Raw genomic sequence first — 127,459 nt, 5'->3', positions numbered from 1 at the left:
TATGATTCTCTCGCTAGAAAGCTCATGCCATATATCAGCTCCTCCACGGAAACATCGTGTTTGTTAGATGCCGGAGTCAGCCCACAACTCTCTTTGGCACTAAGTTTGCAGAGTCAGCCTTCTACTATAGACGTGTTTACGTACTGTCTTTCAAATCTGAGATTCCTCAAGGCAGGGACTTTATCTTCCTCATCCTGTTCAGGACCAAGTTCAATGCCCTGTGCTTAGAAGCAATTCTCTAAATATTTGTGGAACTGAAAACTTTGGAGATCAAAGGAAAAAAACCAGAATAGTGTAATTGTTAAGAGCAGGGATCAGCAAACTACAGCCTGCAAGCCAAATCTTTCCCACTATCTATTTTCATAAATTTTATTGGAAACTGTCACACTCATTCGTTTACATATTGCCTCTCCGATGCTACAGTGGCAGAGTTGAGTAGCCGTGACAGACTGTAGGCCTACAAAGTCTAAACTATTAACTATTTGGCTTTTCACAGGAAAGGTTTGCCAACCTCTGATAAAGAGCATGAGCTCTGCAATCAGACAAACTTGGATGATGTGAATTCTGCTTTTATCTCGTAGCACCTGACTTTGGACAAGTAATCACCTTTTTAAGCCTATTTTTTTTCATTTGTAAAATGGAATAGTAATAATACATACTTAATTGAGCGGTCGGGAAGATTCAGTGAGATAGTCTATGTCACTATGATAGCCCAGTGTCTGTCATATATTTAGCTTAGCTAAAGAATATTAAGCTAAGTGAAGTAAGCCACTCGCAAGAGAGACAAATACTGCATGATTAGTCAGAATCATAGAGCAGAAAGCAGAATGGTGGTGGCCAGGGTCTGGGGGAGGAAAGAATGAGGATTTTTTTTTTTTAATGCACGTAGAGTTTTCAGTTTCACAAGGTGAAAAGAATTATGGAGATAGATGGTGGTGATGGTTACACGTGATGAATGCATTTCATATCACTGACAAGTACCTTTTAAAATGGTTAAGATAGCAAATTTTACGTTATGTGTGTTTTACCACAATTTTAAAAATTATTTATTTATTTATTTGGCTGTGCCAGGTCTTAGTTGCGGCAGACGGGATCTTTAGTTTCGGCATGCGAACTCTTAGTTGCAGCATTCAAACCCTTAGTTGCGGCCTGTGGGATCTAGTTCCCTGACCAGGGATTGAACCACGGGCTACCTGAATTGGGAGCCCGGAGTCTTAGCCACTGGACCACCAGGGAATCCCACACAATTTTTTTAGTGAAAAGGAAAAGGCCACCTCTGTGGGCACAGGCCAGGTATAACTCTTGCCTGAGGACTTCCTCTGCTTTACACTTTTCAGCATCTAAGATCACAGGAGGTTGAAGGTCAAAAAGAAGAGAAATTCATTGAGAACAATCTGCAAAGGCCAGAACTACTTGAAATCAAATGAGCTTTGTTGAGTCAATCAGTACCAAACAATAGTCCGATGTTATTAACACTCCTCCTGCCTTCTCTGCCTGAACTTGGAATTCTTCCACTGGCATTGACATTGTCTGTTATTAAGCCCTTAATTAGAAACATCAGGCAGAAAACTATGGAAGGGAAACTTACAAACTCCATTCTGAATGGAGCCATCATTGAGACAGCGGTTTAGACCAGCGCTATTCAAAGTGTTCTTTGCGGACCAATTCATGACAGGATTCTACTTCTGGGTGAGTGGATGAAGACCCTACCAGACCTCACACACACACACACACACACACAAACCACAAAAACAATCACAAAACCTGGATATGACACACACACACACAAACCACTGAAGGTATTTGAGAGTGAACCGAAGCTGACAGGCTCTTATGAGGAGTGCATGCTCCCTGGAGGAGGGGAGATGGAGAGGCATACAACTAAGCTGTTGTACCTGTGGCTTTTCTCCTGGGGCTACATATTGTACACATTGTGCGTCCAGCATGGGGATCACATGTGGAACACCTTGCATCTTTTCTGGGCTGTAGAAACATACAAGTAAATGTATGAAAATATGAACATTGAGGAGAGTGGGAGAACCCACAAAAGGGAGAGAGCCAGGGAATGGATCCTCAAATTCATTCTGTCCATACCTCTGACTGCCCTCTGAAGCACACACACGTGATGTAGACCCAAAGCAACTCAACTAAAGACAAACAATCTGAAGCAAGACTAGCGCTATCTATCCCTGAAAAAACAGAGTTTTCAGTTCACGTTCACACAGGAAAATCGCCTGATGAAACAAACACTTAGTAGAGGAAAATAACAGAACCCAGAATCTCTCCAACTTAATATTCACATCAGGATACAATCCAAAAGCTACCTGAAAGGAACAAGGAAAAAGAAAATGGACAAGAAAACCAATTAAATCCATCCATGCAATGAGCCAGATGTTAGAACTGACAGAAACAGATTTTAAAGTAAATATTACAACTAAATTCAATGAATTAAAATAAAACAGACCTCAATGAATAAAAACCTCAAGAGAAAAGTGGTAAATCTCAGTAGAGAAATACAAATGTTAAAAAAAGACCAGATGGAAATTGTAGACTTGAAGAAGACATGACAGACAAAAGAGTAAGTGAAATCAAATCAAGAGATAGATTAATAGGTAAATAAATGAAAGAAGAAAAGAAAGAAAGAAAAAAAGGAAGGAAGGAAGGGGAGGGAGGGAGAGAAGAATAAAGGAGAGAAGGAAGAAAGAAAAAGAAAAAGAAAGAAAGAAAGGAAGGTAAAGAAAGGAGGTAGGGAAGGAAGGAAGAGAGAGCAAAAAAGGAAGGGAGGGAGGGAGAGAAGGAGGAAGGGGAGAAAACAATTTTTCCAAGAATAAGAACAGAGAAAACATGGGGGAAAAAAGGAACAGAATTTCAGGGACCTGTTAGAGGATATCAGATGTTCAAATGTTAGTGTAATTGCAATACCAAGAGGATAGGAGAGAGAGAACAAGACACACACACACACACACACACACACACACACACACACACACACACACACAAAGTATTTGAAGAAATAATGGCCAAAATTTTCCAAACCTGATGAAAGATGGAAATTTGCAGATATAAATGTTAAACCAGCACCAAGCAAAATAAACACAAAGAGCCTATGCCAAGACACATCACACTATTGAAGGCTGAAACGAGAGAGCAAACACTGATAGCACCAAGAGGAAAAGTACGTATTGTACACAGAAAAACAATGATCTGGAGGATGGCTGACCTATTAGAAACCATGGAGGTTAGAAGACAGCAGAACGACCTCTTTAAACTACTGAATGAAAAAACTATCAATTCCGTATCTGGAAAAAACATCATTCAAGAATGAAAACAAAGACATTTTAAGATAAAACATAACTAAGAGAATTCCTCTCCAACAGAACCACACCATGGGAAATGCTGAGGGAGTTTCTTTGGGCTGAGGGAAATGCTATCAGATAGAAATGCAAATCCTAAAACGATGGAAGAGTTTTAGAAATGGTAATATCTGGGTAAATGCAAATGACCATTTTCTTCTATTTGCCCTTTTCTCCTAATTGTTTTATGAACCATATAACAGTTTATATCAAAAATTATAACATAATTAAACTTATTACTTATAATTTAATTTATAATTATAAGAAAATTAAAACATTTTCTTGTGAGGTTTATAACATATGGAAATGTATGAAGTGTAACAACAATAATAGAAGAGACAGAGGAGATATTGACCTGAGTTCATTGTATAATAGATTCCTTAGGGCAACCACTAAAAAAAATGCAAAGAATTATAGATAAGATGCCAACAGGAAAATTGAAATGGAATTCTAAAAAGCATTCTAAACAAAAGGAGCAATGTGGGGTGCGAATGCAGAAGAGACAAATAAACAAACAAACAAAATGACAAATCCAGCCCAATCATATCAATAATTACGGTAAAGGATAATGGACTAAACACTCTAATTAAAGGTTAGAGATAATCAGAATGGATTTTTTTAAGACAACTATATAAAGACAGATAAGTTGAAAGTTAATGGATGGAAAATAGATATACCATGCAAACTATAAGCATAAAAGGTCAGAGTGGCTATATTAATATTGGATAAAATAGATTTTATCAGAATGTTTTACCGGGAATAAAGACAGACACTTCATAATGATGAAAGAGCAAATTCATCAGGAAGGTGTAATAATCATAAATGTGTATTTGCCCAATGAGAAAGTTTCAGATACATGAAGCAAAAAATGACAGAATTAAAGGGAGACAGGCAATTCCACAATCATAATTGGATATTTTACCACTCTTATCCTATCATTGGCTAGAAAAACCAAACAAAAATTGGCAATGATATAGAATATCTGAACAACAGTTTAAACCTTTTTTAGTTAGGTAATAGTTCCACAGTGCAACAATTTTCAACAATGATACAGCATGCATTCTTTTCAAGTGCACTTGGGTAGACCATACTCTGGGCATAAAATAAGTCTTAATACATTTACAAAGATTGAAATCATACAGAGTATGTTCTCTGACTGCAGTGGGACTATATCAGAAAACAGTAATAATAAAATAACCTGGAAGTCCCCCCAAATATCTGAAAAACTTAAAAATAATAATTGGATCAAAAAAGAAATACAAAAGAAATTAGAAAGCGTTTTGGACTGAGTGATGATGAAAATGTCATATCAAAGTTGGTGGGATAAGGTTAAAGCAGTGTTTAGAAGGAAATGTAGTTTTAAATGCATAGATTGGAAAAGAAGAAAGAGCTCAAACACATTATCTAAGCTTTCATCTTAAGATACTAGAAAAAGGAGAGCAAATTAAACCCAAAGCAAGCATAAGGAAGGAACTAATAAAAATAATGGGAGGGCTTCCCTGGTGGCACAGTGGTTAAGAATCCACCTGCCAATGCAGGGGACACGGGTTCGATCCCTGGTCCGGGAAGATCCCACCTGCCACGGAGCAACTAAACCCGTGCACCACAACTACTGAGCCTACGCTATAGAGCCTGCGAGCCACAACTACTGAAGCCCACGCTACTAGAGCCTGTGCTCTGCAACAAGAGAAGCCACTGCAGTGAGAAGCCCGTGCAGCACAACAAAGAGTAGCCCCCGCTCGCTGCAATTAAAGAAAGCCCGCGGGCAGCAACGAAGACCCAATGCAGCCAAATAAATAAAAAATAAAAAGAGCAATTTTAAAAAAAGATAAGGGGAAAAAAATCAATGAAATAATAGAAAAATAATATGGAGTATCAGTGAAAGCAAAAGCTTTTTTTTTGAAAAGGGTAATAAAACTGAGAAGCTTCTAGCTGGACGATTATCGGGAATAAAAGAGAAGACATTACTACAGATTCTATAGACATTGAAAGAATAATAAGGGCATGTTATGAACAACTTTATGGCAATAAACATGACAATCTATGTGAAATGGACAAATTCCTTGAAAGACACGAATTACCAAAACTCATCCAGAGAAAAGTATAAAACTTGACCAGCCTGATATCAATTAAATAAATTGAATTTATAAATAAAAACCTTCCCATAAAGCAAACTCCAGAGTGACATGGCTTCAGTGGTAAATGCTCTCATGCATTTAAGAAAGAAATAGTGTCAATTCTACACAAACTCTTTCAGAAAAAAAGAGATAACATTTCTCGACTTACTTTATGAGGCTAGCTAGTATTAACCTGATTCCAAAACCAAGCAAAGACCTCATAAGAAAAAAAAGAGCTACAGACTAATATCCCTCACAGACGCAAAAATCCTTAACAAAATATTCACAAATCAAACCATATATTAAAATGACAATACATCAGGACCAAGGGGGGTCATATTCTGGGAATGTAAGATTAGGTTAATATCCCAAACTCAATCAATATGGTTCATCATATTAATAGAATAAAAGAGAAAAGCCATATTATCATTTCAATAGGTGCAAGTAAAAACATTTGATAAAATTCAAGAGGATTTCTGGACAAAAACTCCCAGAAAGGTAAAAACAGAAGGGACTTTTCAAAACCTGATTAAGAGCATTTACAAAAAACTTACACCCAACATCATATTCAATGGTGAAAGACACAATGCTTTCTATATAAGATCAGGAACAAGGCAAGGATGTCTCCTCTTACTATGTCTATTCATCATTTTACTGGATGTCCTAGCCAAGACTAGGAAAAGAAATGGAAGATATACAAATTAGAAAAGAAGTGAAAATGTCCTTTTTGCAGACCACTTAATCATGTATGTAGAAAGCCCTAATGAGTCTGTGAAAACTCTACTGGAACTAGTAAGTGAATGTAACAGGGTTATATATGAAAATCAATTGTATTTCTATACACTAGCGATGAACAATTGCAAGTTCAGTTTAATGAACGACTTCACTTATGATAACATCAAAAATACTTATGGGCTTCCCTGGTGGCGCAGTGGTTGAGAGTCCGCCTGAAGATACAGGGGACGCGGGTTCGTGCCCCGGTCCGGGAAGATCCCACGTGCCGCGGAGCGGTGGGGCCCGTGAGCCATGGCCGCTGAGCCTGCGCGTCCAGAGCCTGTGCTCCGCGGCGGGAGAGGCCACAGGAGTGAGAGGACCACATACCGCAGAAAAATAAAAATAAAACTTAAGAATAAATTTAAATGAAAGATGTACAAGTCCTGTACAAAGAAAACCACAAAACATTACAAAAGGAAATTGAAAAAGACCTAAATAAATGAAAATATATACCATGTTCATAGATTGAAAGACTTGATATTTTTTAAATGTCAGTCTTCCTCAAATTGATCTATAGATTCAATGCAAAAAAAAATTTTAACGGTCTTTGTAAAAAGACATTGACATTTAAAAATTTGTATGAAAAGACAAAGGACCTAAAATACCCAATACCATTTTGCAAAATAAGAACAAAGTTGAAGGATTTAAACTATTTGATTTCAGGACTTACTATAAAGCTACAGTCATCAAGAAAGTGTGGAACTGGCACATAGATCAATGGAATAGAATAGAGAATCCAGAAATATGCCCACACTTATATGGTCAATTCACTTTTAATAAAAGCACCAAGGGAATTCAAAGGAGACATCAATGAGATACCATTATGCATCCATTAGAAAGGCTAAAGTTAGGAAGACAGATAATAACAGTGTTATTGATGATGCAGAGGAACTGGTGGGACTGAAAGTTGTATAGCTACTTTGCAAAACAGTAGGGCAATATCTTTGTTTAAAAATTAATTAATTATTTTTGGCTGCATTGGGTCTTGGTCACTGTGTGCGGGCTTTCTCTAGTTGCAGCGAGCGGGGCTACTCCTCGTTGCAGTGTGTGGGTTTCTCATCGCGGTGGCTTCTCTTGTTGCGGAGCACGGGCTCTAGGTGCGTGGGCTTCAGTAGTTGTGGCACAAGGGCTTAGTTGCTCCACGGCACGTGGGATCTTCCTGGAGCAGGGCTCAAACCTGTGTCCTCTTCATTGGCAGGTGGATTCTTAACCACTGTGCCACCAGGGAAGCCCAGTATGGCAATATCTTTAAAAGGTAAGCATACACTTAAAATATGTCCCGGCATTTCCATATACACGAAGTATATGTACATGCCTTCCCGCACAAAGACATATACGAAAATGCTCTTAGTAACATTATCCATAATGGCCCCAAACTGGAAGTAACCCAAATGTCCATCAGCTGGTAGGGGGATAAACAAATTGTGGTATATCCACACAATGGAATACTACTCAGCAATAAAAAGGAACAAAGTATTAACACATCCAATAATGTGGGTAATCTCAAACACATTATACTAAATTAAAGATATCAGGGCTTCCCTGGTGGCGCAGTGGTTGAGAGTCTGCCTGTCGATGCAGGGGACGCGGGTTCGAGCCCCGGTCCGGGAGGATCCCACGTGCCGCGGAGCGGCTGGGCCCGTGAGCCGTGGCCGCTGAGCCTGTGCGTCTGGAGCCTGTGCTCTGCAACGGGAGAGGCCACAACAGTGAGAGGCCCACGTACCACAAAAAAAAAAAAAAAAAAAAAAGATATCAAACACAAAAGACTATGTACTGTATAACTTCAAAATTATAGAAAAGGCAGACCTTTCATGTGGGGGTGAGGTTGTGAAAGGGGCATGAGGAAACCCTTTAGGGTAAGGGACCTGTTCTCTATCATGATTGTAGTGCTGACTACCAATTGTATACAATCACCAAAATTGTACAGACTGTGTACTTCAAGAAGGTGAATTTGATTGTATATAACAGTAGCTGGTGAAAAAAAAATCAAAAGAAAATCATGGCAGGCCATCATAGATAACTAGTAGCAGACTTGCCCTCATAGAAAACTGGACAAAATATACGGGGAAAAACCTTTTTAGACATTGAATAATAGGTAACATAGCACTGGGATCCCCGAGAGAACCAAAATACATGAGGTGGTCCCTGTGATCCCCCCGCCTTTCGGCAAGGACCCACTTTCCACATCACAGCACAGAGAGCAGGTGCTCAGGACAGCAAGGTCGCCTCACTGAATTAAGACAGGGATCACAGGTTACAAACCAAAGTGGCTGGAATTATTCGTGGACGTGGGTGCTCTGCAGGGAACGAACTCCAGAAACCAGATAGGGATCTGATTGGGTTTCGGACTAAATATTAAACTGTGTGTGCACAGGGCAAGAATTCATGAAGCAAGACGAAAAGTAGGTATGAGGAGCTGTAAGTCACCGCCCCCGGCACTCAAGGTGAGGAGCGTGTGAGTGCTGGCCAGCTGGATGGGAGAGATCCATGCAACACGGATGAACCTCAAACACGTTACGATCAATGAAAGAAATCAGACAAAAGAGACGACGTATGGTATGATTACATTTACATGAAATTTCTAGAAAAGGCAAACACTATAGAGATAGAAAGTATATCTGGGGCTTCCCTGGTGGCGCAGTGGTTGGGAGTCCGCCTGCCGATGCAGGGGAGCCGGGTTCGTGCCCCGGTCCGGGAAGATCCCACGTGCCGCGGAGCGGCTGGGCCCGTGAGCCGCGGCCGCTGAGCCTGCGCGTCCGGAGCCTGTGCTCCGCAACGGGAGAGGCCACGGCGGTGAGAGGCCCGCGTACCTGGAGGGGATAATGGAAGCGTTCTAAGACCGGAATACTGTGCTAATGACGCAACCGAATAACTTTACCGAGACTCATTGAACCATTCAATTAAAAAAGCTCCCGGCGTGCTGCTAGGCCCTGCCGGACGCGGGGCACCTGATCGTGACGTCAAGTGACCACATGGCCAGAAGTGCCCATCGGGAGCTGGATTCTCTCAGACCCCCCAACGTGCAACAGTCACGGGGAAAGTTGCACACCTCGGGCACGTGTCCCTGAGCTCTCACCATCTCCGGACGCCCCACGCTGAGAGAAGGGAGAAGAGCCAGCTTGGTTCACAGATGGGATTGCTTGGTGTGATATTCGTTTCTGATGGCCGCTGTAGCAAATCATCACAAATGTAGTGGCTTGAAACAACACAGATTTAGTATCTTACTGTTCTGGAGTTGAGAAGACTGAAATAGATCTCACTGGGCTAAGACTGAGGTGTTGACAGGGACAGGCCTGCATTCCTTCTGGAGACCGTTTCCTGGCCGTCTCCTTTTCAGAGGCGCCCGCGTTCCGTTGCTCATGGCCCCTTCCTTCATCGACAAAGCCAGCAACGGGGCTGCAGGGCTGAGCCCTTCACCTGCTGCCACACCTCTGGCTCTGCTCCCGTCATCACATCTGCTTTTCTGACTCTCCCAGCAGCTCTCCCGCCTCCTTCTTTCGCTTGCAAGAAACTCTGTGGTCACACTGGGCTCCCTCAGATAATTCAGGATAATCTCCCATCTCAAGATCAACTGATTAGCAACCTTCCATCTGAAACCTTAATTCCCTCTTGCCATGTAATTCAGCTTATTTCCAGGTTCCAGGGATTAGGATGGGGCCATCTTTGGGGACCATTATTCTGTTTACCACCCTTGGTGGGTGGGTACCAGCCAAAAGTGGAATATGGCTGTAGTGCAGCCCCATTCGGGGATGGATTTGAAAGACAGTGGTGAGTTGAAATCGTCTAGAACAGAGTTTAGAGTGTGGGCCTGGACAGCCATTTTGCGTGGAATTAGACCCACGAGCAGCGGTAAATTGCTTGGCTGCTCGGTCAGAGCTCTGGAAGAAGAACTATTAGAAAATTGGGAACCAGAAGATCTGGGGAAGAAGATGTGTATGAACCTAAGAGAACAGACACCAAGAACAAAGATCTGAGTACCCCACGTTAACGCCGACCAGAGGGTATCCAACACAAAAGAGGCATTAGACCTCTAAGGAGACAGAATGACTTCAGCCACAGCCTTTGTCACCAGCCACCCTGGAACTGACACAATATGCTCATGAGTTGATTAGCCATAGTGTCAGGGATTACGGCTCTGTGTGGGCCCAGCAGCATGGGCAGACACCCACTAAAGCTGATGTACCCACCGCCTCCATCAAACATCCAATCGTCTCCCTCCCCCGGTCCTGCTTCCTCCACTTCACACAGGTGTTGGTCCTGATGGTACTTCCCAATTAGCTTCCCGCACCCAGATCTCTATCCCCCGCTCCCCAGAGAACCCAACCTGGGACAAGTTGCTCCACATCTCTCTCTTTTTAAAAAAAAAATCTATCTATTTATTTATTTTTGGCTGTGCTGGGTCTCCGTTGCTGCGTGTGGGCTTTCTCTAGTTGCAGCGAGCGGGGGCTTCCCTTGTTGTGGAGCTTGGACTCTAGGCGCATGGGCTTCGGTAGTTGTGGCGTGTGGGCTCAGTAGTCGTGGCACGCGGGCTTAGTTGCTCCGTGGCATGTGGGATCCTCCCAGACCAGGGCTCGAACCCGTGTTCGATCCCTGCAGTGGCAGGCGGATTCTTAACCGCTGCGCCACCAGGGAAGCCCCACTCCACACCTCTTTGTTGGATGGAATTGAACTACACGCCTCCATCGTGGTCAGTGCCATCTTTCTCCCTACCGTGGAGGAAGGTAACTGAGGCCCCCATCCAAGGCTAGTGAGCCAAGCCTCTAAGGACCCATTTCTTTCCTAGATGATTGATCGACCCCAGAAATCCCCCACTACCTTCTCACCTGCAGGCCTCGGTCATTCCGCCCCCCTGAGCTCATCACCTCCACAGAGCATGGCTGCTCCCGCTGCAGGTGACTGTTTTGCTAACAACGGTGTCCGGAGTGCGCCCCCCTCGAACGGGTGCAGGTGTCTCTGTTGGGACGAGTGGGTAAAGAGCAAGGACAGGAGCTGTCAGCGCACCTTGCTTCCCGAGACCTCCACTCTTCCCCTTAGCTTAGCCGGTCTGCTCTGTGTTCTCGCTCGCTGAACCGTGCATCTTCCTTTGCTGGCACTGACACAGTCTACAACTCTTTAATGGAGTCATTCGTTTACTTATGTGTTGTCTGTCTGTCCTTCTAAAACGTGAGCTTCAGGAGGGTAAGAAACTTGCCTATCTTGTTTACCGTGACTCCCTTAGCATTTGGCACAGCGCCTGGCACATCTGAGGGAATTCCCTGGCTGTCCAGTGGTCAGGACTCAGCGCTTTCACTGCCAGGGGCCTGGGTTCCATCTGTGGTCGGGGAACTAAGATCCCGCAAGCTGGGCAGCGTGGCCAAAAAAAAAAAAAAAGCACACGTTTGAAGACACAGCCTCCTTTCACCACTTAACTGAACTGCTGGTTCCTTATCTGTGAAATGAGAGCAAAGGCTGGTCGCTGTGAGCATAAACGAGCTAGCGCAGTAAGGAAGCACTTAGCGCAGCGCATCCAGGGAGAAAAAGGCGCGCGAGGGCAGGCGAGCCCCCCGAGCGGACCGCGTCCGTGCCCAGCTCCTCTCTCTCCTCTGTGAACCGGAAGGCGGAGCCATCTGCTGGGGGACGATGCTGCCGGTTTGGAATAGATGCCGAGAAGAGGAGGAGGTGGAGCCGTGCGGACTGGGCAGCTGACTCTGGGTACCACGGCTTCGTGGGCACCAAACATCCTCGGTGTGGGATTTCCTCCATCGGGGCGGAGGAGACAGGTGCCGGTGCAAATCCCTGGCTCAAGCCTGGCCGGATGAGCAGGGCGGAAGGACACGGGGGCACAGCGGTTGAGGGTACTGGCAAGAGAAGGGCTGTGATGATGCCCTGTGCGGTCGGGAGGTCTGGAGCCGGGGAGCCGGGAGGCGCTGGTCCACGTGGGAAAGTCCGGGGACTGGAGATCAGGATGAGGTCAGCGGGGGGGTGGGGGGGGGGTGGAGGCGTGAGAGGACAGGCAGCGTCGGAAGCTGTGGTCAGGGAGTGGGCTCCCGGAGTGATGACAGGGCCCAGGGTGTGGGCGGCCAGAGGGGAGCGGAGGTGAAGGTCACGGGGCGGGAGGGGGTGAGGCGGGCGGGCAGGCGCAGAGCCGGCGGCCCCTCCCGTCTGCCTCCTTCTCTCGCTGACCCCCCTCCTGTCTGGGGGCCTCGGTGCCGGTTCCTGGGGTTCCGCCATCCTCCCGATGACTCAGGAGATGCTTCTCTGCCCCACCGCTTACCCTCGGTCCTGTCTCTTATGCCCTTTGCCCTTTACCTACCACGTGTACGTGGTGTCGCTGGGACTAAACATTTCTCAAGCAGGACTTATTTTCTTTGCACCAAACCCTTCCCTTTCTCACCCACCCTATCATTGGCTTCCCAATCCCCCAATTTTTATGTCATTCACTTCCTCTCCTTCTTCGCTGGTTTTGCCCCCACCATCGAGTCTGTTACAGATCCTCGTGAATTATTTTGTCCGTAACAATTTTAAGCTAAGCCCCTTCTTCCAGTTTTCAGAGGTCAAATCCTACCCATGAGCTGGCAGCGCGGCTCCACAAAGTGAGGGGTGAGAAACGGGCTGATCCGTGGTGGGTGGCGGTGCAGAGGAGGAAACCGGTGGAAAGAAGTCCTCAGGCGGCGTCAAAATAGCAAAGCTTTGTAGTCAGACAGATGCGGGTTCTGGCCTGGTTCTGCCAGCCTCGTGGGGGACCTCAGGCAAGTCACTTCTCTCAGCCCCAGTAAATCGAGGAAAAGGGTACCTAACGGGGTGTATGGTGAATATTAGCTGAAATTAGCTCTTAACATACCAGACACATAGTAGGCACCTGCTGTATGCTACTTCCCTTCCAGTAAAACAACTGCAGCTGCAGCCTTATCCACAGCGCACTGGATGGTGGAATAGACTCTGGGCCAGAGTCAAGCCCGGCTCCACCTCTGAGGAGCCACCCAACTAGCCTCCGAGTCTCAGTTTCCTCATCTGTAAGGTGGGGTCACTAACATTTGCTTCATACTCTGCACAAGGCCGTCGGGAGAACACATACGGTTATGGATGTGAAGATACTTTGCAAGTGACGGTGTTTTACTTATTTTTATTTTTATTATTTTTTTGCACAAATAAAGCAATTGGTCTTTAATTGTTATAATGGTATATCTTTTTGTTTGTTTGTTTGTTTGTTTTTTGTGCTACGCGGGCCTCTCACCGTTGTGGCCCCTCCCGCTGCGGAGCACAGGCTCCGGACGCGCAGGCTCAGCGGCCACGGCTCACGGGCCCAGCCGCTCCGCGGCACGTGGGATCTTCCCGGACCGGGGCACGAACCCGCGTCCCCTGCATCGGCAGGCGGACTCCCAACCACTGCGCCACCAGGGAAGGCCTGGTATATCTTTTAAAACAATTATTTTGTTTAGTTTTTTAAAATTAATTTTTATTGGCGTATCGTGGACTTACAGTGTTGTGTTAGTTTCAGGTGTTCCAGCAAAGTAAATCAGTTATACATATACATATAGCCACTCTTTTTAAAAATTCTTTTCCCATATAGAGTAACAATGTTTTAGCCTCAAGCAAGTCAGCAAACTATTGTCCCCAGCTTCCTAATATGTACCTGCCTATTGCCAACGCGGACGCCTTCAGTCTGGGTCCAATGAGAAGACTCTCCCTGAAACACTCTTGTATTCATAACATTCGGAACCTTCAGAGTGGTGGCTGGTCGGTGTAGCCCGGCTGAGAGGAGAGTTCAGGAGTCAAGCAGCCTGTGCCCAAACCCCTGCCTGTAGCACCCTCAGCTGTGTGCCCTGGGCACATAACGTAACCTCCGTGCGACTCAGTTTCCACAGCTGAAAGGTGGGGATGGCCAGTGGTGACAGGCCTGCCTCACTGGGCAACCGTGAGCGTTCAATTCGAGGGCGTGGGGGAGCGCTTTGGACGGTGTCTGCACATAGTAAGTGCTATACGTATGAGCTCTTATTATCAGACCTTTTACGAGTTCACCCCACTATCTAAAAATGTCCACATGTTCTCCCAACGCACGGAGCCCCGTCATCTGCCCCTCTAGGGTGGTCACACTGTTTAATGTCCTGGGCTGAACACCCCCCAGGCCCGACAGCCACAGAATGACCGCCCCGCCCCCTTCCCCAGTGGTTCGCAACTTTGTTTTCTGCTGCTTTTACGCCACATACAAACCCCACCAGTACATGCAGTACCGCCCAGAAGAAAATGTCAAGTCTTGACGGTTTGGCCATTTTTTAACCCAAGCTTCTGGCAGAGAAGACGTTTGTGCACGATCTGGCACGGGAAGGGAGACCCAGGCTGGGAAGGGGTTTGGAGCAACTCTCTGAACTTACAGGAATCGCTGACTATCCCTCGGTGGCCAGAAGACGCTGTGCCCTCCGTACAGGCACCCCTCGTTTCTGTCTCTGAGCATAGCACACGCCTTTCCCGCACCTGGGACGCTCCCCAAGCCCTCCGCGCCCTGCCATCCCCACCAGAGCTTTCCAAGCCAACCCGAATTTACCCTCTATGTGAACACACATCTCCTTGTGTTCTTCACCTTTATGATTAGAACCGTTTTGGTTTTTAATGTGTGTTCTTGTCTCGGTTTTCTATGTTTCAAATGTTTCTTTTTTGGGGCTTCCCTGGTGGCACAGTGGTTGAGAGTCCGCCTGCCGATGCAGGGGACACGGGTTCGTGCCCCGGTCCGGGAGGATCCCACGTGCCGCGGAGCGGCTGGGCCCGTGAGCCGTGGCCGCTGAGCCTGCGCGTCCGGAGCCTGTGCTCCACCACGGGAGAGGCCACAGCAGTGAGAGGCCCGCATACCGCAAAAAAAAAAAAAAAAAGTTTCTTTTTTGACGTTTTGTCAATGAGGTCCGCCCCAAATACCCCACATTCTACCATAAGCTTTGCTACGTAATGTGGATGTAGAAAGGTGGAAGAGGGAATTCCTTGGCGGTCCCATGGTTACGACTCTGTGCTCTCATTGCCAACGGCCCGGGTTCCATTCCTGGCTGGGAAACTGGGAACTAAAATCCTACAAACTGCACAGTGCAGCCAAAAAAAAAAAAGAAAGGTGGGAGATGTTCAGGGCTCACAGTCTAGAAGGTGAAACAGACCAAAGAGGCAGGCGTTTACAGAAGTCGCAGAAGGACATGCAACGTGCATGGGAGGACGTGAGGCTGGACGCACTCATTCCCGGAGAGGTAGCTGGTGGTTGGGGGGATGACCAGGAGGCTCTCGAGGCCGGGGTGGCCTCTCCTGCTCTTGCGGGCACTCACAGAGTCGTTTCCACGGGGACCTCCTATGCTGCTTTCACCCCAGGAGCCACACCACCGCATGGTGAACACCCAGCCACCAAAAGGGTCTGCAGTGGGGGAGGAAGATCGTCAAGGAGGCAGGGGCAGAGAGAAAAGAGGGAAGACCATTTAGCAGAAAAGGAGAATATCTGCCATGGAGAATTTTGGAATGTTTATGCTAGAGGCAGAGAGGAGAAAAATGTAAAAGTCTGAAAAAAGCTGCTCTCTGACTGGGGCCCCAGTAAGCCGTCATTTGAGACCATAGGGTGCCACCTAGTGGACACGCGGGGAAGTGCTCCCTGCGGAGGAGGCCGGTTCCAGAGAACTCAGGACGCTAAGGGGAGGGGGCGGGGGCGGGGGGAGAACCGGGGCCAGGTACTTACCTCCGGAGCTCGCCCGGCTCTGCTCTGGGAGGACGCCTGGCAAAAGCAGTGCATGCAGACTCTGGATTCCGGCCCTGGCTCAGACACCAGCCGGGAGACCTCAGACCAGAAACTCCAAGTGTTGGGAAGGCTATTCGTTCTCCGCCCGCGTTCTGGGGTTCCCATCCTCCGCCAGCCCCCAGCCCCGCCGCGCACAGCCCCTGCCTCCGCCGCCCTGCCCACCCTCCCTGTGGAACTGCAGTGAGCTCGGTGGAAGGGCAGGCTCCTCAGGCCACGAGGCCCCCCTCGTGGGGGGGGGGGGCTGCTTCAGCTGCTGTCCCAAACAGGGGACTGGCTCCGATCATGGGTGCCCAGCTACGGGCACAGCGCTCTGCTGGCCGTAAGTGCTCCAAGAAAGATCTGTCGGAGGAAAGAGCCCTGGATCTTGAGTCAGGATTCTAGCCCCAGCTAAACATAAGCACTGCGGGAATGGGAGCCGAGCAGTTCTTCTAGAAGGTTCTCCGTGTTCCTTAGTCAACATTGGCCTCTGTAATTGTACCCCGTTTACTCTTACACAGCCTTCTGAAGCCATTCCAAGTCGTTTGGTTTTTATGCGATGCCTGTAAACAGCTTTCATGTTCACTGTAAACATTGTCATCTGGGGCTAAATAAGTCCAACTTCCTTCATTCTTTAGAGCAGTGATTCTCAACCACAGACGACTTTGCCCCTCAGGCAGCATTTGGCAGGGTCTGGAGACCTCTAGGCGGGAACACCTGGAGGAGGGCGGCTGCTACTGACATCTAGTGGTCAGAGGCCAAGATGCTGTAACCTCCGGCAGGGTACAGGACGGCGCCCCCCTGACCCGCCACGCACACAAAGAATTATCCAGCCCGAGATGCTTTCGTGCTGCGGTTGTGGGACCCTGCTTCCGAGTGCCAAGACATCTCAACATGCCAGTCCCTTCAAGGGACACTCTTCATACCGCGATGTGCTACAGAACTCCAGACCAGCTCCGACCAGCGTGGGTGTCTTGGGATCCGGTCTGCACACCGGACGTCTCTCCGTGGAACCGAAAGGTTACATCACCTCTTTAGCAACCCTTTGCTCATATGGTCAGTATGTCCTTAGTCAGTGTTTCCAACAGAGAACTTACAAACCCAAACATGCGTACAATTAAATAAAAGATTACCTAGAAAAAGTAGTATTCTCTTCACACGCAAAAATATTGGGTAAAACGCACCTTCCTATCAGATGCATTCAACTTTAAACAACTACTATTATATAAATGTGTCTTTTTAAACCACTCCTCTTAACAAAGAAATGGCAAAGCCCTACTGAAGGTCTCCAGAGCAGGCGGAACAAAGGCAGGAGGCGCTTGTCAAGCAAAATATGAAAGGCGCTCCGAGCTCCCCTAATTACCTCTTGGAAGGGAAGCTTTGTCCTATTGACATTCGGGATCATTTTTCACAAGCTCAGGTTACCCCCTTGAAGTTTTTTAGGAAGTTTCATGATATGGAGACTGTTGAAAAATTGGCTGGGTGACTTCTGCTAAGCAATCAGATACAGAGATCAAATCCATCTCTGCCCACTTAGACAACTTAGGGCAGTGCTGGTTATCTTGGGCAAAATGAGCTTGCAACTTTAACTCCGACTTTTAAGAAGTCAGATGGTTTACCCTGCTTTTGTGTGTGTGGTTTTTACAAAGAATCTCTGAGGTAGCTGGGCTGAAGGTGGGGACTGATCTCTGGTATCTGACACATCTGTACTCATAAATATCAGAGTATTTAGGCAACAACAAGTACTGTTTTTATCTTTATAACCTGGAAGCGGAGGAAATAAAATTTCTTTCACCAGACCCGTAGATCTTTTCTTCAGTATGTAAAATTTGAAAGCAAATCGTGGGTTACTTCTGCTGGGTCCTGAATTTCAAGTGACTGCTTAAACTATCATGAAAACTTAATGAAATTAAGCTTACTCGGCGCTGCGGGATCTTGACTTATGCATATCTGTTTACATGCTCCCGGAGACACTGGTGGAGGATATTTGTATGTGGAGTCAAGACAGTAAGTAGACCTCCTGTTTTTGCGCTAGGCCTTCATTCCTGGGAACGTGAGCGTCTAGCAAATAGGAATATCTTATAAATCACATTTTTAGTGAGAATGACAAAGCTCCGTAACCCTTGCCTTAGGGAACTGTCCAATTTGTCAGTTAAAATTCAGCCTTCTGATATAAAACGAGCCCGTTCATGTCGTGTGAGGGCTGATTCCCCACGGAAAGAATCTGTTGGGAGCGGTAGGGACCCAGGGTGGAATGCAGGGACCCCCGAGGAAAGCTTTGTGGTGTTGCTCGGTGCAGCACCCTGGCCCTCAATTGCTCACCCTTCGGGGCCTTTCTCAGGCCCCAAAGCGGCATTTGGATGAGCCTCTGAAAACTCCAGGCTCCCATACAGGGGAGTTTTTGCTCTGAAAACTTGGAACACAGACTGGAATCTGTAACTGATAGGAACAGGACAATGGAAATATCAAATCTAAACACAACAGCCGAAGTAAAAGTGCTTCACTGAAAGGAGAGGGTGAAGACAGACCCACTTCCACCCACAGTTGGGTCTAGACTAGACAGGTCTTTCTGGGACGGGAGGAAGTAGTAGGGTTTGATTTTGAACCCTATTGTTTGATGATCTGAAGCGTCTATAGCTCCGGGAATGCGCCGTGGACAGATTCAACAAAGGGCCTAGTAGGGAGTCAATGAAAGGGGACTTTATTCTTGATAATTGACTACCAAATGCCCTGTTCCCTCATGTGGTCTCCACACCCAAACCCAGGGCAAGTCCAGTTCCATCAGCCCTGTGCTCCCAGGGCCTCGCAGCTCTCAGCCAACCCAGCCACCACTGGGCCCAGTACCATTCCCGGACCAAGGCCTGGAGTGCCACCTGCAGACCAGCTGCTTCAGGAGCCATCCATCGCTGACAGGGGTTGGCTAAAATCACACCTATATTATAGGGCCCCATCCCGGTCCTTCTGAGTCTGGATCTCCATCATCTCTGAGATTTGGCCACTCACTAAATCAAAACCCACAGAGCAAGCGCTGGTGGAAGGTCCAGTCTTTCCTTCCATGCCTTGGCTTCGCCCAGGGGTGGACGTCCAACACGGCCGCGCCTCACACCGTGAGGCTCCACCCCCTGCTCTGCAAAATTAGAAAACAGATTGGAATCTGTAACCGATATGAACAGGATGATGGAAATATTGAATCTAAAATGCCACCTGTGCCAAGGTCCTACCCCCGCCCCTGCCATGTTTGCAAGGAGCTTTGCACACCCACCCTGTGTGTCTGGTTAACGCCCACAGCCTGGCAGCAGCATGTTACAGACGGGCCGGAGGCTCCAGCTCGAGTTCAAGCGCATACTTATTGGAGCCAGGATTCCAGGGCCCCATCCCTTGGCCTCACCCAGTGCCCAGCACAGAGGCGCTTCAGACTTTTCTGCCTCTCGGGGAGGAGGTCGGCAGGACCGTACATGAGCTAAGCTGGGAGCAAAAGGGAGAGAAGCACAGGGCACTGGAGGAGCTTGGTCCTGGGCCCACCGGGCTGCTCCCTGGCCGTGCAGCTTCTGGAATGGCAGCTAGCCTCTCTGAGACTCAGCCGCTCTGTCTACACAGCAGGGAAATGGAGCACCTCTGCCCCATCTCAGGGGAGAAAGTGCTCTGAACGTGCAGGGCCATGGGCGGGGCTGGGGGGCGGGGCTGGGGGCTGCCCCTCTCTTCTCTTCCGCCCCCATCCTTGAAGCAGGCGGAGAGGGTGGACGCCCTTCTAGTATCTGGTCCCCAGCCCTTGGTTGCCCTCAAAGCTGAGTGTGGCTGCCATGAAGAAAAAGTGCCCAGCAGACCCCCGGGCCCCCTTCCTCTGGGACGCAGGGAATCTTCCCAAAGTCCCCCCTGCCCCGCTGCAGCCCCCAGGACCCACCGCCCCACCGAGATGAACCGCTGGCGTGGGACAGACCCCGCCGTGGCCCAAACGCGGCCTCCTGACCAGGGGCTGCCGGGTCTGCGAGTCTGCATCACCCACTGACCCTGATGGGCGGGCACTGCTGCCCCCAGCCCCTGGGGTTTAAGGAGAGTTAGGGTGGCTTTGCCTTCAGAGACCTTAGGATCTGACAGGAAGCTTCCTTCTCGCCTGCCAAGCCCCCCGCCCAACCCCGACTAATGACAGCACACCGCGCCTCCGGGAGGTTGCTCCCCGGCTCCCTGAGCCTCTGCAAGGTTTTCTTCATTCTTCCTGACCCAGCTCAAAAGCCACCTCCTCCAGGAAGCTTTCCCTGGTCCCACCCCCGCCCCCTCTTGTGCCCCATCAGCATGAACAGCCTGCCCCTCTGCTCCCCCGGGGGCTCCAGCTACCTCTGGCTCACACGTGCGGGGGGCTGTGGCTTTCCCGTCTGCCTTCACAACAGCACCTTCCTGCGAGGAGCGTGTTTTATTCGATTGGTAAACACTCGTGCGGCTCTCCTGGCTGGTGTTTTACTGTCCTCAGCTTGGCTGTGCAGGCTCGGCCCCCAGCGCCCAGGAACTGCACTGTAAGGCTTCCCTCCCACCTGCTGGGTGACATGAGACAGTTTCTCCTCCTTGGCCTAAAGTGAAGGGGTGGACGGGAGGCCCGAGGGGCCTCCTCATTTAACATTCCGCGGAGGCTCTGCAGGCGCCCAGGACCTAGAGCGGGGCCAGGAGGTGGACGATTGTCAACCGAGCTGAAATTCTGTGGGCTCCTGCTCCCCTCGCTGTTGTAACACTGGCAATGCACGCAACCCCCCCCAGGTGACGCTGTCAACCGCCCTTCGAGGTGAGTGCTGTGACCGAGCCTGGTTGACAGAGGAGGAAACCAAGGCACAGAGAGGTTAAGCAACTTTCTCAGGTCACACAGCTCCGAAGGCGCAGAAGCCCCCCCCCACACACACATGTGCTCTTGGCCGGCACCCCAGGCTTGGCCCTGCCGTAAAAGGCCCGGGCCCAACCTCACACTCCCCGGTGGCAATGATCCTGACATTTCAGGCTGGGCTTCTGTACTCCTGAGAGAACAAGGATGCAGTAGTGAAGGGAGGGTTTCTATGAAGGTGGTCTGGATGGATGAGGGGTGCGGAGGGCCGGAGGCCAAGCCCAGCTGGAACGGTTCACCTCTCGCTCACCTCCGCCGTGACCCCCAGGCCTGGTGGGCGCCAGGGGAGAAAATGCTGACTCACTCCGCGTTAATAGGAAGCCAGGACACTCCTTCGTGTTGTAACCTCAGCCTCACAGGGGTTCCGGCCTTGCCCGGCCGCCAGGCCCCGCATCCTTCCCGGGTTTGCATCAACGCGCAGAGACCGTTCCGTCCCTGCAGCTGGGGCCCCTCACGGCCTCCTGCCAGCACCCCGCCCCGTGCCACGAAATCTGGCCACGAAAAAGTCACCATGAAAACGGACCTAATCGTGGGTGAAATAGTGTGACTTCGCCGCTCCTCACATCTGTTTGTCAAACCAAAAGGTGCTTTGTGTTTAAGTCAAACTATCCTTAATGCATTTTTCCATCCTCTACAAAACCCAGAGCAGCCAATTAAAAAAAGAAAAAAACTACGAAGCACACACTTTTCCGGACTGGTTTACCATTCTCTTTGATCCGTTAAAATCCGAGACTGGGTCCTCCTTCGACTCAAGAGTGAGGCCAAGAGGGAATAATGATCCATAAAGTGGCCATCTGAGTGTTTGTCTTGTGATGAAAGAAAACTTTCGAGAACTTGGAATAAAGAAGGAATATGTCAGTCTCTCCAGATCCCATCAATAATAATATTAATGAATTAATGATTTACTCAAGTGTTACATGTCTATTTGCTTTGCTGTTCATAAGCCTACATCGTTTCCTTAGTAACCTTGACATCAGCCCAAACTTCATCTCTCTGAGAACTAAAGGGCACCTCTCAAGGAAAGGCACACAGCTTCTCTTGCTTTTTTCAATGTTTACAAGGGGAAAATGATGAATTGGTATATTCTAAAGGAGCCATTTTTCTTCTTTCCTTTCCTTCCCATTACCATTGAAATCTGACATTTGAAACACCTACTGTATCAACATCTAATTCCACCACTTTCCTTCCCAACAAAGCCTTCAGCCTTAACCAAATAACGTTGCTTTCACCAATGTGTGTCATTTATTTAGATACGCGTATGTGCACACACACATGCACACACATATACATACATATATGCCATCAACTTCTTACTGACAAACAAAAATGTTGATTTATTTTCTTTGTTGACTTTAAAAGCTTTACTAATCTCATTGCTTGTGTTCAGGACCATCAGGCCTTAATAAGTGCTCACAAAGACTTGGTGGATGAGGATGGAAGGTTCTGGATTTGCCGAGTAAAAAGCCCAGTTAGCCACAATAGCTCAAAAGGCAGCAAGTCAGATTTCCTTGGTGCAAATACTTGTAAAGGAATTTGGTCAGATGGACCGATACAGACGGCTCTAAGAACTGAATGAATATAGATTCAGATTCACACCCAACACAATAACATTTTTTTTTTTTGATCTGCCACTGCTGCTGAGAATATTCTTATAAGAGGATTTTGTAATTTTCCTTTTGAGGGACAAGTTATACAAGAAATGGAAGAGATAGGAAGGGAAATCTGCTTGCTAGGGAAAAACGAAAGGGGAAAGTCGATGTTTTCCAGCGAGCAGAAACCTAGGAGCTCAGGACAGTCTCCCCTCATATCAACGAACGGCTTTGCATTCTTATAGGTTTCCCATTTTCTGCAGTAGCCGCCTTATCTTGGGTCTGAGAAGCACAGGCCACAGTCAAGGTGAGCCTTAGCGGTGAGGGTGGCTCAAGCAGGGGGCCGCTTGTCTAGTCCTACACCCAAATGAGGGTGTCCTAGGGCATGACCTTGGGAAGCCCTCGGTCTAGTTGGCTGGAATGGGTGCTGTAATAGACAAGGGAGCGCCAAGGGGCAGGGTTCGTTTGGCCTGAAGGGGTTGGAAAAGCATTACCTGGACACAGGTTGAGTTGAGGCCTTGGCAGGTGCACAGGTTGGGGGAGAAGACATTATTTCATGGCAAATTTCAGATTCCAAAGCTATCACTTCCCTTCCCACGTGAGCAAAATCCACCAGGAGCAAACAACCGGCCAGCGTTAACTCCTCTGCCCCATCAGCCCGTTTGCTCCCGATGTTGTAACAGCCAATGAGGCTACACTTCCCCATCAGCCCATTTGCTCCCGATGTTGTAACAGCCAATGAGGCTTCACTTCCCCATCAGCCCGTTTGCTCCCGATGTTGTAACAGCCAATGAGGCTTCACTTCTTCAATACGCATCGGTCAGCTAGTCCTAACTATCTGGAATGTAAACTTAGGGTGAGTGGCCCCGGTCCTCACGACCCACAGGTTTAATATCGTTGGAGTCACACAGCGGGAGAAAGGAAAGCTAACTTTGAAATGACCCATTTCGCTGACAGCCAAGTGTCCTGTTTTCTCTGAAACAAACAGGGCATCTGAAGTTTTGGGCTGGGATTGTTAGAACCTTTGGAGTGGAGCTGGCCCGCGGGCCAAGCCATGAGAAACCACTAAAAATTTCCACTGTTTTTCTCAAACTTGGCCCTTGCTTCTCTACCACCTGACCCTGGTTTCGAGCGAGTGAGGCCAGCTTGCTTGAATGTTAGTAGGGGAACCTGCCACCAACTTGTTCTGTCTCCTGCCAGCTCAGGTTTTCCAGTAAAAATGAGACCGACACTTTTTATAAACTGTTCCCATGCCAGGGCCACCTTCCTGCAGTGAGGTGCCTAGCAAGTGAGCAGTGGGTGATCATTGGCTATTATTCTACAGAGGTAGGGACAGCTGGAATACCACCATCCACTCTTACCAAACCTCACCCAGACTTCCCCATCTGACCTGCAGCCACGACGCAGAGAAGCAAGGCCTTGGGTGGCTCTGGAAGCTCCTGCAGGCAACTACTGTCTTGGCTTCTCACTGGACTTTGTGACCCTGCAGAATTTTCCTCCCACCTCTGTGTCATCTCTGAAGTGGCTGGGTTATAACTCCATCATACTCCAAAGGGCTTATAAAGGAGAGTCAAGGGCTTCCCTGGTGGCTCGGTGGTTAAGAATCCGCCCGCCAATGCAGGGGACACGGGTTCAAGCCCTGGTCCGGGAAGATCCCACATGCCGCGGAGCGACTAAGCCCGTGTGCCACAACTACTGAGCCTGCACTCTAGAGCCCGCGAGCCACAACTACTGAGCTCACGGGCCACAACTACTGAAGCTCACGTGCCTAGAGCCCGTGCTCCGCAACAAGAGAAGCCACCGCAATGAGAAGCCCGTGCCCCTCAACGAAGATTAGCTCCCACTCACCGCAACTAGAGAAAGCCCGCGCACGGCAACAAAGACCCAACGCAGCCCAAAAGAAATAAATTAATTAATTTTTTTTAAAAAAAGGAGAGTCAAAATCAGCTGCTTAAAATCCCTCAGTAAATGGAATATTCCTTGCCCTGCTGCTGTTCATCTGGTTAGGTTAAATTGCAGAGAAGGGATCTTCAACATTTCCACCTGGCTCTGGTGACACTTGCGCGAGGGGGGGTCCCTGGTCTTCTTTGCAGCTTACGATTGCCTCTTGCACTGGCCTCAGTGCCACTTGGGACCTAGCTCCAGAGTTTTCTTGAAAGCACAGTGGAAGTCTGGCTCGGAGATCTCTGCCCAGTCCCCTGCCTACCTTTGTGAGTTCCACTGTCTTTTACCGGTGGTTTTCCTTGGGGAGTCTGTCTTTTTTTTCTTAAAGACCCAATTATGCAAACTTCAACCAGACATTAAAAGAAAGAAAGAGCCAATGCACACAAAGCAGGTGGGTTGAGAATATACTGTCTTGATTAAACCCCATCTGCAAACATATATTTTTAAAAGTTTTGAGAGGCCCTAGAGCATAGGGCAGGGTCTGGCCCTGGTCCACCCCAGACACATGCTGGCGCTGCTGCTGCTGCTGCCGCTGTGTGACCTCAGGTCCACTAGGCAACCTCTCTGTGCCTCAGTTTCCCCATCAGCTATCTGTGTTGTAGGATTTCCGCTTTCCGCCCGGCTCTCCCCAACTTCACACCAGTGACCTGGGCCAGGTTGGGCCAGGCTGGTCCTAACTGTGAGCACTTCTGCAGGATAGCCTGACGCATTGGGGGTCAGGGGCCTCCCTCCTGGGAAGCAGTGACCAGCTGGCTGCTTCTCGGGTCCGAGGCTTTTAATCATGCCAGTCCCTCATCGAGTCTTAGTTTCCATGACTAATATTTCCCAGGGTCGACCCTGAACTGCACACGCTCACGTGGCTTCTTGAGGCAGAACAATGGAAGCGCGTTCTTGCTTGGGTGGTTTGAAGTTCGGTCATAATCCCAGGCTATCAGGTAGGAAAATAAACACTGGCGCCCCGGTCCACCCCACCCCTTGCCCCGCTGGAAGGCAAGGCAGGCTACGAAATTGAATACAATGTCCTTCTTTCTCCATCACCTGTTCTGGGGGATAAAGAATCATTTTCCAGGTGGGGGTTAGCCGGAGGAAAATGAGACCACTTGTCCCTTGACCCGTGTGGAAGAGGACAGGTTGGGCACGTTTCGGAGGGTCGGGGAGGTGATGCTGCAGGACCGGGTCAGGTCTGGTCTGAGGCGCCCTTGGCCAGTAGGTGGCCAAGGACCCAGTGGCAGCGTGCAGAAACCGTGGCTCGCGGTGCCTTCCTCTGCGGGGAGCAAACTTCTCCCCGCGTCTCCCTCCCCCTCTCCCTCTTCTGCCTCCTTTTTGCTTCATTTCTTGCTCTCTTAATTTCCGGAGACGTCCTCCTGTGCTTGGACAGTCCTTCCTCAATGTTTTCCCTTCCAGTTTTACGAACGCAGCATCTTCTCCAATCTCTCCAAGGATCCTAATTAGAGGTTTTTGTGGTGCTTTCTGTTGTTGTTTTTGCTCTTACCCATTCCCTTAATTCTCTGCTGACTTTGGTCTCCAGTGTCAGAGGCTTTCCTTGAGGTCTGTGTTCCTCGTCTGAGGCAGAAAATGAGCGGATCAGAGCCCTGGACGGGGAGGCAGGCCGTGCTGGTGGGTTTCAGTTTGGAGTGACCAGGTGGGTAGCGGCTCCCTAAATGTCCGAATACCGGAGGTTGGTCTTTAGAGAAGGATTTTGGTGGGGGAGGATATGGCCTAAGCCCCGGGGTTTTCAGGAATAGGTGGCTGACTGTTCTAGAAACCCACTTTTGAATTTATCTCGGGGAGACCTAGCGTTCCAATCTGCTGCCACCTCGGATAGCTTGGGTAAGGCACTCTATCTTTCTAAGCCTCTTTTTTTGTCATCTGGGAGAAGGAGAGAATTCTAGTCGCTGAGCTGCTGACCCCGCCCCTCTGGTCTACGGAGCGCCACAGGGTCCCACAACGTGATGTGCACGGTTCACGTGACTGCCGCAAAGTTCAGGGGAGTTACAGCAGGACCGCAGGGCACCCCAGGCCTAGCGTGTGGCTCTTACCCAATGCCGAGTTCTTCCTTTCTCGGTCTTGTTCTTTGTCTGAAGCACAAATCCCTCCCGGCCATCCCTGCCCTTCCCCCAGTACTTCCTCAAGGACAGACCTTACGTGGTTCCTCCTCTGGGCGATTTACCTCATTTGCATGTGACTTTTGCATCATCATCCCCTGAACCTAAACCCCCGCGTTGCCAGGACAACTGAGAGCCAGCTGGTTTCACTCTCTCACTCATGGGCTGTCAGGGAGACCCTGGCATCTCTTGGTCCAACTCCAGCTGAGCTCTCGGCCCCCTGAGAAGGCACCATCTGCAGATTCCTCCTGTCTCCCCCCAGGGTCTTGGCGACCTTTACCCCTGCCCCAGCCTCCCTCGATCCCTCCTGCTGACCTTGGAGATATGCATGCCCCCCCGCCCCCCCCCAACACAGTGAACCCTGTCCTTATTAACCTCCCCCCACCAGCTGTGCTGGCCTCTGGGTTCTGGCGATGCTAAATGAGATGATGAATAGGAAAAGCACTGAGCAAGTGTAACGCCCAGGACCAGGTACAGCAGTCACCTGTCTTTATGCTCCGGGGGCCCTGTTCCGCACCAGACCCTCAACACGCATTTGCTGAATCACGAGCCCTGTGGTCTCCACCTCCTGCGTGGGTCTCAGGCAGGTGCTTCCCAGATCTGCTCTCCGTCCTGCTCTCACCAGCCTCCTGTGCTTCTCACACCATCCCTACGCTTCCTCTTTTTAAAACATCTTTTAAATGGGAAACTCCGGTGAATCTCACTGAGCGGTGGCTCACTCACAGCCCTCGGCTTGTGACACGACACGCACGGTTGAATGCATGTCATTCCCAGGAATGACAGGAACCCACCATGCTCGCCCCCCTGCCATCTATGCCAGAGATGTGAATTTTCCAGCTATTTCACAGCTTAATTGGGAAAACCAGTGACGAAGGGCAGGCAAGGACAAAACGCGGTTAACAAGCCCACAAATGAACCTCTGTCCCCTCTGAGCCGAGAGTGTCACACCTTCCCCTGTAGTTATGAAGTAGCCCAAATGGCTTATCTTTCCCCGGAGACCCTCGGAGAAAGGGTGAGAATGTTATGAAACTAACAGAGTGTGGACAGAGGAGATCCCTGTGGGGAGTCATGTGAGGTTAAGTGTATAAACGCAAACGCACCCTCACCTGGCCAGACGCGTTAGATGTGACCTGCCTGGCCATAGAGTGTGGACATGTGGACGTCTCCAGAATTTCTGCATCATCCTGACCCCTGACAGAGGAGAAGTGAAGGGAGGGGGGAGAATGGGGAGAAAAGCCCTGACAATAATTTTTCGTTTGACAATTTGAGTAGAAAGCGTCGCATTTCAAAAAGCTGAACTCGGGACTTCCCTGGCGGTCCAGTGGTTAGGACTCGGCACGTTCATTGCTGGAGGCCCAGGTTGGATCCCTGGTCAAGAAAATAAGATCCTGCAAGCCGCGTGGCCAAAAAACCCAAGAGGCTGAACTCATTGACCCTTATTTTTTTGGGGGGGGCGATGGGATTTAAACAACAAAAAAAGAAGGAAAAAAGAATGTCTACCTTTAATCCAGCTCAGCTTCTCACTAGCTTTGTGACCTCAGTCAAGTCATTTGACTTCCCTCTAGTGTCATGTTCTCACACTTTGTCCAGAATCTATAGGTTCTCTGTAAAAATTACAGTCAGACCCACATCCATAGTTCAAACAGGGAGAGTATATACTAAAGTATAACAACAGCTGAGTTTGCACATAAAGACGGCCAGCTCACATTTAGGAAGCCCCGACTCGGTGCCAGGCTGGGTGCTGTCCACAATGGAAGGCATGCTCCTACCCCGTTATTATGCCCACTTCCTCGACCAGGAAGTGGACTCAGGGAGCTGAAATGACTTATCCAGACCCACAGGGCCATCGAGTCACTGGCCACTTCCCTCTGGTACGTTACGTGCTTGGAGTCCTTTTTAAATGACAGATGCTCTATCTTCCTAAAGAGAGGTTGTGAATTTTTTCTTGTGTGCCTCTAATAGCTATACTAGCGTCTCCAAAAAAAAAGAAAAAGAAAAAGAAAGGAGTCTTTTTTAAAGGATACACAAAGAAGTCCCCATCAGGGTGTGCTGAGTGGAGCCCAGAATGCTGTTGCTGCAGCAGTTGATGTCGCCACAAATTCTGTTTTTCTCGTTCTTTTTTTTGCTTAGGCTATTACCCCTGCCATAAAGGATAATTACCAAATTGAAGCAGCCACCACATAACCGCCCCAAATCTGTTTTGCTGACGTGAGTTCATTCCCCTTTGCATCTTTCTCGCGTGTCTCCCGAGTGACTGTCGGGCTGGTTCTAGCGAGGAGACGAATCCTTAGCCTCCCGCCTTGCAGCATATACCAGTCACTCGGATCAGGCACTGCCTGGGTTTCTGGAAATATTTTACAGACGCAAACACCCCTGACTGCAGTATCTTCATTGATTTGTTATATCTCATTTCATTTGAGGTTTGGGGGTTTGTTTTGTTTTACTCAGCCCCTGGAAAGGAATTCAAGGGTGAGACCCACCTGGGTAAGCAAAGCCTGGATGCCCCTCCCTCCCCACGAAACCAGGGCTGGTGATGCACCTGCAGATACGCGAGGGCGGCCTGACTGCTGGGCTGGACAGCCCACACAGTGGTAAAACACAGCTCAAACTCGGCTGCCCTCATTCTACCAGCAAGCCTGGGGTTTAGCCAGGAAGAGTACAGAGTTTAAAATTTTTACATTTCAATATCTTCAGTAATTGTCTTCAATGCCATTAGAGGTTTCTTTATTTTATTTTTTCCCTATTTATACCTCCACCCAAAGTCAAGAGGCCAGGTCAGCACGTGGAATCCTTTTCTTACTAAACTTGTGAATGCCGCAAGGCCCGGGCCTCAGTTTTCTCATTTATCAAAGGGAAATAAAGAAATCAGGACTTTGCCGTGGGGATGAGCGATCATGTTCGTGATATTGGCAATGCCTGGCTCAAAGCGGCTGCCGTTGCTCCTACGATCACCTCACTGGAAGCGCTCAGGGTGTGCTAAAGGCCTATCTGCTGGGCACTTGCTGGCCCAGCACTGGGCTGGGGGTTTGTGGGGGACAAAAGAAAAAGGTAACAGAGTCCTTGCTCCAAGGGAGCCGAATCCAGTTGTGACGACATGGCTTCATACAAATAAAACAGGGCCCAAGGTGGCTAAGGTATTCTAACCTGAGCGGGGGTTTTTGCCCCAGCTTCTTGAAAATGAAACCTTATTCCTTATTTGGCGCATAAATTCCTCATCCCTAGTAACCTCAAGACTTCTTTACCGGGTGGCCACGCCCGCCCTTGTCTAAAGAGGGGTGGGCGTCCCCCAGAAAAGGCATTCCTCACACACATGTTCCATCCTGGAGCTGGCAACCTTTGCCAACGATGACTCAGGTAAACATGCCAACGAGCCGCCCGCCGCCCTGCTGTGCTCCAGCCGGTACAGTCACGCCAGGGATCACCTCCGCTCACGTGAGCAGCTCCCAGAAGACTCACTGGCTCGTCTCCACCAGAAACAGGACCAAGAGAAGGAGGGAAACAAGTGGGAGTAGAAAGAGGAAAGTTGGGAAGAGGACAGAGGAGGGGGAGGATGGGGACAAATACCCGTGCCTAGGGCTGGCCTGCAGGCTGGGAGGACGGCCAGTAACCAAGGAGACGGGCCCCTGCCTCCCGGGAGCTTCCGGCCTAAAGGAGGCAACATCTATCAACGACAAAATTACGTAAATAACAAGACTCATACGATTACAGACCGTGGCAAGTTCTAGAAAGAAAAAACTGAAAGGAGGTGATAAAAGGTTATAAAGGGGACCTGATTTAAATCGGGGGAGGGGTTAAAATGGACAACTTTTTTTTTTTCTTTTTCTTTTTCTATTTTTAGCCACCTGCACGGCCTGCAGGATCCTAGTTCCCCCGACCAGGGATGGAACCCAGGCCCTCAGCAGTGAAAGCGCTGAGTCCTAACCACTGGACAGCCAGGGGGTTCCCCAAACAGACAACTTTAAAAGGAACATTTAGGGGCTTCCTTGGTGGCGCAGTGGATGCGAGTCCGCCTGCCGATGCAGGAGACATGGGTTCGTGCCCTGGTCCGGGAAGATCCCACGTGCCGCGGAGCGGCTGGGCCCGTGAGCCGTGGCCGCTGCGCCTGCGCATCCGGAGCCTGTGCTCCGCAACGGGAGAGGCCACAGCGGTGAGAGGCCCGCGTACCACACACACACACACACACACACACACACAAAGGAACATTTAAATGAAGACCCGCAGGAGTGGGACTTAGCCAGGTGAAGGGGGCCAGGACAAGCATATCAACCAAGAGAACAGCATGCAGGCCTCCAAGGTGGGAAAGAGTTTGGAGTGTTTGGGGAACTGAAAAGGCCAATGTAGCCAGAGTATTGTGAACAAGGGAGAGGGTGGCTTGATGCCATTATCTCATACACAGAAATGTATAACATATTCTACTCTGTTTAATAAATCTGCCTTGTGAGGCACTGTGCTGGAAACGGAGAGCCCACCCCACTTTTAAAGCCTCATTCAGTTGTGACTATAGCAAGGATTTGAATCCTGCTTACAAGACTGGTGGGAAGTTTGCTTAATTCTTAGAACTTTGGTCTCCTGTCTATTTGGTGGAATTATTAACACTTGCTTCAGAGGATGGGCCTCTGAGTGGGCTGGGAAAATGTGTGGGGTGTGTCCATTGTGGTTTTGGGCATATGGTGGCCCTCATACAATGGGAGCTACTGTCCTTGTTTTAAATACCCACCTCCGCCCTCGACTTGCGATCCTGTGTCCAAAATAAAAGGGATATTTAGCTCTGCAATGGCCACTCCTTGTTTTTCTTCTTAGCTCCCTCAGAACCTGAGTGAAGGAAGAGGGTATTATTTATAAAGGTGCTTTTGGACCCCCCCCCCCAAATAAAATCACACCCAGAGGGTGTGGGAGACTCTGTCTGCTTCCTCAGTGAGAGGGGGGAACCAGCAGAGGAGCTGGAAGGAAAGTTTTTTTTTTTTTTTTAAGGACAAGTATAAATGTTTGAAAAACTATGTTATATGCTTATGTTGGCAGCGCCTACACTAATTTTAGACCGACTCCTGGAAGATGGCACGGCCCCCAAGGGTGACATGCAGGTTCGTGAAGCATTTCACAGCTTTGGAATCCAGGAGACGATGGATTAACATCTTTAAATTGCTGAAAGAAAAAGAACCCCAAAACCTGCCAACCTTTTTGAAGAAAGATACTCCTCAGAGGTGCAGGCCAAACAAAAATGCCTTCAAACAACAGCTAAGAGAAGAATTTACCAGCAAATCGGCACTACAAGAACCTCCACAGGAAGTTCTTCAGGCTGAAGGAAAGGGACCCCAGAATGGAGCACCGAACTTCAGGAAGGAATGAGGAACACAAGAAACGGTAAAATACAAAAAGATTAACTAGTTAAAGGAATAGTAAATTAGTATATGCGAAAAGACATAATATTAACGGCACTGGGGTGGGGAAGGAATAAATGCAGCCGTGGAACATTTACCAAAATAGACCATATGCTGGGCCCTAGAGCAAGTCTTAACAGATTTCAGAGAGCTGAAATCACACAGACTGTGTTCTGTGACCACAGTGCAATTAAACAAGAAATTAATAACAGAAAGATAATTGGAGAATTCCCAAGTGTTTGGAAATTAAACAACACATTTCTGAATAACTCACGGGTCAGGAAAGAAATCACAATGGAAATTAGAGAATACTTTTAACTTTTAACCGAAAGATAATGAAAACAAACACATTGAAACTTGTGGGAAGCAGCTAAAGAAATACCCGAGTGGAAATTTTTAGTTTTAAATGCATCAGTTAGGAAATAAGAAGGTTGAAAAAGAATGATCTAAGCTTCTGTCTCATGAAACTAGAAAAAAAATTGGTAAGTTAAATACAAGGAAAGTGGAAGCAAGACGGTAAACAAGGTAAGAGTAGGAATCAATTAACTAGAGAACAAAAATGCAATAGAAAAAATTAACAAAGCCAAGTTAGGTGTTTGAAAAGATGTATACAATTTGACAATTCCATCAGGACAGATCAAGGAAAAAATAGGAAAAAAATAGCACTCCTTTTTTTTCATCCTAATAACAGAAATTAGAAGGAGCTATCACTGCAGATCCCAATGACATGTTATGCCAATAAAAGTGAGAACCTGGATGAAAAGGACACATTCTTTAAAAATCACAATTTAGCAAAACTAATACAAGAAAAAATAGAAAATCCAAAGAATCCTATACTGTTAAAAACAATAAAGTCTATACTTTAAAACCTCTCACAGGGCTTCCCTGGTGGCGCAGTTGTTGAGAGTCCACCTGCCGATGCAGGGGACACGGGTTCGTGCCCCGGTCCGGGAAGATCCCACGTCCCGCGGAGCGGCTGGGCCCGTGGGTCATGGCCGCTGGGCCGGCGCGTCCAGGGCCTGTGCTCCGCAACGGGAGAGGCCCGTGTACCGCAAAACAAACAAAAAAAACTATCGTTGTTTCAGAGCCACTTATTGAAAAGACTTTTATTCCCCACTGCATTACATCAGTAACTTTGTCAAAGTCCATCTATCATATATGCATGATTTGAACTCTTATTATTTCATTGATTTTTATATGTTCTTAAAGTAAGCCTTGAAATCAGATAGTGAAATCTTACGTCTTTTTCTTCTTTATCAATGTTGTTTCAGCTACTATAGGTTACTTACATTTTCATAAATATTTTTGAGTCGGTTATCTATTTCTACACGTCCCTGGTGGAATTTGATTGGGAATATGCTGAATCAACAAATCAAGTGTAAAATATTGGTCTCTTAGTCATATTGAGTTTTCTGTTCTTTGAAAATCACGTATCTCTATTTATTTGGATCCTCTGTAATTTCAACCTGAATGTTGTAGCTTTAGTATTCAGCTCTTAAACATATTTTGTTCAATTTATTCTTAAATTTAAACATTATTATTTTTAGAACTTCATATGCCAAGCATCTATTGCTTATTTATAGATTTAATTAATTTTGGTAAGTTGGCCTTGTATCCTGTTATGATGCTAATTTAAAATATTAGTTGATGGAGTTTTCTTGAAGCCTTTCTGGATTTTTCCTTTACCCATATGACCTGTGAATTAAAACATATTCTTCTTTCCAATCTATATACGCTTCATTTGTTGTTTTTGTCTTATTGCGATGGCAAGGATTCCACAAAATGCTGAATAGGAGTGAGCAGAGGGGAAATACACAGCTTAATCACTATCTTAGAGGGAACGTCTAAGTAACTTTTTAAAGCATGACAGAAAGAATAGGCATATTCAATAATTTTATTTATTGGGATGAGGAAGATTATTGTTCTAATTGTAATATGTTTTTGGCATCGTAGCTAAGAACTTTTTGCATAATTCAAGGTTAAGAAGATGTTCTTCTACGTTTTCTTCCAAAAGTCTCATAGTTATACCTTTTCCACTTAGGTCTATAATAAATCTTAAATGAATTTTTATGTATGTATGTTTTTGTATGTATGTATACAATCATTAAATGTATTTGATTAAAATACTAAAAAAAAAAAAAAGCCAGACACAGAAGAGTACATAAAACGTAATTCCATTTATATGAAGCTCAAGGGTAAGCAAAATTACGACGGGGGTCAAGATAGTGGTTACCTCTGGTGGGCTGAGCACTGACAAGGAAGGGTCATGCGGGAGTTTTCTGGGTACTGGACATATTCTATATCTGGGTGGTGATTACGTGGGTGTATACAAATGTAAATGTTCCTTAAGCTGTAAACTTAAGATCTATGCACTTCCCTGTATATATGTTAAACCTCACTTTAAAAAAAACAACCAACTGAGATCCAAAAAACTGTAGACCCACCATCTTAAGAAAAAAGGTCTTCTATGAGCCCAATCAAGTATTTTATTAGCAATATTGCTTATATTCTTGTAGGGAAACAGCTATGTTCTGGCCCCTCCTTGTACCCAACAGAGGTCTCACGGGCAAGGCTTGAAACACAGCTGGTCTGAGTCGCAGTCTTGTGGTCCTCCTGGGCCACGGGATCGTGGGAGGCTTGTGAGGAGCTGCTACAAGACCATTTCTCATTCTCTTCCGTGACTGCCAAGGAGGCTGTCGTGAGACAGGTTGTGAAGCAGTTGGATATTCAGTTTCCCACCACCTCCTGGGTTCTGACGAGCTCTGAGACTTTCTGTCTCTCCCCCTCAGGATATAGCTGCAAACTCTCCAAGTCAAGCCCTTACAATTCGCCTTTCTGACTCCGCAGGACACCAGGCAGAGCAGTTCTGAGAAGCGGACGGTGATCACTGTCCCTTAGAGGCTGCCCTCTCCACGAACGGGAGGAAGTGCGGGGACAGCCTAGGAACACAGGATAGGGGTGGTGTCTGGGGTCTTGTTACCAAAACCAACAGGACGACCGGGTGTCAGGGACCGCACCAGGAGCTTTCACAAGTAGCATCATGGTCCCCATATCAGCCTCAGAGAGGTTTAGCAGCTTGCCCACGTCGCACAGCTTGTCAGTGGCAGAGCCAGGACTCCCAGCCAGGCCATCCAACTCCACAGTCTGAGCTCTTCTCCACTGCAGTTTGGCTATTGTTAGAGTCGGTTGCCAAGGAAACTGTGTCCCTGCCTGCCTCCTCCTGGCCTAGGTCAACTTTGGCTCAGAAGGCAGCAAGACCTGGGACTTCCCTGGCCGTCCAGTGGTTAAGACCCTGAGCTCCCACGGCAGGGGTTGCAGGTTCGTTCCCTGGTCGGGGAACTAAGATCCCACATGCCACGCAGTGTGGCCAAAAATAAAAAATAAAATAAAATAAGGAAATAAGATGCAAAAAAAAAAAAGAAAGACGGCAGCAAGACCCCAAATCAGGCACAAGCACCACCAGGCCTCCAAGGGCACCAGCCAACAAGGTGGCCCGGCCTCTGTCCGCCTCTAGTAGAACTGGCCTCGAGGGTTCCTGAAGACGACAGCCTTTCCCTGGGCCCCCATCTGTCACCAGCCACCGTTGAAGCACCAGGCATGCGGTCACCCCCGCCTGGCTTCCTCTTTTCCCAGAGAGAGACGGCTTCTTTTTCTTTGCTCGGTGCTCCCGTGTTAAAATGGAACCTCCCTCCCCCAACTGGTTGACAAGCAAAATTGTGGATGATGACATAATAGGACTAATAACCGGGAAGCAGTGTGAGTCCCTGGAGGCCAGAGATAAAATAAAACGGTGATGACAGTCGCGGCTGCTGCTGAAAGGCCGCATTTACCGTGTTCCTTCCCGACGAGGCCTGTGGGCTGGCCGGCGGGGGATGGGGGTTGGGGGGAGGGGGAGGCAGCTCTGCTCTAGGCGTGGCCTATGTCCCGCTGCCTAACAGACCGCCACCTGCTCTGGGGACAGGGGGCTGCATCAGATTACAGCCGGACTGTATTAGCTGCGCCGGTGGCAAGTCAGCATTTGTACCACGGATACCTCCTCGGAGAGCCCTAGAACAAATCAACTTTGCTAGGAGGATAGATACATCTATGTGGAAGCTACTGTATTATCCTTCTCCTGAGAAAAAAACAGCAGAAACTGGCCTGGGACATTTTTTATAGGACAAAATTTTATAGTGTTCATTTTTTTGGGTGATTTCTTATTTTTGAGCTTTTTTTTTTTTTTTTTTGGTGGTAAAATACACATAATATAAAATTTACCGTCTTAATCCTTTTTAAGCGTATCATTCAGTGGCATTAAGTACATTCACATTGTTGTACAACCTTTACCACTGTCCGTCTCCAGAACTTGTTCATCTTGCGAAACTGAAACTCTGTCCTCATCAACCACCAACTGCATCTCCCCTCCCCCGGCCCCCGGCCCCCGGCCCCCACCATCCTACCTTCTGTCTCTATGAATCTGACTCCTCCACGTCCTTCAGAAAAGTGGAATCACACAGTATTTGTCTTTTTGTGACTGACTTATTTCACTCAACATAATGTCCTCAAGGTTCATTTGTGGAGTAGCACATGTCAGAATTTCCTTCCTTTTTTAAGGCTGAATAATATTCCATTGTACGCATAGACCACATTTTGTTTACCCATTTATCTACTGATGGACGCTTGGGTTGTTTCCACATTTTGGTTATTGTGTCAGGTGATTTCTGTTATAACACTCTCTGCATTTTTTATAAAATTATTTATAATTTATGCCTCATTAAAAAAAAGAATATGAGATGACTTCCTGTAAAAACCATGCTTTATCACAGACTAGAATAAGAAAATGGAGATCAGAAACAAAGTGGAAGGTAAAATTAAATTTTAAATGTCAGATAGGGTATTATTCAATTGGATATCACATTTAGATTTGAGCTTCCCAGTAGCTAAAGTAAAAAGGGATATGTTGGTTCTTAGGATTCTAAAAGCATATGATACTTTTATTAGCAAAGTTAGTTAAATTATGACTAATTCATTGCCTCTTTCTTTGAGGCTTTATTTCTCTAAATATTTTTGAAAATGAAATGAGTTTGTCTTAAACATCTTGCTGCATAGAGAGAAAACTAATAAAATAAAAGTGCTGAGATATGGGGCTATATGTATATGTACAGCTGATTCACTTTGTTATAAAGCAGAAACTAATACACCACTGTAAAGCAATTATACTCCAATAAAGATGTTAAAAGAAGAAGTGCTGAAAACAAAGCTTAGTCCAGCATGTTTGCAAGAGACAAAGACACTGACTTCTTCCGGACCTAATCAGGATAAAGACCTCCCGGTGTTGTCTGGAGGTGACATATGCCGAGCTAGTGATACTTCTCTAGAGAAAGTTACCCTGGTCCAGCTGGGGATGTCTTTGCCTTTTCTTTTCCAACCTCTATGAGAAACAGACTGAACAGTAGATGGCCTCCATCTCCGAGCTCCGCCGGCATGTCTCCCGTCACACCCAACCCGCCTCTCCCTAGACACGCTGGCAGCACTGAGGACCCAGGGGGCTCACCCACCAAGCCGGCCTTACCTCCCGCTGCATCCGTCTCCTGTCGTATAATAAACAGAAAGGTTGGCAGAAAAGCCACAGACCGACCAAATAAGCTTTCTCATGTTACCCTAGGTTAGTATGTTCTGCCAAATTTTTGTGGCACGGAAAGAAAAAAATATAGCCCTTTCCCCCCTCCACGGAGCCTGAGAAGTCTGGAACGTGAAAAATGCTCTTAAATCCCGATTGGATTAATTTTGCTGGAATGGATTTCAAAAACACGAATATTATCAGCAGTAAGTCACCAGCAGCACAGGACAGAGGGCGTTCTCCTGTGACCTCAGTGCCACTAGCAGGCAGTCCGGGGAAGCCAAAAGCTTTCTCAGCTGCGATTTGGGTTTGGGGGCAGATGTGCTCACGTTTCCAGGGCAACGCTGCTGGAAGGGTCCAGTTAGCTCCTGACAGTAAAGGCTCGGGAGAAGTGATTTTAACCAGGGAAATTTGCTAATCTAGGGAGACAATGTGGAAATAGCTCTTTTGTGCAAACCCACACTCTTCATATGCTGCGGCAGGCAGGCTCTGAGGTCTGGAGCAAGCAGTAGGCATCTGCTGTGTGCACAACAGCCTATCCTAGTCAGAGAGGAAAGGATGTCGGGGAGGGGGCTTTCTCGGCCATCTGAAGATGTTTCCTGGGGTCTACCTGATTTTGACCACAAGAGATGCAGAATTGAAATCGATTCTGCTTTCTGTTTCTATGAATTTGCCTGTTCCAGGTATCTCATGTGGAATCATACAGTATTTGGTCTTTCTTGTCTGCCTTATTTCACTTAGTCTAATGTTTAAGTTTCATCCATGTGGTAGCATGGATTAGCAGGAATAACGTTCCATTACATGCATACACTGCATTTTGTTTGTCTATTCGTTCATCAATGGACATTTGGGTTGTTTCTACCTTTTGGCTGTTGTGAACACTGCTATGAACATTCGGTGTACAAATATTGGAGTCTCTGCTTTTAACTCCTGCTGGCTGCATTTTGTTTTTATACTAGTGCTTAGCACAATGCTTAGTTCAATAATTACTAGATAAATAAAGGAATGATTTATTGAAAAAAAAAAAAAAGAAATGCAGAATAGGCTTTCGCCTCTTAGGAATGATCCCGTATCACTGGCCACTCCACAGACCAGCTGGAATAATTTACCCTTAAATGTGCAGCGAGTAGGGCAAGGTGCTGCAAGTGAGGGTCTCATGCAGTAATACAATGTCAAGGTCAAAGCTGTTGCTTGACGTTGCCAAGCATGGCAACTGGTTGGCTCCAGTAACTACTTAGATTTTCCACTGGGGATGCTGGAACTTGGCCACTTCCCCAAGAGGTCTGCAAGCAGGGGTGTTAGATGGCCACCTCTGCTCTATAACATTTCAATAGCTTTTGGGTCCTACCCTCCAGGTGACCCCCCCCCTTTCTCAGTTCCACAAGGGGCACCCACCTCTCTCCCTGCCTCCCACCCCTGACTGTCCCTCTTCTTAATAGTCTTGCTCAAAGCTAGGGTTCCAGGCCCATGTAGGGGCCTGTGTGGCGGGAGAGGTGCTGGAAGGGGTCTTCGGGCTTCCCTGCATCTTGGGCTTCTGCACTGCATGCTGTGATTATCCCAGGCTCGTGGGCAAATGGTCACAAGCTGACCGCATACAGAGACCATGTGCTTTGTCCCCAGATATTCTGCAGAGGGAGAGAGAAAGTAAGAGGGAGGGAGGATGGAGGTCTGCAGGGCAATGACGTGATGTCGTTATTCCACCGGCCCCTTGACAACAACTCCAGGCCGACCCCCTTTACCCCTGCACCACCCCTGCCCCTCCAGCCCCCGCAGCTGTGTCTGCCCAGGCCATGGAACAGCAGGGTGGGGAGAGGCCTTTGGAAACGTGTGACTAGCAGTTGAGGCAGCAGAAGCCAAGGATGGTTGGGATGGGGGCTAATTTAAAGAACCGAGTCTGTCTGGGGACCATCTCCCTGACCCCAGCACCCAAAGCATTTGGTCCGGCGGTGCCAGGGCTCCCTCGCCAGGTGACAGCCCTCTGAGCGGTGGTCGGGCTCCCCGAAGGCTGGGAGCCTGCAGGGTGGGGCTGCAGTGGCTCCCCAGCAGCGTGACTTGGCTGGGACTCAGGGAGCCAGTCTGGGCGCGGAGGCATCAGACCCCTGGATGAACGCATGGCTGCAAGTGGATCGTGGTGTGGGCGTGGTGTGGGGGGAAGAAAGCGGAGGTTGGCTTTCCAGAGCCTCTCGGAAAACTCCCAGGGGCAACGGGCAAAGCCCCCAGGGAAACCCCGGACTCTTTCCAACCTCAAGGAGGGGAGACTGCTTCGCCTCAACCACCCTGGCCGGGCCTGGGTCCCAGGAACGGCCTCTGACCTGACCCGACAGAGCCAACAGGCAGCGGCAGGGCCGCCGGGTTCTGGGGCCAAAGGCTGCTCCTTGGATCAGGCGAAGCACAGCAGCCCCCGTACGCGGGCAGGCACTCCCCCACCCGGGACCCAGCGCGGAGGCGAGCCTGGCCCCTTTCCCAGGGAGTGGGAGTCGGGCTCCCCGCTCCTAACGACCACCTTCTCGGGGTGAGTTACCTGCCTGCAGTTAATTATGCAATTATCTCGGCTGGACTGAGAAGAGCCACCGTGAGGTTGTCAAGCGAGGCCGTGGGGTAAGAGTGCTTCCCTCCGCAGAGCAGAGCGGAGGACGTTCCTTTCTGATTTCTGGGTCCCTCAAGGCCAGCGGCGCTTAAAGCGACACCCAGCACTTTGGGGTTAGCACAGCTTGCGCACGCATTTATCATTTTTAAAACCTGAACTGTAGCTGCGGGGGTATCGGTCATGCAAGCTCTGCTATGCTGCTCCCCCCAGAGTTGGCAGTGTTACCACGATATGGCGGTGCGGAATTTGAAGGAGACGTGGGAGACCTTGGGTCAGGTTGGGGTTCGGAGGTCAGGAAGCAGGGCAGATGGAGGAAGCTGACATGGGTCCTGGTCTTTTCCAACCCTGCCTGCCGAACAAACTCTACCTGGAGAGGACAACGGTTAAGGGCCCAAGGGTCCTGGGGAGGGGAGACCAGTGCTTCAGGCCTGGTTTGGGGCAGATTTGAGGTTGAGTCTTGGGCCTTTTCAATGGACTCTCTTCTGGAAAGGCTAAAGTTCTATTCTGGGAGAGAAGAGGAGGGTGAGGAGGGGTGGATTTAGATTAGATCTCAGAAAGAACTTCTCAGGCCGTGAGACCCTATTATACCTGAATTCTGGAGACATGGAGACGCCCCCGAGAACCCTTTGCCCTTCTTCAGCTCCCTTCACTGCCACCTGCTCACACAGGCTCCACACTGATATTACCGGTCACCAAACGGCTTGATGGTCCTTTGTCAGTGAGCATTACGTCCATTCCTGTCTGTCTGCCACATTCGTCAGCTTGGGCCACCGTCACAAAATACCAAAGACTCAGGGGCTTAAATAACAGACATCTATTTCTCACAGTTCTGGAGTCTGGGCAGTCCAAGATCAAGGTGCAGGAAGATTCAGGTCATGGGGAGGGCCCTCTTCCTGGCTTGTGAACAGCTACCTTCTCGCTGTGTCCTCACATGTTGGAGAGACACAAAGCTCTGGGGTCTCTTCCTATTCCTCCAAGGACGCTGACCCTATTGGATCAGGGCCCCACCCTTATGACCTCCTTTAACCTTAATTACTTCTGTAAAGGACCCGTCTCCAAATACAGTCACATTGGAGGTTAAGAGGCTTCAACATATGAATCCGAGGGGAATACAGTTCAGTCCAGAACACAGTGTTTTTATATTTTCCACCTAATAAACATTTCCTGAGAGCCTATTCTGTGACCTGCCCTCCCGGTGCTCCACATCTGGCAGGGGACAGACACATAAATGCACACCCCTTCCCATTTAAAGTACAGTTCAGGGACTTCCCTGGAGGTCCAGTGGTTAGGACTCCGCACTTCCACTGCAGGGGGGCACGAGTTTCATCCCTGGTCAGGGAACTAAGATCCCTCAAGCTGCGTGGTGCAGCCAAAACATTAAAAATAAATAAATAAATAAAGTACAGTTCAGCAAAGCAAGTACCATAGGAAGATTCCGAAAGTACAGCAGAGAAGGGGAGAACTGATCATAGCTGGGAAATTAAAGGAGCTGTCTCAGAGCAATTGGCATTTCTTTTTTAGAGTTAAAAAAATTAGGGTAAAATATTCATAGCATAACATTTATCATTTTAACCACTGGTAAGTGTACAATTCAGTGACACTAAACATACTCACAGTGAGTTGTATTGACACTATCTTTACCCCAAATTTTTCATCCTCTCCAGCAAAAACCCTGTGCCCGTTAAACACTGACATGCCTCTCCCGGCCCCTGGAAACCTCAATTTCACTTTCTGTCTCTATGAATTTGCCTATTCTAGGTACCTCTTATAAGTAGAATCATATAATATTTGTCCCATGTCTGGCTGATTTCATGAAGCATACTGTTTATGAGGTCCATCCATGTCGTAGCCTATATCCAAATTTCATTCTTTGCCACGGATAAATAATATTCCACTGTATGGACAGACACGTTTGGTTTACCCATCCATTCAGCTGTTAATGGGCACTTGGGTTGTTTCCACCTTTTGGCAACGATGAGCAATGCTGCTCTGAACGTGTGTGAACAAGTATCTGTTTGCGTCCCTGCTTTCGGTTCTTCTGGATACATACCTAGGGCAGCTGGCGTCTTATGCTGGGTGGTGTAGGGTCAGGAGAAGTTCACCAGGCAGAGAAGGCAGAAGCGGTATCATTCCAGGTGGATGGATCCCTGTGTGCAAAGGCTCAGAGGCCTGCGTGTCCGAGGCTGATGAGTTCTGCACGTCTGAACCCTGTGTAGAGTGGATGGTGGAAGTGACGGGAAGTAAAAGGTTCTGGCCCAAACGTGGAGGGTCCTGTAGCCACACCATCAGGTTGGTGTGGAGGCCCTGAAGGCTCTGAAACCAGGAGGAGCTCCATCCAGTCTGTGTTTTGGAAAAGATGACATGGCAGCTGTGGGGAGGCTTGACTATAGAGGGGAGTAGACTCGGGTGAAATAATTCACCAGTGGGACGGGGGGGAAAGGAGGTAATGGAATGAATGAATAAGTAAACTAAAGAGAGTAGACGCAAGGAATGGGACCGGATGATCCAGGGTCTTGCAAAGGAGGCGGAGGAGTTGGGGGCCAAGTGCGTCTTATCCTAAAGGAGCAAATTACCAGGGAGAAGCAGGACCTGGAGGTCAGGAAAGTTGGAGTGAGAGCATTTGGGATGGCCCGTCGACCAGCTCCAACTAGGAAGAGACCTGTGTTCATTTCATGCGGCACCAAATACACCACCCAGAAGGCAGCTCCTAGAACCGTAGCACTGGACCCCTGGGTGTCTGCAGAAAATCAACAGGGAACAAGCCAGAGTGACACTTATCTGCAGGGAGACCAAGTCCAGGAGGTTTTAAGGATTCAAAGTAATTACTCCAGTCTGACTTGTACCGTTGACCGCTTCCCATGCATAATTTCACGCATAACTACATAATACCACTGCTTAGTTACATGACCCTGATTCATGCAGGAGCTGCCACAAACATGAATAAACCATCTGTGTTAAAGGTGGATCACTCATCACCGCGTGCCAAAGCCTCTGAATGCCCCATAATGTTAGTAATCGAAAGGTGACACCTCGAACTTGCAGTGGACACAGTTCACAGTGAATCACAGTTGAATTGGCCAGAGGGAATGCAGCTGCACTTGGGGCTCCTGTGCTGCTTGCTGTCTCTTAGGACGCTTGGTCTCACCGGACCAGTCGTGTCGAGGTGGGTGACTCCCTGTGTTCTGTGTCTCCCTCCTGGCAGCAATTCCCAGGGAAGCAGGTGGCCTGGACGGAACCGCTCTGCTCAAGACTGAGACCAAGGGGACACATAAGGCACACGCATCCACACTCAAGCGGGCCATATTTTTGAAAAACTTTAGAAAAACTGTACACCTGAAACTAACACAACATTGTAAATAAACTGTACTCCAATAAAAATTTTTTTTTAAGTGAGAAGATAACAGCATTCATTCACTATCTATGCTCTCCAAGAAATCGATAAACCAAGAGATATATTATTGAGTGGGAATTTAAAAAATATATACATATACATATATGTATACACACACACACACACACACACACACACACACACACAATATCAGTTTCCTAGGGCTGCTGTAACAAATTACCATAAACAGTGGCTACAAACAACAAATGTCTATCGTCTCACAGCCTGGAGGCCAACAGTCAGAAGTCAAGGCGTGGGCAGGGCTGGGTTCTTCTGGAGGCTCTGAGGGACACTTCTTCCCTGGCTTTGGTGGTTGTCGACAGTTTCTGGCCTGGGGATACCTCGCTCCAATCTCTGCCCCCATTTTCACATGGCCTTCCCCTGTGGGTCTCCCTTTCCTTTCCTTATAACATCACCAGCTGTTGGATGTAAAGCCCTCCCCCGATCCGGGATGATCTTATCCCAAGAGCCTCAACTTGATCACACCTGCAAAGTCTCTATTCCCAAATAAGTTCACATTCACAGGGACCCGGGGTTGGACTTGGACTTATCTTTGTGGGGGACGCTATTCAATTGCCTACCCATAGATGAATGGTACCTTCTAACTTGAAATTTCATTCACCAGAGTCGGGGTGGAGGCGGGGAGCCGTCCTTCCTGCCAGCTCGCCTTTGATCAGCCTCCTCCCTGCCCCACTCCAACCCGCCTTGGGCCCGGTGCACAGGGGCTCCCGCACGGGCCATTCTCCTTCCCTCGTCCTGCCCGGCCTTTCGTTCCCGGCTCTGACCACCTGACCCAGGAGTGGCCCAGAGCCCTGCCTGGGACCGGCTCACCACACCCGCAGCCCCAGGTCAGGCGGCCCTGGGATCGTTTAGGGTGAGCACTTGAAACACGTGTTGTAGGAGGGAGGTCTGCGCCCTGGGCGGTAGGAGTCCAGGAGAAGCCTCAACTCTGGGAGGCATGTTTGGGCTGAGACTTGAAGGATGAAGAGGGACAAGTCCATTCTGGATAAGCCATGAACACAAACCGGAGGCCGGTCTTGTAAAACAGCCCCAAGGCGAACCCTTTGGTAAGGAAAAGTCCCTTTTGTTAGGGAAAGCACCGCCTTCTATTTTGCACCCCATCCCAAGGGGGCAGGGACTGCTTCTTCTTTACCTTTGTATCTCTCTCTCTCCTGGGGTCCTTATACCCATCTTACTAAATGCTTGTTGAGCTGGATTGGAAAGGTAAGCCACTTATTAGAAAATATGAAGGAACCATTGTTAATATGGGTAGGTAGGTGCAACAGGTGTGGTGGTTGTGTTTTAAGACATCCTTATCATTAGGAATGTATATATATATATATATATATTTTTTTTTTTTTTTTTTTTTTTTTTTGCCGTACGCGGGCCTCTCCCTGTTGCGGCCTCTCCCGTTGCGGGGCAAGGGCTCCGGACGCGCAGGCTCAGCGGCCACGGCTCACGGGTCCAGCCGCTCGGCGGCACGTGGGATCTTCCCGGACCGGGGCACGACCCCGCGCCCCCCGCATCGGCAGGCGGACTCTCAACCACTGCGCCACCAGGGAAGCCCCATCGTTACCTTTAACAATGAATAATGATAAGGTCTCACGCAAGTACGCAGCCCTTTACAGTTGCAAAGCCCTTTTGCCCTCGTCACCTCCAGTGCTGCTCACTGCCATCGGGAAGCAAGGCAGCTGAGCAGGGATTCCTGGCTCCATTTTGCAGATGCAGAAACTGAGGCTTGGCGGATGGCAGAGACTCACGTGGCTGGCTAGCTCCTGCCAAGGTGAGGCTCGGACCCGGCCCCTCTGGCTCTCTGAATCAGGCAGGAACAGGACTCCATTCCCTTTTCCTCTCTGCTTTTCTACCCCGCAGCTCCCTGACCTCACCACCTCTCCTCTGCCCTCCCCCATGCCCCGTGACCCTTCGTCAGGAAGGTCTGCTTGGCCAGCTTGGGTCATGTGCTCATCTGTGAGCCAATCAATGGCGGGAGGCGTGGCCCTGTCCACCAATGGCACCTCTCACCTTAACTCTCCTTAAGAGTGTGAGAAAGGCCGTTTCCCCCTGTGTCTACCCATCCCGTTCCACCCAGGCCTCAGGAAGCACGGGGCTCCCAGAAACCTTCCTCTCCGAGGGCCTGCGCTCAGAACTGCCTGGCTTCTGCAGACTTGCCCCACAGGCTGCAGCTGGAAAAGCAGAACCCTATGCGGCCTCCGCACTTCCTGCCCCTGCACTGAGGCTTCAATTCCTGTGATCAGACCCCAGGCACCCTCCCCTTCCCTGCCAAGACCCCAGTTCACTGGCACTGAGAGCTGCTCAGGTGTCCCCTGCACTCGCCTCATCCCTGGACCTGACTCCCAGGACAGTCCGGCCCCACGTTGACTCTTCCCCTCCCCACCAGCTCAAGATGTGACAGGCTGGCCCAGGTCTGGCTTTGATGGACAAGTACCCCAGACGAGTGGCCTCAGAAATGCTGGGAGGACAGGCTTGAACGAGCAGAACACTGGCAGGCTGAAATCCCATGTGTGGGGCTGAGAGCTCAGCCAGTGCCAGGGACCAGGCTGCTGAGATGAGCTGGGCACGAATGGGGTGCCTGCCTAAGAAGATGGGATAAACCCCGGGCAGGACTCGGAGAACACACGTGTGTGGAAACGAAGGGCGTGGACGCTGAATTCCTGCGGGTCCCAGCGGGCCTCTGGGCGTAGAGGCTGCTCCTGGCTCCACCATCCGTGCTGAAGGTGGTGCCAGGACACCCCATAAATCCAGTCTGTCCCCGTCTCTTCTGACCCAGGGTTTTACAGAGGAATGGAGTTTGGAGTCTGACAGACTGAATTTGAATCCCTTCTTTGTCTCTAAAAGGTTGTGTGACTTTGGGCGGTTGAGTTCCTCTCTCTGAGCCCAGTTTGCGTGTCTCTAAATCGGGCAAGACCGCAGCCCCCGGCTGGGTTCCCAGGAGGAATAAAAGAAGCACCAGCTTCAGAATGCATGGGGCGTCAGTGCATCCGGTGGTCTCTCCTTCCCCCTGAAGAGAATCCTTATGTCTCCCCAGCAACTTGTAGAGGGAATCAGAATGCCCACGAGGGACGCCACCAGCAGAGCTCCGCGACGTGCCAGCTGGGCTGAGCGTGGGGCGTGGGGGGCGCTTGAGCCCCGCTTCCTAGGGGGCGGGCAAGCCGTCAGAAATGATGTGAGTTGGAAGCTTTTCCAACACACGTGCTGGACCCCACCCCAGAACCTTGGGAGGCAGGAGGGTTTTGAGAAGGCCCTGGGGAATATTCGCAGGCTCTTTGCTAGTCGGGATCCCCCCTCTTGAAAGACTCCCCTGCACAGGCCATCAGGAGGATCACAAAGCTGTTTATTTTCCCACCTATGATGGATGCAGGGTGCAGAAAACCCAGAGATTCCTTTGGTGAACATACTGGAGCCACACACATACCTAACTGGCTCTGCCTTTACTGAGGGATTTTGCTGTTTCCACAGAACTGTAATTCACCTTAGAAGTGCTCTCCAAGGCATCGTGGCATGCTGTTTCTGGGCATAATTTATCATACCTGCTATTCTTTGGCAGCTGCGTCCTTAGAATTGGGCATACAAAATCTGATTGGCAAAAAAAGTACCAAATGTCAAATTTCATAAAATCAGGGCAAGGACTGGTCTTCTCTTAGCATTTGGACTAGCTGCCCCCTGAAAAATGTCTTGTTTTCCCTTGGTCCTTAGCAATGCCCAGCCCAGAGGCAGAAAAAGGGAGCAAAATTTAACTTTCACATTAAAAAATAAGCAAGGTTTTCAACCAAACAGTTAGGTAATTGGACTCATTATTTAAACACCAAAATACAACAGATGGACTTATTCATCTGGCCCAGCTTAATACATGTCGGCCTAACGCTACAAACAAATACATAAAATCAAGATATGTCTGGGTGGTACAAACAGGGACAGGGCGTTGTCATCGTCAGCAATGACTTGGCCTGGAGGCACAGGCTTGGCTGCGCTGTGAGCTGGCCCTCAGAACCAGTACTCAGAGACAAAGATGTGGACGTTGACGACATTTCGGTGGGACACCACGCCCCCGACCACGTAGTTCATCTCTAGCTTCAGGACAGCGTGAAATGGCCCCACAATGGGCCGCACCTGGCGCACAACACCTGGGGAGAGAGCAGAAGGTGTTCTGGGAGTTAGCAGGGACCGAAGGAACACGGAGACCTGGGAAATGATTTCCCTCCAGGAATTTCACAGCTAGAGGAGGGCTTAGGCCTCATCAAGTCCCACCTGAACCAGATGCTTAGCGTCTCCCTCCAAGTGGTCACTCCCAGGCTCCTGTGCTCTGGGACCAGACAGATGGGGCTAAGGTGAGTGCTGTCCACCTGCATGGACTTGGAGAGACCGCCGTTCTCTCTGGGCCTCAGATTCCTCAGTGAGCATATGATGCCACCTGACCCTGTGTTTCTGCACTGTGTGATCCAGACACCCCAGCACAGCGTCTGCCAAGGTGTGAGCTCCCAGTGTGCAGGGCTACCTGCCCGCCAGACCAGTGGGCTCAGTGCTTCATTTCCACTTGAGTTCATGCATTTCCTCAGCTGGCACCAGACACTGTTCTCGGTGAGACCGAGAAAACGAATAGAATCCTGGTTTCAAAGCTGGTGGCAGATCTGGGTGAGTGCCGTGCTCTGATAGAAGGCTGCACATTGTCCAGCAGGGGCAAGGATGGAGGTGAGGAAGGCTAGGGGATCAGGAAAGGCTTCCTGGAGGAGGTGGCCCTCCCTGCAGATCTTCAGTGCCGGGCACAGAGCAGGTGCCACCCGTAGCTGTTGACATTGAGGAAAGGTCACTCCTCCATCACACCCGCTCTGATATTAGGACTTCGCCAAAGTCATGTGGTGCAGGGGTGTGCCAGGGCGGCCGGCTCTCTGCTTGTGCCACACGACAATCTCCATGGCCGATCTCAAACTCCCAACATGACGTCACAGAAGGCAGGGTGGGAAAGAGCGCTCAGTGCCCGTACACCACTGCAGGGGTGCCCGCAGAGAACACCCTGGAGCCTGCAGCTCCTCAACCACGTGCTGAGAAACAGCCACTGATTGTTTGCGGCATCCAACCGCTGATTCCAAGCTGGTCTCTACAGACAGCCCTGCCACAGACTCGGGAAATGTCCACATGGGGCAGAGCAGTCAGGCCCCTGACACCCATCCCGCGAGGAGCGAGGGCTCCAGGGAGACCGAAGGGTCCCGAAGGCCTTCTGCACCGGCGGTCAGTTCCCAGTCAGGACCACCAAGTTCATGCTCAGAAGGGGAATTTGGGCACACCATCCCCCCTTTCACTCCCTGAGCTTGACTTTCAAAAGTGAAATGCCCAGCAGCAGGGCCGAATTCCAGGCTATTCTAAGCAAACAAGGGCTTTAGCTCTGATGGAGAGATAAGCACAGGCTTCTGTGGGCTGTCAGCACCCTTTCTCTGCCCCTACTGGGCGATGACATGGCAGCTCTGTCCTGTTTGAACGCCCGTGAACATCTCCAGCTCCCGCGGCTAAAGATGCGGGCTTGTCACCACCCTCAGTACGACTGGGCCGCTCCCACTTGCCCCTCCCTGGGCACCGTCTGGGCCGGGGTCAGCGCGGCCCCTGTGGGGGGCACGGCCCCAAGCTCCCCTGCCTCCTCAGTACCCCCATCAGCGTCACCCTCTTCTCTCCCCAGGCCTGAGACCACCACGGACGCCCACCAGCCTCAGTGGCCTGGGTTACCTGCCGAAAGTACCCATCCCAGGGGCGGCGCTCAGAGGGGCTCGGGGGGCTTGAAGGAGAGGGGTGAGAGGCTACGCGAGCCTGACAGCTATTTTAGGACAGAGAGCGACGGAGGTGGAGGGAACGCTTCTGCAAAAGCTACGATCAGACATACACTGATTGCTATATATTATTATGATATTAAATATCATACACTTAATATATGATATAGAAATATATAGTTTGGTTATTATAGATGCAAAATATATGTTATAACCATATATAAAAAACATAGGTGAGCTTATTTAGAATAGATCAAAATCTAATTTATATATAAATACTATTACAGGGCTTCCCTGGTGGCGCAGTGGTTGAGAATCCGCCTGCCGATGCAGGAGACACGGGTTCATGCTCCAGTCCGGGAAGGTCCCACATACCGCGGAGCAACTAAGCCCGTGAGCCATGGCCGCTGGGCCTGCGCGTCCGGAGCCTGTGCTCCGCAACGGGAGAGGCCACAACAGTGAGAGGCCCGCGTACCGCAAAAAATAAATAAATAAATAAATAAATAAATACTATTACAATGTATAGTATTTATTTTATATTTATAGAAACTTTTGCATATATCCATAGATTTTATATAGATGTTTATATAATTTATGTTACTATTATATAAAATACAATTTATGTATTAATATATAAATATGTATTTTTATAAATGTATATATAAAATGTAAATATTACAAAATAATTATATCACACACATGCACTTTTTTTTGTGTGTGTGTGGTACGCGGGCCTCTCACTGCTGTGGCCTCTCCCATTGCGGAGCACAGGCTCCGGACGCGCAGGCTCAGCGGCCACGGCTCACGGGCCCAGCCGCTCCGCGGCACGTGGGATCTTCCCGGACCGGGGCACGAACCCGCGCCCCCCTGCATCGGCAGGTGGACTCCCAACCACTGCCCCGCCAGGGAAGCCCCACATGCACATTTAAATGAAGATTCCTGGCTGCAGGTGCGAGCTTTGGTCGCATCAACAGTTCAGACCCACAGAAGTTTCCAGGCCCACCTGTGTGTGCCGGGCACCGGGCTAAGGAACTAGTGTAGAGGAAATGAGGGGCTGTCCTTGGTGGGCTCAGCCTGGGGACAGGGAGGAAGGAGAAGGTGCTGATGCAGGGAGCTGGGCTCGAGGACAGGGACATTCTAGCTGGGTTACGAGACTGCAGTTCTTCAGGACAAAGGGTTGGAGTCCAACCGACCTCAGTCAGTAGCATGACCCCGGGTTAGTTATCCAACCTTCCTGGGTCCTCGTTTCCTCTCCTGTGAAACAAGGATCAAACACAGCAACCTTCAGGGACCTCCCCGGCAGTCCAGTGGGTAGGACTCCGGCTTCCACTGCCGAGGGCGCGGGTTTGATCCCTGGTTGGGGAACTAAGATCCCACGTGCTGCGCGGCGCGGCCAGAAAACAAAAAACAATAGCAAACTTCAGAATCAGAAACAAAAGCCTCCCAAGGCCATCCTGCTCTTTCTCCCTCAGAAGCGATCAAACGTGATCTGATCTTCAGTTAAAATAGAGCTGAATTCTTACATGATTGATCAATACAGCAAGAGCTGAACATTTTTATTGGATTGACTTACACGTTTATGAGGAAGGAAAGCTCTGAATGTGTAGAAAATGTACCTAGATGTGTCGTGGTAGGGCACCTTCACGAGGCTTAGTTCCTACGATGGCCGAAGACCAGAGCTGCGTGCTGTTGGCTGACTGTTCTGACTGCAAACAGCCACGAGACAAATGAAACACGGAAGGCAGCAAAGGGCTGCTTTAATGAAAAGCGCATTGGGAAGGGGCTGAATTTCAGATACAGGTCGCTTTCAGGGCCTGGATTTTCTCAGGATCTTTGCATTTAACAAAAATATGACTAAGGTGGAAGACACAGGTGTGCCGCAAGGGTTAAAGAAATCGGCGTAGGAGCGTACACAGCAGGTGCTGAGAAATGTGCCTCCCTTCCCACCCCTCCAGCATCAGCTTCTCTGTCCCTCTCCTCTGACCTGAGGTCCACACTGAATCTCCAACTCTATCTATAACCCTCGTCAGCCCAGGGTTCCTTTACCAGGCTACCCACGCCCACTCAGTAGACCTGACCACTTCTTCTTCAGCCACACTTCCTGGGGGCTCTGATTTGGGTGAATATGCTCCCTTCATTCCCAGGTTACTTCAAGCCTGAGTTCCACCTCCTTGTCCTCACCTTCACTGAACCTAGACTTTCTCCTGATATCACTTCTTTCTTCACAGCTTTCCTACCCACCCATCCATCCATCCACCCATCCATCCATTCAACAGAGGCCATTCTGCACAGGGGAGGTTTAAGGAAGATTCTACAGAGGAGCTGACTTCAAATCAGATTTTTGAAGACTAAGTAGGAGCTAAGGAGGCAAGTATGACACGTGCAAAGGCCAAAAGTATGAAGGTTTGGGTCAGCTCTTGGAACGGTGTTAATCCTGGGGAAGATATAGATGGAAGAGGCGGAGAAGGTGGTAAAGGGCTTCTCCGGGGACCTCCCATCTCGTCAGGCTCACAGAACCCGGAACCCAGGTCAGCAGTTTCCTGGCTTCCTCCCCAACGCCGATTTTAGACCAATGCTCTTTCACAGCTACCAACAACATTCCCAGTGCAGGGAAACAAGAGAGGGAAGAAGAGAAACCCTTGCTGCCCACACGTGGCATCACAAACGTTAGAAACTGGACCTCCAGCAGGGGTCCGATTCCATCATCCACTTGATTCTACAGAGGTATCGCTGGCATCTGCTGTGTGCCAGGCACTGGGGACCGGCTAGACTGCCTGTGTCCTCTCTCGTGAAGCCTCCCCAGCCCCACTCGGTGTCTCCCTCGGCTGGACCACTGCATCTGCCCAGCGCAGGGGATATTCACAGGGGGCTCCCCCTTCACGGGCGGGGTCACATCACGCTCATCTCTGTCTCTCGCTGTCCCCAGCCCAGGGCCTGGGGCAGGACACAGCAGGAGCACCATTAAGATTACTGAGTGAGATGAAGGCAGAGGAAGAAGGAAGGAGAGAGAAAAGAGAAGGAGAGAGGAAAGAAGGGACACCAGTGCTGGAGGGCCCCTCAAAACTTTGTCCTGAAGGAAAGGGGGCCACTGAAGGCTCCGAGTGAGAGCAGCTTTATGCGGAATGACCACTCCAGCAGCAAAATGCAGGACGAAGGGAGAGGTGCACTTCCATCACGCCTGCCTTGTCCATCTTACCTGCTGGAGCATTTACCTCCCTACCTTTCAAGAGCCCCAGGAAAAAAAAAAAGGCCATGATGCTGAGTTCAACTGTGTTAATCTTCCAAATCCTCATCCTTGGCATTTCTGCTCCGGGTCTCAGACACTGCTGGTATTCCTCGGCGTGTCTGTGCCTCTTAAAGATATAATTAAGCCTTTTTTTCCCTTTGAAAAATGTAGGTCCCCTCAGGCACTTCATCTTCGTGTCTCGTGTCTGCTTTGTAAATTGCAGCTGGTGTGCCGGGGATGCGGGAGCCTGAACACGGAGCACAGGAGTCCCATGGGAGACCTCTGTCACCTCCTGGGGACTGTGGTCTGGATTCCAGGCCCCTGAAGCCACCTCCAAGCTTCTGCTGCTCGACTGAGGTCGCAACTGATTGTCTCCCGGTTGTTTATAAGGAGGAAGACCAGCCACGGGGGCGACTGCATGAGACACTGATCTATAAAGAGGCCTCTGGAGTCACAGCTTAGGCTCCTATGCTGGTCCCTTAGCGACCAGCCGCGGGACCTTGTACGAGTCACCGTCTTTCTGACGTTCGGCCTCCAACTCACAAGTCCCGTGATTCCAACCGACCAAGCGAAATGGCGCGAACGGAGATGTCAAAGTATCTTAACAAAAAGGATGATCAATCTAGAGACTGCATGATATCTCAGGCCAGTGGACATTGTGCTTTTCAAAAGACAGAGATTCAAGTTAGAAAAGGAAGAGGTAAGAAAGCCACATGTCGGGGCTTCCCTGGTGGCGCAGGGGTTAAGAATCCACCCGCCAATGAAGGGGACACGGGGTCGGAGCCCTGGTCCGGGAAGATCCCACATGCCGCGGAGCAACTAGGCCCGTGCGCCACAACTACTGAGCCTGCGCTCTAGAGCCCACGTGCCACAACTACTGGAGCCCGCGTGCCACAACTACTGAAGCCCCCGCGCCTAGAGCCCGTGCTCTGCAACGAGAGAAGCCACCGCAATGAGAAGCCCGCGCACCGCAACGAAGAGAGGGCCCCGCTCGCCGCAACTAGAGAAAGCCCGTGCGCAGCAACGAAGACCCAACGCAGCCAAAAATAAATCAATAAACTTATTTGTTTAAAAAAAGAAAGCAAGCCACATGTCCACATCATAAAAGAATAAGAAGTGATGAGTACCTGAAATCGGGTTATAGAGTCATTTGTCTTCTTGGTTATCACAGTCTCCCCACTGCAATGTGAGGCCAGAGGCCCATGGCACCGTCTTTCCTGGTCACTCTCGTATCTCTCGTTCTTGAACATAGTAGGTCCTTGGTCCTACTATGGACCGGACACACAGGAGGCACTCAGCACATGAATTGCTAAATGAATGAATGAACTAAAGATCAAAGTGCTAAGCACAATTTATAAAGTTGAAAGTTACCACCCAGACATGAAAGTGTCGGGAAGGAATGGACGATAGCCAAAAGTCACCGGCTTTTCAGGCGTTGACCGCACGGCAGGAGAAAGGCGACACATGAGAGCCAGGTCTCACTGTCTGGCCCTGGCGGCCCCCACACAGAGCCGTAAGCAAGGGAAAGGTGACGAGTGGGCCTGTGTGGAGAAGGTGCTGGAACCCAGGATCTCAGGAGGCCCACGTGGTCTTGCCAAATGCTACCACGATGGGCGACTGGGAAGGATGAAAGCATCACCCAGATCTCGGGAAACCTGCCTTGCTAGGAGTAACGATCTCTGCAGGCTAGCGTTAATAGCACAGACCAAAGGCAAAGAGGAAAAATCAGGAACACAAAGAAACGCGGTCCATACTTCTAAAGCAAACAATCTAGAGTACTGATGGGCCTGCAAAGAGGTCCACAGCAGGGGAGGGAAATAGAAACGGAGGGGCCCCACGTGTCCACTGCTTCATCTCGTTCTCCCCACACTGCTAGGGGCTCAGGATCATTGCCTCCCTCCCACTGGGGAGGAGAAGGAGGTTCTGGGGGCTGTATGTCCCGGATCACACGGCCCTCAGGACACGGCGTCCGTCCAGCCAGGACTGACCCCGAGCCCAGCTCTCTCCACCCCACGGCGTCGGCTCTCTCCTCACGGTGTGACGTGGTATGGAGGAAACTTTATTGCCCTTGGCTGAGTCATGGCTATAGGGCAAAAACGGCGGAAAGGAACCAGCGGGTATCGCAGCTCTCACTGGCAGGGAAGGAACGGAGTTCCCGTCTTCTCTTCCTGCCCTGAAAAACGCCCAGGGAGGAGCTTCGAAGGAGGGGGACAGGTGTCTGGGCCAAATATTCAAATACCAAAGGGCACCCAACGTGCCTCGGCAGAACTTGTCCTCCCGATTTCTTGATTATTACAAATGCGCTTCCTCCGTGGGTCTCCTGTGAGCCAAACGGGACAGTTTTGACAGCTGCAAGGAACTAAGAGTCAACCTCCAGGGCCCACCTTTCCCTAGGGGGGAAATATCCGAAGAAACGTCAGCTCTGCCCGAAACTTCTCAGACTCCTTCCGGGACGCGGCTCCCAACATTTCCAGGGCGCGTGGTCGGTATGGTCCCCACCCCCATCCACTATCTCCTCCCCCTCATCTCAGCCACACTCGCTGGGGCCTCGTGGTCCGAGGTTCCAGGAAGAGCAAAGGAGGTTCCGGTGGTGAAGTGAGTTCTGAACCTCAGGGTACCAGCAACGGCAAAGCAGATCCCGAACCCAGGTCCCTGCCCTTGCCACCAAGCCACGTGACCTCGCCAGAGGAGAAGGAGGCCTGGGCGGTTTTCCAGAAGGGGTTTACCATCTGATGCACCTGCTTTTTACCAACTTGGCCGAAAACGTGAGTGTGATGGGAAGGGCGGGGCATCCTTCCCTCTTCCTCTGTGTGTCCTCCCGCCCGGACCAGCCCCTACCCACGCGCCCGCTGGGGTCCCTCCCTGGCCCAGACCCAAACTCATCAGCTCACTCACATCTCTCCAGATGCCCCCAGATGGGCAACTGGAACTCCCCGCCCTCCCCCAAACCCGATGCCCTTCTCCCAGAGGCCCCTGGGCCGGGCACTTGGAGTCCACAGGCCTCTCGCCTCTGGCCCTCCTGCTCCAAGGCCACAACTCTTCTCGACCCCGCCGCCCAGCCCCCAGCCCACAGCAGGTGAGGCGCCCCTCGATTAGGCCCCGCCTCCCTGTCCGGCCTGATTTCTCAGCACTGGCCGTACTCCGGCCACACCAGACCCCTCGCAGACCCCCAAGAAGGGCAAAAGCCACGAGAGAGCGGGATGAGCGGGAGTCTGGCCAGCTGGGCCTGACTCAGACTCAAAGACGGGAAACTGCAGAGAGACGGGTCCTCCCGCTGCTTTGCAGGCATTGAGGCTGTGCTACCTCCTTCTCCAGAGGCGATTAGGCCCCGAGGGATTAAGAGGCCCGCCTGGCTGGTGAGTGCAGCCCGGGCGCCCCGAGCCCCCGCTGCTGCTGAGCTGCGCGGGTGCTGGGGTTACAATGAGCAGCGCCGGTCTGCGTCCTCACGGAGCCCTGGGCCCCCCGGGGGAGGCAGACACAGATGATGGGGCGTAGAGGCCGGTAAAGGTCAGCCAAGGCGCTTTGGTAGCGCTAAAGGGAAAGCACTCCTCCGGGACCCGGCACGGCGCCCATGCGCGCCTCACCAAGGACCTGGCCTGGAGCTCGATTCTGAAGGACGGGGTGGCCTGGCCAGAAACAGGCCTCAGCAGGGGGGGGCTCCGGTGGAGGGTTTCTGCTCTCAGTTTCCCAAGTGGGTGAGAATTACGGGGGAGGGGCGAGCCAGGAGGCCAGCAGGTGGGCAGCGGCTTGACGGCCCCGAGGAGCCGAGACCCTTTCCTGGAGTGATGGGGTCACTGCCAGATCTCAGAAGGAGGGGACATGCTGAGGTTTGGTGACAACCATCGCTTTTTCTCCTTTCCTTCCCCAGAGGCACTAAGAATGAGCCGATTCAGGACAGAGGGGGCTTCCTGCTGGCAGGGCGGCAGCCTGAAACCCCCAAGCCTTCAGTTCCCTTTATCCCCGGCCAAGGCTCCACAGAGGCTCTCCCGGCACTGGATTTGACCAGCCAGTGACTGAACATTTGTTGTGCACCGACTCCATGTACTGTGCTCACGGCTACCAGGGATGCAGGGAAATTTCAGGACCGGGGTAGACCTCAAAGAGGAGGACTCTGCCTGCTGGTTCAAGGTCACAGAGGATGGTCACGGCAGCAGGAACCCCACACCGAGGCCCAACACGCTGTGCGAATGCCTCAGTCACGCCCCCCGAGCCTGGAACTCCCTCCGTGCCTCAGTTTCCCCACCTGGAGAATGGGACCATCACCGACAGGCTTAAGTGACACAACACGTGTGTACAACATGCCGGAAGAGTGCCTGGCACACAGCAGGGGCCCAGGGGGGCTTGCTGTTAAGACAAAACTGTGATAATCGGGACCCAATACTTGGGGTTCTCAAGCCGCAGGCATGGATTGGACGTTCCATCTGGAAACACCCAACTCCGAGGCCACAGGAAGCACTCTCCATGACAGAGGTTGACGGTGGGTCCTCTGTGTATATACGGTTGTCGGGTGAGGCCGTCGGAAGATTCATATCATCGTCAGACTCTTTTTTTTCTAATTTCGCACAACATGCCTCTGCTGCTGTTTAGCTAAAAACACTTCATTTTCTTAAAAAGAAAGAATAATTTATGAATGTGCCGGTGATATCAAAGGCTTTTCAAAAGGTGCACAGCAGCAGCAGTAAGAGGGTCACAAATCATTCTGGATATGCAGCCGATCCCCAGGAGAACCTCGGGAAATGCTAAGAGGCTGCTCTGGACTCACTTTAACCCCTTGGTTACTGTGGAACTGAGCAGGCGAGCGTGATCCTGCAGCCTGCCGGGTGCCGGGCCCGGGTTACCTCCTAGTGGGTGTGTTGTGTGTGTGCATGCGTGCGTCTGCAAGAAAGAAAGACAAACGGGGTGACGGGGGCATGGCACAAACGATCCCCTCGTAGGCTCTTGCCTCTAGGAATTCACAGTCGGAGGAAGAGAAGAGTCAAGCAGAAACTCACACTGTCATGCCCATCACACCCTTCCCGCTGGCACCAGCGTTTCTCTGCTCCCACGCACGGCAGATCTTCTAGAAGGAGTCCCCAGCACCACCTGCAGCACTCCCACTCCGGTGTGTCTCCCCTAGACCCCGCTGCACTGCGATAGCCTCGTCAAGGTCACCATCAGCTGGGGCGATACTGAATCCGATGGTGAATCCTTGGTCCTCATCTGACCAGACTCACCATCGTTGACACAGCTCACTGTGCCTCCTCCTGGAAAGGCCTCCTCCTCCAGGCTGGCCTCCTCTCCTGATCTCCCGACCTCTGAGCACAGGAGGCTGCAGCGCCTGGTCTCTGGCCTCCTCTCTCCTCTGTCTACACTCAATTCCCTGGCAAGCTTGTCTGGCCTTGGGGCTCCAACTACCATCCACCCGCTAACGCCTCCCAGACTCACTTATTCTACCCCGCGTGGCCACGGGTGTGCAACAAGCCCCTCAATCTTAATGTCAAAGGGAACTTCTGACCTCCCCAAAGCTGCCGTGTCACAGCTTCCCTGGCTCACCTGATGACTAACCCGAGTCTCCTTGTTCTTTAGGTGAAATCCATGGAGTCATCCCTGCCTCGGCACCGAATTTGTCCGCAAAACCTGGCACCACCTCCCAACACATCTGGTACCTGTCCACTGTTCACCCCTCCTGCTAGGGCCACACAGTCGAAACTACCGTCATCTCCAGCCTGGATCACCCCGGAGCCCAGAGGGAGCCTTTATAATATTAGGTCATCTCCCTCATCGTCCTGAAACCCTCATGTGGCTCCCATCTCTCTCAGCAGAAAAGCCAGAGCCATTACGACGGCCTCAAGACCATGCCTCTGCTCTAGCTGCAGCCTCCTTGCCGTGATTCAAACACGCCAGGCTCGCCGCTGCCTCAGGGACTTTGCACCTGCTGTTCCTGCTGCCTGGAGCTCTTCCTCCAGATCTCCGCATGGTTCATTTCCTCAGCTCCTCGGGTCTTAGGCGAATGTCTCCACCACCAGATGTATAGTTGCTTCTCCCCACACCCTGCCCCCTTCCTCTCCTGCCCTCTGCATAACACTTGCCACCTCCTGACAGTGTGGATACTATACTTGTTTCTTGTCTGCTGCTGCCCTCTGGAATAAAACGTATGAGGTAAGGATCCATGTCTGTCTGTCTATCTTGGTCATTGCTACATCCCCTAGAGTAGGGTCTGCGCCCGTTGGACACACACGATATTTGCTACAAAAATGAGTATGCCAGGGCTTCCCTGGTGGCGCGTGGTTGAGAATCTGCCTGCTAATGCAGGGGAAACGGGTTCGAGCCCTGGTCTGCGAGGATCCCACATGCCGTGGAGCAACTGGGCCCGTGCGCCACAACTACTGAGCCTGCGCGTCTGGAGCCTGTGCTCCGCAACAACAGAGGCCACGATAGTGAGAGGCCCGCGCACCGCGATGAAGAGTGGCCCCCGCCTGCCACGACTAGAGAAAGCCCCCGCACAGAAACGAAGAACGAACACAGCAAAAATAAATAAATTAATTAATAAACTCCTACCCCAACATCTTAAAAAAAAAAAAAAAAAGAACGAGTATGACAGGAGTCCTATAAGAAGCTCATCCAGGGTGCCCTGGGAGCACAAAGGAAGGAGCTGCACACTCTGCCTGTGGTGGGCATGGAGGGCATGTGAGAGGAGGTGATGGCTGACTTGGGCTTTGCGGGACGAATAGGAGCTTACCAAGAGGAGAAGCAGGTGAATGCTATGGCTAAAGTTCAGGAGAAGAGAGAGGCCATAAAATGCCTGGGGTCTGGGGCACGGGCTGGGGTGGCTGGAGCAGAGTGGAGGGGAGAGGAAGGGATGAGAGTGCTGGACGCTGGGGAGGAGAAAAGCAGGCTGAGGCTGAGGACGTCTCTCCAGCCGGGGAGCAGGTTTGGACTTGAAAGGCGGGGTTTAAAACCTTACAGAACCAGCAGCTACTGGCTGTGGGGGTGGGAAGGGGGGAGCAGAGGGTCCCCGGTTTCCAGCTTCAGGAACCGAGCTGCTGGAGCACCTTTCACCGGGACACGGAAGTGCACTGCTAAGAGAGGAGGGTGCTCTGGCCAGGCTCGCGGGACCTCACAGCCAGGTGAAGACATAGGAGGCAGGTGTGAGAAGCAGCCCACGTGACGCGTGGGTCCGGGGGCAGGAGCAGGGAGGTGTCCAGCGAGGATCCCTGCGGCCCCCGGTGCCCCCCTCGGGGTGGGGGGCTCAAAAGCAGGGCCGTGCCCCAGTGGACCCCTCTGAGCCCCGAGAGTCCTGCCCGAGCCAGGGGGCTTCCTGGGGGGGGGGTGGCCTCTGAGAGCTTCTGCACCTGTGAAACTGGGTGTCGGGAGCCCTCCTCACAGGACTTTGCAGAGGGAATAGCTGCTGCATTTCTATGAATCAGGAGGGCGCCGGGCCTGACGCCTACGAACCCATCTCTGCTCCGCGGGGTCCCAGCGCAGGAAGCTCAAAAAGTGTCAAAGTTTGTCCCCCTCTCGCGCCCCACCTCACCCCTCTGAGAGACCCCCACCCGCCCTCCCCGCACGGCCAGCCTCCAGGTGAAGTCGGGCCGAGGCCCGTTCCTGCGCGTCTCCCGGGAAACGACTTGGCTGTTGGCCAGGGTGTGGCCCCCGGTGACGGGGCTGCGCCTCCCGGAGAAGAGAAAGCACCTAATCCCTGGGATTTGCCGTGAAAGCCGGGACAGGGCGGATCACTCATCACTGGCAGGGATGGCTGCGCTGTTGTTTTTAGGTGGAATTTCTGAATCTCATTCGTAATGTGTACTGATCCCGGGCCAAGCTTTCCGAATCAGGCTGCCGGATGGGGTCAGCAGTGCACGTTTAACCCCTTAAGAGGTAATGATTTTGCAGAGGCGATCTGGGCCCTGGTAGCTGGGACCACTGTGGGTGATTTGAAGCCAGATGGCCGGGCGAGCAAGCTCTTTGCTTTGCATGAGGCCTTGTCTGGCCAGGGGCAGAGGCACAGCTAGGTTGGTATCTTCACTCACAAGCTCTTGTACCGGGGCTGCTGTGTACAGCTGACTAGGTTGTGCACTGCACATAGAAGCAGCTGCGAACGGTACCCCCTAGGGTTTCACAGTGCACAACACATTCAACTGTACGTGGCAGCCCTGCCACACACCACTTGTCTCTCCCACTGAGATATTCACAGGCACAGAGCCTACTGCTGAAAAACAAGCACTTTCCACTATAGGAATTCAGATGGCAGGACGCTAGGGAAGCCAGGAGGCAGCTTCTTGAAAGCAGGACCTGTGGCTTGGGTGTAAATTTGTTCCTCAGCACCCAGCCCAGGGCTCGGCATGGAGCGGGAACCCAGGATGCTCTTGTTGAATGAGTGAGATAATTCAAGGATGACAGAACCTAGGGGGCAGAGCCTCCACCATTCTGCTTCAGGGTGGGGGCCCGAATGGTCAGCCGAGGCCACGAGATGCGCCTATTACATAGCTCCCAGGTAGCTGGAGCCACTTTGGGGCGAACAGTCTTGGCACCATCCCATGTGCCTCCCTCTGGCCTGCTGTCCTGTCCTCTCAGGGAGCTCCGAGCTCTCACCAGCTCTCCCGCTCCAAACGGCTTCCTCGCAGCAGCTCATTTATCACCCTAACAACCTACCCAGTTACGTTAAAATACACGCAACTCCTTCCAGTCCTCATAACCCGGCAAGGCAAGTATTATTATGGCAATCTTGCTGAGAAGAAAACTTAGGCTCAGAGAGGTTATGAGACCTGCCTGAGGTCACACAGCTAGAAACAGAGAATCAAGCAAGAATTATGCCCAGAACATCTGACCCCAAGTTCAGTGCTCCCTCTGTGGCAGCAGAGACTCCACTGTGTTTTGCCCGAAAAGGGCCACCCCAGCCACTGATATTTTCAAACTTAACTTGAAATAGGGTAATAATCCTTATATGCTCACAGGTGAAACTTAGAACGCTATTTCAAAATGCAAAAGTTTTTGGTTCCCTTTAGGACGGGGAGTGAGGATATAGTTACGAGGGTGGTACATCCTAGGCAAACTTAGAGCCCCACATCTTGCTTCAGCACAGACAGCATCGGCATTGGGAAAAGGTTTGGGTTCCATTAATATTGATTTCCTGCACACCTATCGTGTGCCCGGCGCTGCTAGGATCTGTCACGTAATCATTTCATCTAAGGACAGTAACGGTGTCTGTAATTAAGGAATAGCACTCCTCAGCCTAATACAGGTGAGCCAGCCAATCTCCATGCATTCAGACGTTACTGGGAGCAGGACTGGCTGCCACGGTGCCTCGCCAGGAGCTGAGGACAGGAGCACTTCTGTTTCTCAGGGGACCCAGCGGAGGAAGAGGAGCTCAGGGAACAACCCAGAACAGACTCGACATGCAGCACACCTGCTTGTCAACTGCAGCCCGTGGGACCCCAGGCCAGCACTTCAGTTTTTTCTTATAGAAACAGTGATGCCGGCCAAGGATCAGGAGGGCTGTTCACAAAATCAACCAGTGGGTTTAAAAAGCAGCTTCCGGGCTTCCCTGGTGGCGCAGCGGTTGAGAGTCCGCCTGCCGATGCAGGGGACACAGGTTCGTGCCCCGGTTCGGGAAGATCCCACATGCCGCGGAGCGGCTGGGCCCGTGAGCCACCATGGCCGCTGAGCCTGCGCGTCCGGAGCCTGTGCTCCGCGACGGGAGAGGCCACGGCGGTGAGAGGCCTGCGTACCGCAAAAAAAAAAAAAAAAAAAAAAAAAAAAAGCAGCTTCCACTGAGCGCCGTCTAGTTCCTATTGGCTTTGGGGAGGTTTCAGCAGAGATTCTGGCCAAGCTGACCCTCAATATAGACAGACTTTTTCTTCCCCTCTTTAGAAAAATAGTTAAAAAGAAGTAGTGAGCAGGGAAGGGTTGGGGAGGGCTGAGGCTCAGACACCAGCTGCCACCCAGCGGCCTGGGGAGTCCAGGGGTGGCCCCCAGTTGCTGGCGGCTGATGCTACGCCGCCTGCGCCCATCTCGCCAGGGTCCCCATGAGTCATCTCAGGAGCTAGTACGTGAAAGACCCCTTCTGGAGCAGCCGCCCATTACAGCCAGTGCTCTGCTGAGCGAAGAATGAAACCGGGGCTGGATAAGGAAGGCTTTGTAGTGGCCCGAGAATACCTCAGGCATTAATAGAGCGTTTTCGCACAGGTCGAAAATGCATTCTTCATTTTTCATTGACAGCTGGTGAAAGAGGACTATGCAACAGGGCGGCTGCAAGGGGCTTTACAGAGCGAGCAGCTCAGCCCTGCTTCAGGGCCGCCTTTATCCCTGCGAAGAGCTGCTTTCTAAGGGGTACATTAGGGGAGAGTCTGGCCTTCGGTTCTTCATCGACTTGGGGTACTGTTGTCTTCTGTTCTTTGGGGGAGGAATGGACTCAACGGCGGCCTGTACGCTGGGTAATTTTCTGGGACACGAACTCTCGGTAACTTTGCCCAAGTCAACACCAGCTGTCCGCAGGCTCCAACTCTGGGTGTCTGGGGAAGACTGGGTTCCAGGCCTGCTCTTCCCCCCAGCACCAGGGGGCCTACGACCCGCCTCTTGCCCTTTCTGGCCATGGCTCCCTCATCCGTTAACAGGTCTGCAAACAAACCGGGGCCCTGTGGTTTCTCCATTGTTCAGTCTCAGGCGGTCATTGACTCTGCTCTCTCCTTTGCCCAGCGGAGATGAATCACATCCCCCGAGGCATCTGTAAGGACGGAGCAGGGATGCGGGGGTGAGCGTGCCCAGCGGGGGTTCCCGGCGCTGCTCAGACTGGTCTCAAGTCCATCACAGGTGGACAGGCCTGTGTCCAGGGCCAGCACGTGCCAGGGCGGCTACCCCCAGGGCCCAGAAGCTCCCGGGGGGCATTAGAGGAGCAGGAAGGAGGTGGGGAGAAGGAAGCCCAGGGAAGAGACCCCAAGCAGAGAAACAAAGCAGCGACTAGCGGGTATAGAGACCAGAGCCCAGCACAGCCTGGGTCCCACGTCGGCGAGACCCTGCCCCCTCTGGCCTTGGTCCCCCACCTGGGAGAGGGCATAGGTAAACTCCAGGGGCCCAACCGGACGGGACGTCCTGCAAGTGTCCTGAGAAGCTGAAGAGGCCGGGCCTACCCAGGAGGCCGGACCACAGGCAGGATGAATTCCCAAGGGCCAGCCTGGGCCCTCCCCCAGCACCAGAATCCAAAGACCGGGGCCCACGTGATGATGAAGCACAGTGAGGAGAGGCTGCTCTGTCTCTGCGGCCTGGGGGTCGCCTCTCACACCAGGGGTCTGTCCTGTTCCCCACCCCACCCCGAGTCACCCTGGGAAGACCGGCCAGCCCCCTCGCTGCTCTGGTGTCCCCCTCTGCAGAAGAAGAAGTTGGAAGAGGTGGCCTCCAGGAGCCTCCAGGCTCTGAGATGCCAGGATTTTCTGCCCCAGCGGATGGGAAGCCAAGAAATCGAGACTCCCAGGTTGGCTCTGTTTGGAGTATAGATGCGGCTAGAAAAACGTGCTGCTGAGCACTGGCTCCGGGCCCGGCCGCTGCCCAGCCCCTGGCTTGGGTCACTCCAGCGAGGCTTTAGCTGGGAACTGAAGGCACAGACACTGTACAGAGCCCGCCCCCAGAGAGGCCTCAGCTGCAGAGGCTTGTCACTGTCTCTCCACCACCGCGTTTTGAGGATCTGTTTATGCGCCGCACACCCCCTCCCACCTCGCTGGAATGCAAAGCCCTTAGGGGCAGGGGCTGCGTGGTATCGACCCATCTCTGTACCCACAAAGCCGGGCCCAGGGCCTGGTACGGGGCGGGCTTGGGAAGAATGCAGAGATGCAAAGAATGAATGAGTGCATCGGAAGGTCCTGATTCCAACTCCTGTGGTTCCAAGAGCTGTGAACTGCCCCAAGGTGGGCTTCTGTGGGCGAGCTGGCCCTACTTCCTCTCGTCTGCCCTCATCCCCAGGCGCCCGAAGGTCCCTTAAGTGTCTCTTCACCTAACGATGGGGGAAACTGAGGCCCAGGGTGGGCAGTGACTCAAGCGCAAGCGGCAAGTTTTAAGCCTGCTGACAGCCAAACTGCGCGCCCTCCCCCCGGAATCCCAGTGAGAGCTAATGTACCATTAACTGTAATTAACTAATTATTCCTGCTGCCAACTAGCGGAGGAGGAGCCGGGGGGCCCCCCAGATGACTCAGTCATGTTTACTACATGCAAACCCATTTAGGAGCCTGTAAAGTCGCTATAGACGGCTCTTTGGCAACAGGGGAATAACCATTCCCTATCTTCAGCCGCAGCTCGACAACGGGGCCTAAGGGACCGGGGTTCTGAGATCCAACAGCGCCACCTACAGACCATGTTCCGAAATGCTCGGCTCCGGGACCAGCCGGGCGGGCGCTCCAGACCTCACAAAATCCAGGGCTGGGAGGACCGAGGTCGCATCGAGGCGCACGTGCAGCCCCCCCACCCCGAGATTCAGCGCGGAGGAGGGCTGGGGTGGAGGAGGACTCGGAGAAGAGTCCTAGCAAGGCCGGGTAAGCGAGAAACAGAGGCGGGTGCGTCTGCGAAGCTGTTCACGGCGCCTCTCCCGAACGGTCACGCTTTAAAGACTTCAAATTCATGGAGAATGAAAACCATCACACCTGCCACTTTGGACTTAAATTTAGACTCGCATTTTCAAAGCAGCTGAGCAACTGAGGGCCAGGCCTGTCCTCGCCTAGGCCTCCGTTTCCTCGTCATGAATGGGGTGGGCGGGAGTGGGCCCCCAACGACACGCGGGGGGTGGGGACAAGACTGGACACCGTGCAAGGCGAGCCAGGCCCCGACGCCCGTTAGCTACTCCTCTGTCGCACCGTAAGAATAAAGATCGTATCAGCTCCCACGATGGAGCAGCTGTGCCGAGCCCCCGGACCAGCGCCTTACACGTGTGACCTTGTCTGAAATCCACGTTTGTGAGACGCAGGGACCTAGTTAATCCACCCTTTGCAGGTGGGGAGACTGAGCCCACAGGGGTGTCCCCGAGAGCTGGCGGCTCCACCACCCTGGATGCTCCTCAGCTGTGATTGGCTGGGGGGCTGGGGGGGCTTCCAGCTGCGCCCTGAAGGACCAGGGGACTCAGACGGGAGCCGGGCTGGTTCCCAACAGGCCTCGGCTAGGCCACTGGCTGGGAGGACGAGGGGGCATCTAGGCGGACCTGCCGCCTCCGGCCACTCACCCACGGTCATGCCGTCCATGTAGCGCTTGATGATATCGAAGGAGTCGCGGAGGTTCCCGTCTGTTATGTCGAAGATGATGTCAGCGTGGTTGGCAGGATACGCGGGCGTGATGGCCCGGAGGAAGATGACCTCTGCAGAGAGAAGCACGGCCTGGAGAGGGTGCAGCTCCGGGCCCCGTGACCCCGGAAATGCCCCCCCAGGCAATGCCCCCCCAGGCAATGAGGGCCCAACACGAGGGACCCCCTGCGTGGAGGAGGTGGAGGGCCCCTCAGCGGCCCTGGATCATAGCCTGTCGCCCTTTCTCATCAACGCGGAAGCCGAGGCCTGGAGAGACTGCGAGTCTTCCCCGAAGGCATGGAGCTGATTAGCAGCAGGGCCCGTGCTAGGAAGTAACTGGTGACGATTCAGGAGTCTCCCTGAAGCTGGGAAGATGGGGAAGGGGCTTGGATGATGGGATATGGGCGAGAGGTCAGAAAGGGCAAGGCAGCAGGCTGGTCCCCTGCCCCACAGTGATGTGGGTCAGAAGCCAGGCCGGGCAGTTTGGTGGCTGTATCCGTCTCCCGGGCCACCTGACATGAAGCCGGCAGCCTGCCCTGGGCGGGGAGCGCGAGGCCCCGATTTACCCCCGCTCTGCGTTATCTCGGGTGGGGGGGGGATGTCCTCTCTCTGGGCCTCGGTTTCCTCATCTGTAAAGTGAATGAGGCAGCCCGCCAGGGCCCATCAAGGGTCCTCTCAACGCTCAATGGTCAAGGTCTGGACTGCCTGGGCCCAAGACGCTGACAGGTATCTCTAACCACACCCAGCTCCCGCTAGAACAAAATTATGGATCAGCGCTGGCCAGGAGGCCACAAAACCGGCCATTAGGGATTTGGGAAGGATTTGTGGTTTGGTGGAACCCGTCATTCGGCGCAAGGCAAAGAGCAGTCAGTGATTTTCTCCGACCCGAGTCCGTGCACCCTGCAAAGATCCTGTGCCTCCCCTTTTCTGGAGGAACGAGCGGGCAGGCGGGGCAAGGCCACGGGCTCCCGCAGGCAAGCACATCCCTGGGGCGCCCCTGGTGCCCTCCCACCCCCGCGGCCAGGCTCTACGCTCCGGCATGTGCACCTGCGTTACCCCCCAGGACCCCGCTGCCGTGTGTAAACACAGGGCAAACTGTCCGTCTTCCCTGAGACGGTCGGAGGGCGCTTTCTTTTTTTCTTTTTTAAAGAAGATGTTGGGGGTAGGAGTTTATTTATTTATTTTTGGCTGTGTTGGGTCTTTGTTTCTGCGCGAGGGCTTTCTCTAGTTGCAGCGAGTGGGGGCCACTTTTCATTGCGGTGCACGGGCCTCTCATTGCTGTGGCCTCTCTTGTTGTGGAGCACAGGCTCCAGACACGCAGGCTCAGTAATTGTGGCTCACGGGCCTAGTTGCTCCGTGGCATGTGGGATCTTCCCAGACCAGGGCTCAAACCCATGTCCCCTGCATCAGCAGGCAGATTCTCAACCACTGCGCCACCAGGGAAGCTCCAGAGAGGGCTCTTTCTTATCACTGTGTCCCAGAGCCTGGCCCGAGCCTGACACATCGGAGGCTCAGTCGACGTTTATTGAGTGAATCCTCACGGCGAGCTCCTCTGAAGGCCTCCACAGAGGGAGGCGGTGTCTGGAGACCACACCAGCCCTGGCACGTGGGCTGCACACCCCGAAGCAAGGCATGCGGAGCGGCGCCCCGCCCACAGCCCTCTGCCGGGCGCCGGGAGCCCGCTGCCCTGGGCCTACGTGTGTAGAAAGGGGGCTGTGATGGCAGGTCTACACTGCAGGCCAGGAGCTGCCTGGGGGCAGGGCACGCTGACTGCTTTACCGCTGGGCTCCCGGGAGCTGGTCTGGCCGCACCAGCCCACCTGCCCCTCGGTCTCCAGGATGATGCTTCTGTACGCAAATAGCATCAGTCCCAACCCTCTACTGGCTCCCAAAGCCTAGGAGTTGAAGCCCCAACTCCAAGTGCAGGCTCCTGCTCTCACCCTTTCAGCCCCTCTCCTGCCAAGCCGTCCACCACTCCAGCCAGAAAAACCTGGCTTTGTTCCTCAAAGGTCTACACTCCCCACTCACCTCCAGACGTTTCCGGAGGCTCTGCTCTGCCCTCCTCTCTCCGTGCTCCCCACTTCCACTAAGTTGCCTCCTGCTGACCCCTCAGGACCCAGAGTGGAGTCACTGCCTCCTGGAGGCCCCCACAGCCCCAGAATCAACGCTTGATGGCTATTTGTTGAACGACTGTAACCCCTAAGAAGAGACCCCCGAACTGAGAGCTGGGAATGGGCTGCAACGGTACCGCCATGTAGTCTGGGGACACGGAGCAGATGCAGAGGCAGGGAGGGGTCTGCGTGCCAAACCCCAAACCCGCAGGCCACCAAGGAGTGGCTCCTGCAGGCCAAGCTCTCAAGCCCAGCAAGGGGGCTGCCTGGCAAGGAAGCTCCTCCAGACGACGGCCTCCCCCGGGGCCCGTACGCCGGTTCCGAGCCGTGGGGGCGGCCACTCACCTTCGGGGCGGGTGAACTCACGGAAGGTAGGCAGCGACACGACAGTGTGGGAGATGGTATGCACCGGGTCCAGCACGCAGGTGACGTCGTTGGGGCGGCAGGACTTGATGCAGCGGACGGTGTCTGTCTTCTCTTGGCGGAGCCTGAGGGGAACCACAGCACAAGAAGCGATGGGAAAGGGGGAACCAGCACTCCCACAGAGACCGGGGTCCGGGGAGGAGAAGCAGGTGGCCGGGCGGGACCACGTGTCCCAGAGATGGCTCCATCAGAGACCCGCGCTGGCCTCCGCAGCCCGGCTGCTCCGAGGGCGTGCTTCTCTGCCCTTGCTGCAGACTGGACCAGAACCCAAAGCCCCGAGACACGGCCCGGTTTCTCCCTGTCCCGGCTGGGGTCAGCAAAGCTTGGCTATTTGCCAACTATACGGACTAAGCTTCAGTTCCTACCACTGCAAATCACATTCACTCATTCACTTGCTCAACAAATGTGCTTTGAGTGTCTGCTGGGTGTCAGGCACCAGGGACACCAAAGCAAACAAGGAAGACAGGGTCCGGCTTTGGTGGGGCCCCGGCTCTGGGGGTTGCAGGGGTAATAAATGAGGGAGTGTATTTAAAGCACCCAGCTTGGTGCCCAGCACAAAGGGGTCAAATCTCCAGTGTCACACGATGGATGGGGAGGAAGGAAAAGGGGCCCAAGTTTGTTACAGGTCTGGCCATATTTTTTTTTTTTTTTTTTTTTTTTTTTTTTTGCGGTACGCGGGCCTCTCACCACTGCGGCCTCTCCCGCTGCGGAGCACAGGCTCCGGACGCGCAGGCTCAGCGGCCACGGCTCACGGAGCCAGCCGCTCCGCGGCATGTGGGATCCTCCCAGACCAGGGCACGAACTCGCGTCCCCTGCATCAGCAGGCGGAATCTCAACCACTGCGCCACCAGGGAAGCCCCTGGCCATATTTTTAAAACCTCTTTATCATAAAATAAAACACAAATGCAAGAGCTACACAAAACAAAGGTACCGCTGAATGAGTATTATAAGGCAAACCACTTTATCATCAGCACCCAGGTCAAGAAAGAGAGCTTCACCTGCCACCTGAGGCCCCTTCGTGGGGCCCAGACCCGTCTCAACCCCCTCGTGCACCCCCAGGGTAACTCCTGTCCTGACTATCCTAGCAGTCACCTACCTGGGTTCCTTCACATCTGTGTCACCTACGTGTGCATCTCAAGACACTATCATTTAAACTTGTCCATTAAAAAAATTTTTGTTATATCTTTCTTTTTTTATTTGGCTATGCCGGGTCTTAGTTGCAGCACATGGGATCTTTGTTGTGGCATGCAGGCTCTTAGCTGCAGCGTGCGGGCTCTTAGTTGTGGCCTGCGGGATCTAGTTCCCTGACCAGGGATCGAACCCGGGCCCCCTGCATTGGGAGCGTGGAGCCTTACCCACTGGACCACCAGGGAAGTCCCCGTTATATCTTTCTAAAGTCCTTTTTAACCTACAGGTTTCCTCTCCATTCCTTCATTTTCCATACAGTTTACCTGTTAGGGAAGCAAAGCATCTGAGCTAGGGAGCTTCCATAGCTTCTGGACTTGCTGACTGCATCCTCACAATGCAGCTCAGCGCGTTCCCCTGTCCTCTGCATTCCCTGCCCGTTGGCAGCCGGATCCAGACGCCTGATCAGATGCAGACCCAGGCCCTTTAGCGAAATGACAGGTGGTGGTGTGTCCTCCATCGGAGGCACGTGGTGTCTGGTCTCCTTTTTCTGTGACGTTAGCAACTACTGATGCTCAGGGTCCAGATCCAGTGATTCATCGCGGATGCTGTGGTCCGAGTCTGTAATTTCTTTTTCACTTGTTAGTTTGACCACTTCTGGAAAGAGATGCTTCCCCTCATACACTATCTGGTTACCAGGGGGTATAGTTCAGAGGGGAAAAGCAAGATTAATGCTTGATTCTTTCTTTGTGTTGACCTGTTTTCAGGATAATGAACTAGCGATCATCACCCAGAGGTTATCAGTTGATTTTTAAAAAATATCAGTATGAACGCATAGATTTAAACTATTGGATGGATTTCAACCCATTGCAATTATTATCCTTTACCGGAGCTCAAGTTTTCCCATCTTTGGCCAGAGGGTAAATCGGGTTGGCCCCCAAGTCCTTTTGACCTGGCCCCAGGAATCTCTGATGGTTCTCTTGCTGTCTGGCTTGACAAGTCGGTCCAGCCGCATCTTACACTTTTACTGCCCCAGCTATTTCTCCAAGAAGCGTTGGGTTTGTTTTTTGTTTTCTTTTGTTTTTTAGTAGAAAATGCTATTTCAAGACCACAATCTGGATACCAGGAATGCTCAGTCCTACTGAGTTGGTCATTGTTTCTAGGCTTCTTCAGTGCACATTTTTAAAGATAAACTACATCATGAGTTCATACTGATATTTACAATTCAAAACAAGAACCACATAGTTTTTACTTAATCTCTTCTATGTACCAAAGGAATCTCCTTTTTTCCATATCAAAATCCTTGTTCTTAAGAACACAGGAGATGATAGAATATTCCATACTTATTTATTTAGTATATTTCATATTTGACCCAGTAGTCTCAGAATAACAATACTAAAATTACTACCACTAACATAATTAATTAATTTTTTTTGGATATGTTCTCCCTATTCTACCTACAATTTTTAAATAGATGTGCTATTTCTACATTGTCTGAGCCATTTCTTTCCTTTTTTTTTTCCTTTTTTTTGCCACACCACGTGGCATGCAGGATCTTAGTTCCCTGACCAAGGATAGAACCCGCGCCACCTGCGGTGGAAGCGCGGAGCCTTAACTAGACAGCCAGGTACTGCACTCATTTAGTTGTAGTTCTATGAGTAACTATGTTTAGTGCTTGCATGTTGACAATTTCGCATGTTGATAATAGTTTGTGCCCTTTGTACAGGAAAGTCTGTTTTGTTGGGTATAAAATCCTTGGCTGGGCTTCCCTGGTGGCGCAGTGGTTGAGAATCCGCCTGCCGATGCAGGGGACACGGGTTCGTGCCCCGGTCCGGGAAGATCCCACATGCCGCGGAGCGGCTGGGCCCGTGAGCCATGGCCGCTGAGCCTGCGCATCCGGAGCCTGTGCTTCGCAACGGGAGAGGCCACAACAGTGAGAGGCCCGCATATCACAAAAAAAATAAAATTAAAAAAAAAAAAAAAATCCTTGGCTTACATTTTCTTGAATATCCTAAGTACTCATTTCCTTCTGGCATAAGTGTTGCTGTGAAGAAGTCTGATGATGATATAATTTTTTTCCCATATAAGTCACTTGCTGTTTTTGCCCAAATGCACAGGGATTTTTTTTGTTTTCTCTTTGTCTTGGTGTCGGTTGCTCTGAGTCAATATCCTCAGGTATGTTGGGTGTTCTTTCAATATGGAATTTCAAATCTTTTTCTTAAAATTTCTGTAAAGTTTCTTGAGTTATCATTTTTTAGTCTTTATTGCTCCCCTCCCTTGTTTGGGGTTAGTTCTTTGGAGATTTCTATTATCTGTATGTTGGATCTTCTTTGCCTGTCTTTAACATCTGTCACTTTCTCTTCAAGCCTTTTCATCTCTTTTGCTATTCATTTTTCAATTTATAAAATGTTTCTTCTTTTCAACTTCTCCTTAAGTATTTATTTCTGAAATTGCTTTCCGCTTTAATTTAAAATTATTTCTTGAGTTCCATCACTTCATTTCTTGGTTTTTCTTAATTCTGGCTTACATTTTTCCTCATTTTTGGTAACTTTCTCAATCCTTTTAGTTTGTTTTGATATAGGCTACAGTTTTGATCTAGTTTGTGAGCATATCTTCCTGGTGTACTTTCATTACCCAGAAGGATATCATTCTGTTCTTTATTCTCTTTTTTCCTACAATATCTTTTATGAGATTTAACCTGGATACTTTTGAGGTGATCATTTTTAGGTGAAATTAGTTTTCCTGAAATTTGAGAAAGAGGCGTGGTTCACAGTGGTTTTTCAGACCTCATTGATGTCTGTGCTGGACAGTTGCACACATCACTTCATTTAACCTTCACAGCTTTTTCCTCTACACCACACTGCTTCCTTCCTTAGCTAATAAAATGCTTTGCTTTTCACTTGGGAATTTTACAATGGGGCTGGTATGCAGGGCTTTCTGAGAAGAGGCTAGAGTAGCAAGCTGAGGATCACTGACTCATCCGGGTATCCTGCCCCCTTCACAGCAGGGGGCTGCACTTCTGAGAGCAGACTCCAGAGCCAGGCTGCCTGGGTTTGAACCCCAGGCCCACCTTACATCAGCATTGGGACTTTGGGCAAGTTACTTAACCTCTCTCTCCGATGTCTTCATTGTGAAATGAGGATCATAACAGCACTTTCCTCACAAGGCTCCGTGAGGGTTAGTTAAGTGCTTGGCACAGTGCCTAGCTCACAGAAAGCAGTGTCTAGGTGTTAGCTGTCATAGCTGTTATTATTTTCATCAGTATAATAATGATAATCATAATTATTACCCTCCACCCTCGGGAGCTTGGTTTGGTACAGTGACAGTCAGGAGGGCACACACATGGGAATTCCCTGGCGGTCCAGTGGTTAGAACTCTGCACTTTCACTGTCAAGGATGCAGGTTCAAACCCTGGTCGGGGAACTAAGATCCCACAAGCCACAAAGCACACTGTGCTTTTTGGCACAGCCCCCCCCCCCCCAAGAAAAGTGCACACACAGGTCCAGGAGTCGGAAGTGATGGCAGCTCTACAAACCCTCTGAACTTTTATTCCCCATTTAAATCAAGATCCAAATGAACACTCAAGTACCTTCCAATGAGTGGAGAAACCAACACTTATTAACTGCCTACCACATGCCAGACACTGACTTGTGTGTAAGTAACTTCACGTAATGTTCAAAATAACCCAGGAAGTGGGCCTTGAAGCTCTGAAAGGCAAATGACTTATCCGAGGTCACAGAACTAGTAAATGGCAAGGAGGACATTAAAACTCTTGTGTTTTTGTTTGTTTGGTTGGTTGGCTGGCTTGGTTTGTTTTTTCTGCACTGTGTGATCTCAGCAGGATGATCCAGGAATACTGCTAAGTAGCCTCAAGGAACTGCAGGGAGGTGAGCAGGCAGTTAATTCAGATACCATCCCCACATGTGCACTCAGGTACACACAGAGAAACATCAGAGGTGTGCTAAAATGGAACAGGCCACCTTAAGGGGCGGGGAGTTCCACAAACAAGGGTGAGTGCAAACAAAGCTGGATAGTCAGTTGGTGGGAATGTTGTAGAGGGGATTCTGGCTTCTAAAGAGAATTTAGAAGAATTTTCCCCCCATCTTAACACTCTTATGGGAAAAGTGCTTCTCTGGCCTGAATTATCTGGACCATGATAAAAGAATAACTGTATACATGATGGATCCCTGCTGTGTCTTGCTGATTTCACAGAAGAGGTGATATTTGAACTAAGCCTTGAAAATACTATCCACCCATCCATCCATCCACCCACCCACCCACCCACCCACCCACCCATCCATCCATCCATCCATCCATCCATCCATATGTTTATTCGGATGTTTACTGAGCTCCTTCCACAGGCCAGGCATTCTGAAAGTGTAGGGAACACAGATACAATCCCTGCCTTCAAAAAGGTCCAGAGAAGAGGGGACGATAAAAAGTAACGATAGGTTAACTGCTCTGATGGAGTATGCCCGGCGCTAGAAGAGCTCAGATTCAGGAGAGGTTTCACTGAGGAGGTGACTTCGGGGAGAACGGCAGTTTGCAGGAGGATGGCATGGCACATGCTAAAGCAAAGAGAAAGTGCATGCAGAGAAGGACAAGAGCCCTGCGTGACTGGAACACAAGCAAGGGGGTGAGCTAGAGTGGGGAGCAGGAGGGAGATGTAGCTGAAAACATGGGCAGAGGCTGGAGGAGGCAGGGCCTCAAATGCCATTCCAAGGGAGTTGGGATTCCTCTGCTAGTGAAAGAATCATAGAAGTTTCCAAAGAGGGGAGGGACATAACCAGACTGGTCCTTCAGAGAGGTCCTCTGGCTTCAGCTTGGAAGATAGGAGACTGGAAGCCAGTCCAGACCAGAGATGCTCAGAAAGGAGGTCTGGGAGACAGTGGCGGCTTGGAGATGAATGGCTAGGAGCATGTGTGTGCTCTCGTGGCGGGTTAACCGCTGCCTCTGTCATAGGGCACTGGGCATAGTGTTAACGGTACACCCGTCCTCTCCACTAGACAGCAAGGTGGGCCCCTTCCCCACTTGCCTTCCGTGTACTTGTAGGAAGGACCTGAGGACCCTCCAGTAACCTTTACTTTGATTCCTCTTGACATTCTGCCTTCCCTTCACATTTCTGCTTGAAAACAGCGCCAGCAGCCACAGAAATGCTAGACATGTAAAGCAATGCTGGCAGGAAATCACCCATTCCCTCAACAGACAAGGGCAGAGCACCTACTGTGTGCTAGGCCCTGCCAGGAGCTAGCGACACGGCACTGTATGAGACAGACTTGGTCCCTGCCTTCATGGCGCCTTCTGGATGGTGGGGAAGACAAAAGTAAAACAGATAAATAGGAACTGCAAACGGTGATGAGCATCACAAAGGCAGTGTTATGAGAAAGACCGACAGAAGAACATAACCAAAGGATGTCAAGGCGGGCCCAGCTGAGATAGGAACATACAGGCTGAGGTTTAACCAGCATTCAGGCCAAGGGTGCAAAAGCGTGTGCAAAGGGCCTGAGGCAGCAAAGAGCTGGGCAGTGTGGCTCCAGGGAGTTGAGCGAGGGGAGAACAAGCTGAGGTCAGGCTGGAGATGCACATTAGCACTAGATGGTGCAGGGCCTTGAGAGACACGCTGGGGACTGGGCTGGGATCATGGTGGAAGAGTCAAAGCTGTGTAGTCAGCGAACCGAGGTTCCAACACCCACTGTGTGATCTTGGGCAAATCACTCGCCCCCTCTGAGTCTCTCTCGGGATGAAACGCCTGCCCCACAGGATGGGAAGTAACGCATATGAAGGCCCTGACGCCGGCTCAGGGGTCCCCGCGAGCGGCACATTCGTCGTGCTGTCCTCTGCCTCTTCCTGGTACGAAGCTGAGAACCTTAGTGGAGGGAAGCGACCTGACTTAGGTAAGGGCCGCGTCCCAGATGCTGCGATCGCATTCAGTGTTCTTCCACAGCTTCGGGCCTCCCATCAAGAACAAACAGAAAGGGAGGTTCGAGTCTCACGACAGAGCTTTTTTGCCTCGGTTAAAGGCTCAGCTCCTGGTGACACAGTAAGGAAACGAAGCCGGGGCCAGTAGACCTGGCTCCTAGGCCCGGCTCTACCACAAATGGCCCACGTCACCTTGGCCAAGTCCCTCCCCTTCTCTGGGCCTCAGTTTCCACATCTGTGAAGTGAGAGGGGACGGAGGTCCATCAACCCCGGGGCGCCTTCGTCACCTCGTCCTCTGGGCTAAACACAAGCGGAGGAGAGAGAATCACGTCAAATGAAACACCCCAGCCTCGCTCTCTCCGGGCCTGGGCGCCCTGGCGCTGTGGACTGTGACTCCCACCAGCAGGGGCTCCTGGGCGCCCGCTCCTCGCGGAAAGCACTCCTCGGTCACCCTTGGGGGTGCCAGGCGGTGCTCGGCTCCCCCCTCCCCCCCAGGGGCAAGCAGCACAGAGACACCCGAGCACGCCAAATAAAACCAAGGCACGCCAGCCATGCTGTGTGGGATCGCCCGCTGAACCTTTATTCGGATCCCGGAGGGGAGGGTGAGGAAAGCGACAAGAGGGGGGCCCGCCACGGCCCAAAGCGCGCGCGCTCAGAGCTCTGCGGACACAAAGATGTAAAGCTTGGCCACAAAGGAGCTGACGGCGCCGTGGCGAGAGAGGTCCATCCTGACGGTCAGGAGCAAGTCCCTGGGCTCGGGGACGGGCTTGGTGAGGGCCACCACCCCGGTGTGGTGGCTCACCTTCTGGGCGGCGAAAAAGCCCTCCTCGTTGCCGCCGGTGATGGCCAGCTTCATGCTGTCCCCGGGGACGGCACTGGAGGGGCCCATGCGGAAAACCACGGCGGGCACTTGGACGTTGGTGGGGAAAGAGAGGTGGTAGTAGGTTATTCTCAGAGGCAGCTCGGGGCACTCCTGATTCTCATGGCAAGGCAAGCGCTCGCAGCGGCTGCAAGAAAAGTGGGCAGAGAGAACGAAGAGGGAGGGTTAGGGCCCGTTCAGCAAGCGGAGAGACAACAGAGCATGGGGGCGGGGAAGCGGGGGCTCGCTGGGCGGGGCCTCCCGCCGCCCCTCTGGCCAATCAGCCAACGGGAAGAGCACCCCTCACTCACCTGTGGGAGGTGCCGGGGACCTCCGGGCCGCGGGCTCAGGCACTAGCCTCTTCCAACACCCTCAGGGGGCGCTGGGCGGCTGGGGTCAAGGGTCGTGCCTGGAGCGAGGTGCGTCCCCTTCTCACTGGCAGAGCCCCACCCCGGGCCGTCCTCACCAGGCACACCCTGCCCTCTGAGTGTCGTCCAGGCTCCTGGCTCCTCGCCCAGACAGTGGTCAGGGCGACACGGGGCTCCTGAGCGGTCTCGGAGACGAGCCCCGACGTGAGCGTCTGCACGCCGGCAAGCATGGCTGCTGCCGTTTACGGAGCGCGCGGCCACCCGTCGTCACGCCTCCGCTAGGGCGATCACACCGCGCGGGGCTGGGGGGCTGAGGGCCCTTTTTCAGATGAGGAAACTGAGGCGGAAAGAGTCAGTGGCCTTCCTGAGGTCACAGAGTGTGTGAGGAAGCTAGATTTGTGCTCAGGCAGTGAGGTCTGTTCCCCGTCTTCCCTCGCTAAGCCCTGTGCTCTAGGCCCGGTTCCCTGTCTGTGTCCACGGGGCCAACCAGGGCTTGAGGCGGAGACGGAGAGATGTGCTAACTTCCTGTGACAGGATGCGGACAGGACCTAACTTCCTGTGACAGCACGGGGACAGGTTCTAACTTGCTGTACAAGGATGCAGACAGGTTCTAACCTACTGTGACAGGATGGCGACAGGTTCTAACGTCCTGTGACAGGATGGGGACAGGTTCTAAAGCCCTGTGACAGCACGGGGACAGGTTCTAACTTGCTGTACAAGGATGGAGACAGGTTCTAACCTACTGTGACAGGGTGGGGACAGGTTCTAAAGCCCTGTGACAGCACGTGGACAGGTTCTAACTTGCTGTACAAGGATGGAGACAGGTTCTAACGTCCTGTGACAGGATGGGGACAGGTTCTAAAGCCCTGTGACAGGATGGGGACAGGTTCTAACGTACTGTGACAGGACGGGGACAGGTTCTAACCTACTGTGATAGGACGGGGACAGGTTCTAACTTCCTGTGAGATGATAAGAACAGGGCCTATCTTCTGCCTCCTGAACTCCAGGCCCATCACACTCTGAAGGCAACTGCCTTAGAAGCAGAGCCAAGGTGCAGAGCCCTACGGGACTTGACAGAGCATGTCCCAGGAAGTTCTGCCATCTTGACTGTGTTTGGATTCTCCAACCACGAGCATCTACTATCATGCCTCCATTTCAACGTTTTTAGTTTCCATGCCTCTTGTTAGGCGACTAGGACTTATTTACACTTGGCATTTATTGTGAGCGCTGCCTCTTTTTACATCCTATGTCCAGGATATGAAATCCTTTCTTTTAGTTGGCCATTTACCATTCTGAGCTCTTAGAAAGGGCAGCCCTGGGAATGAGCTCCATGCTAGTAAAGGTGTGTGAGGATCAGCAACAGTGAAGAGGAGGGTCCTGCAGGGGAGGGGGCTCAGAGGCAGAGGGGGGAGGTGGGAAAGGAGGCGGGCATGGGCGCTGCTCAGGGGCAGCCCCCTCCCCCAGAGACGCCCAGGTCCAGGCCAGATGGGAGCGTGCCAGGTGACTGTGGAGAAACCGAGGGACGGGGCCTGGCCTCGTGCTGGGTACACTGGGCTTTCTCCTTACCCAAGCTCACCTCACTGCCTCACCCGGTTCTCCTTATTCTACTGACGAAGCTCAGTGAGAACGTGTCATTTGTCCATGACTCCACAGTCTGTACTAAATGCCAGAAGCAAAGTGGGCCTGTCTCACTTCAAAGCCTGTGTGTGTACACACACACACACACACACACACACACACACACACACACACACACACACACGCGCGCGCGCGCCCCAGCTGCTTCCGGAAAGGCCTGGTGGATCTGGCCAGCAGGTGGCGCCAGGGTCTCCTTCATGTGCGTTACGTTTTCCCACGTTTCCCATATCCAAGGCCAGGATTTTGATTCGCCAGAGGATTAAGACGGCAGGGTGGCAGGCAGGGAACATGAGGTGTGCGTGAAGTTCTGGTATCACACACCAGAGGGCTGGATACTCCTTCCTCCTCAACGGTCTCCACCCACCCCCAACCCCACAGGGTCACCAAGCAGAGCCCCCAAGTCCTCCCTCACTCTGGGCCTTTCTGAGCCTGGCTCCTTTCAGACTGCTTGCTTCCCAAGGGTGGGGCTGTGGCTCCCTGGCTTCATCTCCAGTACCAGCTCGACACCTACATGCTTTCTACCTGCACATGAGTGAATACGGGCCTGATTTTCCTGGTCAGTTCCAACATCAATTATCCTATCCTGCTCTCCCCCATACTTGCTGAAACATCTCAGAAAGCATAACAACTGCCTCTGGCAAACTGCCTGTCAGCCCGGGGACGGCAGCAAAGTCTTTGCTAGCCGGTATGTCTAGACAGAGGAGGGGCCGTCGCCACTGCCATCTATTTCGGAACAGAGAAGGCCCGGACCCCCGGTACCACACACCTTGGTTTCCACCTCGACCCGCACGGGGGAACAACGTGCCCCCGATTTTCCAGTTCAACGAATTTGATCGGGACACCCCAAGTTCCATGAAAATGCAATTACTGGAGGCCACTGCACGCCAGAGAAAAAAGGTCCTCAAGGCCAGTCCCTTCTCTCGGGAGGCATGGCCATTCTGGCCGCCCCCCAGGCTGTCTGATGCTCGCGGCGGTCCCTGCTGGCAGTTTCCTGACTTTAAGGCTCCTGTCATTCTGGACACAAGCCCCAGGAACCGGCCGGGGCAGGGCTCCACCAGCTCTGTCCACCCGCACTACCTCCTGGGGCCGAACGGCTGGGCCGGCCAGCCTCGCTCTGGCTTCCGAGACCCCAGGTCTCCGGGGTCTGCCCCGCCGAGGGGTTGTAAAGAGCATGTTTTCGGTCCCACCCCAGGCTCTGGGACACTGAACGTTCCTCCCGTGGGAAGGAGGGAATTGTGTGTTCGGGATCTTAACGGCCTGGTCAGTCCGTGAGGCCCAGCCCTGTGGTTTGCGGCCCAGCCTGCTGGGTCATGTTCCAGTTACCACTGGCCAGAAGGAGGCTGTGTGGAGAGAGGGAGGGTTGAGGCCCGGAGACAGAAAGACAAAGAGACACACAGAGAGAGAGAGAGAGAGAGAGAGAGAGACTCAAACCTTGCCTGTAAAGGCTCCCTTAATGTTAACCACAGAAGTGCCGGTTACTGGGTCCTTCCTAATGCAGCCTTTTAAATTTTACAAATTGCTTTCTGAAGGTCAGATAGTAAATTCCTTAAGAGGATTTTTGTGGAGAAGGAAAAGGGCTGTAAAGTAGAAAACCCCAGTCGGAGGGGTCTGCAGCACCGAGAGCGGCTCGGGCCCCTCCTCACCCGGAGCTCTGGCCTGTGTCCTGCCCACGTCGGTCGACGTGACGTGTCCGGGACCTGTCACCGTGCTCACCCTAAGCGGGCGGTGCTCCTGTGGCCCCAGAGTGACCCCCCCAGCTGGGAGGAGGCAACCAGGCTGAGAGCCCCTGTGGCGCCTCAGCCCGGGATTCCAGGCCCGGCCCCCACTTCCTGTGCCTGACGCTGGGCTCCTGGCTGGTCCCTGCTTCCCCAATGGGGTTGACAAAGGAGAAACTGTAACTAGACAGATTCCCACGCGCAGCGGACGCGGCCCGAGGACCACACAGCCCTTCAGGAACCCACGTCTCGCCTTCCCATCGGAGGGCTGAGCGACCCTAGACCCGCCAGCCACCCAGTCAGCAGCGGAGCGAGGGCTGCAGAGCTGCTCTGAGGAACCTCGGGATTCTGAGGACGAGGACAGGGCGGCCAGCTGCACGTGGAGCTTCACTGCCAATCCTCAGTAACCCTCCGGGCACTGACAAGCACGTACTGTCAGCGCTGTGTCACAGAGGCAAAAAGGGCCCTCGCGTGACCAAGACCCAAGGTCGTGGCACCGAGGCACAGGAGAGCCAGGCCCGGAAGCCAGGATGGGACCCAGCCCTGGCTCCTTCTTCCCCCGGGCAGCCTCCCAGGCCGTGCCCCAACCTGGACACCAGGGCCCACCTTCCCTCTATCCATAAAGACCTGCAGTAAAACATGCCCTGGGGCGCCTATCCACGCCCCCCCCCCCCAGGGCTGGGCTGAACTCAGAGCAAGTGGTATGGAGGTGGCTCAGCCCCACAGCCGCAGGACACCCTACAGGAACCCAGGAGGGCGATACCACCGCCCCCTTTACAGCAAGAAGCTCAGGGGACCTGGTCAGGGTCAAGGTCAAGGGGCCTGGAACGGACTGAGCTTAGGAGGCAAACCTAAGCGAGCCAGACACCAAAGCCAGATGGTTCGCCTCAATGCCAGGCAGCATCTCCGTGAGGCTCGAGAACAGCCACAGGGGCCCAGTCAGGACCCTCACGGGGGTCGGGGTCGGGGGCGGTGGGGGGTGGGGTGGACCACACCTTTTCCCAGCTCCGCTTGCTCCCAGCCTCCGCTCCGGCCGCTGGGGGGCGCTGGTGAGCGGCATGTTGGTCAAGGGGCCACAGTCCTCCCTGGAGGGGCTGCTTGGAGCCTCAATCTCCCCCCTCACCTTGACCGTGGGTAGGGGCTCACTTCCTGCCCTTTCAATACAGAGAAGGACGGAGCCCCCCCCATCATCCCCTGGGGGGCAGGCTGGGGAACCCACGGGATGGAGACAGACCAGGCCCCAGAGCATCAACCCCTCGGTCAGCAGAACGTGGTTCCTCGCTGAATACCCCATATTCACAGCCAGGACTCCTCTGTTCCCCTTCGATGCAGCCCCGCAGCCCCGCAGCAATCCCACCCTTGGCTCCCTCTCCTTATGCCTAACTCGGCTTCTCCTTCCTCCTTCGCTCAAGCATTGCCATCTCCAGGCCCCCCTGCCTACCGTGCTCCCCGCCGGAGCCGGGGGGCCCTCCTTGGTCTCGGTACCCTTGCTCTCTGCCCACTGCCGTTCTGCACGTGCTCCTTGGGGGCTCAGAGCAGGGGATGGGGGGGCCTCTGTGGGCCCACTGTCTGTCCAGGTGGCTGCACACAGCAGGCTCACGGTGAACATTCCCCAGACAAGTAAATGACCTTCACCGGCACTGCGGGGCGGCGAAGGATTCCACAACAAGCATCAACGCGGTGCGGGGCAGGGGGCAACTTCAGCCACAACCTCAGGACACGACGCGAGCCTGCTGGCCTGCCCACCCCCAGCTCAGGAGGCGCGAGGTCCCCACACAGGGCAGCCTCCTCCCCTTTTACTTTCGTGACTGTGTGTGAGTTATACATGGAGAGCAATCGGCCGATCTTCCAGAATCCTCAGACCCGGACCCAGACAAGGGCCTGGGAGCGAGGGGATGCAGACAGACAGCAGCGCAGCCTCAAATTAAGGACCCGGATCTTTGTTCAGGGCTTGGGGAGCGCCAACAGTGCCCGCTTAGCTGTTGCATAACCCACAGGCTCTTTGGAATGCTGGCAAAGCCAGTTCTGGAGCGGCTTCTCCCTACCTGGCAAGCGCGGCCGCTGGGGAAACTGAGAGGACCTGCGGGGGGGCAGGAGAGACGCTCTGGCATTCGGCCAGCAGGAGGCGAGACCAGAACAGCAAGTGGATGCTGGGGCCTGGGACCCGCCCCAGATGGCACTGACCAGGGTCAAGGCCAAGAGGCCGTGTCTCCCAGGCAGCCTGGCCGTGTGCTGGCTCTGAGCACTTGCCGGGGCTGGAGGGAAGGGGTCACGCATCCACGCTCGAGATTGCCTCCCACCGCGGAGCTTTTCCTGAAACAAACTGCCGGGGGCACGAAAGGAGACCCATCTGATAAAATAAGGGATGGGGTCGTGTGAGGCGAGACCAGAGGGTCCTCACTGCTCCCTGAGGAACAGGGCTCCTGGACACCCCAGCAGGATATATCCCGGTGGCCTGGGAGTGCGTGAGCTCACAGTGACACATGGATACACGGCTTCAAGCTGAGGACACAGAACCTTTCGTGCTGTTCCCACGCCGCCACTGGGCTGAAGAGAATCTGGCTTTCAGGTGGGGTCATCTAACAATGACACCCCAGCAAGTCACGTCGGCTCCCCCAGAGTCATCGCTACCTTTATCTGAGTCAGAGCAGGTTCTGCATGTCACAGATGAGGAAACTGAGGCCCTGAGAGCTGTCCCTTGCCCAAGGCTTCACCCCGGGGAGCGAGAGGGCCGGGGTGTCTGCCTGGCTCCGTGCACGGGCGGGTCTGGGAGCAGGCCTGCCGACCTTGAGCCCATGAGGTCACGACCTTCGCTTTCTGCAGCCAGTCTCATTGGCATCTAGGCGCCTGAGAACCAGGGATCCTTGAGTTTCCCAAGACCCACGTGGGAGGGCACGGCTCATTAACTACCCGCCCAGGCCGGGAGCCGGGCCCCCAGGAAGGCCAACACAGACAGACAATCGCGGGGACCGAGGGACTTACGTGTCTGCGGAGCGGCGGTAGTTCTCGGGACACTCGAAGGCCAGGCAGCGGAAGCCGCCCTGGATGTTGAAGCAGGTCTCATTGATAGAGCAGTTGTGGATGCCGGTCACACACTCATCGATGTCTGCAGGAGATCCCAAGGCAGCACGGTGAAGGCCAAGGCCCCCCAGCAGTCCCCAGCCACAGACAGGGGTGCCCAGAGCTCCCATCAACCAGGGTCAGCAGGGATCAGGCCATCCTTGCCCTCCATGGGCTGCTCTCTGGAGCAGGGCCCTGTGCCAGCTTTTTTACTTATAGGAGATGGTATTTAATATACCTATTTTTCAGAATCCCAGGAGCAAGCATAATAATGATAATGGCAAACACTGTATGACAGCCCTTAAAGTGTTTTGCAGGAAACACCTGCTTCTCATTATAATTAAATGAGGCCAGTGCTGTTATTATCCTCATTTTAGGGAAGTCATAGGGGTTAAGTGACTGGCCTAAGGTCACACATTCTGTGAGTGGCGGAGTCGGGCTCTGAACCCAGGCAGCCAGTGCCTCTCTGAGGCTCCCGAGTTACATCAGCCTCACCTCACGTGCCACTTGTAACATCCTAGGAAGGAATGAGCAGAAGCCACTAGCCCCATATTACAGATGAGGAAACCGAGGCTTAAAGGGATCCTGTGTTGGGTCCAGGGCCCAGAGTCAGTGACTATCTGGGCTGGACCGGAACCCGGCCTGGGGCATGTCATGAGGTCACCCTGGACACGGGGAGCCGTCCCCATGTCCAGACAACTGTCTGGAACAGCCAAACGGTGGGCCCAGGGGATGTCACCGTGCCAGAGGCATCTGTTAAGAGATGCCAAATCCTGACCATTGGTGGTAAAAACAGCACTCCCCAATCTCAAAGGCTGAGGCTCAGGAATGTGTTTTCGCTGTGTCTGGCAGGACCCCAGGCTGCGGTGAGGGCGCCTGGCCAGGTCATCTGCTTTGTCAGAAATGTGAAACAGAGCAACTTCCATCCAGAGCTCTGGACGAGCTGAGTGGGTCCCTCCCAGGAAACGCCACAGCTCCTGCCCGCCTCTGATCAAAGTCTTCAAACCTTCTTCATGACCAGAAAGGACATCTGCAGGACCCGGGCCCTCCAGAGCCTCCGGGCCACCAGCCCCGCGTGGGGACTCATCAGGAGGGGCCGGACGGAGCCAACTTCTGACTCAGCTTCTGCGGCCATTCCCGGAGGTGAGGCCCACGCGCCCGTTCCAGGGTCGCCCCTTCACAAATATCTACTTAGCACCCCCCTCAGTTAACCAAATGGACGGTTACGGGACGCTGATGACCCCTGGAGTGTTCTTAGAAATGGGAGCCTCTAGTACCACAGGACGGACGCCGCTCGCCCCTCGTTTAGCCGACCCCCGGGCCCCTGCGGCACCCTCCAGCCACAGTGGCCCTAAATACAGAGACCTCTGGGTTGTCACACACCCTGACCTGGCCCAGCCCCTCGCCAAGTGGGGATCAGCACCATGGGACAGAGGCCCGCGTCGTCTGCTCACTGATTTGCCCTTAACACCCAGCAGGACCTGGGTCTGTCGAGCGACTGCACGAAAGACTAAAGAGCAGCGCTGTGCTGTGGGGTCTTCCAGGCACTGACGTCCTGTTTCCTCCATGGTGGGCCCTTCCTAAAGGCCGTCAGCCTCGCTTCGGGCCCTCTCGGGGCTGCCCAAGGCAGGTTGGGAGGCTCAGAACCCCCGGCGGACAAGTGTGCCCGGGCACGGGAGACCAGGGTGCCCGCGGAGCCCAGGACACACCCAGGATGCAGAGTTGCCCCCTCTCCGGACGCACCCCGTCTGTGGTGTGGCTGCCGGGCCTCAGTCCGCCAACACCGCAGAGCCCGGAGCCGGCCTCAAGACAGCCCGGAAGCCCCACCCACTCACCTTGGCAGTTGCGGCCATTGGGAGCCAGCCTGTATCCGGTCGGGGGGCAGCTGCACTGGAAGCTTCCAGGGATGTTGAGGCAGCGGTAGGAGCAGATGTGGCCCCCGGTGGGCAGGGCACACTCGTCGATGTCTGTGACGGCAAAGCCCACCCTCAGCGTCTGTGTGGACCCCGGCTGGGCTACACCCGCCGTGGTGGGCTGAGCTGCGGCTGGGGTGGCCTCAGAGGCCATCACGCCAGAAGGGGAAACTGAAGCCCAGAGAGGGTAAGAGCCTAGCCCAGGGCCACACAGCAAGTTCACGGTGTGAAATGTGCACGTGGAAGGGGAGGAGGGAGACCGGGGAACCGGTGGCAGGGGCCAGTGCCCAGGGCTTCAGAATGACACACACAGAGGTGCCCCGGCTGGCTACATCCTAATGCTGACTATTCTAAATGTGCTAATAACAAACACACCTTACCTAGAAACAGTGATAATCTTAACGGGAGTCATCCTTTGAGCACCTACATGGTGCCAGGCACATATGAAGTGCTTTTGAGTCATCATTTGGATTCATCCTTTGACAACCTGGTGTGTGGGGGTTTAACCCCCATGTTGCAGAGAGGCTGGTCCAGGCCCAGGGAGGGGCTTTGGAAAGGCCAGAGGCAGAGCTGTGAGTCAGGGACGTGGGCGGCCCCTGGGCCCCCTCCTCGCCCATTCCTCACCCGCCACTGCCCTGCCCGAGGTCCCGGCACACGTGGCGACCCCCGTCGCCATGTTTCATTTTACTGAAGAAAAACCTGTGAGTGGCTTTGTACCTTTACAAACTTCACTCTCAATGGTGGGTAAAGTGCATCCAAATAAATCTCAGTTAGAGGGGAAAAAAAGAAACCAAAAAACCACCACCCAGCAGCCAGAAGGAGACGGGGGATGAGGAGGGGTGCTTTCGCCCTCAGCCGAGCGGGGAGCCCTCACCTTCGCAGGTGACCCCGTCCACGTCACTGAGCTGGTAGCCTCTCCGGCAGTAACACTGGTAGGAACCATAGACGTTGGCGCACTCCTGGCTGCAGGGGCTGCTGCTACACTCGTTCACGTCTGAAAGAGAGGGTCCCGGGGTCACCGCTCAGTGCTGGCGGGGCCGTGACCTCCCTCAAGTTCACACACACACACAGAGGCAGAGGTTACCACGTGTAGAGCCAGGGACCTGCCTGGAGTTGCCCCCAAGGGAGAGAGGGCCCGCTCTAGCCCCTGACAGCTGGAGGACCTGGCATCTCCCCACACCCACCGCCTGCTTCAAGCCAGACCGACTCTGGGCTCTTGCTCCTCTGTTCCCTTTGCCTAGAGCAGAGATCAGTAAACTTCTGGCCCACCACCTGTGTTTGCAAATAAAGTTTTATTGGTACGTGGCCTCGCTCATTCACTTACTGTGGTCCATGGCTGCTTGTGCGTTACAAGGGCAGAGTTGAGTAGTCGCAAAAGAGAGGTAGCTGGCAAAGCCTAAAACATTTACCGCGTGGCTTTTGGAAAAAAAGTTTGCCAACCTCTGAGCTAGAAGTCCCTCCTCATTTTTGTTTACTGCTAACCCTTAGCAGGGCAGGAGAGGTGAGCAGCCGAGAATGTCCGCTAGCCTCTCAACCCGAGTCTCATCCCTGCAGCCCCACACGCCTGGCCTGGCTGCCACCTGGTTCACTTGCTCACCTCCGCTCACTGTGGTTTCTCACATCCTAGAGACACTCCCACGTTATCGCCACAGGTCTGGGGCGGCGGGTGCTTTGTAAGTGCTTAGTGGAATAATACCGCAAGGATGGCCAGGCCCTGGTTTTGTGTCCACAGTATTGTCCACTAACATAGATATGAGTACCTACTACTCAGCCGTTTAGGAGTGACCAGGGACAGCACCAGCCACCAACGATAGTAACAATGATACAAGCAGCCTCCACATCACAAGTGTGTCATCTTACGTCGGGCACCGTGATAAACCCTCGACAGGTTTCCTCTTGATTCACCCTCTCGACCCCCTACAAGGTGGGTCCCGCTATCCCCCTTTTACAGATGAGGACACTGAGGCCCAGAAATGCTGAGTTACTCCTTCAAGGCCATAAATGTGACAGAGCTGGGATGTGAATCCAGGCCCAGGGACCACCAGGTATGAATCTTGCTCCTTGCTGTTACGTGTGTGTGTTGGGTCTGGTTTTGGGGGACAAATCCCAGAATCTCAGGAGAAGCCTCGGACCCAGGAGTCCATCACGCTGTCCACGCTCCAGGTTGAGAATTACACACTGGGGTGCATATCCTGGCATATCTGACTCTTGTGATCATCCTCCTTAATCCAGAAACTTAAGACCTGCCATGTCTTGAGTGTGGCTCTACAGGTGGCCCCCGGGCACTGCACTGCAAAGAAGGGAGCTTGGTGGGCCATGTGATAATTTCCAAGGGGGGGGTCAGAAGCTCTCAATTTCTGCTGACCTCATCACCTAATTCCCGAAGAAGATGTGACATCCACTGAGCACCTACTGTGTGCCAGGCCCTCCCCTCACAGGGGGTCAGTGCTCTCTGACAACCCCAAGACTCTTGACACTAATAACTCGGTCCAACCCGCCCCCCAACCCAGAGACCTGACCAAACTTCAGCATCAGCCCAAGACCATGACCCTTGAAATGCCTGCCTGGGAAAGCTTGAGGATGCCGAAGTATTTCCTGTGTATTCCAGCCAACACCGGAATACAGGCTCTGACCTCCCTTTTTCTCAGAAGCATTTACTTTAGAAAACCTGCAGATGTAAATCCTTTCTGTCCCTTTGAGATGTACCTTCTGCCACCCAGGTCCTTTTAAGGTGGGAACCAGGCCTTTGAAATGCGGTCATCAGGGGGAGGTCCCACCCCCCACCCCATCTCCCAGACTCTGCGGGAGGGTCAGAGCCAGTGAGAAGACACAGCTGGCCTAGTCCCACTGACCAGAGCCCGTAACATCCTTCACAACTACTCCTTAGCAGGCCCCAGCATTTAAAACACCCGCACCTTTTTTCTTGGTGGAGTTGAGACCAGTTTATGCCGAAGTCTCTCTCCCCCGCTGCAGTAGTCTAAATAAAATCTGTCTCGCCACTTTTAACAAGTGTCCAGCTTGTGTTTCTCTTTGGCATCAACAACCCCACTTCCCCGGTGAGGACGATGAGGCGGGTGAGGTCAGCCCCTCCCCACGGTCACGTGAGTAAGCAGTGGGTCAGAGGCCCCCAAACCCCCCACTCTCAGCCACCTCCCACACGGCTTCTGCAGCCAACTTGTCCATCCCGACGTGTGCACAGGTGTTATCCCCCCCTCCAGGGCCCAGGAGAAACTGGGGAGGGCGGTCATCTCTGATAAGCCAGCTTCTAGAGGTCTTTCCCCTGCTAATACGCTGTTTGATATGCTCTAGGGCACAGATGTGAGTCGGTCCCGTGCGGAGCTGCAGGGAGAGTGGTGGTTTCCCCAGGAGGTGGGCAGCTTGGGGGAAGGGGCGCGGACGCAGTCACAGAGCTCCTGACCCCGCCCCGCCCCGCCCTCACCTTCACAGGACCGGCCATCAGAGGAGAGCCGGAAGCCCACGGTGCAGCTACAGTAGTAGGAGCCAGGCGTGTTCTCGCACTTGTGGCCACACAGGCGCCCGGGGTAGCGTCGGCACTCGTTAATGTCTGAAACAGAGCAGGAGGTGGCTCAGGCAGCGTCCTCCCTGGGCGGCGCTGCCCGTGGTGGCAGCTCACCACCTTTGTCCCCTACTTCCCCTGGCCTCCTCCCCAAGAGAAAGAACAGAGACTTGTCCCAAACACACGGCAAGTCAGCAGGGGAGCTGGGACGGCCCCGGCCCGTCTGCCCTGTGCTCCTTCCACAGCAGCACGCCTGGGCACGTTCCCACCCGCCAGTCCTCCACCCCGAGAGAGTGCCCTCCAGGATCTGACAAAGGTGCCGTGGGGCTGGGCGGGGCAGGTGCCAGGCTCCCCTGAGCCCCCTGGTGTGGGGATGACTGGCGTCCACCAGCAGGATCTGTCCTAGCCCCTGGAGTTGGGGCCACCATGCCGTCTTGGGTTCTCCCGGCCCTGGGAGAGCACACGGCGCTGGGCCCTGCAGGAGACCACGGTCACTCCAGGGTGCCCCGGGCTGGGTCCTCCTTGATGCCATCTGGCCGGGCCCCCTGCAGGGATACCCACGTACCCACACACGTTCTGCTGATGCCGTCGAAGTAGTAGCCAGCCTTGCACTCGCAGCGGAAACTTCCGGGGGAGTTCACACAGAGATGCCCCGGCCCACAGGGCTCGGAGGGAGGAGAGCACTCATCCACATCTTGCAAAAGAGAGAAAGACACGGTGAAGCACCTTTAGTGCGTCGGGGGGTCTTCTGCCCTAAGATGATCAGAAAGGAAGGCAAAGAAGGAGCCAACTAAAACGTAACCGACAAAGCGGCATCGTTTAATTCTTAACCCGATTTCATAGAGCACCTACTATGTGCCAACTCCATGCTGGCGAGAGAGCTGACCCAGACGCAGCCTCTACCCTCGGGGGACTCCTGCTCCTGTGGGCCAGCAGTGACCCTAGTTAAGGCAGGAAGTGCCCAGTGACCGGAGAGAGGCTGAGGAAGTGCTCTGGGCCTTACGGGGAGGAGACTCCTCTGAGTGGCAGGGATCTGGGCAGGCTGGGCACACAGTGCCTTTGCCTGAATCCAAAGGAATGCAGGTGAAGAGGCAAAGCACGTAAGAGCAAAAACCACACAGAGGAAAGGGCAGGGCTTGTTGCGGGAGCAAGACCTATTTCGCCTGGATCATAAAGTCTGTGAGGTTGGGGCCAGCTCGGGGGGACTGACTGGTGAGCAGAGGGCATCTGTCCTCTGTCTGCCGCCAACGGGGAACCATCACCGACAGGGGCTGTGAGCAGGCCGGCGCGAGAGAGCTTTCAGCTCAGGATGAACCGGACAGACTGAAGGGGCAAAGCTGGCGGCAGTGGGTGGGTTGGCATTCTACTGCAATGGTCCAGGCAATAGCCAGTAAAGACCTATGCCTGGAGATCAGCAATTGGACGGACAGGTGCAAACAGCTTCCTCTGGGGATCTGCCCTCTCCTTCCAGGGAAGGGAGAGCTGTGCTGGGAGCAGACCAAAAGTCCATTCCAAATAGGTTTTCTGTTTTTAATACCAACCAACACAGCGGGTCCCCTCCTCATTGAGATGGTAGCCACGGCCACAGTTGGGCACGTTCTTCTGGCATGTGTAGGAGCCCTCCGTGTTGATGCATGTCTGCCCGACAGGGCATGGGGCACTGATACTCAAACACTCATTGATATCTACAGAGGGAAAGACGGAGACAACGGGGTTAAACCCGGAGGGCTTCCCAAAACCCAACCCCTGGATCTCCGAAGAAACCCCGTCTCCGTCCTCTTTATAAAACCACGAACGCAGTTACGACGACGCCCTCGCCCTGGACCACACAGCAGCCTCCCGACCGGCTCCCAGGTTTCAGCAGCACACGGCGCCGTAACGACCCCTCCCCGGGCCACCGTCCTGCCCCTAAACCCGCAACACTTCCACCTTCCACTGCACTGAATCCGCAGCTGCCTGCCTGGGAGCCCCCCACGGCGGTCTTCCCTGAGCTGAGCGGCGGCCGAGGGGCACGGAGGGGGCCACGCCCCCCTCCAGTGGCTGGCGGCCCCCGCGCCCCGCCCCCCAGCCTCGCTCGGGTCCGTCTCTCCTGCAGCCCAGGCTCCAGCCCTAGCCTCCAGCAGCCACTCGGGTGCCACCTCTGTGCCACGGGGCACAGAGTTCCTCCCTGGGAAGCCCGCGCCCCTGTCTGCCTGGCGAACGCGCCTTTCTTACAGCTCGAGCGCGACCTTCTCCCACATCCCCACCCCCATTCCGGGCCTGTGTGGACTCGCGCCCCCGGGGAAGGGCTGCCCTCAGCTCTCCGCACAGCGGCTCCCTCCCCGACTGGACACGCCTCTGATGGGGGGCCGTGGGGCGTGCATCCCCCTTTGCTGAACACACAGCCGGCGCGGGTGTGAACCAGTAAACCAAGGGGGAGAACTGGGTTCAGTGCTCAACCGCACAGATTGAACTTCCTACCAGGAGTATTCTCCCCAAAGGACCTAAGGTTTCAAGAATCACTCATACGTGGCCGGAGGGGAAACAGATAGGCTCCTGGGGCCCCAGGGCTGGTTCCAGGAGCTCCATGAAGATGGTTCTGGCTACACACGAGGTCAGAGCTTCCCCCCAGAGACCACACTGTCCTGTGGAAGTAAGGGTGCCGTCCATGGAGGTGTACAAGCAGAAGACCCAGGACGCACACGGGGCGAGGACGCGGGCACTGTCCTCACCCTGAAACTATCCTGGCCCTCTCCTTCTATTCTGACACACTGTCTCCTTGTGAAGATTCATTTTGGATGACGCAGTCATTTTTTTAAAAAGATGACATAAAGGTACTGACGTGAAATGATGTCAAAATACATTCGTAAGTTAAAAAAAGCAAGTGGCAGAACGGTCTGGTCCCGTTTTTAATTAAAAAAACGAAAAGTCTGGGGCACACAGACACTGCCAAGCAGGGTAGAAGCTTTCCCTTTCTGCACTTGGCTTTTGCTTTCTTTTCTGCAAATAAAGATGGACATGACTTTTGAAATAAAAAAGAATTTCTAAAAAGAAAGACCCCTGAACTTGGCTGTGGCACTCGACTGTGAGCTAGGCTGTGAACTTGATTGTGGGCACACAAAAAGCGGGACCGCCCCACCCTCCCAGAGTGCTGAGACGAGGGGCGCCTCTAGGACCTCCGAAGACCCAAGTTCGGGGGTGGGCGCTGGGCTGCGGCCAGTCCTGGACCCCCGGGCTCCTCCTCTGGAGCCTCCCCCTGTAGAGCTGCACCCCTGCAATCGGGGGTGGGGGGCGGGTGGGAACCAAGGCTAAGTCGAGACTTGCAAAGGTCCCTTCTTTGTGGAAATCGGGCTGATTTTGCCATGAGTCAGGGTTTCCATCCCCAGCAGATGCCATCCTCCGCGGAGCCCCCTGCAAGTGCGCTACAAGTCTAAGCGGGCCCCTCCTCCCTCCTGGCCCTGGGAGAGCTGTCAGCCTCCCGCTCACCGGCCTCCTTCCGGCCTCCTTCTGGGAGCGAGGACAGCCCCCCTGCTGGCAGGAGGCTGGCGAGGGGCCAATGCAGCCAAGCTGAGGCCCCCGCGGCTCAGACGCCTCGCCTCCCCCTTGAAAGGGGAGCTTTAGGAACAAAGACCGGGGTTGGCTTCAGACGAGGCCCCTGTCCTAAGGGGTTGATGTTCTACTTGTCTTTAGATATCCTGGGATGGTAATAAAGGCCGGGAAGGGCTTTCAGTCCAAACTGCCATTTCAAATCAAAGATCAATACAGATTTATCTGCAAGAGGGTGAGACAGAAGAAATTCTCGGCCCCTCGCTCGCGGCGGTACCAGCCTTTCCAGGGGGGTGACGGGGCAGCCCCAGGAAGGGTGGGTCCTGACTAGTGGCGCCTGCAGCGCAGAACAAGGGAGAGGACTCTCTGACCTCAAAGGGAGGACCCAGAAGCTTCTGCTGAGCAGAGAGCAGGGGCGGCCCGGCAGATCTGGACTCAAACGCCAACAGCATACAGTGATCTGGCCAGAGGGCTAGTCTTGGGCGACCGCGGGAGAAAGCAGGGGCCACCTCCTGTCTGCAGAACAGGTCTCTCTGGCCACTACCCCTGCCCTACGCTCCCTCTGCAACTTAAGCAATCTCACCCAGACCTCCTCTTTTTACTCAATTCCATGGGATTCGCTTTCATTTCACATTGATCTTCCTCTGATATCAACACAGTATTTTGCCACTTGGGCCATTTTTAAGGGTACAGGTCACTCACAATGATGGGCAGCCACCAGCACTGTCCACAGCCACAGACCTCTTCCATCGACCCTATGGCGAGCTGCGTCTGACCAGCAGAATAACAGTCACCACACGCTAGATTCTTCTCGTATCACACTTTATTGGAGTACAGCTTGGTTATAGAAAGATGGAAGGAAGACCCCGCAGCCTTAACGGCAGCTGCCTATATAAGATTCGGGGTACTGTGCAAGTCTCTGATTGGTTCATATCGGAGGCATGGCCACGCGTCACCTTCGGACTGGTTACTGCTTCAAAACCTTATTAGCATATTCTAACGCATGCGCACTGGCTACAGGATGGATGACTCAGCTTTTCCTATCCTGCTTTGCGGCAACGCTTTGCCGCGCCCCACAGACCCAAGCAGAATTCCACCCCTGTCCCCACCCCCGTCTCCCAGCCCCTGGCGCCACCGTTCTACTCGCCGTCTCTATGAACTTGACTCCTAACACAGAGTATCTTCTAAAACCATTTCTTAATACACAGGGCACTTCACAACCGCCTTGTTTACTCCTTGCCTCAAGCCTACAAGCCAGATATGATCATCATTCCCGTCTTATAGAGGAGGAAGGTGAGGCTCCCAGGAAGTAAATGACCTTAGGTCACTCCGTTCGACACCGGGTGTCTGTGACCTCGAAACACAAGCGCTTTCATCTAAACCAGAGACTGCTGAACCACAGCCCTGGGGCCAAACCCAGCCGCCGCCTGCGTTTGTAAATAAAGTTTTATTGGGACACAGACCCACCCACTTGTTCACACAGCCGTGGCTGCTTTCCAGCTCCAACCGCAGAGCTAAGTAGTTGCAGCGGAGACCACACAGCCCACAATGAATAACTTATTATCCAGTCCTGTATAGAAGAAGCTGGCTGACCTCCGTTCTATACACTAGGCGGTGCCCCGTCACTGGACGGTTCCCCCGCCTGGCGGACCCGTTAGCCCTGGCGGCAGCGTCTTACCAATACAGTTGCCTAGAGCATCTTGTATAAAGCCGCTCTTGCACTGTAGCTTGGGTCTGCAGCGGAAGGATCCCAGAGTATTCTGACAGATAAAATCGGGGAGGCAGTTATGAATACCACTCTCACACTCGTCAATATCTGGTACATCATAAAAAAAGGAAATTGTTAGCAAGAGTCCTGCCAGAAGCATCTTTCAACACTTTAAAATCACAAGAATTTTTTTTTTTTTTTTTTAATGCTCATTACTCAGACTATCACCCCAAACGTTCCAACAGAGAGGTCACATCCAAAAAGGGCCTTGGCCAAACGGTGCTCATGTTTCTAAGGTTCAAAACTCTGACTTTTCCCCCAAGGTTCTTATGATGCAAATTTTCTGCTATGTAATAAATAACCCAGGCATTTTCCTGGCAATATGTGGTTTGCTTTGGTTTGGTTTTCATTTCGGGCATGTTTAGTTTAGATTATAAAGCGATGATGATCTTAAGTGGTAATAAACACTGTCCCTATAAACTGATTCACTCTGCAGTCCTCGCAATATCCCAAATATGAACAGTGGTGATTGTCGTGACTGGACGTGTTGGCTGCCCTTCCCTTGAAGTTCATGGCGTCAAATGTTCAAAAGTGTATACTCAGCTGGCTGGGGCCCTGGGTTCTCGAGGTCCACACCGCCCAGGGAGTCTGCAGGGGTGGGGAGGACTGAGCTCATCCACAGGCCCTCATAATTCAAACGACGTTTTTACACAAGTGGTCTTGTTGTTCTGAAGGGCTGGAAACCCTCAGCAGAAAACTATGTCCTAACAGATCCTCATCAAAGGCTTATCTGCCAAATAACATCTATGGTTTGGCGGGGGAAAGCCAGCAGCCAGAAATGTCATGTTTTTTTATGCAGCGGAAGGGAATATGCTTTGAACTTCAAGGAAGCCTGGAATCAGATGGAAGGCAGCTGTTGTGCAAAAAAACAGCTTGGGGGTGGGGGGACTGGAAAGCACATGTGAGCACCTGAAATTCATCTCTGGTCTTGTTTTTAAATGAGCGTGTTCTAAGCCCTTTCAGAAATCCAAACTCTCCACTGTCATTAACTCAGCATTACGGTAAGGGAGGTAAATCTTCACTAATCACAGGGCCGGCTGGTGCCCCAGGCAGCCAAAGTGGGGACCCAGCACCGCGGAGCCCAGACCCCAGGGAGCCCAGTGCCACTTCCCCGTCGCATCGTATATGTACTTCTGGGGGGTGAGGTTTTGAGACGCGGAGCTCATCCTACCTCTGCAGTCATTGTCCTCTGTGAGCTCATAGCCAGTGCCACAGCTGCTGTCACGCTGGCAGCGGAAAGAGCCCGCTGTATTGATGCAGGATTCTCCAAGCCGGCAGTTTTGGCCGCCCATGATACATTCATTGATATCTAGGAGAGACACAGGTGACGTGCGAGTAACCGGCAAGAACCACCCATCCTCACGCTTCATCGGAAGGAACGTACCAGAAGGCACGATGGGACGGATCCCCCACATCCACCACGTTCCCCGGGCGTGTGCGTGTTCAGGCCACGCACCGGAACGGAGCCCTGGGCACTCGCCATGAGAGCAAAAGCAAAAGCAGAAGCAAAAGCACCGGGTCCTCCCCCCTGCTGATCGATTTCAGATCTACTGCTCTTTCTGAGCACCTGCTAAGCTAAGAGAGGTTGGGGGACGTGCTCAGGGCCGCTCAGCAGATCCTGGATTCAGAGCCCGGTCAGACCCCAAACCCAACCCCTTTTCACAGCACGGTGTTTGCATCCTCCTGGAGGACAGCCTTGGCCGGAAGCCAGGCGCTGCAAACTCCAGGAAATGCTGGCAAGCATTCACCTATGGATGGGGCCCCGAGCTGTGCAAAGCGGGCCCTGCCTGGCTGTCAAGCTGAGGCAGAGGCTCCCAGGGCAGGACGACGTTTACCTTCACAGGAGACGCCGTCGGGGAGCAGCTGGTAGCCCACAAAGCAGGAGCAGACGACCTCCTCCCCCGTGTCTCGGCACTGCTGTTTGCAGGGCCCGCCGCCTGGAGTCAGAGCAAACGTGAGCGGAGGCCAGGTGCACCCCGGAGACCTCCCGGTGTTTTCCAGGTGTTTGGATGGGGTCGGAGAAAGCACCCTCAGGGTAGGCTGACACAGAAGGGCAGGCTCCCCAGTCTGGAGCCCACCACAGCCTTCACAGCGTCCTCCCTTCCCACGGGAGACCCCCCGGGGCTGAGGCTTCAGGTCCCAGCCCTGATCTGACAGATTGGGGGGTGTGCGGGGCCTGATACCCCATCTCCACCGCCACTGCCTCAGCTCCAGCCGCCCGCTCACCTGGCTCTCTGGGCATCCCTGGTACCACCCTCCAGCCAGGCTTCCTGCAGGGCAGCCAGCGTGATGCCCAAAGAGAAATCCCATGGGGACAAAACCTCTACCAGGCAAAGATTCCAGGAAATAAAATTCTGACTGCTGCCCGGGGCCTGCAGGGCCCTGCCCACTTCTCCAGCCTCTTCCTTTCTCCCCGCACCCCACTCCGTGGCCCACCAGTGCCCAGGTGCTGCGGGTCTGCAAGTCCCCGCTTCCACTGCCACAAACCCCCTGCCAATGTCATCTCCCTGGCTAACCCATCCTCAGCCATTGCAAACCAGCTATCCCCTCCCCCAGGGAGAGCCTCGCGTGCCCCCCAGAGAGGATTACGAGTCTTTCTGGGGTTCTCTGCCCTCCCTTCCGCCTAGCCCCAGCCCTCTGTGCCGAGAATCACTGTACACCAACCACATCATTTTGTGATGAACTGGCTCCCTAATGAAAGCCCAAACACAAGGCAAGCCACTGAATGTACTCGGGCAGCAGACTCGCCGGTCCAGACATGCGGGAATGTTCCATAAAGAGAAATAAAGTCTTAGCATATGGAAAACAAAGGTGCAAGGCCCTAGTGACTTTTTTTTTTTTTTGATGTGGACCATTTTTAAAGTCTTTAAAACATATATATATATATATATTTATTTATTTGGTTGTGCTGGGTCTTAGTTGTGGCAGGTGGGCTCCTTAGTTGCGGCATGAGAACTCTTAGTTGCGGCATGCACGTGGGATCTAGTTCCCTGACCAGGGATTGAACCCGGGCCCCCTGCCTCAGCGGGAGCTCGGAGTCTTAACCGCTGCGCCACCAGGGAAGTCCCAAGGCCCTACTGATTGAATCTGCAAACACCTCTCTTATGAGACAAATGACTATTACAGATGGTACAGCTGGGGCTCCAGCCGCAAAATGAAGTATCACTCACCCCCGTCCCCTAAGGGGCTCCCAGCCTTGGGGCTCACCGTTCACAGAGTCTGTGGGCTCTGGTGGGAGAGCTTTGCACACCAGCTCCTCAAGCGGCCCCTTCTCTACAAGCCCACCCTCTCCCTCGCTCGCCCATCAGGCCCCAGCTAGGAGGAGAGGAAGGGAAGGAGCCCGGGAGTGCGGACGACAGGGACTTACAGCTGACTCCCAGCCACAGGGCTGCGGTCAAGCCCCCACAGAGATTAGCACTGGCTTTCCCTCGGGCTTCATTAACCACCAGCTAGCCCTGGGGAGGGCCTGTCTCACCTCGGCAGCGGTCATTCAGGTAGGGGTCCTCTTGTCCCTCCTCGATCTCAGAGACCTTAGCTGGGGGGGGAAGAGGCAAACACAGGTTTGTCCACACGCAGCGCCCACGTTAACGCAGAGGCGACGCCGATCATCTTCTCTTCTTGTGAATATCAGGCAGTAATGCCTGTCGGTCCATCTTACGAAAAGCTCAGTATTCATTTTATCCTTTTTGAAGACAGAGTCACACTTATAAATGTAGCGAAATCTCTAAAAGATCTATTATAACAGAAACAGCACTAGCACAGGGTCTGCCTGTAGTCAACTTGACGCTGAGTGCGGTTACCTTGGCCACTTTACTCAAATATTTCTGCAAATGCAGTCACGGCCCTACTGTAAACTAAGTCACCTCTTCCAAACCAAAAACAATGCACCTGGTAAAAGCTCAAGGCTACAGGTTAATTGTGTCCCACCCCCCCAAACCCCAGAAGATGTTGCAGTCCTAACCCCCAGTACCTGGAAATGTGACCTTAGTCTGGAGAAGGGTCATTGCAGACAATCAAGTTAAGATGAGGTCTTTAGCGCGGGCCCTAATCCAATGATGAGTGTCCTTACAAAAAGGGGAAAGCGGGACTCAGTGACAGGTACGTAGAGGAAAAGCGGTGTGAAGAAACAGGGAGAAGACAGCCATCGACAAGCCGAGGCTCCCAGAAGCTGGGAGAGAAGCCTGGAGCGGATGCTCCCGGAGGCCTCAGAAGCAGCCGGCCCTGCCGACACCTTGGTCTCGGACCTCTGGCCTCCAGACTGTGAGACAACACATTTCTGTGGTTTAAGGTCCCCAGTCTGTGGTGCTTTACTACAGCAGCCCCAGGAAATGAATTCACTTATTTGACACACTTTGCCTGCAAAGCTCAATGTAGCGCTGGACATCTACAGTCACTCACTCAATTCATTCAACAAAGGTATCTGAGTATCTGCTCTGAGGGTCAGGCACTCGTCACAGACAAGGCCCCTCCTCTCAATAATTAAGATTCAACAGAGCAATAGGATAAAGAGGGAGCCAGTGGGAGACCTGGGCCCTCATTTTATTTTTTTTGTGGTACACGGGCCTCTCACTATTGTGGCCTCTCCCGTTGTGGAGCACAGGCTCCGGATGCACAGGCTCAGCAGCCATGGCTCACGGGCCCAGCCGCTCCGCGGCACGTGGGATCTTCCCGGACCGGGGCACGAACCCGTGTCCCCTGCATCGGCAGGCGGATTCTCAACCACTGCGCCACCAGGGAAGCCCAGGGCCCTCATTTTAAAGGGTTGTGGTCCATTGGCAATTCTGGCATAGAAGAAATGGATGAGTCCTTTTAACCTGGGTGGGTAGACACAAGAATTCCTAGAATACCTGAAAAACCAAGTGCTCTGCTGATGAGGACCTTCTGCAAGATGGAATGACAGTGATCACAGTTCGATCACAATCCAACAGCCGTTACACTACAACGCTGGGTGGGAAAGCATAAATCAAAGGTACCCCCAGCACAGCCACACCTACACAAGAGAAGCCAAGAAAGACAGAAAAAAGACTGGAAGGAAACGTGACCTGATGGAAACCACATTTATCTCCGTGTTGACTTCCTCTTCCTTCTACCTTCCCGGGTCTTCTAAAATGCCTACAATGAGCACATGATACACACACGCTGGAAAAGCAGACATCAGTAGAAAGACACATATTAGTAATTCTGCTGTAAGGTTCAGCATACCATAATTTATAGGCACTAACTATGCATAAGGCGTTATTTTTTAGGGGTTATTAAGATATGGTAAGGGTTCCTAAATGATCCGAAGAACTTTTCAGCGAGGGAGGAGCTAAGCCAGAGACACTTAGGGTGTGAGTCACCTCTCGGTTAGGAGGCTCGGAGCACCTCTGCTCAGAACGTTTAATGTGGCTGCAACTAGAGATGCACACTAAGTGAAGTCAGTCAGAAAGAGGAAGACAAACACCGTATGATATCACTCATAGGTGAAATCTAAAATACGACACAAATGAACCTATCTGTGACACAGACACAGACTCTCGGACACAGGGAACAGATTTGTGGCTGCCAAGGGGGAGGGGTTAGGGGAGGGATCGAGTGGGAGGTTGGGGTCAGCAGGTGTCAGCTATTGTATAGAGAATGAATAAACAACAAGGTCCTACCGTAGAGCACAGGGCACTATATTCAATATCCTGGGATAAACCATAATGGAAAAGAATGTGAAAAAGAATGTGTGTGTGTGTGTGTGTGTGTGTGTGTGTGTGTGTGTGTGTGTGTGTGTATAACTGAATCACTTTTCTGTGCAGAAGAAATTAACACAACATTGTAAATCAACTATACTTCAATTTTTTAAAAAGAGAGAAAAAAAGAATGTTTAATTTGGGGACTCTTCATTCACTTGGTGCATTCCATCCCAGCAAAGCCCAAATCCCTGCCATGTGCCAGGCACAGGCCAGGCTGTCCACACCCCATCCTCCAAAGGACTCATGGTAACAAGGCCAGGAGGACTCATGAGAAACTATTTATCACTCAGGTGATGAGGTCATCAAGATTTCCACAGCATTTTTCAGGAGCCAGCAAGCCTGGCAAAGAATGCTAGAAAAGGAATCTTGAACCAAGCTTCCACAGCCTCAGTCTCCCAATCTGTAGAATGGACATAACCAAGATATGCCCTAGCACAGTTCGTCCCAAAGGAACAGGGTTCTTTGCCCCAACTTAGACCAGTACTTTGATCACTTATAATATAATTAGAAAAACTAAGATAAGAAAACAGACATGTAAGTCCCAATTTTATATTTAAACTCTCCCTCCTCTGTATGTCAGCCATGTGATCGTTTTTTTTTTAAATAATTGTGATTTTTTTTTTAAGATTTTTTTTTTTTTTTTTGATATGGACCATTTTTAAAGTCTCCATCGAATTTGTTACACTGTTGCTTCTGTTTCATGTTTTGGTTTTTTGGCCTCGAGGCATGTGGGAGCTTAGCTCCCGACCAGGGATCAAACCTGCACCCCCTGCGTTGGAAGGCAAAGTCTTAACCACTGGGCCGCCAGGGAAGTCCCATGGCCACGTGATCTTGAGTGCCAGGTCCTCATCTGTGAAACAAGTTTCCTGAACCATGTAACTGAATCATGACGCGCCAAGGTTTCAGGATTTATGTGGCTTCAGACAAATGGAGGGTGGATACTGAACTGGTGGACACACAGCTGGGAGCCCTCTTGAAGCTGCTCTTGGGGTCATTCACCCTTTTGCTGAATAAATATCTAGTGTTTGAATGCTCACAGCCTGCTCTTAATGAGTGTTGCCCCTGCTATTAACTCTATCAAATGCTTGTGGAAGTTTCTAAAAGCTTACTCCCAATTTCTGTACTTATTTTGCTGCAGGCCAGCACTGGTCTGTGGGCCCCCTATGGTAGGTAGCACACAGTAGGCCCACAATAAATGTCAGTGGAAGAGAGGAAGGCAGGTCTGTGTCTGGGTGAGGAGGAAACACAGGGCAGTCCTCGTAGAGACACTGAGGAAAGTTTGAGGCAAGAAATGAAGCAGATAAAAGACAAGGGAGAAATAAGACATCTGGAGCAACAGAAAAGCTCAGGGATCATTAATGAAACAAGACATAAATCAACGAAAGTCCTCCCTGGAGACACAGGAGAAATTCTCCACCAGTATGAAGAATTTGAGTTTGTTTAAAGTGAAAATATCATCCATGATTTCAAAAGTCAAGGAAGGGGCCAGAAAATATCTGAAATCAGCCCCACAGCGGCCATGGGGCCCCGGACTTGAGAAATCAAAACAGAGAATGAAAGACTGGTCATTTGACCAAGGACCCCAAAGCCACACGAATGGATGGCCTGACTTAGGGACCACCGGTCTGTGAGCTCGTCCTTCCAAGCCCCTTCCTGCCCCTTTCCCATTTTTAACAGAGGGCAGACGGAGCTCAGAGTGAGAAGGCAGAGGTCCCAGTCATGCAGCAAGCTTGGGGCAGAGCAGAGGCTTGAAATTTTCCAGGGCTCTTTCCATCATGGCACAGGAAACCATTGCATAAGTGGAAGAGATGATTAGACAACCAAGACGTTTCCTGAACCACGTAACTGAATCATGAAGCCCCAAGGTTTCAGGATTTATGTGGCTTCAGACAAATGGAGGGTGCAGACTGAACTGGTGGACACACAGCCGGGAGCCCTCTTGAAGCTGCTCTTGGGGTCATTCGCCCCTTTGCTGAATAAATATCTAGTGTTTGAATGCTCACAGCCTGCTATTAACGAGTGCTGCCCCTGCTATTAACGAGTGGTGCCCCCTGCCTCAGCTCTAGATGGAGAGATGGCACTGGCCAGGCGTCGGAAGGCCACAACGCTCTGCCTCCTCTGTATGTCAGCCATGTGATTGGTTTTTTTTTTTAAATAATTGTGATTTTTTTTTGATATGGACCTTTTTTTTTTTTTTTGTGGTACGCGGGCCTCTCACTGTTGTGGCCTCTCCCATTGCAGAGCACAGGCTCCGGACGCGCAGGCTCAGCGGCCACGGCTCACGGGCCCAGCCGCTCCGCAGCACGTGGGATCCTCCCGGATCGGGGCACGAACCCTCGTCCCCCGCATCGGCAGGCGGACTCTCAACCACTGCGCCACCAGGGAAGCCCCGATATGGACCATTTTTAAAGTCTGCATCGAATCTGTTACACTATTGCTTCTGTTTTATGTTTTGGTTTTTTGGCCTCGAGGCATGTGGGATCTTAGCTCCCCGACCAGGGATCGAACCTGCACCCCCTGCGTTGGAAGGCAAAGTCTTAACCACTGGGCCGCCAGGGAAATCCCATGGCCACGTGATCCTGAGTGCCAGGTCCTCCTCATCTGTGAAACAAGAGCACAGCCAGCCACCCACTCTGCCCAAGGCGGTTGGAGGGATGGGACGGACTGTCACGGCAAACACTTTATACTCCTTCTCCCATTTAATCCCAGCAACCTGAGGAAGTAGGACCCTATTATCCCCTTTTCACAGATGAGGGAACTGAGGCCTGGATACACCCGTTTGCCCCCCAAATACATGTCAGGACAGGGACACGAACACAGACTTGTCAGATCCCAGATCCCAAGGCGTCAGTTTCACTCCAGGACAGTGACAAATGTGAAACTGCTCTGACAACCGGAACCAGTCTGTGCTGAGTCAAGGCAACGGTAAATGTGCGTCCCCACACCGCCCGTGATGGTCAATTTTATGTGTCAAGTTGGTTGGGCCACAGGACCCAGATACTTGGTCCAGCGCTCGTCTGGATATGGCTGTGATGGTATTTTTTAGATGAGTCTGACATTGAAATCAGCAGACTCTGAGTAAAGCAGACGGCCTTTGGACTCGAGCTGCAACATCAGCTCTCCCCTGGGTCCCTGGCCTGTGGCCCACCCTGCAGATTTCAGACCTGGCGGCCCTCACAGCTGTGTGAACCAATTTCTTAAAACGTCTCTCTCTCTCTCCAAGTCCTGTTGGTTCCGTTTCTCTGGATGACCTTAACTAACTGCACTGCCCAAGAGGGAAGAAAGTGGGGAATTACCTGCTTCTTGAAGGCCCCCAACGTCCCCCGGGGCAAAGTCTGCTGTCTCCTGGCCCTTGACGCAGCATGCCCGGAAGACCAGCCCACACTGGTAGCCGACCATGAGGCTGTACTCGCAGCTCTGGCCCTGGGCCTGGGCCGCCCTTCCCAGCAGGCAGCAATAGCAGCACCTCTGCAAACACAGGAGGAGAGACTCCCGTTGGGGAAGCCAGACACAGGACACAGCGGACCCCCACGGACCTCTCAGCACCCCCGAGTCAATGCTCCCTGGATGGTGATGACACGTGCCCGACTTGGGCTGCATCTTCTACACGTTGGCAGGAAACAGCAAAGCAATCCGAGCCCGAAGCCTGCTGCCCCCAAATCTCGCAGGTCCCAATTCTGAAGGGAATCTTAAAGGCCCTTATCCCGGCACGTGCTCCACGATACCTGACTGCCCCCCCGTATCCCTGCCGGCGCAGCTCCCACCTCCCGGAAGAGGGGCTTAGGAAAGGGCCTTCCGGGGCTCACACAAGAGCTCCGTAAGGGTCCATGGCTTCTGCGTGGTCTGGGGTCTCTCGAGCACGCCTGGAAGATGAATATGCACCCTGTCTCTTCCCGCACGGAGTGAGGGTGGTTCAAAGCAGCAGGAAGGGAACCTCAAGCCCGGTCATCAAGTGAGGAACAGAGTTGCTGCCTGTCACCTGGACCCCGGTGTTTCCAAAAGGCGCAGCTGAATCCCAGGGACAACATTCACCCGGGCACGTGAAAAGCCCCGTTTCAGTCCTTATACAGCACGAGCCTCAGTTACCTCCTCCACCTTTTAGGCCACCTTCCCGGAAACACAGACCACACGTCTGCCAAAGCCGCCTGTTTCCACTCCCCTTAGAAAGTTCCACGCCTTTCTCTCAAGTCGGGGGACACTGGCGGAAGCGTCTGCAGGGCAGACAGCGTCTGCAGAGCCCCAACCCTCCCTGGGAGGCAGTCACTGAACGCATAAGGTCCTGGCTCCCAGGCCCCCTTGACCAGATCACCCCCCCCTCGCCGCCACCCCCCCAGCTCTCTCACACCAGAAGCCTCCTCCCACGAAAGCCCACAAAGGCTGAGGGTGGACAGAGGGCCTCCGGACCCCCAGCTCCTCTACGTGGAATGTCCCTCCACATTCCGACCTGCACGGAAAGAGAATCCCCAGAAAGGAACCCGCACACACCCCCTCGGGATCCAGACTTCATTCCAATGCCTGCTCCTTGAAATTACTTCCTGGCCTTCCTAACTGGGAACTGGGGCATCTTTCTTCCAGGAGATTCATTTTTGTCAACCTGGCACCTCCAACAGAGACCCAGATGACCAGATTGATTAACTTGCCAAACTTGAGCGCCTTCTGGTCGGGTTGTTTTTCTCCCTCGGGAGGTGGCAAGAGAGGGACACCCTAGTTTATTTGCAGCCTTCAGACCTGGGAACGCTCTCAGTAACCTTTCCACGTCCGTGCAAAGAGGTAGGCCTTCCGCAGCGACAGAGGTCCTGAGTGACCTGGCTTGCACTGGGGAGTCCCAGGGTGGATCACGTCCTTCACTCATAGCTGACCTTCGGGCAGAGTTCCCTCTCGGCCAGATGGACAACACTCCCAGCTCTGCCTCAGCAGACCCCTCCCTTGCTGGTCCTGAAAGGACCCCTGCTGGGAGGCCACTTCGGAGTGTGGGCCTCTCTGACCCTCCGTTTTCTCTTCTAGGGCAGTGATGGAGGTCGTGTGTTATCAGAGGCGTTGGTGGGGGCCCATTCTGAACTCTGACTAGTTCGGGAGGGCAGAGAAGCTGGAGGGCCTCCGGAGTGGGGTGGGGAATGCCTATCTGAATTGAGAAGAGGTTTCAGAAGGCCCTGAGCCCAGATAACCCCTGCTCTGACCTCTGCATTCCTGTTTGAAGCCCCAGGACCGCCAGTCTTCAGGGCAAGGCTGGGTCACTCCATCCCCGTTTCCCTGGTGTGGGATGGGGCCCGGGGCGTTGTCCAGGGTTTACTGAATAAACTGGAGGAGTTGGGGAGACTTGAGTGTCCCTCCTCGCCCCCTGAGTTGAGCAGAACGTGCTGCTCATAAGGAAAGGCATCTGGGCTCGGGGGTGCAGGGAGGAGAGCGCCCCAGGCCTCCTGCTGAAGAAGTGGCTGCTGAGCTGGGAGGGGCCCAGGTCCTCACCTTCACGAACATGGCCTCGAGGCTGGCGTTGTCACCATGCGGCACGGCACAGCTGTCCTGCTCGTTGGCCAGGTTGATGCCCGTGGCACAGTGCAGCTCCTCTAGCTGGCTGTGGCAGCACTGCTCCTGGACCATCCTGTAGGCAGAGGAGGCAGGCTGGCCCAAGGGCTCTGTGGGGCGGGGGGCTCACCAGCTGGTACTCAGGGCCTGGAAGCAGTAGCCCCTCGGGGATGGGAGCTCTGTCATCTTCGGGTGTCCCCCCCTTCCCCATCCCCTCCACTCATCCACAGACACACACACACGCAACGCCCGCATACAGAAGGCGCTCGACAGTGTTTAGTTAGAAAGACTGGATGCAGGGTGGTGTCTGGGAGTGGACTCGAGAGACCCAGTTGTGTGGCCGGAGCCCCAGTTCACCTCTCTGACCTCCGAGCCTCAGCCACGGAAAGTTCCCACCTATTTTAAAAAACAAAAACAGCTGATTGCTGACTCTGGGCCAGACCCTCTGATCCTTGATCAAGTTGAATTCTTTCCAACACGCATCTCCAGTTTCCGGAATCAGAGGAAACAGCTCCAGAGAGGTGGAGCAGCCTGCCCAAGGCCACGGCGTGAGGGATGGTGGCAACGGTGACACCGGGCCGTGGCATCCGCGTCTCCCAGCCCCGTTGTGGGCTCCGGGAGGAAGGTCCTCGGAAACCCGAGGACACACGTGCACAAGAGCTTATGTCGACAGAAGGACCATCACCTCCCAGACTTGGTCCCTCAGACACAGCTCCGGGGGGTGAGGGCAGGCAGGAGAGGGAACAGGAGGTGTGTGGTCACAGGTGTGGCTCCCACCAGACCCCCAAATAACCCTGGCTTTGGCCAGAGCCAGCAAGGGCAGGGGGAGCCGCCAGACCTGCACCGGCCCGGAGAGGGAGGGGCCCCGCTGGGCTCCGCGTGCTGCCAGCCAGGCTCTGCCTCGGCCCCCAGCCAGCCCTCCCCAGCCTCCACCCTACGGGGCGGGAGCTCGGCACCCGGCTTCCCGTGCACGTCTAGAACTGCCCTCAGGCTCCCGGACGGATTTGCCTGGACGGAGAGACCTCCGAGATACTGCAGGTTTGCTTCCAGGCAACCAGACTAAAGTTAGACACATGGAGTTTTTGGTTTCTTGGTGCAAATAAAAATTACGTTCACACTGCACCGTAGTCCAGTAAGTGTACAACAGCGTTATGTCTAAAAAAGCAATACATACCTTAACTAAAAAAAAAAAATCTTCCTTGCTAAAAAATGCTAACCATCATCTGACAATGCAGAGTTGCCACAAACTTTCAATTTGTAAAAAAAAAAAAAAAACCACGCAACCTTCAAAGCACAATAAAATGAGATACGCCTGTACTCTGCTGCCACACATCCACTCATGCTCTCAGCGGATTTGCAAATGACAGGCATTTCGCTGCACTATCAGGAAGCGGACGCCGACATGCATCCATTGATCCATTCACTCACTCAAAGATATTTATTGGCTGAACAGAAAACAAGTGGTGTGGAAAAACGGGACCCCTCATGCACTGCGGGTGGGAAGGTAAAACGGTGCAGTACAGCAGGTCCTCCAAACATTTTAAATAGAATGACCATAGGATCCAGCCATCCCGCTTCTGCGCATAAATAAACCCAAAAGAATCGAAAGCAGTGACTCAAACAGATATTTGCACACCCACATTCCCAGCAGCGTGATTCATAATCGCCAGAAGACGGGAGCAACCCAAGTGTCCATCAAGGAGTAGATGAGCTACATGTGGTCTGTACATATCATGGACTTGGATTCGGCCTTAACAAGGAAGGAAACCTTGACACATGTTACAACGTGGATAAACCTCGGGGACAGTAAGCTAAGTGAAATAGGCCAGACACAAAAGGATGGATGCTGTGATTCTCCTTACCTGAGGGACCCAGCGGGGTCAAATTCACAGAGACGGAAAATAGACGGGGTGGGCTGGGGGAGGGGAGGTAGCCAGGAGGTTTTGTTTCATGGGTACGAGTTTTACTAAGAAGATGAGAAAGTTCTGGAGATGGATGGTGGTGATGGCGACAGAGTGATGTGAATATACTGAACCGTACACACCTAAACATGGCTATGATGGTACAATTTGTGTTACGTATATTTTAATGCAATTTTTTAAAAAATGTGGCTGTGGCCCTACTGTGTGCCAGGCCCGTACAGAGGCTTCAGGGACGGCGAGAGGGACAGCCTGGTGGGGAGCCTCAGCCTCCCACACCCAGGGGGCTTCTGGGGCAGCAGTTACTAAGCTCTACCCTGGTGGGGCTGGGTGTCCAGAGAGCTGCTCTCCCCTTGCTGCCTTTCAACTTGGACAAGCGTTCCCCTGGCTGCCTTGCTCGCCTCCTTCAGGTCCTGGCTCAGACGTCTGTTCTCAGCGAGGCGTCCCCAGACAGCTCTATTTAAAATTGTAAACCTGCCCTGATCGGGAGACCCTGCCTCCCGTCCCGGGGTTTTCCTTTCCCACGACACCTCGTGCCTTCTTACAAACCACAGACTTTACCATGTCGTCATCTGTATCCTCCGTAGAAGAGATTTTGCCTAGTTTGTTCACTGATTTATCTCCATCTTGTCCAGAATGCCCTCAACACGATTTGTGAAATAAATAAACGAAGGGGTTCAGAGAGTGACTGGTAGACTGAAAACTATCCTCTGAGGATCTGCTTTAGGTTTTGGCTCCGTGTGTATCCAAATTCCTCCGAGAGACTCGTGGGCTCAATTCAACCCAAGGTTTGAGGCAAATTTATATTTGGGGCCTAAGGCGTATCGGCCCTTGGTCGAGGCCAGAATGCACGGCGATGCATGAGCCGAGGAAACGATCGCCCCCAAACGCGCCGTGTGTTAGAGGCTCAGGCAGAGGCCGAGCGTGTCCAGCTGGAGTCCATGGGTGCAGGGAGGGCCTGGCCCCTCTGCGCTCCTTGCCAATGCCCTCGTCTGCCAGTGGCACCAACCCCGGGCCTCCTGGGCCCCACAGAACCCTCAGTGCCTTCCTTCCTCAGCTCTACCCTGGAGGCTCGGCCTGGGGCTCGCCCACCTGTGTGATCCCAGATTCTCCTCCTCCTGAGCTTAGAACAGCACTGAGGAGCATTAAAGATTTGCCGAATGAACGAGAACTTAAAAGCGGAGATCTCGGCAGAATACCGCTTCAAAAGAAGAAAAATGATACCAGAACTACTGAGTTACCAAGTGGTTGGTGGTCTCTGTTTCTTGTATCTTTTAACTATTACAAGTAAGAGGACCCTCTTAAAGCAGATTGGATTTCTGACCTGCTCTCTCCCTTCTCTGCCTTCATTAAAAACGATAACCCCAGGGCTTCCCTGGTGGCGCAGCGGTTGAGAGTCCGCCTGCCGATGCGGGGGACGCGGGTTTGTGCCCCGGTCCGGGAGGATCCCACGTGCCGCGGAGCGGCTGGGCCCGTGAGCCGTGGCCGCTGAGCCTGCGCGTCCGGAGCCTGTGCTCAGGCGGCGGAAGAGGCCACAACAGTGAGAGGCCCGCGTACCGCAAAAAAAGAAAAAAAACCCCTGATAACCCTGACCTTGTTAGAAAATCCCTGCTATCGGTATTGCTGCGCTGCTTGTCACTCCCCACTGCACACGGCCCCGCTCACCCTAGCACCACGGCTCTGACTTGGGGCCCGGGGTCATCTGTCGTGTGCCGTCCCCATCCACTGGGCGAGGAAAGCATGGAGGGCCGGGGCGGCGGGGGCGGGGGGGCGCGGTTCTTGTTCTCCTGAGCATCTCCTACAGTGGCACCCAGTGCTGCCCCTGGAATTAAAACCCAGGTTTGTTCTTAGATGAGCTGCATCTTAACTTTGAGCCCAAGACCCCAGGCTTGGCCTCTGACCTCTGCAGATGGTATGGGGTTCAGACCCTGACATTAACTGACAACGAGGAAAGGGTACAGGGCAGGCTGAAGGGCACCTGGGGAAACAGGACCGGGGTGCGGCCAGAGCCCAGCAGCCCAGCAGCTAACTCACTGAGAGGCCTCGGACACAGACGCAGCCCCTGCCCGTGAGTTCAGGGCCAAGCCCAGCGGCCTCCCTGGGCCTCGGGGAAACAAAAGGCCAATCGCTGGCCGTCGGCGTCCTGGGAGTTGAATGACGTGTCTTGAGGACCCCGTCATATGGAAACTCGCACTATCCAGCCAGAGTTCCCTTGGGTCCCACGTGATGAAGTGAGTGGGCCCCACTGGAAAGATGTCGGGGGTCGGGGGGAACCTGGACTTGCGCCCATATGTGCCCCCAAGAGAGAAGACCTTCCCTCTCGGCCATGCAGGTGATATGACTTACATTTCAGGAAATCTCTGAATGCGTGTTTGAAGTTTACCCCTGCCCAAAACGTAGATCATGAACTGTAATCTTGATGTTCCAACTACCTGGTCTCTTGTTGCAAAAACTCCTATATATCCTGGCTCCCCACTTGCCTCTTTGGGACAGTTTTCTCGGCATTATCGGAGATGCTGTGTCCCAGGCTTGAAGTCCTCAGAAAGTCCACCGAATAAAACATAACTCTCAAAGAAATAAAAATGTAGATCATAACACGAATGCCTGCTGCAGAACCAAGAAGGTAGTTTCTCTAGAGTCCGGAGCCCGCTGGGGATTCAAGATACCTCCAAAACTCCACCAAGACATTGGTGAGTAGAAGTCAGTAACCAATTCAGTTGTGACTAAAACCCAAATTCACAAGTAGGGCCCAGAAGCCACTGAGCCGCTGACCTCAGTTCCTCCTTCTGTCCATTGAGGGGTCAGCTGGCTGATGCCTCACTTTGTAAGCCTTTGATTTACAAACAGGGCTCCCCGTTTCGGGTTGAATTGTATCCCTGCCTCCCACAATTCTATGTTGAAGTTCTAACCCCAAGACTTCCGAATGTGACTTGTTTGGAGATTGGGTCTTTAAAGAGGTAATTAAGGTTAAATGGTCTTTAAAGAGGTAAATAAGGTTAAACGGTCATTAAAGAGGTAATTAAGGTTGGGGTGGCCCCAGTGCAATCTGCCCGGCATCCTTATAGGATAAGAGATTAGGACACACACACACAGAGAGGGGAGACCACGTGAGGACATAGGGAGAAGGTGGCATCCCCAGGCCAGGAGAGATGCCTCAGGAGGAACCAGCCCTGTTGAGACCTTGATCTCAGACTTCTGTCCGCCAGGCTGTGAGACAGTAAATGTCTGTGGTTTAAGCCTCCCGGGCGGAGGTATCTGTGCCGGCGGCCAGAGCAGACGCATACAGCTCCACCGCCTGGCCTGGTGGTCCTGGCTGCTTCCCTCGCCTCGGTCATTATCACAACCCTGAAAAGAAGCGATCGCTGTCCTCCTTTTACATTTGGGGAAACCGGGGTTCCAAGTCGGCTCAAGTCACACAGCCCGAAAGCCGGCCCAGGTGGGTCCCCGGGGCCCGGCTGCCTCTCAGAGCCCAGTCTGCCAACAGAACACTTGGCGCTCACCCCCCAGCTTCGCTTGGCAACTGCCAGCCGCCCTCTGACGTTTCTAGCTCCAAGCCACGCTCGGGAGCCAAGCTCTCACTCATCAGACACGCCATAAATCCTAACGGCGTGGTCTCCCAGTCAATTCAAACAATCCGAGTGCCCTGTCTTCTCTTGCTTTGTTTGGTCTATAATGCTTTCGACTTTTCAAGAATTTCCTAAAGCGAGATTTACATCCTCCGTCACTGCTGGCAGTCAGCGGTCTCTGCTCGGTGCCAACACAAATGCAAAACTCCAGAGTGAGGCAGACAAGCCTCCCCTGCACATTCCTTCCATGGCAGCTCTCCACCTAGCGTCCCACAGCTCCAAACTTCAACGCAGCTTAGACTCGGATTAGAGGCAGAGAAAATGAACGGATGTCAAGTGATGGAATGCGTTCATACCCTCGCCTGCCCCTCAACCTCCACTCCCCAGGCAAGCAGATCTGGGTTCAAGTCCTAACGCCATCACCTACCAGCTGTGCGTACTGGGGAAAGCTCAGTCTCCTCATCTGTAAAATGGGATCAGTAACAGGGTGAAATGAGACGAAGAGCAGCAAACACCCAGCACAAAGTCGGTGCCTCATAAAGGCTTTGCTATTATTTTTATGGTGATGATCAACATTACATATCTTTATCATTTATTCTAAGCTGACATTCTCCCAAAACTGAGGGAGCTTCAGTCAATTTAGGAAGAGAGGAATAAAAATAGTTGATCCAGATGCTGGCTACTGTATAAAGTAGACAACGGTCTGGCAGCACTTCTGCTCTGGGACTCGCTCGTCTGTGTTTTCGGGGTCTGAAGGTGGCCCATGCTTTTATCTGCAAAGCACTTCCAGCCACATGATCTCATCCGCCGCCCCCAACAACCACCCCCTTTCTGGGTGACTTGGTCACACTGCCCAGGTGCGGCAAAGAGGGCTACAAACCCACATCCTCTTGCCTGCAGCCTGGTGAAATGACGGGATGCCCCGGCAATGCCAGGGTGGCACAGCAAGGGTAAGCGGAGTCCCGTACAAGGCCCGTGGGAGCACAGAGGAGGGAGGCGGGGGTCACCAGCCCCGCACACCTCCCGCAGCCTAGCCCTGGGGGCCCAGCCTCTCCCGAGGTCCTGGCACCCACTGTCCCTTCCTCCCCTGCTTTTGTCTAGAAGAACACTATTCTGGTAGAACAGCAGCGCTGGCAAACATACCTGCATTCCTTAGATTCCGAGGCGTACGGCAGTGAGCAGTCCCTGTGCTGAGTGGCCATTCGATGTCCGTCTGCACAGCAAGCCTCCATGAGGACGTCTGCTCCTGCCATGCAGGGAAGAGAACGGGGTGTCTGGCGACAGGTGACTCACCTCGGACCCCGCCCAAGGTCCCCTTAGACGGGCGGCCTCCCTCGGGTGGCCGAGAGCGCCCCCTCCCGGCCGCACCATCTGGACACCCCTTCCTTAGGTCTCCTCTACAGCATCAGGACGGGGCCGAAAGGGCCGCGGCACATGCGGTCCTTCAGTCACTCGACAAACGTGTGCTGAAAACTCCGCTGAGTCACGGGCTGGGAGCACACACTCCGCTCCTCCTAGAAACGCCTGAAACCTTAACGACTACTTTCCAAATCCAGTTCTGACGGGGCTGCAGCTCAGCACCGGGATCCGTGCTCCAGCCAGATGCTGGAAACTGGGACGGGGACCTGCCCAGACGGGGTCCCTGACTTCACAGAGGAGGGAACAGGCATGCGGGGCCTCAAATGCAACCAGCCGGCTCTGGGGAGAAGTGAAGAGCCAACGTTTCCGGGACCCACTCTGTGTTCTCACTTCATCGTCGTAGCCACTTCCTAGGAGAGCATCAGTTCTCACTGTACGGGTCGGGAAACTGAGGCCGGTGACGGTCTCTGCCCTTGATTTGTCACAAGGTTGCCTCTTTGCTCACAAAAAGGAAAGATGGAAGGCTCAGGTGGGTCCAGGGTCTGGAGCACCCACGCCCTCCAGCGCCCAGCCCGGCGCTCAGCCCCACCCAGGCTGCTGCCCCGCTGGGCCCCTCGGCTCACAGGAAGGAGGGGACCCCACCGCTCCCCAAGGGAGGAGCAACCGGGTAACGAGGCGCCCCCAGCGTCAGTTCCACCCGCAGCCAGGAGGGGGCGTTAGTGGCAACAGCCTCTGCTCCCGGACAGAAGGTCACCTCGCGGCAGGACATTGCAAAACGGGGCTCTAAGAAACGCCACGGTTTCTCACGGCTGGCCTTCCGCGCCCCACGGGGCAAATCCCGCCGGGCTTGGCAGCGTTTCCTGGCACCAAGGGCCTTGGGTGTTCTGTTTTGAGCTCATTATTCTTCCAAGGCCCGGCCCTCGGGGTGGCCCCCAAAGAGAGGGTCACTCCAGGGCTCAGCACGAGGCCGATGCGTCCAGAAACACCGGCTGTGACGGCTTGCCCGCGGCCACCTCGAGCACCTCTGCTGACAAACTGTGCGTGGAACACGGTGCCCTTGAGCTCTGGGCTCACTTCCAGGGAGACCCCCCGATGGGCGTGGTCCGAGGCTGGGCCGGGCATTTCTTTCTTTCTTTCTTTCTTAAACACAGGTCTTCTTAGGAGCCCCTATGATTTAAATTTATGCATTTATTTATTTATTTATGGCTGTGTTGGGTCTTCGCTTCTGTGCGAGGGCTTTCTCTAGTTGCGGCGAGAGGGGACCCCTCTTCATCGCAGTGCGCGGGCCTCTCACTGCTGTGGCCTCTCTTGTTGCGGAGCACAGGCTCCAGACGCGCAGGCTCAGTAGCTGTGGTTCATGGGCTTAGCTGCTCCGCGGCATGTGGGATCCTCCCGGACTGGGGCACGAACCCGTGTCCCCTGCATCGGCAGGCGGACTCTCAACCACTGCGCCACCAGGGAAGCCCCGGGCATTTCTTGAACCAGGAGGAGGAAGGGCCTTGCCAGGTCCCCCGACGATGCCAACCTCAGCCCCACCCGCCGCCGGGGGAGCTCGGAGCGGAAGGTGCGCTGCTGCACGCTCGCTCTCTCGGGTTCCCCCAGGCTGGCAATAAGGGTGACAGTCCACCCCAGAGCAAAGTCTGCTGGTCCACTGCCAACCGGCCGCTCAGCCCGACCCGACCTCCGCTGCCCCCCTCCACACGTCCCAACGATGCCATCTGGTGAACGTGGGAGGCACCGTGGGCTGGGGCTCAGATATAATTGGCATCACCGGCTTCCCGGCATCAAACAGCGAGGTCCCTCGTGAGGGAGAGCCTCTTGGTTACCCGGCTGACCTCCAGGGGTCCCGCTCATTCATTCGTTCCTTCCTTCGTTCTCGCTCCAACTGATTCTAAGGGAAGCATTCACGAAATGCAGGACCTGACCTGTCACAGATAAAACATGGCCTGTGGTTCACCCCCAAGACCACTGTGACCCAGCCACGTGGCCGGGCAGAGGCCGATGTCCCCTGTGCTGTACCCCTTCACCCCAATCCCAGCCGGGCCCGCCTAGCTCTCCCGCCCAGTCTCACCCCTTGGTTGCGGCTCTCACAGCCCCTCCGGCCCCTGCCCAACGCCCCACCTGCCCACCAGCCCGGCCTGGAGCAAACTCACAATTGACAACATCTGTCTGCCTCGCCCTCCCCCCCACCCCATGCAGAGCTAGGCCTCCCTCTCCCACAGCCAGCCCTCAGCAGCTGCAGGGGTGAGTAGGAGGGGTGTCAGCTTTGGAGCCGAACAGGCGTGGGCTCCAATCCCAGCTCCAACGCCTTCTTGCTCTGTGACCCGAGGCAGGACATTTCACCTCTCTAAGCCACAGCTTCCCGGACGGCAAAACGGGGCTCACGATACCTTCTGAAGGTGGTTGAGGAGATGGATAAAGCTTATAAAGTTCCGAGCGCACAGGCAGCCCCAGCAAACAGTGGCTGGATTACACGTGGAAGGAACAAAGGGAATTTGCTCGCCGTTGCCGGTGAAGAATGGGGGACCCAAGGCCCCGTCTCGGGGTGGAGAATGGCCCAGGGATGAGTGGCGGCCCCTCGACCTCCCTCAACCCCGAGAAAGGCAAGCACAGGCGAAGCGCGGACCCCTGGGGCTGGCTCGGCGGGGCGAGAGCTTTGTGCCCAAGCTGTAGATTCCCACTGGGGAGCCTGGAGCACTTTGAACCTTATTCTCGGAAGGACAATGAAATCTGACATCCTTCGCTCCATCCAGAAACGTGGAACATCCCCGGAGTGCCCCAAGCAGCCATAAAGCTGGAACTCCCAGTGGCTGGGGTCAGCACACCCTCCTTGGGCAGGACGCGCCCCCTCTCCAGCCAGGGGGAAGTTCCTGCCCTGCCAATCCGAGGGGCCACGGGGCACCCACGGCCAGGCTGGAGGGTGACGCAGCAGAGGTCAGAGCAGACAGGACAGCACCGTCCTCGTCGTAACAGCCGGACACGTGAGGATCCCCGCAGAGACAGCCCGTCCACTCACCACCTCTCACCCCCTCCAATTCCTTTTTTATGCCACTGTGCCAGGCACGAGGCGTCACACCGTTGTAGAGAAGTAGCATCGTCTCCAACCCACTCCCCCCTCTCTGGGCGCCTATGTTCCTTCCGATGTTTCACCGTGGGAACAAACAGCTCTGGGTTGAGCATCTTGATCTGTCAACCTTGTCTTCAGATTCTAACGTTGAGTATGACGGTCGGGTTCTATGGGCCATTGTTTATCTTTCCTTATGTCCCGTAGGACAACGGTTATATATGCAGCCTCGGTTGAAATTACTTTGGGGAACTCACTTTCCCATGATCGTTGTTTTTGGAAGCTGAATACCCAACATTGAAAGGAATCCTTCTTTTAATTTTTTTTACTGTTGATGACATTATACTAAGTGAAACCAGTCACAAAAGGGCAAACAAAAGCACTGTATGTTGCCACTTATATGAAGTCCTGAAAACAGTCAAATCCGTGGAGACAGAAAGCAGAATGGGGGATGCCAGGGGCGGGGGGAGGAGGGGGAGGGGGAGTTAGTGTTGAACGCGGACTGAGTTTGCATTTGGGGCGATGAAAGGTTCTGGAGATGGTGGTGGTGACGGTTGCGCAACAATGTGAGTGAATGTGCTTCACGCCGCTGAGCTGAACACTTAAAAAGAGCCGAAATGGGGGCTTCCCTGGTGGCGCAGTGGTTGAGAATCCGCCTGCCGATGCAGAGGACACGGGTTCATTCCCCGGTCCGGGAAGATCCCACATGCTGCGGAGCGGCTGGGCCCGTGAGCCATGGCCGCTGAGCCTGCGCGTCCGGAGCCTGTGCTCCGCAACGGGAGAGGCCACAGCAGTGAGAGGCCCGCGTACCGAAAAAAAAAAAAAAAAAAAAAAAAAAAAAAGAACTGAAATGGTCAACTGTACGTTAGGCGTATTTTTAAATTTTTCAATTGAGTATAGTGGATTTACAATGTGTTAATTTCTGCTGCACAGCAAAGTGATTCAGTTATACATATATATACACTGTTTTAACATATTCTTTTCCATTATGGTTTATCATAGGATATTGAATCTAGTTCTCTGTGCTATACGGTAGGACCTTGTTGTGTATCCATTCTATAGATAATAGCTCACATTGCTGTGCGTATTTTAAAAATGCATTTTAAAAATTGAGCTTTTGTGTACCATTTTGTAGCACCCTTCATTAGGAAAGGAATTGTACCTTCTGCCGATTAAGTCACTTGCCATTTTCAATCGATGTTGTTTTCATGCACTAATCTGAATAGCGGCAAAGAGGATTAATTTGGGAAACTGTATTTTACAACATCCCTGCATAGCAGTTTGGTAGAGAATGCCATGTTTTCCAAGGCAAGCTATGAGACCTCAAATGGGAATGGTGAAAATGTTAATTGAAAAGTAAATTGTGGGACTTTCCTGGTGGCGCAGTGGTTAAGAATCCGCCCGCCAGTGCAGGGGACACGGGTTCGAGCCCTGGTCCGGGAAGATCCCACATGCCGCGGAGCAACTCATCCCGTGCGCCACAACTACTGAGCCTGAGCTCTAGAGCCCGCGTGCCACAACTACTGAGCCTGCGTGCCACAACTACTGAAGCTTGTGCGCCTAGAGCCCGTGCTCCACAAAAAGAGAAGCCACAACAATGAGAAGCCCGCACACCGCAACGAAGCCCCTGCTCCCACAGCTACAGAAAGCCCACGCGCAGCAAGGAAGGCCCAATGCAGCCATATATATATATATATATATATATATATATATATATATATATATATATATAAAGGAAATTGTAACTTTGTAACCAAAATCAAGATGATTTAAAAGTTTAAAAACAGAACAAAAATCCCCCGGGATCGTCTCTCCCCCATGCACCTGGGGCAGTGGCCAGCGGAGGGTGGGACGGGTGGAGGAGAGGTAGAAAGACCGGAAGTTCAGACCTGCCCTGGCTTTGACCTCCTGCATCGCTGCGGACACCGCGGCTTGTTCACTGTACCTGGGGGGTTGGGTCACCTCTCAGTTCTGCCCCGTCGCCAAACCGGGGGTGACCTGAAGCCCAAAGAGGCGCCTCTCTCCTGTCCCCACTTGTGGACGTGTCCGCCAACGCCCACCCTCAGCCCGTGCAGCTCGTCACAGCCCAATGCGGCAGCTTCTCAGTGCCGGTCCGCCACTCCCAGACTAGGGGGGAGCGGCTGGGTCAAGTGACTGTCACCTGGGAGTGTGACAAGTCCTTTGGCAGGTGGGGCCGAGGAGCAGAGGAGGCCGCTCACTGCCCGAGCCCAGGGGAGATGGGAGGGAAGGCTTCAGTGGAAGGGGAAAGAGGGAGCGGGGTTGCAGGCTGTGGCCCCAGTCTCTGACACAGGGCACGTGGCTGGGCTGGGCGAGGGGGCAAGAAGACAACCGAGGTGTCACCCCACCTGACGCCACACCTCGCTGGTGCCAAGGGTTTCACAGCGGCTGACGGCATCAGACCAACCAAGCCCACCAGCAGACCCCCGGCAGCACCTCCCAAAGGGCGTAAAACCGAGGAAACCTCAGGCACGGACCCCGCCATGTCTGAGCGGCCGTCCTGAATCATGTCACGAAAGCAACCTGGAGCGACAAGGCCATCACTGTTTCTTCCGTCCCCAACCCCGGGGGTGCTGTCACCTACCCACACCCACCACGCGCTTACTGGTCACTCAACACCCGTCCTTAAGAGGCTGTAGGGGGCTTCCCTGGAGGCGCAGTGGCTGAGAGCCCGCCTGCCGATGCAGGGGACACAGGTTCGTGCCCCGGTCCGGGAGGATCCCACGTGCCGCGGAGCGGCTGGGCCCGTGAGCCGCGGCCGCTGAGCCTGCGCGTCCGGAGCCTGTGCTCCGCAACGGGAGAGGCCGCAACGGTGAGAGGCCCGTGTACCACAAAAAAAATAAAAAAATAAAAAATTAAAAAAAAAGAGGCCGTAGGTGCTGTTAAGAGAGAAGCGGGGCTTCAGGCGAGTCTGGAATCTTCTCCTGCAGATCCTTTCCCTCTCTGAGAAGACACTTCAGCAGGGCAGTTTTCATCTCTGGTCCCTGTTAATCTGACTAGATGAGATCCACAAAGACAAAATTCCTTGTCCTTCCAAAACCTGGGGTATTAAAATGCCCTCCATGTATATGAAATGCTGAGATATGAGATGGTGGTTGGTTAGCTCTCTATTTGGTTTTATTTTAATGCCCTCATTTGGAAAAATAAAGGGTTGACACAAGGTTCATGGCCCATCTGCTCCACGGCACTGCCTAAAGCTGTAGCAAAACGTTGGAGGGGGTCCCCGCGGTGTCCAGGACCCGCATGACTGGGAAGCCTGAGATGCAGTGAGATGCCAACAGGAAATTCCAACCCAACAGACCCACGCAAGCCTCGGCCCACACCCCCAGCCCCTGCGGGGCCCCCCACCTCACGAGCCTGGTGAGCCAGCAGATGCCCCTCTTAGGACCCTTCCATGTGCCAGGCTCTGAGCTTGGGGCCAGGGATGCAGAGTCATGTCCGCAGGGAGATGACAAGCAACTGTCACCTGGGGTGTCCCAGTGCTTCTGTACGACTGGGATAAGGACAGACCCACCTCCCCTCCTCAAGGCCCCAAGACCTCTCCAGGAGGAAGCAGGGTGTGCTGAGTCTGCTCTTATGGCTCCAGGCCCTGTCCTCAGCACGAGAATGGCTGGTGCCCTCACACCCCCTGACACCAGCACCCGGCACAGAGAGACGGGGTCTCAGATAGAACACCAGCTAAAAGGAGGCAGCAGGAGACAAGGACCAGAAGACACATCTCTGGGAAGGCGACAAGCAGCAGCTTCTACACTGCTCCCTCCAGGCAGCTCACAGTGACCTCCTGGATCAAGCCCAGTGGACATGTGGGCCGTCCTCCCCCTGCCCGCATCTCTACAGCATCCCCCCCCGCGGGACCCAACTCCCCTGGTTCTCCTCTCACCTCGCAGACCATGTATGCACACCTGTCAAGTGTCCTCCGCACCCCGCTTTTGGAAACTGAAGCTCTGCCAGGCTGGGTGGTCCCAGGTCCCCCCTCTCCTCCGGCTAGCTCGTTCACACCCACACCAGTACAAAGGTCCTCTCCTCCAGGAAGTCCTCCCTCACTGCACCTCCCAACACACACACGTGCACACATGCGAACATGGGGCAGACACGTTTCCTTTCTTTCGTGGTTTCTTTGCTCCCCGAACTTCCCAGCTAAAATTAGCACAAGTAATTAACCGAGGGTGTACTTGTGCCACGAGGGCTGGACAGGAGTCTCATTCTGCATATGCTGCCCCACAGCCGGTCCAGAGCCAGCACACAGTAAATGTCCGGGAAGGAACGAATGGACGAATGATCTCATGTGATCCTAGCAACTCTTTGACACAGGGGACGGGAAGAGAGGAAGCAAGTTGCCCGAGAGGCCACGGGACAAACACAGAGGCGGCACTAGAACCTGGCTGTGACTCTAAAGTCCACACCCACCCACCGTAAAACCAAAGGAGACAGTGGCTACCCCCCGAGGCTGGACTTAACAAACCGGAGACTTTTCAGTTAGAAAAGTGACGCGGTTAGTTCAGTGTCCTGCTTAAGAATACAATGTGAGAGCCAAGCTGCCTGTGTTCGAATCCTGGCGCTGTCACTTAGCAGCTGTGTGTCCACAGGCGTGCTGCCTGGCCTCTCTATGCCTGGGTGGGGTGGGTCTCACACCAATAGTGGAAAATGGAGATAATGACAGGTGTGGCGCGATGGGTTTCAGAGAGCGGTCTTAATGTCAAAACGAGCGGCGCACGTAGGTAACAAAACTTCCCGTGCATTTCACTCCAGCAGGCAACACAATCCAAAAGGAAAAATAGGTTCAAGAAAAATACTGGCTCGGGCTTCCCTGGCGGCACAGTGGTTGAGAGTCCGCCTGCCGATGCAGGGGACGCGGGTTCGTGCCCCGGTCCGGGAGGATCCCACGTGCCGCGGAGCGGCTGGGCCCGTGAGCCATGGCCTCTGCGCCTGCGCGTCCGGAGCCTGTGCTCCGCAACGGGAGAGGCCGCAGCGGTGAGAGGCCCGCGTACTGCAAAAAAAAAACAAAAAATACTGGCTCAAAAAAAAAAAAAGAAAGAAAGAAAAATACTAGCTCAGCCCATTAGCATAAAAACACTGAGAGCTAGCATCTAAAAACCAGTCCTGGCAATGTCCCAGCTCCCACCCACGGTCTGGGGACCCCCCCCCAGGGGGTGCCACTTTGCTGTTCCTCCTCCTCAAACTGCCCGGGAGGGCTCAGTGCCGTGGCCCCTTGTCCTCTCCCCCCACTGCCCCCACCTCCCTGGGTGGCCTCATCCAGCCTCCCCTATCCGCCGAGACTTCCACACTTCTGTCTGCAGCCTGGTCTCACCCATGAGCTCAGGCTCCACCCGGAAGTCTAATAGGAAACTTAAGGTTTCCACACAGGACTCTGACCGCCCCCCCACCCCTGCCCAGCTTCTCCGCCTCAGTAATTAGCAGTCATCATGCATCCAGAGGCTGGAGCCCAAATAACTGGGCCAGCCTGAATCGTTCCAATTCCCTCCCCCTCCACATCCAAGCCCTCAGAGAGTCCTGTCCACGCTACCTCCCAAATGCCCTAGATCTGTCCACTTCCCTCCGGCCCGCAGATCCCTCCCCACACCCCACCAGGGCATCTTTGGCCCTGGACCCTGCAGGAGCCTCCCCCCAGCTTACGCCACCTCCATTCTGGTCTCCCTATAATCCATCCACCATGCAGCACAGAGGGACTTCTAGAAGTGAGTCAAGGAATGTCACTCCCCTTGCTGAAGATCCTCCAGCGCCTTCCCCGAGCATCTAGGATAAAATCCACAGTCCACACCCTGATTTTTGGGCCCAGCCTCTCCGCGGCATGTGGGATCTTCCCGGACCGGGGCGCGAACCCGCGTCCCCTGCATCGGCAGGCGGATTCTCAACCACTGCGCCACCAGGGAAGCCCACACACCCTGATTTTTAAGGCCCTGCATGACTGCCTTGCCCCTCCCGCCTTGGCCACCCTCTCGGGCACACCCCCCTCCCCCCCCTTCACACCACCTCTCCAGTCCCTCTGGTACACCTGGTCCCACCTGGGGGCCTCTGTGCAGGCTGTCCCCTTTGCCCAAACGCTCTTCCCCAGGTCTTTTTTCACAGACGGCTCCTCGCCACTCACATCTGAGCCCAAGTATCACTTGCTCTCACTCGCTCCCCCGTCCCCGACACCCACTTGGGAGCCACCCGTGTCCCACTGTCACGTGTGTTACAGTCACTGCGGCACGGATGCCCACGATACCTTTCGTTAGTGCATCTGTTTCTGTGTTTACTCTTAGTGTGTGTGTTGGGTTCAGCGGTGGCCCCTAGAAAGATGTGTCCACGTCCTGACCCCTGGAACCTGTGCCCGTGACCTTATTTGGAATAAGGATCTTTGTAGATGGAATGAAGTATCTCAAGATGAGATCATCCTGGATTATCCAGGTGAGCCCTAAGTCCCACGAAAGTGTCCTTAGAGACGCACAGAGGAGATGCAGGAGGAGGCCACGTGAAGATGGAGGCAGACTGGAGGGCTGCAGCCTCAAGCCAAGGAGTTCTGGGCGCCCCCAGGAGCTGGAGGGGCAAGAACGGCGCCTCCCCCAGAGCCGTGGAGGAAGGGAAGCCCTCAGACACCTTGATATCTGACTGCTGGCCTCCGGGACAGCGAGAGGGTTAAACTTCTGCTGTTTTAAGCTACTAGGGTGCAACAATTCAGCCCAGAGCCACAGGAAGCTCAGCAGTACACAAGCTCCAGGATGCAAGGACCTTATCTGGCCTGTGTCCCTGGGGCCGCTTCCACGACCTGACTCCTCAACGAGCGACCTGACTCCTCAACGAGCGTTTGTTGACTCACTGGATGCACAAGCTGACGCACGATGGCTGCGTAACAAACAGCTCCTCGGGGGCCACACCAGGCTCAAAGGAGACACTTGGGAAATGTCTGCTGAGTAAAACTGAAAAGCAGCCTACAAAGGACACCACTTTGCAGCTAAGTGACCTTAGACAAGCCACTTCCCCCTTCTGGGCCTCAGTTTCCTCACCTATGCAAAGGGAGTGGGTCAGCTGATCGTCGATTTCCGTATCCCCGACAGACAAACCATTCCCCCCGGAATTCTGCTCGAGTACCCATCACAAAACCCGCCCTGGGCCCCATCGGACCCACGGCTGGTTCTTTGGTTTGTACATCTTTGATACAAACCACAAAGAGTAAGATCCCAGTGGATCCAGACCCGTCTCTTCTGGTATTCCGAGTGGCCTGAAACTGGCCACGCACGTAGCGGCACACATCACGAACGCTTCACTGGGGGAAAAGAAGGCTCTGGGCCCCTGGCCTCGGGAAGGACTAACCGGGCGCCCTTGCCCATTGGATCCCCCAGGAAGTCGGGGACAGAGCTGGGCGGGAACCTGGTTTCCAGACTCCTGGCCCCGGCCGTGTCGGCCCAGCGCTCTGGCAACAAGTTTCCTTGGCAAGGCCTGTGGCGGTGTCCCCATGGATTAAGCAGGAACATGACTTAAACAACTTCCAGGGCTGTTCTCTTTAGAGGCTGGGCCTGCCCTGCCGTGTCCAGGACCCAAGACCAGGCAAGAGTACTCTCCTTTACAGAGGTGCCAGGAAAGGGGCGACTCTCTATCCTGAGGGTGGCTCTGGACCGCTCCCGGCATCCTGAGGCCACAGCCAGCCAACCCCTGCAGGGGGATGAGCATTACAGGCTCTGGTGCTTTGGGGGGGCTCCTAGGCGCCACTCCAGATGGCAGGGAGGAGGTCCTGACTCAGGCCATACCTGAGGGACAGATGCGACCAAGCCAGACCCTGGGCTGGACGGCCCGGCCAGCACAGGACGGGCTCATCCACAGATCTGAACCAAGACGGGTGCTGTCGTCTGGGGGGCCACCTCCTGTCAAGCCAGCTGCGAGCCCCTCAAGGGCCCAGGCTGTGGCTCCCACCTCTGTGGTCCCCACCCCCCGTCAGCCCCCATGGAAAACGCCTGTTCTTTCGAAGGAGCCCCTCGTACACACAGCCCTCGTTTCCGGCACTGAAGTGCCCGTCCAGCCGAGAGGTTAGGAGCACGGGGTCCCGAGTCCGCTATTTACCACATCGTCCTGAGCGAGGACTGGTTGCCAGGCCTGGATTTTAAATGCCCAAGATCACAGTGTTTTTACGCTCATGGGCTGAGCCAGTATTTTTCTTGAACCTATTCTTCCTTTCGGAACCCGTTGCCCCGCTAGAGTATACGCTCTGGGTCTTAGTTTACATGCCTGTAAAGTGGAAATAACAGTAGTACCTACTTCATGGGGCTGTCCAGAAGGACTAAGTTAGTGACTGAATGTAAAAGACCTCAATTCTCAGAATTTCCTAGGGCAGAGAGTTTTCATTCTGTTTTTAAAGAAACAGAGCAGAGAGCGTGTGGGAGTCTCTCGAATCACTTTCAGGGCTGGGACCAGTCTCCTAACCCTGGTCAAGTGCTGACCCCCCGGCAACGGGTGGGTTGGTGTAGGACCCTCCTGTCCCAGCCTCTGTTATGACCAGCCTGAGGCTTCAAGGCAGCGACCAGTGGAAAGAGTGCGGCCCGCAAAGCGCAGCCTCCTGTCCAGCCATGCCTGCTACGAGCTGGAGGACTTGGCCTCAGCGCCGCACCCTCTCAGCTCTGAGCTCCCCCCCTCCAGGCTGAAGGGTCTCTGGTCCCAGGAAAGTTGACATAATGGGTGCCCCCCACCCCGTTTCGTTATCTGGACACATTTGAGACCATTACAGGGAAACTGGAACCATGTGAAGCCTGCAAAAGCATTGTTAATGAAATTGTTATAATCTGATGTTTTGCAAAAGAAAAACCTCTTATTATGTAAAACATACTGGCAAAATACTCCCTATTAGAACTGTTTTCCTGCAGAGCTGCTCCACCCGCTGTGCTCACTGCTCAGAGCTCCACGTTCAGAGGAATGGGGGGGAGGTGTGGGCAGGGTGTTGGGGAGGGGGCTGCTGGGAAAGGTGCCAGGCGAGGCGTTCTTCCCCAAGCGTGAGGAGGGGGCAGAACTCCTAGAAGTCCCACGTTCTCTCTCACCTTCCGGACCTTTGTCCATGCTGTTCTCTCTGCCTGGGACGCCCTCCCCACCCTCCTCCCAGCCTTCCTTCTGTTCCTTCACATCCCAGTTTGCATGCTGCTTCTTCCGGGAAGTCTTCCCTAACTCACTCCCAGTTGGAGTTGGTTTGTAATTGTTCACTTTTCTGGATCTCCCGGGAGACGTGCCCCGTGAGCAGAAGGGCCAGGTCTCTCTTCCTCCTTGCCGTAACCCCAAGACCTAGAACTGTGTCTGGCACAGAGCTGGTCCTCAGCAGATATTTCACGTACAGATGACCGAACGCCTAAGGAGGCCAGCTGAGGCCACTTTGCATGACCTTTACCAACACGGCTTTGGCACTCAACAGCTGCCGCAGGTTCTGTGGCCCTGCTGGGCCTCCTTCCCAGCTCCTGGCTGCGGAAATGCAGTTTTAGGAGTGCAATCTTGGGGAAAAGGATACTGTCCTATCCTACTCTAGGAAGGGGACATCACAAATAACAGATAATAATAATACAGCTACCACGACAGGCATCGTCCTATGTTCTCTCCCTCAATCCTCCAGCCAAACTAAAAAGTTGGTCTCTGTTATCTCCATTTTACAAATGAGAAAACCACCAGATAAGCCCGTGGTTCTTTCCTGAGGGATGACAGGCAAAGATGTTTGCAGTCCCACAAACGCTCCTGGCAGCCTGCTGGGTCCCAACGGTGAGTCACAGCCCCCCCTCCCCACATCAGAGGTGGCCAATGAGCCCAAGTTGGGCGTGGCCTTGGGGAGTGCCTGGAGGGGTCGTGACCCAGAGCTGTGGCTCCGCAGGAGAGGCCCTGGCACTGCACCCTCAGGGATCACTGTCTCACGCTCCAGCAGACCCATCAGCCTGTCCAGCCCCCGCCACCCAACTGGGAAACTTCTAGGAGAGGCAGCGGTGCCGCCACGTGTTTCCAAGCCGAGTCCCCTCTCCCCTTTGTTCTCCTCCCAGCGATGTTCTCTGTAATCAGTCAGGAAGGCTGCCCGGCTGGAGCCAGAGGCCAAGAAGTCTTGGAGAAAACACAACCGTCTTTCCCAACACCGTCCTCCTCTCTTCTCCCACCCACCCTGGCTCTCAGGAAAACCCAGCTGGACAGATGGATACAGGGCAGACTGCTGGTTCCAGCTCTGCCCCCGCACGAAAGTCCAGCCCCCTTCTGCGTTTCCGTGGCCAGGTCACCAAATGGGTTTCAGCAGATTAGCTAAAAGGCTCACCATCGAGGCCTTTTCCATGATCACTTTTAAACTGCATGTTTCCTCTTGGACCCCCCCACAGCTCTACAGAGGGTGGGGACAGTGTCACCCTCGGCCTTACAAGGCTTCAGGGAACCTTACAGCTTCCGAGTTTGCAGAGGCACAGAAAGGAACCGGGCAATTTTCTAACTCTCTCTCCCCAAACCATACTAAACTTGTTGAAACTCAAAAGAGGGACCTCCCCAAAGAGACAAAGGACCACAGCATTCTCATCAGTGTACAATTAAGGTTTCCTTTATACACTTCAAGTTAGGACCTTCTCTATGAAGAAGATGGTTGTAAACCATCAGTCAGGCTTCAGCCTAGCAAGTCTCGGTGCTCCTTCAAAGCTGGACGTGGCAGGCTGCAGGGGACCCTTCTCAAACAGTAGGCAGAAAAGAACAGCAATGGAGTATCTGGGGACTCGGGCTCAGGAAAGTTCAACTAAGCTTTCTCTCTGCGCCTCAGTTTCCTTGGGTGTAAAATACAGGAGGTTCCGGGGCCCCTTCCATTTCCAACAGGAGACTTGTGTGGCCCCCAGTCTAAGGCCCCTCTGGGCTTTCACTTCAGCCAGGGGTCACCAGAATTCCCTTCTTTCCCTGCCTGCCTGACCAGCTCCTGTGCAAACGCCATCTCCTCCAGGAAGCCTCCCGTAAGCCCCAGGGCCTGGGATGGCTCTTGCTGTCAATGCTGAGCCCTGCACCAACCCCCCACCATGAGATGTCCCCCCCCCAGACATGCCCAGGATGGAGCCGATGCCTGGAACAGCCAGAGCTCCATGAAGGTCTGCTGCAGGGAGCCACTGAGCCAAGAAACCTCTGCATAGCTTCTCCCCCCACCCCACCCCCCACCACCGTCAGCCTCTCCAGGAATCCCTGAATCCTGGCAAAGCATTAGCTGCGACCAATGACCTTTGACAGGGGTGGAGGGTGGTCCCCAGAGTTTAAAAGAAACTCAACTAAGCCAGAGATAAAGAATCTGGGATGCCAAGGGTGGGGGGGCTCTTATCTGGGCCTGGCCCCAGGAAGGCTGGCCTGGCTAATGACTGATGAGCCACGGGTCAGCAGAGAGGTCAGAGGTCATGGCTGTGATCGGCGGGGCCTTGTGGTCACCCCTGAGGAGCTAGGCCTTGAGGATTAAGGAAGAAAGGATGAGCCGGGTGCCTGCCAGCCCAGTGCTGTCTGTCCCAGGGCTGGGAGCTCCGGGCCACGGGTCTGCTGGTGGAGACCCCCTAGCAACCCTCCGCCACCAGGTGGCTGGGTTTGGAGGTGGCCTGTCCCCAGCCACAACTGAGTCTGGAGGCTGGCAGAACCCCGCGTCTTGGGGTCCTCGGTGTCTCAGGTGGGCAGGCAGGGGTCTCCGCACACACAGCCATGGCCCTGAACACCTTCAGCCCACTCCCCTCCTCTCTGCTTTCTTCATGTCCGCCCCCTACCCCACGACTGCTTTTGTCTCTTGGGCAAACTACTGTCCCCACTGCCCAGCAAGCTGGGCACCACAGCGCCTGCGCAGGGGTGGAGGTGGGGTCAGTGGGGACAGGTACGCCAGGGGCGCTCCAGGTGCAAGGCGCAGGTACAGGGTGGTGCAAGGTGTGGGGGGGGGGGGTCCCTGGCAACCACCAGCCAGCCTTCCCCTCCCCCAGCCCGCACCCTGGCCCCAGGGGGTGGGTGGGCGCTAGGGTGGGCAGGGTGGATGCGAGAGGGCCGGCAGGAGGATGTGTCTGCAGGGATCCGTCTTTAAAACAAATCCCCACGTCAGCGAGGTGATCAGGACCAAAGCCAGGAGACGGGTCGGGGTGGGGGGGCGGGGAGAGCGTCGCCGGGGCCTGGCGGCAGCGCAGCACAAACGCCCCGAGGGCCGCGGAGGGGCGCCGCTCCGGTCGACGCTCCCGGGCGCCGGCAGCTCCAAAAGTCGCACGGGACGCGGGTCCGGGCGGTCGGGGTGCCGGGGAGTCAGTAACGCGGGGGACGTGGGCTCGGGGCGCTCCCTCCCCCCGCCCCGCGCCCCTACCTTGGGCCGCCAGCAGCGAGAGGCCGCCGAGCAGCAGCAGCAGCCACAGCGGGGCCCGGCGCGACGGGGCGGCGCGCTCCATGGGCGGCGGGCGGCGGGCGGACAAAGGCGCGGGGCGCGGGGCGCGGGGCGCGGCTCCGGGCGCGGGGCGCGGGCAGCGCGGGCAGCGCGGGCTCCGAGCTCCAGCCGAGCCTCCGCAGCCGACGCAGGGCCCCGGCCGCGCGGTTCAATTATCCCGCCCCGGAGGAGGGCGCGGCGGAGGCGGGGCCGCGGGGCGCCCGCTCCCCTCCCCCCTCGACCGCTCCCCGCCCGGGACCTCCGGGGCCCTCCCTCCTGGCACCCCAGGCCCGAGGGGCGCGCAGGCCCACGGCCGGGCTGGGAGCAGCGACCCCGGACTTCTCCCTGGTGGG

At 53.4% G+C, this 127,459-nt stretch overlaps 1 protein-coding gene across 3 annotated transcripts; it reads right to left on the bottom strand.

The window, feature by feature from the left end:
• Positions 1-46,747: 46,747 nt before the first annotated feature.
• FBLN1 (fibulin 1) lies at positions 46,748-127,158 on the bottom strand. Of its 3 annotated transcripts, XR_010835969.1 has the most exons (18): positions 127,050-127,158; positions 111,463-111,565; positions 104,775-104,910; positions 102,608-102,779; positions 97,067-97,126; positions 95,427-95,528; positions 94,763-94,900; positions 93,502-93,639; positions 89,840-89,983; positions 88,864-88,992; positions 88,221-88,346; positions 85,656-85,775; positions 84,704-84,835; positions 82,791-82,914; positions 76,031-76,235; positions 68,107-68,249; positions 65,594-65,725; positions 46,748-47,558 (listed from the first exon to the last, which is right to left on the bottom strand). XR_010835969.1 is itself a non-coding variant. In XM_059081662.2 (17 exons), exons 1-17 carry the CDS (start codon positions 127,129-127,131, stop codon positions 47,419-47,421), a joined length of 2,121 nt encoding a protein of 706 aa, XP_058937645.1. In that variant the 5' UTR covers positions 127,132-127,157; the 3' UTR covers positions 46,748-47,418. The 3 variants fall into 3 exon arrangements, 2 of the variants coding, with proteins under 2 accessions (XP_058937645.1, XP_058937646.1); XM_059081662.2 differs by lacking the exon at positions 76,031-76,235 and having other exon boundaries at positions 127,050-127,157; XM_059081663.2 differs by lacking the exons at positions 46,748-47,558; positions 65,594-65,725; positions 68,107-68,249 and having other exon boundaries at positions 75,781-76,235.
• Between the last annotated feature and the right edge of the window lie 301 nt (positions 127,159-127,459).

Source organism: Kogia breviceps, chromosome 12, assembly GCF_026419965.1.
Source record: "Kogia breviceps isolate mKogBre1 chromosome 12, mKogBre1 haplotype 1, whole genome shotgun sequence".
Taxonomy (NCBI): Eukaryota; Metazoa; Chordata; class Mammalia; order Artiodactyla; family Physeteridae; genus Kogia; species Kogia breviceps.
The sequence above is the reverse complement of the archived record's forward strand: the minus strand, read 5'-3'. Positions and strand labels throughout refer to the sequence as shown.

Excerpts from the sequence above, each read along its gene's own strand:
- FBLN1 (XM_059081662.2), bottom strand. The coding sequence starts at position 127,131 with ATGGAGCGCGCCGCCCCGTCGCGCCGGGCCCCGCTGTGGCTGCTGCTG. Across the intron at positions 111,566-127,049 it reads CTCGCTGCTGGCGGCCCAAG|GAGCAGACGTCCTCATGGAG; the intron begins GTAGGGGCGCGG and ends CCTGCATGGCAG. Across the intron at positions 88,993-89,839 it reads GGAGGGGACCCGCTGTGTTG|ATGTGGATGAGTGCTCTCCT; the intron begins GTTGGTATTAAA and ends CTCTTTTGCAAG.